A 144179-nucleotide genomic window follows, 5' to 3' on the forward strand; every position below is an offset into this window, starting at 1 on the left:
AGCTGAAGAGTTCCATCAGCCACTCCTGGGCTAAAATTACCTATCCGGACCCGTTTTACTGCCGATGCGGAGCCCCACCGGGCCTTCACGACTGGGATACCGACGTTATCTGCCCGAGGGAGTTATTCAACTGGCCCCTCCATCGCGACGTAACCTGAACGCCCATATGCTAACTGCGGCCCGCTAATCGTTAGCTGTCTTGAGCATATCGGCTGCTATCTGAACAGGTCTATCGAACAATCTTACGCCGCGGGCTAGCTTAGTGGAGGCCTCACTGCTCCATCTACGGCTGCCCCCTGGACACTATGATCACTTGGCTACATAGCTGATGCTTGCTTGACTGTCCATTAATTCACGGTACTCCATTCCGTTTATTTGTGTTTTATCTGTCGGCTCTGTGCTTTAACTCAGGATCTGTGTGTAGTTAATCCGACCCTCTCTGCCTAGCCGTCGCCATTTTTACCTGCTGCTGCTGTGTTAACTGACTAGCTGCTGTTATCTCACCTGTTGTTTTAGCTAGCTCTCCCAATCAAGACCTGCAATCACTTTATGCCTTATTGTATGTCTCCCTCAAATATCAATATGCCTTGCATACTGTTGTTCAGGCTAGTTATCTTTGTTTTGATTTGCAATGGACCCCGTAGTTCCACTCTCCGTACCTCTGATACCCCCTTCGTCCCACCCCCCACACATGCGGTGACCTCACCCATTGAGACCAGCATGTCCAGAGATACAACCTCTCTTATCATCACCCAGTGCCTGGGCTTGCCTCCGCTGTACCCACGCCCCACCATACCCCTGTCTGCACATTATGCCCAGAATCTATTCTACCACGCCCATAAATCTGCTCCTTTTATTCTTTGTCCCCAACGCTCTAGGCGACCAGTTTTGATAGCCTTTAGCCGCACCCTCATCCTACTACTCCTCTGTTCCTCGGGTGATGTGGAGGTAAACCCAGGCCCTGCATGTCCCCAGTCACCCTCATTTGTTGACTTCTGTGATCGAAAAAGCCTTGGCCTCATGCATGTCAACATCAGAAGCCTCCTCCCTAAGTTTGCCTTACTCACCGCTTTAGCACACTCTGCCAACCCTGATGTCCTTGCCGTGTCCGAATCCTGGCTTAGGAAGGCCACCAAAAATTCTGAGATTTCCATACCCAACTATAACACTTTCCGTCAAGATAGAACTGCCAAAGGGGCAGTAGCCGCACCCTCATCCTACTACTCCTCTGTTCCTCGGGTGATGTGGAGGTAAACCCAGGCCCTGCATGTCCCCAGTCACCCTCATTTGTTGACTTCTGTGATCGAAAAAGCCTTGGCCTCATGCATGTCAACATCAGAAGCCTCCTCCCTAAGTTTGCCTTACTCACCGCTTTAGCACACTCTGCCAACCCTGATGTCCTTGCCGTGTCCGAATCCTGGCTTAGGAAGGCCACCAAAAATTCTGAGATTTCCATACCCAACTATAACACTTTCCGTCAAGATAGAACTGCCAAAGGGGGAGGAGTTGCAATCTACTGCAGAGATAGCCTGCAAAGTTCTGTCATACTTTCCAGGTCTATGCCCAAACAGTTCGAACTTCTAATTTTAAAAATTAATCTCTCCAGAAATAAGTCTCTCACTGTTGCCGCCTGCTACCGACCCCCCTCAGCTCCCAGCTGTGCCCTGGACACCATCTGTGAATTGATCGCTCCCCATCTAGCTTCAGAGTTTGTTCTGTTAGGTGACCTAAACTGGGATATGCTTAACACCCCGGCAGTCCTACAATCCAAGCTTGATGCCCTCAATCTCACACAAATCATCAAGGAACCCACCAGGTACAACCCTAAATCGGTAAACATGGGCACCCTAATAGACATTATCCTGACCAACCTGCCCTCCAAATACACCTCTGCTGTCTTCAATCAAGATCTCAGTGATCACTGCCTCATTGCCTGTATCCGCCACGGGTCCGCGGTCAAACGACCACCCCTCATCACTGTCAAACGCTCCCTAAAACACTTCTGCGAGCAGGCCTTTCTAATCGACCTGGCCCGGGTTCCCTGGAAGGATATTGACCTCATCCCGTCAGTTGAGGATGCCTGGTCATTCTTTAAATGTTACTTCCTCACCATATTAGACAAGCATGCTCCGTTCAAAAAATGCAGAACCAAGAACAGATATAGCCCTTGGTTCACTCCAGACCTGACTGCCCTCGACCAGCACAAAAACATCCTGTGGCGAACTGCAATAGCATCGAAGAGCCCCCGCGATATGCAACTGTTCAGGGAAGTCAGGAACCAATACACGCAGTCAGTCAGGAAAGCAAAGGCCAGCTTTTTCAAGCAGAAATTTGCATCCTGTAGCTCTAACTCCAAAAAGTTCTGGGATACTGTAAAGTCCATGGAGAACAAGAGCACCTCCTCCCAGCTGCCCACTGCACTGAGGCTAGGTAACACGGTCACCACCGATAAATCCGTGATAATCGAAGACTTCAACAAGCATTTCTCAATGGCTGGCCATGCCTTCCTCCTGGCGACTCCAACCTTGGCCAACAGCCCCGCCCCCTCCGCTGCTACTCGCCCAAGCCTCCCCAGCTTCTCCTTTACCCAAATCCAGATAGCAGATGTTCTGAAAGAGCTGGAAAACCTGGACCCATACAAATCAGCTGGGCTTGACAATCTGGACCCCCTATTTCTGAAACTGTCCGCCGCCATTGTCGCACCCCCTATCACCAGCCTGTTCAACCTCTCCTTCGTATCATCTGAGATCCCCAAGGATTGGAAAGCTGCCGCGGTCATCCCCCTCTTCAAAGGGGGAGACACCCTGGACCCAAACTGTTACAGACCTATATCCATCCTGCCCTGCCTATCTAAGGTCTTCGAAAGCCAAGTCAACAAACAGATCACTGACCATCTCGAATCCCACCGTACCTTCTCCGCTGTGCAATCCGGTTTCCGAGCCGGTCATGGGTGCACCTCAGCCACGCTCAAGGTACTAAACGATATCATAACCGCCATCGATAAAAGACATTACTGTGCAGCCGTCTTCATCGACCTGGCCAAGGCTTTCGACTCTGTCAATCACCATATTCTTATCGGCAGACTCAGTAGCCTCGGTTTTTCTAATGACTGCCTTGCCTGGTTCACCAACTACTTTGCAGACAGAGTTCAGTGTGTCAAATCGGAGGGCATGTTGTCCGGTCCTCTGGCAGTCTCTATGGGGGTACCACAGGGTTCAATTCTCGGGCCGACTCTTTTCTCTGTATACATCAATGATGTTGCTCTTGCTGCGGGCGATTCCCTGATCCACCTCTACGCAGACGACACCATTCTATATACTTCCGGCCCTTCCTTGGACACTGTACTATCTAACCTCCAAACGAGCTTCAATGCCATACAACACTCCTTCCGTGGCCTCCAACTGCTCTTAAACGCTAGTAAAACCAAATGCATGCTTTTCAACCGTTCGCTGCCTGCACCCGCACGCCCGACTAGCATCACCACCCTGGACGGTTCCGACCTAGAATATGTGGACATCTATAAGTACCTAGGTGTCTGGCTAGACTGCAAACTCTCCTTCCAGACTCATATCAAACATCTCCAATCCAAAATCAAAGCAAGAATCGGCTTTCTATTCCGCAACAAAGCCTCCTTCACTCACGCCGCCAAACTTACCCTAGTAAAACTGACTATCCTACCGATCCTCGACTTCGGCGATGTCATCTACAAAATAGCTTCCAATACTCTACTCAGCAAACTGGATGCAGTTTATCACAGTGCCATTCGTTTTGTTACTAAAGCACCTTATACGACCCACCACTGCGACCTGTATGCCCTAGTCGGCTGGCCCTCGCTACATGTTCGTCGTCAGACCCACTGGCTCCAGGTCATCTACAAGGCTATGCTAGGTAAAGTGCCGCCTTATCTCAGTTCACTGGTCACGATGGCTACACCCACCTGCAACACGCGCTCCAGCAGGTGTATCTCACTGATCATCCCTAAAGCCAAAACCTCATTTGGACGCCTTTCCTTCCAGTTCTCTGCTGCCTGCAACTGGAACGAATTGCAAAAATCTCTGAAGTTGGAGACTTTTATCTCCCTCAACAACTTTAAAAATCTGCTATCTGAGCAGCTAACCGATCGCTGCAGCTGTACATAGTCCATCTGTAAACTACCCACCCAATTTACCTACCTCACCCCCATACTGCTTTTATTTATTTACTTTTCTGCTCTTTTGCACACCAGTATCTCTTCTTGCACATGATCATCTGATGATTTATCACTCCAGTGTTAATCTGCTAAATTGTAATTATTCGATTTATTGCCTACCTCATGCCTTTTGCACACATTGTATATAGATTCTCTTTTTTTTTCTACCATGTTATTGACTTGTTTATTGTTTACTCCATGTGTAACTCTGTGTTGTCTGTTCACACTGCTATGCTTTATCTTGGCCAGGTCGCAGTTGCAAATGAGAACTTGTTCTCAACTAGCCTACCTGGTTAAATAAAGGTGAAATAAAAAAATAAAATAAAAAATGTTGTGTAGGTACATGGAGTATTCCTCAACTGCATATATCATAAATTGCTCTTGCAAATAGAAGTATTATGTTCAACAACTGACATTTTCAGATATTATTTTGACAAACACACTTTGGTGCTTACAATTCATTCTCTATTTTCATAGATTTGGTGGGCACTGTCATCTGTGATCTTTGTCATATGACTTTCTTTAACTTCTTATGGCTGCAGGGGCAGTTTTGAGTAGCTTGGATGAAAGGTGCATAGAGGTGCCCATAGTAAACTGCCTGCTCCTCAGTCCCAGTTGCTAATATATGCATATTATTATTCATATTGGATAGAAAACACACTAAAGTTTCTAATACAGTTTGAATGATGTCTGTGAGTATAACAGAAATCATATGGCAGGCAAAAACCTGAGAAAAAATCCAAACAGGAAGTGGGAATTCTGAGGTTGGTCGATTTTCAACACAGCCCCTACAGAACACACAGTGGGATATGGATGAGTTTGCACTTCCTACGGCTTCCACTAGATGCCAGCAGTCTGTAGAACCTTGTCTGATGCCTCTACTGTGTAGTGGGGCCGAAGGAGACAGGAAATAGTCAGGTCTACCATGACCTGGCCATGCTCTGACCATGCGCGTTCACATGAGAGGGAGCTCTGTTCCATCGCACATCTGAAGTCAATGTAATTCTCCGGTTGGAATGTTACCGAAGATTTATGTTAAAAACATTCTAAAGATTGATTCAATACATCGTTTGACATGTTTCTACTGACTGTTACGGAACTTTTTGACATTTCATCAGCTTTTAGTGAACGCACTTTCTGACTTTGGATTTGTTTACCAATCACGCTAACAAAAATAGCTATTTGGACATAAATGATGGACATTACCGAACAAAATGAACATTTATTGTGGAAGTGGGAGTCCTGGGAGTGCATTCCGATGAAGATCAGCAAAGGTAAGTGAAGATTTAGAATGCTTTTTATGAGTTTTGTTAACTGCACAATTTGGCGGGTAACTGTATGGCTTCCTTTTGTGGCTGAACGCTGTTCTCAGATTATTTAATATTGTGCTTTTGCCGTAAAGCTTTTTGAAATCTGACACAGCGGTTGAATTAAGAACAAGTGTATCTTTAATTCTATGTATTTAGTATTTATGTTATTTGACGTGGCTCTCTGCAATTCCTCCGGATATTTTGGAGTCATTTCTGAATATGGCGCCAATGTAAACTGAGGTTTTTGGATATAAATATGAGCTTTATCGAACAAAACATATATGTATTGTGTAACATGAAGTCCTATGAGTGTCATCTGATGAAGATCATCAAAGGTTAGTGATTAATTTTATCTCTATTTCTGCTTTTTGTGACTCCTCTCTTTGGCTGGAAAAATGACTGTGTTTTTCTGTGATTTTGCGGTGACCTAACATAATCGTTTGTGGTGCTTTCGCTGTAAAGCCTATTTGAAATCGGACACTTTGGTGGGATTAACAACACGATTACCTTTAAAATGGTATAAGATACATGTATGTTTGAGGAATTTTAATTATGAGATTTCTGTTGTTTGAATTTGGCGCCCTGCACTTTCACTGGCTGTTGTCATATCATCCCGTTAACGGGATTGCAGCCATAAGAAGTTTTAAGCACGTACTGATGAAACTGTCACTTAATATTTTTTTCTTAAGTCTACAAACTGTCAGGACCCGGTGCGAGAAACAGTCACTAATAATTGGCAGAACCCAGAAGATGAGGCAGACACAGCAGTACTAGAGATGGTGGTTTAATAAAAATAGATATCTTCCAAAATACAAAGAAAATCCACAAAGTGGTAAAAACAGCAAGGGAAAAAACAAACCTCAAAAGACTAATCCAAAAATACACGAGAACAAAACCAGAGAACCTCTGGAAAATCCAACAAGAGAAAATATAAGATCACAACAAGGCTTGGGCTGGGGCTGGGTGCTAACATACAAACACTGAGCAAGGAACTGAGGAACACACAGGGTTTAAATACTAACAAGGGAATGACTTACAGGTGCAAACAATAATTAGAGCAAGAAAAAACAAAAGGTACAAAAAAGGTGCAAGGGGGACATCTAGTGAACAAAACCTGAACAGTCCTGGCCAAAACCTGACAGAATCCCCCCCCCCTAGGAACGGCTCCTGACGTTCCTACCAGCCTTCTCAGGGTGGAGGACCCTGAACTGACGAATGAGGTCAGGGTCCAGTATGTCCTTGGCAGGAACCCAGGAGCGCTCCTCGGGACCGTAGCCTTCCCAGTCCACCAGATACTGCCAGGACCGCTGCACCCGGCGGGAATCCAGTATCCGATGGACGGTATAAGCCGACTGGCCTCCGATGATACGGGGCGGAGGGGGAGGTCTGCCTGCCGGGATAAGGGGAGAAAAAACAACAGGTTTTAATAAAGAAATGTGAAACGTGGGATTAATTTTAAGGGATCTGGGTAAGTGCAGGCGAAAAGTAACGGGGTTCACTCTTCTGGCAACCTTAAAGGGACCGATGAATTTCTGGGACAGTTTGCGAGACTCCACCCGTAGCGGTAAATTCTTGGTTGAGAGCCATACTCTCTGACCGAGGCGCAGGGTAGGCCCGGGACGGCGACGTCTGTTGGCTTGTTGTTGGTACCTCTGTGAGGAACGCAGAAGATTAAGACGGGCCTTCTTCCACGTAAGCCGACAGCGTCTGATGAACCTCGAGGCTGAAGGCACACTGACTTCTGCCTCCTGGTCCGGGAACAATGGAGGAGCATAGCCAAACTGACACTCGTGCGGGGACATACCAGTGGAGGAGGAGCACAAGGTGTTGTGCGCGTACTCGGCCCAAACCATGAAGGATGACCATGTGGACGGGTTGTTGGAGACCATACATCTGAGGGTGGTTTCCAGCTCTTGATTCATCCTCTCGGTTTGGCCATTGGACTCCGGATGGTACCCTGAAGATAGACTGGCAGTGGCCCCTATGAGTTGGCAGAAGGCCTTCCAAAACCTTGAGGCGAACTGGGGACCTCTGTCGGAAACCATATCTTGCGGAATGCCGAAGACTCGGAACACATGGTTAATCACCAACTCAGCCGTTTCCTTGGCAGAAGGTAACTTAGTCAAGGGAACGAACCTGGCCGCCTTAGAAAACCTGTCGATGATGACTAGGATAGTAGTATTACCATGGGACGGAGGAAGGCCAGTAATAAAGTCCAATGAGATATGGGACCAGGGTCGGTGGGGAATAGATAGAGGGTGAAGGAGTCCTTGAGGGCGGAGGTGAGAAGATTTGCCCTGGCAGCACACGGAACAGGCCTTGACGAAAGTGGCAACGTCTTCTTTTATGGTGGGCCACCAGAACTTACGCTGGATGAACTCCAAGGTGCGACCTACGCCCGGGTGACAGGTGAGGCGAGAGGAGTGCCCCCACAGAAGGACTTGGGACCTTGCTGCCTTGGGAACAAACAACCGATTGGCAGGACCTCCTCCAGGGCCCGGTTCGATGGCTTGGGCTTGTTTCACGGTATCCTCCACTTGCCACGAGATCAGAGCCACGATCTTAGCGGCCGGAAGGACAGTCATGTCAGTATCTTCTCGAATGGCAGGAGAGTAGATTCGTGACAAGGCGTCCGGTTTGAGATTCTTCGACCCGGGTCTATAGGTGAGGATAAACTGAAATCGGCTGAAGAAAAGAGACCATCGAGCTTGTCTGGAGTTCAACCGCTTCGCCTGCTGGATATACTCCAGATTTTTGTGGTCCGTAAGCACTTGAAACGGTTGAGAAGCCCCCTCGAGCCAGTGTCTCCATTCCTTCAATGCCATCTTAACCGCTAGGAGTTCACGATCCCCCACATCGTAATTCCTCTCGGCCGGGGTAAGCCGGTGAGAGAAGAAGGCGCAAGGATGAAGCTTCTTGTCTTCACCCCTCTGAGACAGGACAGCTCCAACCCCAACCTCTGATGCGTCTACCTCCACCACAAAAGGTTCATCCGCCGTTGGTAGTGTCAGAATGGGAGCAGAGAGGATGCGCTGCTTGAGTCCTTGGAAGGCCGTCTCCGCTTCTCTTCCCCACAGAAACCTTGTGTTGCCACCCTTGGTTACAGCTGAGAGAGGGGCTGCCACCGAGCTGAAGTTCTTGATGAACTTGCGGTAAAAGTTGGTGAAGCCCAGGAAACGCTGAACTTCCTTAACGGACTTGGGGGTGGGCCAATCCGCTACCGCCCCTACCTTCTTGGGGTCCATCTGGACTCGACCAGGTTCCACTACAAATCCCAGGAATTGTACTCGGGAGGAATGGAATTCACATTTTTCCTTCTTAACGTACAAATGGCTGTCAAGGAGGCGTTTGAGTACTTGTCTGACATGCTTAGTGTGTTCTTGAAGGGAGCTCGAAAAGATGAGGATGTCATCCAAGTAAACAAACACGAAGATGTTAAGCATATCCCTAAGCACATCGTTTATGAGCGCTTGGAACACAGCCGGGGCGTTGGTCAGGCCGAAGGGCATCACCAAGTATTCGTAGTGACCAGTAGGCGTGTTGAAAGCGGTCTTCCACTCGTCACCGGGTTTGATCCGCACAAGATGGTATGCGTTCCGCAGGTCAAGCTTAGTGAAGACAACTGCTTCCTGGAGCAGCTCAAAGGCTGTGGCCATAAGGGGTAGCGGGTAGCGGTTACGGACGGTTATGGCATTAAGTCCCCGGTAGTCGATGCAAGGACGTAATCCCCCGTCTTTTTTGGCCACAAAGAAAAACCCTGCTCCCGCCGGCGAGGTGGATGGACGCATGAGGCCTGCTGCCAGAGCGTCCTTGATGTAGGTATCCATAGCAGCTCGTTCGGGAGGAGATAGGGAAAAGATCCGACCCCTGGGGGGGCAGGTGCCTGGAAACAGGTCGATGGGGCAATCGTAAGGTCTATGGGGTGGTAGTTTGGTGGCCCTCTGTTTGCTAAATACTGGTTTGAGGTCATGGTAACACTCGGGAACTCGGGACAGGTCGATGGATTCTAGAGACTCGGGAGGGGAACTCGGGGAACTTGGGAAGATACAAGTGGCTTGGCACGTAGGACCCCACTGCTTGATAGTGCCCACAGACCAGTCGATGTGAGGGTTATGGCTGTGAAGCCAGGGGTATCCAAGGGCGAGAGGGAACTCGGAACACGAGGTCAGATGAAAGTTCATCACTTCCTGGTGTTGGGAAACTGAAAGTCGCAAGGGGGTAGTGACACGAGTGACAAGTCCAGATCCCAAAGGGCTTCCATCCAACGTAGTAACCCTTATGGGGTCACTTAGAGGTTCAGAGGGAACGCCATTCTCCTTCGCCCAGACACCATCCATGAAGTTACCTGCGGCTCCAGAGTCTACCAAGGCTTGAAGGGGAAGCTCGTGGTTGTCCCAGGAAAGGGTAACTGGAATGAGCAGGCGGGAATTGGATGGATGGGAGGAGGTTATGTTTCCCGTTACAGTCCTCCCAGGCCTGCACGGGAGAGTGCGTTTTCCCTGGAGCCCGGGACACGTGGAGAGGAAATGGCCCGGTTTGCCGCAATATAGACAGCATCGCTCCCTCATCCGGCGGTCTCTCTCAGCCTGGGAGATGCGTCCAACCTGCATGGGTTCCGGTGGAGTCAGCGAGGATAAAGGTGGAGACTCGGAGCTGGGACCGATAGGAGCTAGGGTGAGAGATCTACGGTTGAGCTCTCTCTCTCTCAGACGCTGGTCTATGCGTGAAGCCAACTTGATCAGGGACTCGAGGTTGTCTGGTGGTTCCCGAGTGGCCAGTTCATCTTGGATGGTGTCGGAAAGACCCTTCAAAAAGCACACTGTGAGCGCCTCGTCGTTCCAGCCACTCGCTGCTGCCACCGTGTGGAACTGGATGGCATAGTCCATCACGCTGCGCCGACCTTGGCGGAGAGTCAGGAGCTGTTTGGCTGAGTCAGGACCGCTGATAGGACCTTGAAACACTCGCTTGAATTCTTCAGCAAAGGTAGAGTAGCTGGCACAGCAGGGACTTTGGGCATCCCACACAGCAGTAGCCCAGGCTAGGGCTTTTTCCGACAGCAGGGTGATGATATATGCTATCTTGGACCGGTCGGTGGGAAACGACGAGGGTTGCAGCTCGAAGGAGAGAGAACATTGGGTGAAAAAACCCTTACAAACACTCGGATCACCTGAGAACCGTTGGGGAGGCGGCAGACGAGGTTCAGCCAGGGGGTTAACTGCCACGGGCACTTGAATCTGATGAACTGGAGCAGAAGCGGTTGCAGGAGAAAGTTGATCAGAAATCTGCTTTATGGAAGTCATCATCTCCGACAGAAGTTGAGAATGTCCAGCCAGTAAGGCCTCTTGGTGAACCAGAGCAGCTTCGTGACGTTGGACAGTCCCCTCGTGGTGGGACAGCATGGGAAAAAAGTCCTGGGTACTGGCTGCCTCTGGGTTCATATTAATGGCTCAGTGTTTCTGTCAGGACCCGGTGCGAGAAACAGTCACTAATAATTGGCAGAACCCAGAAGATGAGGCAGACACAGCAGTACTAGAGATGGTGGTTTAATAAAAATAGATATCTTCCAAAATACAAAGAAAATCCACAAAGTGGTAAAAACAGCAAGGGAAAAAACAAACCTCAAAAGACTAATCCAAAAATACACGAGAACAAAACCAGAGAACCTCTGGAAAATCCAACAAGAGAAAATATAAGATCACAACAAGGCTGGGGCTGGGTGCTAACATACAAACACTGAGCAAGGAACTGAGGAACACACAGGGTTTAAATACTAACAAGGGAATGACTTACAGGTGCAAACAATAATTAGAGCAAGAAAAAACAAAAGGTACAAAAAAGGTGCAAGGGGGACATCTAGTGAACAAAACCTGAACAGTCCTGGCCAAAACCTGACACAAACACTCTACATTTCTTCACTCTGTGATAGGTTTGGATCCTATATGCTACTTTTATTATTGGGCTGTAAATGGTTCTGTAAATGTGTAGAATGGGGCATAAAGGAAAATACCTCTACTAATAAATTACTACTAGATTACAGTGATAAGGAAAACAGCAATCAAATTTGGCTTGTGTATTCATTTGCCTATAACTAATCATAATTCCATTATTTTTACATAAAAAAGAGAATACTTCAAAATGAGAAGATCCTGCCATGGAAAAGACGACTGGGCGGACATAAAGTGGAAAGGAGGGGAAATAACTCACACCATGCAGCAGAACACCTTCAGCTGTGGGGTCTTTGTAATGCAGGTTTGATAGTTATATTTTCAATAATGAATGGTTAGCTGTTATGTGACAATTAGGTCAAAAACTCTATTTTATTTTTTGGTGAAGATGGCCAAGGAAGTTGAACAGAACTTCCCCAACATCCCCTCCCAAATTGATATGGAACCTTCAAAAACACATGGAGCAACTGCAAAAAGAAATGGCTGAGGATTTACTAAAAATGTCTGGTATGTAATGACATTTAATTCAAAGTAAATGAATATTCTTTATTTTTAAGTAGTTGTGTGGGACAGCCATCATGTGTGCCACTGATAAAGAACCTGGATGTGGCCCAAAGACTGACTGGGTTAGTAACTTTATTTAACATGCTTATAATCTTTTGACAACAGTGACGGCATGTAAGACAATTTATGATATAACACAATGGATGGCTAATTCGTCATTCATCATACTGCATTGATATTTGATATTATTTATAACGTGTTACACTTTGTTTTGATATAATGTTTTGCATGCCAACGGTGGTTCCATGTGCTGTGCCTAGGAATGAAGACAAAAGAGTTCAACAGAGTAAAGAATACAAACTGGAAGTGCAGTCTTTGTTGTTGAAAATGTATGATATACCCCATCCACACTGAAGAGGCTCTGAAATGTACATCAAGCAGGGATAAAGAGAAAGAAAGTTAACACTGTGAAATGTTTCATACTTGATTGAAGTTAAGTGTCTGTTGACATGTTGGAAAATATTAAAGGTCTACAATTTCTGTTTAATTTGTCAATATTACATTTTTATTCATTGATTTACTGGCCACCATTACTGTGGTTACATGTTCAGTATATGTATTGACCAGCAAACCCACTGCAGCCTACCTCACCAGCTCACTCTCCATCCCTGCTTTGGACAATTAATAGCATGACTCTCGTACTTTGCCCTTTTCCTTTATGGTTGATATTAACGACGAAAGGAGATATTATCTGTCTCTCTCCTGTTGTGGAAAAAAAAACAAAAAAACAGGGAAATAAGTACTTAGAACTACCAATTATTGTAGATAAATATTAAAGAAAAGGGTAAACACAACACTGGACTGAACCCCCTAATTGTCAAACTAATATTAATGTACGACAATATAGAAGATACATCACTAGAGGTTATGCAATATGGGTGTATATCCACTGCATGCTTCTTAGGTGTGTAATTGACATGACCAAGGAGCTATTGCAAATTTGAAACTATGAAACATGTACGTTACACCGCGTGATTTACAGTACACAAACAAGAGTGTGCAATATAGAAGGGTAGTCAGCGGACATTAGGTCACATGACCAAGGAGCTATTGAAATTTTACATTTTGAAAAATTTATGTAAAAACGTGTGAGATGAAAATGGACAAACTAAAGGGTGTGCAATGTGTAGGGCCACTGGGTGGACATTCTGAACCTTGTTTGAAGTCACCAGGTCACATGACCAAGGAGCTATTGACATTTTACATTTGGAAAAATGTATGTTAAATCATGTGAGATGAAAATGGACAAACTAAAGGGTGTGCAATGTGTGTCTATACCATCGGGTTAGCTACAACCAGTTTTGAAAGTGTTAGGAGTAATGGTTCTATTGAAATTAGAAAATGTTATTTGTCACCATGTTGACGGTCCCTAACTGCTGTTGGTGGACGTAAGGAAAACTACAGGCGAATACCCGTCGAATATCCAACCTGAAACTGTCTCTGTAGCCTACCTGGTGGTGGCCGCATCCGTGCCTCTCTCCAGCAACCAGACAGGCCAAGTTAACCAGAGTTACAGAGCTCAGCCATTTTTTATATTAATTTAAACTCTAATTCGTGAAGCGTTCATTGTTTTTTTAACAAGAATAGCAAGTTTTAACCAACAACGGGATCATTGGACAGACCGCAGTGTTTCAGGGAAACATGTGCGTTTATTATGCTGCGGTTGTCTTGGTTGCGCATAGGACAGGTTTCAGATTTAGCGATGACAATGTATAGATATTCTCTCAATGCGTGGCGTGAGCGGATAATCATAGATCAAATGATATATATCCTATGATAAATATCCTATCTTGTTTGAGAAACGGTGCAGACTCTATCCCAATGTTTTAAACTCAAAATGCAGTTGCCTGGAGCTCAGACGCTCGGAATAACTGTAATTCTAACAAAGCCGGATAGGCTGCAACAACGTAGTCTCAAACATATGTTTGTAATATTTAACCCTTGTAATCTTGTGCGTGGTAATCAGTTGTGTTAGATTTCTGAGTGTGATTTATATTCCTATGCGTATTGTGCATATGGCCAAATCCATCTGATATGTGGAGATGTGTGGGTGAGTTATGAATTTTCCCTCATCCCTCTGCTAGTGGATGGCATGTGGATGGCTGGGGGGCTGTTTATTGATAGGCTACACAGGATGGTCTAAGGTATTGATAGGCATTTCATATGTTTACATTTATTTTCTTGTTATAATGATGATTTACTATTTTCCCTTACACAGAAAATATGACATGTCCGACTGATTCGATTCCAAAATTCAACTTTTTATTATTCAACCTATGGATGTTGATACTTTTTCTAGCATTTTAGCTAATCACTGACACTATAGAAAGCTGATTCCTTGGATGAATTTCTTAGCTTCTGCTCGACTCCCCTTTTATGTGTAAGATAAAAGAGAATCACATTGGCCTTGCTGGTTTTCCATACCAAGCTCAGCTCTCAATATGAAGCAGTAGATTTGAATGCGTTTTTAATCAGAGATTATGATTATCCCACTTTTGAACTGACTCTGATTGGAGTCCTTGGCCAAGGCAACGCCTCCACTTTGTCCCATATTGCCCTACGTTTGTCTATGATATGTGTTCCATGATCGTTACATGCTCCACGTCTTACTTGTTGAATGTTTCTCTCCTGTATTGAGAATAACCCAACGTTTTGCTCAAGATTTACACTGACAAGTTTACTAACACACAGCTAACATGCCTTGTTTTAGGTTTTGCCCGAAACAATTTCAACCCTTGTGAGGTGGCCACATTAAATGTAACTGTTCTCACTTTGTTGTCACACACAATGCTAGACAAAATGGTTTATGTGGTTGTGCAAAGGATCAGATTAATGTTGATGCGGCAAATAAAGTTAAATCTTCCTGTTGATGACACCCAACTATGGATGTGTGTGTGTTCAAGGGGGGGGGGGGGCACAGATTGTGTTTACAAACTACTGAATTATTCATATTTGAATTGCACAAGCACTGGGTGAGTTTTGGATCTCACTCCCAAGTTTTATTTTCCTCTTCTGATTGAAGGTGACTTGCTAAACATAGCATCGTTTTTTAATTAATCTTTGAATGTGATTTTGTCAGGTTTGAAATACATTTAGTTAAATATGACAGCTCTGTCTCCAGAGACAGAACAGTGACTAGTCACATTCCATTTAATCCATGTTTAAAGATCCAGTTAAATCTCTACTTCCTGATTGGGTCTAAAAGCATTTCAACACATTTACTATGCTGGTTTAGAAACCAGTTCGAAATTGCAATTGCTTTTATGACCTATTGGCAGAGAATATGACATGTCAGCCGAGAACATGGAAATCATTTAGCAACCAAATATATATTTTTTAATGCTAATATTGATTTATGCTAATTCTTATTACACATAGGCATATGTGTCACTACCTTTAATGTTGTTATTCAATTGTCTTACAGAAAATGTATTTGCATTGTGGCTTAACATGAAGTGTTACTATTATGTTCTGTTTCTAATAATATAAGCTCAAGAATTGATCTTGGGGTGATTTGTTTTCATAAATATGTTTTTCATATTTTCAAGGCAAACTTCCTCCCAGACGGGAGGCTTTTTCAATTGAACTTTCTGTTTTTCAAAAAAGAAGGTACAATTTAACACTTGTGATAGTGCTACTTTAATTATGCATTTAATGGCCATTCCTTCAATTTTATATCCATCTGATTCATACTTAATAAACTTTGAGAATACATTTGACCAAGCCAACCAATCTGACCAACACACAAAGCCAAACATTGACTAGTAACTCTTGACTGTAATAATGCTTCATCAAATGTTGAGAACTGATTGAACTGTTGTAATCTTTCTGCCGTTAACAAAGAATGACGTTTTATTGAGCTTGGTATGTACCTAGGGACAGTTGCATGTCTAAAGTGCATTGTCAACGATCCCGCGGATGACACTTCTGATGTCATGGGCCCAAGACTAGAAGTTGGGTTCCATAAATTGGACTGAAGACTCAAGAAGGAACAGGCATGTGGTGCGGGCCATTTCTTTCTGAGTTGGACACAGGCTGTCCATGTACAGCGTAGGTCCAGGGGGGATTTGTAGGTTAGGCCCTAATTTATGCGTTTTCTGTCACCTGAAGCTGCATGGCAAATAGTCCAAGAACACAACAAAAGCACAAAGGACAATCCCTAAGGCCTAGTCAGCTCTTCCCCCTCCGAGGGCCCAAAATGTTTCTCTGTTACAGTATCCAGAGGACTGACTATTGAATGTGTGATAGAATAATGCTAGTATCCATGTCTGGTATATATCTGAAACTTGTCCCCTAAACAGGACTCAGAAACGTTCTATGTGTACAGTACCAGTCAAAAGTTTGGACACACCGACTCATTCCAGGGTTTTTCGTTATTTTTCTATTTTCTACATTACTTTAAGACATTAAGGGGCGGCAGGACGCCTCGTGGTTAGAGCGTTGGGCCAGTAAGCGAAAGATTGCTAGATCGAATCCCGAGCTGACAAGGTAAAAATAAGTCATTCTGCCCCTAAACAAGGCAGTTAAGCCACTGTTCCTAGGCCGTCATTGTAAATAATATTTTTTTCTTAACTGACTTGCCTAGTTAAATAAAGCTTAAATTAAAAAATTTAAAAATTAAGGTCAGTCAATTTGGGAACATTTCAAGAACTTTGAAAGTTTCTTCAAGTGCAGCTGCAAAAACCATCAAGGGCTATGATGAAACTGGCTCTCATGAGGACCACCACAGGAAAGAAAGACCCAGAGTTACCTCTGCTGCAGAGGACAAGTTCATCAGAGTTACCAGCCTCAGAAATTGCAGCCCAAATATATGCTTCACAGAGTTCAAGTAACAGACACATCTCAACATCAACTGTTCAGAGGAGACTGTGTCAATCAGGCCTTCATGGCCAAATCACTTAGTGGGACTATCATTTGTTTTTCAACAGGACAATGACCCAACACATCTCCAGGCTGTGTAAGGGCTATTTGACCAAGAAGGAGAGTGGAGTGTGGCATCAGATGACTTGGCCTCCACAATCAACCGACCTCAACCCAATTGAGATGATTTGGGATGAGTTGGACTGCAGAGTGAAGGAAAAGCAGCCAACAAGTGCTCAGCATATGTATAAATTCCTTCAAGATTGTTGGAAAAGCATTCCAGGTGAAGCTGGTTGAGAGAATGCCAAGAGTGTGCAAAGCTGTCATCAAGGCAAAGGGTGGCTACTAAGAATCTCAAATATATAATATATTTTGATATGTTTAACACTTTTTTGGTTACTACATGATTCCATATGTGTTATTTCATAGTTTTGATGTCTTAACTATTATTCTACAATGTAGAAAATAGTAAAAATAAAGAAAAACCCTTGAATGAGTAGGTGTGTTCAAACTTCTGACTGGTACTGTATATGATCTCTGTGGTAACTTGTATTTGTACAAGGTGAACTCTAAATTACTCTATGCAAAGGGGTTTTAAGTTCATCTCAGGAATTCTGTCTTATTTACACGGGTCTCTTCCCCCACACAAGCATTTAGATGTTCTTACACCCTGTGGAGATTGGGCCTGGTTACTCTGTAAACTTGTTATCGTGTGATTGGTCAATGGTGGTTGGTTTTGGGTTGAAGAGTTACACCTTCAGATGTTAGAAATTGAATTAAATGCCTTTGTTGTCTCTCTTATCCTGTATCCCATCCATGGAGGAAGGTTGTATGATCAATTCTCATTTCCTAGGCATCTCTTTGTTCATGCGTTGTCTTGTAAGTTAACTTTAGACTCTATATGCTTTGAATAATGCCTTGTAATGCTTGTTAATGCTTGTAACTTAAGCTTTATGCCTTGTATGTGAATTCATTCATTGTACAATATTAATTAAATATCTGCCTTTGATATAGACAATTCTCAGATCAATTCTTGCTAGTCAATGTCAACTCATTGCCTATTGCTTGCTTGTGTATTTTAATTATCTTTATGGAGTCAGATGAACATTTTAGTAGGCTAATTGCTTAGTCATGAGATATATAGAAATTAATGTAAAAATAATTAAAGCATTTCATGATTCTACTAAAAGATGTCCACCATGAAAATATTGTTGCATTTACATTGCGTAATTTATTGACAGTCTCTAATTAGCACCAGAGATAAAACTTTGTCACAGTTACACACCAGCCGACGGAAGCTAATTGGCGAAAGAAACTAGCTAGCCTAGACGACTTCAAGACACAAGCATGCTTCTTACTGTTCCTGTAGACTTCTAGTTTAGACTTCTGTAGACGCTAGTTAGCACTGGCTCATGAAACTATCTTTAACTTCCTTCATACTGGACGCAGAGACATAAAAACGGTATCCACAATAATATTCTGTTGCAGCTAGCGATGTTCATAAAATAATTATTTTTTACAAAAAAATCCCACAAAATATTTAACGAAATAAATAAATTGCAGGCCCCCTGCAGTACCCCAGTTTGAAGCTAATTTGTTGTTTGTAGCCGGCAATCAGTAGATCCTCAACAGGCAGACCAAGTGTAATGTGTAAACCCATGTTTCTCATGAACAATCAATTATTGAACTAAAAATGGTGTTGACAAAAACCTTCACTGGTGAAAAATGTACATTTATAGGTAATGTATCCAGGGAAGTGTGGATGGTTAATCATGACACATTGCCTGAATCGTAAAAGTGTCATGTTACACTAGGTTTACCTTCATGGCACTGTAGAAGAATTCCTAAGACAGATACTGAGGGGATTTCCCAAATGGTACACTATGCCCTATAGGGCTCTTATCAAAAGTAGTGCACTATGTAGGGAATAGAATGCAATTTGGGACATACAAGGACACTATGAAAGTTATTAACTATTAACACCCAGAAGAGAGGCGCTATCTTTCTTGACCTCTTTGTGATCTGTGGTGGAGAGTAAGTCTGAAGGTGTTAGCTCCACTGGTTAGAAAACGTAGTACAAATATGTTCATAGTTTCTACAAACTTCCTACTCGTGGTTTGTTAACTAGGATATATTGTTTCATTAATTAATGTCAAATATATTCCTGTGTCTGGTCAAATACCCCTTACACCCCAACATGGACACAAATTAAAAAAAATAGAAGGAAATGATAGGAAGGGGTTGCTACTGGAACTGAGTCTGTGTGTTTATATTCTAGACATCTGCCTCCCTCTCACTCTATCAAACCTCTTCCACTTCTCTGAGGCTTGGACAAACATTAGCTAGTGCTTTCACTGCTGCCCACACAGCTGCCCACACATTACTGTAGCTGTATTATTCTTCTCTCTGGGCAAGCTAACTGTACTGCTGGGGATGACTATTATAGGGCTGTTCGCTTTTTAAAAAGTTGGACAGGGAGAGTTGTAGCTTGCAGCTGTGTCATCGTTTAACCATTAAACCATAGTGGCCACCCCCTGTTTGATCCAGTTCCATCGTTGACTTTGTTCTTCTCATTAATGTCTGACCACTGGGACTTTGACTGAGCCAGCAGCACAGGAGATTCTGTCTTAGTTGTGTTCTTATCCATAGAGGATGTTGGTGAGGATCCTGGTTCTGCTCTACCTGGCGGGGGCACCAGCCCTAGCACAAACCCTCTGCCAGCCTAGTAAGTTACTCAGATTGATCTAAAGAAGACGCTTATGTCCTCACAATTTCTACTTGTTTTATTGGTTTTGTGTTTGGTTGGTTGTCATTCTTTAGTTTATATTAGTGTTACAAAATGTTATGTTTACAACTTCTTATTGTGTCCCATGTTTCTTTTAGCTAGTTCGCCAAATATCTATAGTTTAATGTAGGGAGAGAGAGACTGTGCAATACTTGTCAGCTGATCAGAGTTTTCTTGAGGAAGAAGTTCACGTGAATGAGTATGGTTATAATGAGTATTTTCATGATTTAAATGGTCTTTGATGTTGTTCAGTTGTTTATGCATTGTCATGTACTACATAGAGGTTTCTAGTTCAACAGTGAATGTTTGAGTGGACACAAAGTAAATACTGTATGGTTGTACAGATGGTTCTTTATCAGGACGGTTTGAAGAACACTTTGTGAGGGATGTCCTATTTACTGTTGGTTTCATTGTCCTGTTTCTTTTTTTTGTTTGACTATTTTTATCTATCAACCCATGTGATTCAAGCCCACATGTTTGTGTCCTCTAAAAAAAAGTGTGTTCTTGTACGCTCAATGTTTCATGGTGAATCCAAAGATTATTCAAATGTGTTTAAGACGGGGGTGAGAATCACTCATCAAGATAAGTCTTATTCTGTCTGTAGATGCATCAAATGGCTACAAAGTGCGAATCAGCATCAAAACTGCTTTGGGAAATCAGGCTGTACGTACTATGCTTACAAGTGTTCTCTCACATCATTGGTCCTTTATGAAAAGTTTTAAATACAACATTTAGAACTACATTGTGCTGGGTGATGAAATGTCCTTTTTTTGTCTGCAGTATGAATGGAATGAGAATGAAATGTTCCTTTTCCGAGCAACTATGGCCTTTGCCATGAGGAGGTACTACAAAACAGAAACGTACAAGTAAGAAAATCTACAGTTCCCTAAAAACTTGTGCCATATATTTAAACTGAAATCAAAACACGGTGTAGTACAGCATAATGTTATTTCACTTCCTGCAAAGATTAATTTCCAGCATTACTGTGTGCATATTTTATGACTTCTGTTCAAGTCAATAAAAATGTATTCCTGGTGTGTTGGTGTAATGCTGACAACATGGCATTTATGGCATTATGATGTTTGTGGGACTTTTCCAGTGTCGACAACATTATCATGTGTAATCAGACTCTGAGGGTGTCCTTCTGGTTTGTGGTGACGTCACCTGAAAACTCCACCATGCTTATTCCTAATGCAGATGTGGAGAAAGCTGTGAGGTAATTTCTTGGTCTACTTTAAAAGGAAAATATCCTGGTATACACCTGTAGATGAACTGAACTCTGAAGTAAAAAGGTGAACGTAAACAGCCACCTGAGTATCTGATGGATAAAACAGAAAATAGATATTATGCTTACAATCTGAACCACAAGGCAAGTGGTATTTACACAGATTCAGAGACCTGTAAAAGATGAGATTTACCAATTGGACCTAAAGTAACCCATTCTATGTCCAACAGCATGTCAAGGCATCGCATCAACAACGCCTTCCTCCTGACAGATAGGACCCTGGAGTTTCTGGGCATCCACCCCACACTAGCAGCGCCAGTCAACCCTGACACCCCTCCCTGGCTCATCGTGTTTGGAGTGGTCATAGGGGCTGTGTTTGCTGGAATCATCGCCCTGCTCGTATCCTCTCTGCTTCAAAAGAGACGGTGAGTCCACCCTTTGACAATACTTCTGTCTCTCTGTTGATAATGCTGTGATTTGTTATTGAACTATGGCTCATTCTAACCTAGGAAAGAGAAAGGGATGATGGAGGATGGACAGGATGAAGAGGACAGGCAGATGAAAGGAGTGGAAAATGACAACGTCCTGGACGGCATCTACAACAGAGGATTCACAGATGATGATCGCTTCACAAAGCTGTAATGGCTTCCCCTGTAAAATGCTACCAAGCAAGCACAGGATGGGCCAAGAGACATTAAAAACCATTACAAATAGACTTTTATGCACTGTGTCTACAGTTTAAAACTGCATTTGCTGTTTATTTTGGTTGTGTTTAAAACGATTTTGTGCCCAATAGAAATAAATGGTAAATAATGTATTGTGCCATTTTGGAGTCATTTTTATTGTAAATAAGAATAGAATATGTTTTTAAACACTTCTACATTAATGTGGATGCTACCATTTCTATTGGGCACAAAATAATCTGAAAGACAACCAAAACAAACAGCAAATGCATTCAACAAGTTTGTAAAGTCACAAGCTTGATGTAATCATTGCATGGTAGGAATATGGGACCAAAAACGAAACTTTGGACTACTTTTAATAATACACATACGTATAAGTGAATTTGTCCCAATACTTTTGGTCCCCTAAAATGGGGGCGACTATGTACAAAAAGCGCTGTAATTTCTAAATGGATCACCCAAAAGTGATGGAAATACCCACAAATTAAAGCTGACAGTCTGCACTTTAACCTCATAGTCATTGTATAATTTCAAATCCAAAGTGCTGGAGTACAGAGCCAAAACAACCACAAATGTGTCACTGTCCCAATACCTTAGAGCTCACTGCAAGTTTTTAAAAAACTGCTTTGAGATAGGCTATAGCGAACACAACACCTTTCAGTTCTGTTTTATCCATGGCTTTAGTTAAGCATTTCTGCAAACCGAGTAGGTGGCATCTGGTCAACAATTTTAATGTATATTTCAAATGGTCAAATAATAGAATCCCTTAATAAACAGTGATCTTGTTCATTTAGAAATCATGAGTACTTCTTCTCAATCACAAATCTGAAAATAATGAAAATGTAGCAACAGAGAGGAACAAATATATCTGAGAGGGAGGAGAACCACCATGATAATTGATTTACATGTAACTAAGAAATGATTGATGTAATGTCTTCGGTAGCTCCAGCATCTAGTTAAGTGTTAACCACCTATTCAAGTTTTTTACTGCTTTGTTTTGCACAATGTGATCAAATGAAGAAGAACACCAGAACAGATGGGTTTAAATGTTGAATATGTACATTTCCAGTCATTCTTTTAAAGAGCACCCATTTTGATTTTATATTGTTTGTTTTGAAAATCTATTGTGTGAATCAGAGGAAATACAAACAAACTGTAATTTAGATATGTCTCTTCCTTGGCTATTGCAGAATCTCTCTTCCAACCTGTTGAGATTAAAACAGGTTAAACATCATTAAGGACGACCTATTTATTCAGCTACAGCACATGGAGAATGATTAAAGGGAACGGGGGATACCTAGTCAGTTGTAAAACGGAATGCCTTCAACTGAAATGTGTCTTCCGAAATTTAACCCAACCCCTCTGAATCAGAGAGGTGCTGGGGGCTGCCATAAATCGACATCCACGTCTTCGGTGCCCGGGGAACAGTGGGTTAACTGCCTTGCTCAGTGGCAGAACGACAGATTTTTACCTTGTCATGGACACATGATGGAACACAGAAACACATTCAGTCAGTGCCTGCAATTACACATGCATATGTGGTAGATGCGGTGTCAAATGTAACACGATTTGAATTTTACACGCTGTTCTAAACCAGTTCCTCAGTAATAATTAAATGGCTAAATAGGTGGTTCTTATCTTCCTTAAATATCTCTGATGGGTAGGTCTTCTACCAGTTCCAGCTCTGGTAGTGGAACACACAAGGTCCTTTAATTTATTTTGATCAAATGTAGCATCAGCAACTCTAATGCAGCTGGCAACAAACTCAAGTGTGCTGCTCAAGTGCCTTTGATCCCTCACCAGAAAGGACAACATGTTACAAGGGGAAAGCTTCTGTGATTAATTGATTTGAGAAGACCACAACAACCACATTGGAAATTGACAGTGTAAGCTAGCTAGTCCTACAATTTTGATGATTCAATCTGGGGATTGTTATTAGCATTTCATTAATATATAATTGAAAATGTAACTTCTTAACTCAGGAAATAGCTAGCTATGTCTAAAAGTTTGTTGTTTTGTCCTGGGTAAATTGAAAAGCTAGCTAACTAGATACACTGTATATCTAACTGTAGCTAGCTAGCTAACATTAGATAGCCACGTAGCTAACTAGCTATGTTCAATAAAGTTAAAGAGAAAGAACACTGACAAATATCATACCTAGCTAAAACCAGAGCAGGAAAAGAAGACTGTCACAGCTAAAGTAGTGTCTAGCTAACTGTCATGTGTTTCGGTCTGTTTCTGTACCTGTCATCCTCCATCTCTCAGATTATACTCTTTGGCCCTTCTGGGTAGATACCCATGTGGACCCACCACTTCAAAGGCAATGTGTGAGTTTCCTGATCAAAAATCGTGAAATTGATTGATGAGTTGCAAGCTAGTGATGGCTTTAGGCTATGTTCTTCTCTAAATCCTCTCCAATTCTTACACAAATTACATTTCAGCCATGTCTTTGCAGATTTCTAATAATATCACAACTTTCCCTACAGGGGAGTGGTGTTGGATGCAAGGAGAGAAAATCTAACTGTACCAAGAAACAATGGACGTACTCACTTCTCTACATGACCAGGGGATCCAGATTGGAGTGGCATCACGGTTAGTTCACACAGGGATCAACTGCATGCTATTTTATTTTATAATCTGATTAAATATCTATGTAAAACTTGTTTAGACAATGGCAATTTCTGTTATTAGCCTCTAGATTGGTAATTCTTTGAAATAACATGCCAGCATTGTAAATTATTTAAATGTTCCTTCTATTCCCCAGCACAGGGGAGGTGGATGGAGCCAATCAGCTGTTGTCCCTCTTCAATCTCAACCAATACATATCCTTCAAGGAAATATACCCATGGTCAAAGGTCCCTTACTTCAAAAAGTACGTATCTAAACTTGAGATTATGCGACCACTGCCACCGGTCCTGAACGAATCTTCTGTCTTCAACACGAATACTGTTAGTTGGAGAATGGAAGTGTGTGTTTGTGTGTTTCAAATCAAATCACATTTTATTAGGCACATGCTTCATAAACAACAGGTGTAGACTAACAGTGAAATCCTTACTTATGGGCCCTTCCCAACAATGCAGAGAGAGAGAAAATAGAGAAAAGTCATAACACGTCATAATAAAAGTAATAATAAATACCCAATGAGTAACGATAACTTGGCTATATAGACACAGGGTACTAGTACCGGGTCGATGTGCAGGGGTACATGGTAATTGAGGTAGATATGTACATAGAACTATGAATAAAGTGACAAGGCAACAGGATAGATAATAAACAGTGGCAGCAGGGTATGTGATGAGTCAAGAGTTAGTGCAGAAAGGGTCAATGCACATAGTCCGGTTAGCTATTTGGTTAACTATTTAGCTAACTATTTAGCAGTCTTATGGCTTAGGGGTAGAAGCTGCTCAAGGTCTTGTTGGTTCAAGACTTGGTGCATCGTTACTGCTTGCCGTGCAGTAGCAGAGAGAACCGTATATGACTTGGGTGGCTGGAGACTTTGACCATTTTTAAGGCCTTCCTCTGACACTGCCTAGTATACAGGTCCTGGGTGGCAGGGAGCTCGGCTCCAGTGATGTACGCATTACCCTCCATAGGGCCTTGAGGTCAGATGCCAAGCTGTTGACATACCAAGCGGTGATGCAGCCAGACAAGATGCTCTCAATGGTGCAGCTGTAGAATGTTTTGAGGATCTGAGGACCCAATGCCAATTACTTTCAGCCTCCTGAGGGGGAAGAGGCATTGTCATGCCCTCTTCACGATTGTGTTGGTGTGTGTGGACCATGATAGATCCTTAGTGATGTGGACACCGAGGAACTTGAAGCTCTCGACCCGCTCCACTACAGCCCTGTCAATGTGAATGGGCCGTGCTTTGCCCTCTGTTTCCTGTAGTCCACGATCAGCTCATTTGTCTTGCTGACGTTGAGGGAGAGGTTGTTGTCCTGGCACCACCTCCTCCCTACAGGCTGTCTCATCATCGTCGGTGATCAGGGCTACCACCGCCGTGTCGTCAGCAAACTTGATGTTGATGGAGTCGTGGGGGGCAACAGGGAGTACAGGAAGGGACTAAGCACGCAACCCTGAGGGGCCCCTGTGTTGAGGGTCAGCGTGGCTGATATGTTGTTGCCTACCCTCATCCCCTGGAGGCGGCCCGTCAGGAAGTCCAGGATCCAGTTGCAGAGGGAGATGTTCAGTCCCAGGGTCCTTAGGTTAGTGATGAGCTTGGATGGTACTATGGTGTTGAATGCTGAGCTGTAGTCAATGAACAACATTCTCACATATGTGTTCCTCTTGTCCAGGTGGGAGAGGGCAGTGTGGAGTCCAATACAAATTGCCTTATCTGTGGATCTGTTCGGGGCGGTGTGTGAATTGGAGTGGGTCCAGGGTATCTGGGATGATGGTGTTGATGTGAGACATGACCAGCCTTTCAAAGTGTTTCATGGCTACAGATGTGAGTGCTACAGGGCTATTGTCATTTAGACAGATTACCTTGGTGTTCTTGGGCACAGGGACTATGGTGGTCTGCTTAAAACACGTAGGTATAACAGACTGGGCCAGGGAAAGGTTGAAAAATGTCAGTGAAGACACTTGTCATTGGTCAGTGCATGCTCTGACTATGCGTCCAGGTAATCCGTCTGTTCTTGTGAATGTTGACCTGTTTAAAAGGTCTTACTCACATCGGCTTCAGAGAACGTGATCACATAGTTGTCCGGAACAGTTGTTGCTCTTATATCATGCTTGCCTCAAAGCTGCCATACAAGGCATTTAGCTCGTCTGGTAGGCTCACAACTGGGTTTCCCTTTGTAATCCGTGATAGTTTGCAAGCCCTGCCACATCCGAGGAGCATCAGAGCCGGGGTAGTAGGATTCGTTTTTAGTCCTGTATTTTTGCTTTGCCTGTTTGATGGCTTGTCGGAGGTCGTAGTGGGAGGATAGAGTTACGGTCAGATTTGCCAAATGGAGGGCGAAAGAGCTTTGTAATCGTTTGTGTGTGTGGAGTAAATGTGATCTAGAGTTTAGTCTCCTCTAGTTGCACATGTGACATACTTGCAGAAATGAGGTAAAACCAATTTCAGTTTCCATGCATTAAAATCACCGGCCACTAGGAGCCCCTCCTATGGATGAGCATTTTATTGTTTGCTTATGTCCTATACAGTTTGTTCAGTGCGGTCTTAGTGCCAGCATCGATTTGTGGTGATAAATAGATATATAATATAGATGAAAACTCTCTTGTTAAATACACTGAACAAAAATATAAAGGCAACATGTAAAGTGTTGGTCCCATGTTTGAGCTAAAATAAAATATCCCAGAAATTGTCCATACTGCACAAAAAGATTATTTCTCAAATCTTGTGCACACATTTGTTTACACCCCTGTTAGTGAGCATTTCTCCTTCGCTAAGATAATCCACCTGACATGTGTGGCATATCAAGAAGCTGATTAAACAGCATGATCATTACACAGGTGCACTTTGAGCTGGGGACAATAAAAGACCACTAAAATGTGCAGTTTTGTCACACAACACAATGTCACAGATGTCTCAAGTTGAGGTAGCATGCAATTGGCATGTTGACTGCAGGAATGTCCACCAGAGCTGTTGCCAGATAATTTAATGTTCATTTCTCTACCATAAGCTGCCTTCAACATAATTTAAAAGAATTTGGCAGTATGTCCAACTGGCAGACCACGTGTATGATGTCATGTGGGCGAGCGGTTTGCTGATGTCAACGTTGTGAACAGAGTGCCACATGGTGGAGGTGGGGTTATGGTATGGGCAGGCATAAGCTACAGACAACGAATACAATTGCATTTTATCTATGGCAATTTGAATTCACAGAGATACAGTGATGAGATCCTGAGGCCCATTGTCGTGCCTGTCATCTGCCGCCATCACCTCATGTTTCAGCATGATAATGCACGGCCCCATGTCGCAAGGATCTATACACAATTTCTGGATGCTAAAAATGTCCCAGTTCCTCCATGGCCTGCATACTCACCAAACATGTCCCCCATTGAGCATGTTTGGGATGTTCTGGACCAACGTTTATGACAGCGTATTCCAGTTTCCACCGATATCCAACAACTTCGTACAGCCATTGAAGAGGAGTGGGACAACATTCCACAGCCCACAATCAACAGCCTGATCCACTCTTTGCGAAGGAGATGTGGGGTGGTCACATCAGATACTGACTGGTTTTCTGATCCACGCCCCTACATTTAAAAAAAAGGTATCTGTGACCAATAGATGCATATCTGCATTCCCAGTCATGTGAAATCCAAAGATTAGGGCCTAATGAATTTATTTCAATTGACTGATTTCCTTATATGAACTGTAACTCACTAAAATCTATTTTTTTTGGGCATTTATATTTTTGTCCAGTATATTATGGTCTACAGCTAATCATGACGGAATCTAACTCATGCGAGCAGAACCTTGAGACTTCCTTATTAGATATCGAGCACCAGCTGAAAGACATACCCCTCCCCTCCTAACCTTACCCGACGCTGCTGTACGGTCTTGACGATGCATAGAAAAACTAGCTAGATGTGTATTATCCATGTCCTTGTTCAGCCACGAATCAGAGAAACATAGGATATTACAGTTCAGGTCCCATTGATAGAATAGTTTAAAACAGAGCTTGTCCAATTTGTTCTCCAGTGATTGTACTGTATGTTCGCCAATAGAACGGAGGATAGAGGTAGATTATTTATACGCCAACATAGTTTCGATAGGGTGCCCACATGCTGGCCTCTCTTACGCCGCCTTTTCCTTTTCCGAGTCTCGATGTTTAGTCCCTGGTCCGGGGTGTGCAGTATTTCCTGCGTCGCCGACTCGAGAAGAAATCTTCATTCAAATCGAGGTTAGTGACAGCTGTCCAGAAGCGGTTTTGGGTCATAGGAAACGATGGCAGAAACATTATGTACAAAAATTATGCAAAAAAAACACGCACTATAGCAGAAACGGCAGCTATCCTTTTCGGCGACATTCTTTCATGTTTGTGTTTATGCTTGGGTAACTGGTCGTCAAAGTGTGTTTGTAGTGGAACTCACTGTCATTGTGTCTTTGTTCAGGCTCCAGGCAGACAGTGGATTCAAGTTTCAGTGAGATGACTTTCTTTGATGCTGAACATAGGAACATCAAAGACATCATTCGACTAGGTACTTTCCACCTCCATAAAGTATATAAACTCAAACCAATTTATAACTTCATGAAGTCCACTCTAACTTCCAAAGTCATTAAAATACATACACAACAGAGAAAATATATCGATGATTTCAAAATGATTCTATACCATGAGAGTGTCATGACAGCTGTTTTGGAGTATAGCAACTTAGCAAGTGTTACGAACTGGCTCGTAGCCTGTAACAAAAAGGGAGACAACGTGGAGATATATTTTTATTATATAAAGTCAACTAAACTCAGCAAAAAAAGAAACGTCCTCTCACTGAGAGGTTTATTTTCAGAACATAACAAGATTCAACAACTGAGACATAAACTGAACAAGTTCCACAGACATGTGACTAACAGAAATGGAATAATGTGTCCCTGAACAAAGGGGGGGTCAAAATCAAAAGTACCAGTTAGTGTCTGGTGTGGCCACCAGCTGCATTAAGTACTGCAGTGCATCTCCTCCTCGTGGACTGCACCAGATTTGACAGTTCTTGCTGTGAGATATTACCCCACTCTTCCACCAAGGCACCTGCAAGTTCCCGGACATTTCTGGGGGTAATGGCCCTAGCCCTCACCCTCCGATCCAACAGGTCCCAGACGTGCTCAATGGCATTGAGATCCGGGCTCTTCGCTGGCCAAGGTAGAACACTGACATTCTTGTCTTGCAGGAAATCATGCACAGAACGAGCAGAATGGCTGATGGCATTGCCATGCTTGAGGGTCATGTCAGGATGAGCCTGCAGGAAGAGGACCACATGAGGGAGGAGGATGTCTTCCCTGTAACACACAGCGTTGAGATTGCCTGCAACACACAGCGTTGAGATTGCCTGCAATGACAACAAGCTCAGTCCGATGATGCTGTGACACACCGCCCCAGACCATGACAGACCCTCCACCTCCATATCGATCCCACTCCAGAGTACAGGCCTCGGTGTAACGCTCATTCCTTCGACGATTAACGAGAATCCGACCATCACCCCTGGTGAGACAAAACCGCGACTCGTCAGTATAGAGCACTTTTTGCCAGTCCTGTCTGGTCCAGCGGTGGTGGGTTTGTGCCCATAGACTACGTTGTTGCCGGTGAAGTCTGGTGAGGACCTGCCTTACAGCAGGCATACAAGCCCTCAGTCCAGCCTCTCTCAGTCTATTGCAGACAGTCTGAGCACTGATGGGGAGATTGTGCGTTCCTGGTGTAACTCGGGCAGTTATTGTTGCCATCCTGTACCTGTACTGCAGGTGTGATGTTCGGATGTACCGATCCTGTGCAGGTGTTGTTACACGTGGTCTGCCACTGCGAGGATGATCAGCTGTCCATCCTGTCTCCCTGTAGCGCTGTCTTAGGCGTCTCACAGTACAGACATTGCAATTTATTGCCCTGGCCACATCTACTGGGTTCTGCAAAGCCACTTTTGTGAGTCAAAACTCATCCGCCAAAACCGCAGCTTCAAAGACAGCCTTCACTTTTCGTTCGCTAATATACATGGCTATTCGATCAGGGATTGTGTCCTTAAATTGCTCTAGCATAATCAGATCACACAGCCCCTGGAAAGTCGTAACCGCAGAGGCAGAACACCAGCGATTAATCTGTGAAGATAACTCTCGCACAAACTCAATATGAGTCTGTTTATCAGCCCTTTTTAAAGTTCTAAATCATTGGCGGTAAGCCTCAGGAACCAATTCGTAAATCTGTAGCACAGCCATTTTAACCTTAGCATAGCTGAGACTGTCGGCTACACCAAGAGCTGAATATGCTTCCTGCGCTTTACCAGTCAACACACACTGCAACATTAAAGTGAGATCAGAATTAGGCCAACTCCTAGCGCCAGCAACAGACTCAAACAACGAAAATAAGTCTTAGGGTCCTTCTCATTAAATTTTGTCAACAGCTGTAAGTTTCCAACAATATCATGTGTCCGGGGCACGACCGAGAGACGAGCGACCCCTAGCTAAATCAGGGTCACCTTCCCTAAGCAAACTCTCCCCCGAGAGCTTTCCTTCTCTAACCAATTCTAGCTGCTCTTGTTGCAGCTTGATTTTAGCATGCTCCAAATCCTGTTTAAATTCCTTTTCATGCTTAACACAATCAGCATGCTCCAAATCCTGTTTAAGTTCCAATTCCTTTCCATGCTTAACACGATCATGCTCTAGCTGTAACAGCTGATAAAAAAGACTACTAGGGCTAACAGATGGAACGGACAATGTAGCGAAATGGGAAGACGGCTTAGGGGGGTGGCGATTCCTCAGCAGAGTCTGCCCCAGTGATACCTACGAGTATGCCAATCTCCATCAGCTTGGCCTTCAATATCAACCTAACATCATTTTTTGACGTATTTCACTCATTTCAACCTAGTAGTGTTCAGCGATATTCAACAGCTGTTCTTTAGTACATAATTCTAACAGTTCCTCTGATGGAGCGCGAATGAACTCGTCTACATTAGACGCCATAGTCACAAGTAACTGCAAAAAAAAAATGTTGCTCTGCCCCTCTGCTGAGCACACCAGACCGAACCACAACAAGAGAAGCACCAATCAAACTGGGCACCACAGGAGAGAGATGAGATATATCAGGAGCTTCTCCAAATCCTACAATAACGCAACCCTAGTCTTAGTGCAGATTTGCGGTGCCCAACGTATTCCAAAGTGGAACATGTCGCTAGGCCTAACAGGGGAAAAGACAGGCTATAGCTTCGGGTCGCAAATAGCACTACCCTACCCGAATCTCCCACTGAGGTACACAGGTGATTGAACTGACCTCCTCGGACCGATGTCCCAACCGCGAGTAGAGCAAGAGCTTCCAGCCTGGGCAGGGGCCTGGAAACTAACCAATGTTACTCTCTAACGCAGCATACAACCAACTAACCACCGCAGTGGCAAGTTTACCAAACAAAGGCAACCAACCCTGGGCACCAAACAGCGCAAATCAAAGAAAGTTTTAACAAGAGATGCAAACATAGCACCTATAGTGTTAATCAAACACTGACTTCATGTTTTCTCCCAAACAAAATACTCATACCAGTTAGCCTAACGACACAAGTATTAGTCCTACTTACATACTTTCCAAGCCTGTTTGATAACATCATCGGACAACACTTATAACCAACACTTATAAGACTAGGCAGTGAATATCAACCAAAGTGCATCCCAATTAACATTAACCCATCATAATGCAACAAAATACTATACGCCAAAATGTCTAGCATCCAACCTTATGATCCCGGACGAGCCCCCACTTGTTACACACCGGCTCGTAGCCCGTAACAAAGAGGGAGACAAACATTTTCATTAAATAAAGTAAACTATATCCAAGTAATAATGGAATGTGTAGTCAGTAGTGTGAGTGGATGCGTGCACAGATGGTGATAATGAGGGGTGTTGAGAGATGCCAAAACAAATGAACATAAAGAAGCCTCGAATGCCACAACCAAAAATAACAGTGTGTCTGCATGAAGAGAGTCTCCTCAATGTATGGGGGAAAGGTGTATTTATCCCTGGGACCTGGGCCCAGGTGTGTCCCATTTCGCTGACGACCCTCCCGGCTCCGCCCACCGACAAGAGCAAAGAGAAAGAATTTGGCAGACAGAGTGGGAGGGTCGTTACACAAGTATGTTGCATAAATCGTTCATTCCCAAAGGAGATAACAAGACAAGTAACTTTACTTTAATTTGTGCAGTGTGTTCTGGTTCCGAAAGGAGTGGCTATGAGACTAGTGGTTGAAGAGATTCTACAGTTCTCCCAGGGTGCAAAATGAGTACTTGAGGACAGTTGATGCATTGATGCAATGCATAGACTTGACCTCTGTGGGCAGTGTTGCACTGCCACAAACCTAAATATCAGCACTTCACTGTTTTCAACATTACTACACTTTTAATGTGTCTAACCAACATAATGTTGGTTCAGATTGGCCAGAGCCATGCAATATATGTGTTTTATACTGTATAAAACACAACTGTACATAGTCATGGTAATAATTTCCCTCATATTTTGTTATCTCTTTGTCATTAGTTTGGTATTAATGTAAATACTCAACTCGTCCTATCTTTCATTTACTGTTAGGACCATTCTCTCATTGGGCCCTAGACTATTCATTCACAGTTTTCTTTTATTCCTCTTTCTCATTGCCATCTCTGTTCTTCTTGTAAGCCCCGGGTCAATCTCCACACCTCATTTTTCACCCCAAAGAGCTATAGATTGTTTGTCAAATTTCTCAAGTTCAAATCGAATTCTCATTAAGATAGTTGGTTGATTAAGATTTAATTTCCCCTGGTTAGCCTGGTGGGATGAACAAACAGCAGTTTGGCCAAGGCCCCAGGTCTCTGCTAAATTTAGTCATCACACAGTAATCGAAAAATTCTAAAAGCAATTTGTTTTTGCAATAGTAGTACAAATGAGCCGTACAGTGTTATCTCAATCTCAATATCTTTTGGGGGAGATATTGATAGGTGGTCATATGAATCATTCTTTAGTTAAATTATGAATAGTAAAGTAAACAGTACGATTGCGTGTGTAAGCTTACCCAATTCCATGTCCGTTTTTAAAGAAAGAGAAGGATTGTGCAGTTCGATGGATTGCAAAGATTAAATGAGTAATAGATCAGTCAATAAACAGGTTTATAGCTGAACTATCTAGGAAAACGATCATGTGGGAAATAACGTGGCACAACAGACATCTTCTTTAACACCAACCATTTAATCACTACAAATTATGAAATAATGACAGTGTTTCTCATAAAGGGACACTTTCGTGGTCTGTGTGAAATCCTCCACTCAATAATCACCACATGGCAGAGGATGATATTTACAGTATGCACATAATCATGTCGCTATAGTAGGAAACATATTCAACTTTTTACAAGGCTTCTTTCTTCAAAGACGTATTATGTCTAGTCAGTGTGCAAATTGCATAGTGTTTCATAGAACCTATTACTGTGATTATAATTACTGGGACAATACATAGCCTGGGTGTCAAAGTCTATACAATTCTGAAGAGCTCCCTCCTGATTGTGACATAATATCATCACCTGAACAGCTTTCATTTGACTGGATGTAATGTGCACAGATTTACCCTTATATATTCACATTAGATCTATAAGTGTGTGTCTGTGTGTATGCCTACAGTATGCAAGTGTAGAAGTGTGGAATTGGTATGCTTTTTAGAATGAGTTCAAATCAGTTATCCATGTTTAAATGTCGCCTTTGGGAACAACAGTGTTCTAAGTGAAAGTGCACCTAATTAACTATCAACATTAAATATCACAATTCCCTTTCATTTTTCATGAGGCCTATTTTCCAACAATGCAGCTTTCAGGGCTGGGAATCAATATTTCAGAAAGTGCATTTTTCATAACTTCAGTGTAGAAAGCCTAGGTGCATTATTCATATCCGTTACAAGGAAAGTCTAAAAGTGACATTTTTGATATACTGTTTAATAAACACAAGGGTGAGTTTATAAGATGTGCTAATGGATCCTCCGGCATGTCTCAGCTGTGCTGCATAGCCAACAAGCAGGAAGTTTAGTCATTGAACAGAACAGAACAGAACAATTTTCTCTCTGAAGTCGTGCATAACACCCCCGTATTGCTTTTAAATTGCATCTGTTGGAGTGTTTCTCTCTCCTTTCCAAACTCCTATTCAGTCTCTTTGATTCGCAGGTTCCCTAAAAATCCCACCTTGAGACCTCTTTCTCTTCATCAACACTCTCTGTTTTGCTCATCTCGTTGACATCCAAACCCTGGCTTCTATCTTCTGCCCGTGTCGTCTCCTCCACTGAACTTCTCTCACACTCCTTTTCTTGTTCTCTCTCTTCGATTATCTTCACTAGCCTATGGAACTTCTGGTCCAACTCGTCTACCGTTTCCCTCCCTCTCTCCTCCTCCCTCTCGCCCTCGCTTTCCAGTGAGCTCAGTGACCCTGCCCGGGAGTCCCCCCCCTCAAACTCATAGGTTTGCAGTGAGTCGTAGGGTGGCTGGGATAGGTCAGTCACCTGGTCCAAACGGTGCTTCAGGAAGTCCTCCATCCTCAAAGGCAGGGAGGGGTTACAGTTAGCCCCACCCTTTTCCCCTGCCCTGTTAGACACCAGTCCCCGGGCACAGCCCCACCCCCTGCCGTATCCCAGCATGCCTCCAGAGAGGCTCCTACCAAGCGCGTACATGTTCAGGAATTCTGCACTGCCTGGATACAAAGTAGTCCCGGTCACAGGTATCCCTCCACTGCCCTGGTTTAGTGAACCCACAATGCTGTATGTTGACTCCCCCAGTGTTTTAGTGTGGGTGTCACCAACAGTGTCTTCATTCTTCTCTGAGCTGGGGAGAGTAGAGGAATCTGTGTCTGTGTCATCTACTGCAGAGCTGGAAGCTCCAGTGGTGGTGGTGGTCTGTGAGGGAGAGGACTCTGTCTTGTTCTCCTGCTGCTCTGAGGAAGAGAGGCTACTGCTGTGACTCTGGGAGCATGAGCCATTTGGGACAGAGTAGGTCAGAACCAGTGCTTCATCTGTCAGTACAGACTCAGGCTGTGTCTGGGGAGGAAATACACAATGATTTTATGAGGAATTATAAATACTTTAATAGGAAAAATAGTCAGAGATTGACCAAAATCTCTGAGGGAGATAATAACAATATTATTACACCCATTATATGTGAAAGTTAATATCTGACCCTGATTGGTCCCTGGTCCGGATGCAGCTGCTGTTGCTGGTTGTCAGTGTTGGTCTCCCTGCCTCCCTCTCTCTCTGTAGGTCTGCTGTCAGCCATCATGCTCTCTGGTCCTTCTCTGCTGGGGAACCGTGGCTCAGCAGGGTTGAGATGAACCGCTCCAGACTCTAGCAGATCAAATGTGCCCTGGTTCTGGATGACTAGGGAATTATTAACGTTACCCATCTGATGGCCAGGAAGCCCATAGGTTTCCATCAGTTTGGCCAGCTGCAGACCCGACTGGAATGGAGTGCGCCCCTCGGGAAGGTCTCTGAGGACAGGCAGGGTGTGGATGCTGTAGCAGAGGTGTCCGTACACAGGGGTTGAGCCTGGAGGCCTGGGGTCCAAAGCAGAGTGTGGGGTCCTGCTCCAGCTGTACGTCCTAGCCCTGGCCTGATTCTGCTGTGTGTACCATCTGGGCAAAGAGATGAGCATAAGGCAGAGGAACACACATGCACGCAAGTACACACACACAGACACATGCCCTCACACACACTACACAAACCAACGTCACAGCTCACATGTTCCTGCTGTCCTGCATGCGCTGTACTCTGTGCATGCTCTGGAGCGCGGTGATGTCAAAGGCAGCAGTGTCTGCTTCCCCTCCCCCTTCGTCATCGTAGGTAATGATGTTCTCCCTCACATCATCCTCCTCAAATGGGGAGTGGGAGTCTCGCTTCTGATGCCGCAGAGACAGAGACAGAGCACACACCACTAGGGAGGCAGGGAGGCAGGGAGGGAGAGAGAGAGAGAGAGAGAGAGAGAGAGAGAGAGAGAGAGAGAGAGAGAGAGAGAGAGAGAGGGGTACATGATCGTAAATACCACACACTGCTGTCCATTTCATGGGATACAGATCTTCAGATAGAAGGACAGACAACGAATAGACAGACAGACATACAGTATAGTGCAAACAGTACAAACAGGCATGCACTATACATTGATTTGACAGTAGTCCTACTACACAGAGAGTCTTACCCAGCAGCGTGGTGACACAGGCCAGCAGGGCCAGCAAGGTGACCATACTGAAGATGAGTGATGGAGAGGCGGAGGGCAGGGGCAGACATACTGTCTGTCTCTCCCAGCCCCTGTCCCTCTGCCTACCCCTCTCCTCGGCCTGCATGCCTCCTCTCAGACATGGACACACGGTCACGGTGACCGTCCCGGTGTTGGTGAGGCCGGACGCCCCATCCCGCAGCACGATGGGCACGTACAGGGTGAGGAGGGAGGAGGAGAAGCCAGCGAGGGGCTGCAGGGCCGACTGGAGCACTAGTCTCGCTGTGGCACCTGGGGTTAAATAAGACAGTAACACCAGAAACACAAGCCAGTCGTCAGGTCACTGGTACAGAAATGTCATTCTCCAGTTGCACTATGTCAGTCCTAAAATTAATATTAGAAGTTCGACAGGCTTATATACTATGAGATGTAGACACACTGTCATCAAGCATGTCAAAAAAATTATCCCGTTGCAGAATTTCGGATTTGACATGCATTAGGCAGAGGGCTGAGGAGGGTGACAATTTGACACGGAGGTTGAATATTGCTCGAGGGCACCTCCACTCTCCCTGATGGTGAGGTTTAGAGCAGAACTGGACTCTGGAGGGATGCTGAAGTGGACTGTGGCGTCCTGTCCTCCCTGGTCCCTATCCACCGCCCGCAGTACCTGAACAACCTGGGAGACAGAGCAGAGAGAGGAGGACTTCTATTGGACCTCACAGTCACAGAACTGAGCCAATGGCATTGGAGAAAAAGAAGTCAGCCAATGGCATTAGAGAAAATGAACTCAGCCAATGGCAGGCTAGAGAAACAGGAAACAGTTATCTGACATCAGGTCCAATTTCATAAAAATTAGACAACAAAAGGAATAGGAAATCTTCAAAGACTTCTAAGGAGAATTGTCCTCTAAAGGTTGGAGTAAAAAAATGGCATTATGGTTATCAGCATGCGGGTCTATAGATAGATAGACTGATAAAGTGCGGTGTCAGAGTTACGTTCCGTAGGTAAGTGTTAGCAGCAGCACTGACCTGTCCAGGGGTACTGGAGTCACACACAGACGTTGTGTACTGCCTGTCCAACTCTGGTGCATTATCATTCTGGTCCAGCGTCTCTATGGCAACCACAACTCTGGTTACAAGGTTAGGATTGTCTGGAACAGGAAAGGAGTGCCTGGTGAGTTCAACATCAACTTCATTACAGCTTTCCACAGCTCTCACCCCAGGGCTACAATGAGTGATATATGGGGAAAACATGACTGTACTAAGCCAGAGTGCGTGTATTTCCTGGGGGCGGCTGAAGCTGAGAGGAGAGAGGGGGGGAGAGCCTCATACCTCTCTGTGTGGCGATGACAGTGATATTATGCCACTGCTCGCGCTCCCGGTCCAACTCCATCACCGTGGTGATAAGGCCGCTGTCAGAAGCAATACGGAACAGAGCCTCAGGGTCAGACTGAGGGTCAATAGAGTACCTGAGAGAGTGACGGGGGGGGGGGGGGGGGGGATAGTTTGAGAAAAGATAATGTGAGTGAGTGAAGGACAGATTGACTGACTGACGAACGGACTGACTGGCTGAGTGTAGGCTACCTGATGTTGGAGCTTTGTCCCGTGTCTGGGTCCACAGCAGACACCCGACCCACGCTGCAGACAGGGGGACAGTTCTCAGGCACATCTAGACGGTAACGTGACCGGGAGAAGCGGGGGGGCTCGTCTGCATTGAGGACCATGACCCGTACGGTCGCCCGGTCCTTAAAGGGACCCTTCCGTAGGAACCGTGCGTCCACTACGGGGTTCATAACCTCCACTGAGAACGAGTAGGAACCGCACCTCTCATAGTCGAGCAGCTGAGGAGAGAAATACAGTACCACCAATTAGATTTGACTTATGTCCTTTCCTATAACCAGTTTTGTCTACTATTTCTCTCTTTCTCCTTTGCTCAAACACTCTCTCTTTCTTCTTCTTTTCATCGTGCCCCTTCCCCAGCCCTGGTTCCATAATTAATTTGCTCCCATGTTGATTCATCATTCCCACATTCTATCTCATACTCTCACCCTCATCTCACACACTTTGTTAAATGGAGCTTGCGATGCCCCGTGTACTTGACACCACACTGAGGAAAACACAGGCTCACAACCTATTTTCTGGTTGGCGATTTCAATTCAACTGCTAGATGGAATCTTTCATTTTTCAAATAGTTGTGCATAAATTCCAGGGTATTTGGATCTCTTTGTCTATTTCCAAGCAAACCAAGGTGAGATATGTTTTGTTTAAGTTAATTACGTTTGTGACATTGCCTGCAATCACACAACAGGATTGCTAGGAAAAATGACTGAGGAAAAACTGTTAAAATACTGTTTCCAGACCAAATATTTCTTTATTCAAAGCATCCTATTATCAGACCTGATTGTTGCTGACTGAAGTCTCTGCAGGCAACACTGTCCTGCTGTTTTCTATGTTTTTCACTGCATGAACTTCCTTGTTAGAGTAGCTTGGAGGAGCAATGCTTAGTTTAGCCTCTCATTTTACACCATTGTGGATGTTTTTTGACTTGAGTCTGATTAAGAGCTATGTATCTTATTGCTCACCTTGTTTAACACAATGACAGCCTCTTGGTCTCTTCCGGTGATGTTAAATGTGTCCCCCTCCTCTCCGTCCAGGATGGTATATTCCAGCATGGCGTTCTCTCCCAGATCAGCATCTGTGGCCGAGAGGCGACCCACCTCCACTCCTGGTGCTGCCAGCTCAGAGATAGAGAATGACCAGGCACCTAAAGAGAGCGAGAGAGAGAGAGAGCGAGAGAAAGAGAGAGACCACACAGATGAGTGACAGGGCATAGACATACCATTTAGATCCTAAAATGAGAGTAGGCATTCCAGTAGTCCTCAGGGGAAATGTTTACAGTAATGATGAAAACCAAAAGACAAACTTCTCTTTGAGTGTCCTGTATCCAAGGAAACGGCAGCCAAAGTGCAGTAGTCTGTGACAGCAGGGTTTGGCAGTTCCCTGGCTCTCAACGATGAGTCTGTCTGTCTCTCTTTGATTCTACACAGTGAGTGACTAACTGTAGTATTCCTACCATGGTCTCCCTCTAAACAGTATGGAAAGGACACACTTTCATCTAATGACACTTGTTAATAATTCAAAGCTTTGCGAATTCAACACACACGTCTCTATCTCCACAGATGAAACAAATACGTTTGTTTAGATTCACTCTGCATTAGTGTCAGATAGAGAATCATGAACATGCACACAGTGAGCTACAGTAGGAAGACAGCTATAGTGCTTAATAAATACTGTGCATTTGGAATTATGAAATTGCTTGAGAGAGAGAGCGAGGGAGGGGTGAAGTCAAGAAAGAGATGAATGGGAGAGTGTGAGAGAGAGAGAGAGAGGGGCATATATTACAGAGGAATGTATTGTATGACTGAGAACGTTATATTCTGCAGTGATTCTACTGTCTGTTGGAGCAGAATTGACTGGATGGCAGATCAAATATGAATAGAATAGAATGCAGAAGCGCTTGGATAAGAAAAGACTTGACCATGATCTCTCACTGTTTTTCAGGAAGAGCTTAGTGTTGAGAAACCTAACAGAGAAATCTCAAAATATGTTATCAACTCAGATTGATGATGGTGATGAAGATGACGGTGAGGAGGAGGAAGAACAGATAAGCAGCTCATTCATGGAATTGATTAATTAGTTTGCCATGAGGAAACACGAGCCATATGCACACATCAAGGAACACTCCATAAAATGGCTTCAAAATCCACTATAAGCACAGCGCTGCTGTGTGACAATCCTGGCAGAGAAGATCCTAAAGGTGCTCTTAGTAGCAGCGAGAGATCAGTGCACCATCACAAGTGCCACATTGCAAGGCATTTCATCACACACATACACACACAAAATCAGACAAGCACACACGCAAAATCAAACACACAAAATCACACACACGCACAATCACACGCAGACACACACAGAAACACACACACACAGAGAGAGAGAGAGAATACAGAAATATGTCCTAAGAATGTTTCAACTGGAGTTATAGAAGTTGAAAGCTATAACCACAATAGCATGACAATGACCAATAACAAAACCGTATCTGTAATGTTCTCACTCTTTCTGAAGTGAGGGGGGTTGTCGTTGACGTCACTCAGCCTCACAGTGACTGTGGTCGTCCCTGACATCCCCCCCAGGTGCCCCCCCATGTCTTTGGCCTCAAGGACGACCAGATAGGTGTCCTGACTCTCCCTGTCCATGTCAGTTACAGCAGTACGCAGGACACCTGGCAGAGAGGACGATGAGAGGACAGTAAATAAGCACATGATGCATTACATTACATCACAGCTGAAGGGACAAGCAGACCTAAATGCTGTAGAGGGATGAGTCACCTGCTTTAATGTCACATATAGCTATGTCACAAGCCTTTATGTCAGGGGTAGGCGACAAGATTCAACCCCGGGCTGTTTTTGTCGGAGCGGATGTTCCGGGGAGCCAGAACATAATTATAATATTTTTAGACTACAAATTGAACACAACTAAGCCCAAAAGGAGATTGTATTTACATTAAGACATGATTACATATCTCTATTTTCTATTAGAACAAATTTTGGACCGCGGGCTACCTGTTGCTGACCCCTGCTTTTTGTAGAGTACACAGAATACATCAGACCACAGAAGTTACACCATATGATATCTTTACAAATCAAAGGGTCATACTGTAGTGTCAGTTCATCAGCATGGCTACTATATGGTTAACATGTAGCTTGATAAGAGTCTGCATTGTAGGCCCACCAGACCTGTCTGAGGATCCACAGAGAAATACTGCTGGCCCTGGGTCACAGCATACACCAGCCTGGCACTGTTACCATACGTAGGGTCGTCTGCATCCGTGGCTGTCACCTGGATTATGGATGTACCTGTTAGAGAGAGATGGATTGGTGAGACTTCAGGAATGACTAATAAGCCCTTGAGGCAGCTTGTCTAGACTGTAATGTAAATCACAGATCAAGACCGAAGCCCTGTCTGTCACATGTAATACCTATATTGGCCATCTCGGGCACGGTGGTGCTGTATGGCTCATTCTGGAAGACAGGTGGGTTGTCATTGATGTCCTGCACTCTGATGATGAACATGGACGAGGGTTCGAGGGCGTGGCCCGTCTGGCGGTCGGTTACCGTGGCGATGAGGCGGTACTGGTCCTTCTCTTCTCGGTCCAGGGACTTGGTGACGTGGATGTTGCCAGTGTTCCCATCGATGACAAACACAGACCCCACCCCCTCTCCTTCTAAGATGTACTTGGTACGCCCATCACCTCGGTCCATATCTGTGTGCAGCTGCAGGAGATATATGTGTATAGAGAGAGAAATATAAAGTCATAAAATATCTATGGATTCTGCATTGAGCCTTGCCTAATGAGTGGCTTTAGTTCTCTATGATCTTTTCTCTAAAAAGAGGGTTTACAGTTGAACTTATGCTTTGTTGTTTGACATATTGTGTCCAAGCCACCACTGACTCAGAAAACGCATCCCTCATTAGCATAATTGATCATCTACCTAAACAATAGTTTGTGAAATCGGCGGTTGAATCAAGTCCAAGATGTGGTGTTCAGTCAGTATGAATTGAATGGCACCAGGTGTGAAGGGGACAGAGGGGACCAGAATGTGTACTGATGCGTACAGCTAATTAACTCATTGGACCAAATAGGCCACCGGGGGATTGTTAGGGGGTGAGAGCACATGACTGTGGACAGTGGCCCCCAAATGTCGCTCTGTCTGTCTTCTGTTCTGTCCATCTGTCTGTTTTCGTTCCCTCTCTGAATCCATCTGTTTGCCTGTCTATGTATCTCTACCTTTGTCTTTCTGTCACCCTCTCTCTCTCAATTCAATTCAAGGGGCATTATTGGCATGGGAAACGTGTTTACATTGCCAAAGCAAGTGGCAATAGAAAATAAACAAAAGTGAAATAAAAAATAAAAAATGAACATTTCAAAATGTCATATTATGTCTATATACAGTGTTGTAACGATATGCAAATAGTTAAAGTACAAAAGGGAAAATAAATAAACATAAATATGGGTTGTATTTACAATGGTGTTTGTTCTTCACTGGTTGCCCTTTTCTTGTGGCAACAGGTCACAAATATTGCTGCTGTGATGGCACACTGTGGTATTTCACCCAATATATTTTGGAGTTCATCAAATTTGGATATGTTTTCGAATTCTTTGTGGGTCTGTGTAATCTGAGGGAAATATGTGTCTCTAATATGGTCATACATTTGGCAGGAGGTTAGGAAGTGCAGCTCAGTTTACACTTTTGTGGGCAGTGTGCACATAGCCTGTCTTCTCTTGAGAGCCAGGTCTGCCTATGGCGGCCTTTCTCAATAGCAAGGCTATGCTCACTGAGTCTGTACATAGTCAAAGCTTTTTAATTTTGGGTCAGTCACAGTGGTCAGGTATTCTGCCACTGTGTACTCTCTGTTTAGGGCCAAATAGCATTATAGTTTGCTCAGTTTTTTTGTAAATTATTTCCAATGTGTCAAGTAATTATCTTTTTGTTTCTCATGATTTGTTTGAGTCTAATTGTGTTGCTGTCCTGGGGCTCTGTGAGGTCTGTTTGTGTTTGTGAACAGAGCCCCAGGAATAGCCTGCTTAGGGGACTCTTCTCTAGGTTCATCTCTCTGTAGGTGACAGCTTTGTTATGGAAGGTTTGGGAATCGCTTCCTTTTAGGTGGTTGTAGAATTGTATGGCTCTTTTCTGGATTTGATAATTAGCGGGTATCAGATTAATTCTGCTCTGCATGGTCTCATTTTGATGTTTGTCCCATTTAGTGAATTCTTGGTTGGTGAGCGGACCCCAGACCTCACAACCATAAAGGGCAATGAGTTCTATAACTGATTCAAGTATTTTTTGCCAGATCCTAATTGGTATGTCAAATTTTATGTTCCTTTTGATGGCATAGAAGGCCCTTCTTGCCTTGTCTCTCAGATCGTTCACAGCTTTGTGGAAGTTACCTATGATGCTGATGTTTAGGCCGAGGTATGTATAGTTTTTTGTGTGCTCTAGGGCAACGGTGTCTAGATGGAATTAGTTTTTGTGGTCCTGGCGACTGGACCTTTTTTGGAACACTATTGTTTTTGTCATCACTGAAGATCTAGGTGCAGAAGATCTAGGTGCTGCTGTAGGCCCTCCTTGGCTGGGGACAGAAGCACCAGATCATCAGCAAACAGTAGACCTTTGACTTCATATTCTAGTTGGGTGAAGCCGGGTGCCCTCGCCAATTCGTTGATATATATGTTGAAGAGGGTGGGGCTTAAGCTGCATCCCTGTCTCACCCCAAGGCCCTGTGGAAAGAAATTTGTGTTTTTTGATAATTTTAAACTTGTTGTTTGTGTACATGGATTATATAATGTCGTATGTTTTTCCCCCAACACCACTTTTCATCAATATATATTGCAGACCCTAATGCCAAATTGTGTCAAAACTTTTTTGAAATCAAAAAGCATGAGAAGACTTTGCCTTTGTTTTGGTTTGTTTGTTTGTCAATTAGGGTGTGCAGGGTGGCAGACGTGGTCTGTCATAAGGTATTTTGGTAAAAAGCCAATTTGACATTTGCTCAGTACATTGTTTTCACTGTGGAAATGCACGGGTATGCTGTTAATGATAACGCAAGGTTGCTGTTGACGCATATTATTGTTATTCTTATCTCTTAGTTTGTTGGGGGGGGGCATTTTTCTTAAAACTGCATTGTTGGTTAAGGGCTTGTAAGTAAGCATTTCACTGTAAGGTCTACACCTGTTGTATTCGGCGCATGTGACTAATACAATTTGATTTGATATCCCACAGTAGATATTGGGGTAAAATTTGTCTCTCTCTCTCTGAGAACGTACCTCTGACAGTCCATCTGCCCATCTGTTTCTCTCTTTCTGTCTGTCTACCTGTCTCTGTGTGTCTGCCCATTTTACTTTGCAGTGAAGAGTGCTAGCTTGTTCAGTATTTAATAGCAGTAGGGGGATATTACAGGGAGCTTGGTGGGTAAAAGGCCAGACACACAGAAATAGAAAGCTAAAGAGATTACTCAGCCTTCATCACACAAGGAAGGCTTTCTGACCAGGAACCTTCACATCTCGCTCCCCTTAAGGCACATCTACACATGCTCATAATCCACTAGGTTTACTCACATCACATCCTTTCCTCCCCTCCGCTGCGACCCTCCATCTTAGACCAACACAACCTCTCTCTAATGAACCACAACCGATTCTTTTAACTATAGTAAGTAGCATGGGTTGTTTGATATTGGCTGAGCAATATTACTGCAGGTTTTCACATCAATTAAGGTCTGTATATATACTGTAGGTTCTTTCATATGAAAACAGCTTTGTGGTCTCTGTGGTTATTATATTTTTCACATGAGAATTACGTACAAGCCAAGCCATGGGCAAGGAAAATTGTTAATATTATTATGTGACATAAGCCTGGAGAGAGCAAGCGTAAGAAAGTATTACGGCCCTAGGCCTTTAATCACATAGATGTGCATTTCTTCTACCCAAGAATACCAAAATGGTGCATAAAAACATTGGTATACATGTCAACTGTAATTCATAAACCCTGGCTGTATACAGCCAAGTGTGTCTGTGTGCAACTGTGATATGTGTGTCAGAGAGAGCGAGTCAGTGTGTGTATGTGTGTAGTTGAGCGTGCAGTTAGGGATTAAAGAAACACATGATAACACAGTAAAAAATGCTATATATTCTTCCTCCTTAAATCTGCTTTGATTCGGATCCCATACATCACCACGAGAGACATCTTTGTCAGTCTCCTTCCCTATCTTACTCTCCTAACATCCTTCCCTCCTAGCCCCCACCCTGTCTCTCACCAACCCCTACACTCCTAGTCTCAATCTAATTGCTAGCTCAGTCCTGCTGTGCATCAGTCGCCATGGCAAAAAAAAATCCTCTGTGGCGTTTAAACTTATCCAATCCATAAAAACATAATTTTTTGTTGTTGAAATGATCTCTGATAGAATTCCCAGACGGCTACTTTCCCCATGCCGTTGTCACTCTCCCCCACTCTCTTTCATCTCAATGTTCTCTTCTCCTTGCTCTTACAGTGTGGCAGGGATCTTCAGTCTATCTTCACCTTGCTGATTTTCTCTCCCAGTAAAATTCTCATTCATTGCCATGATGTACTGTATCTTACATCATGGCACCGTCATGCTCACCGTTTTTAGCAATGTCTTTCAAACGGCATAGCACATACACTCTATACATGTATGTGAATCTGGGCATTGATGTATGTATGATCTTATCAAACTCATAGCCCTAACAAACTGGAACATGTTTGACATAACATCCAAACAGCATCCTAGCCATCTCAAGCCCTGAATCAGACTTGCACACTTACTACAACAACAAGAAAGAGTATATTATTTCTCCACCGACCGCACTGACATCCCTCCCTGACTGTTTCAATAACAGGCAGAGAGGAAGATGAAACATTTACGAGGTGAACACAGTGTTGGTTGGGGAGGCTCCAAACTGGGGTGTCACGATAAAGTATGCTGCCTGCTACTGTGAGTTGGCAGAGTTCCCTGTAAGCGTCACAGCTAATATAATCCACACACACACACACACTAAAGCTGCCAACAGATGCATTAGCAGCCCAACACTTTGCCTGTGAAGTGCTACAAGTAACTTCCACAGATCTAGATGGTTCAGGTGTGCTCTGATTTAAAACCCCTCCAATCATCTCATCATCACACTGTCTGAACACTGATATCCTGTCAGCTCTGCGGTGTTGTTGGTGTGGTGCGACCTACCGTACTTATTGGCTAACCCTAATGATTTTTTTTTTTTAAACGTTTATTTCACCTTTATTTAACCAGGTAGGCTAGTTAAGAACAAGTTCTCATTTGCAACTGCGACCTGGCCAAGATAAAGTATAGCAATTCGACACATACAACAACACAGAGTTACACATGGAATAAACAAAACATACAGTCAATAATACAGTAGAAAAATAAGTCTAAAGTATGTCAACTGACTAGTAGTGTACTGAAGTGGTTCCCAAACTGTGGGGTGTGCGAAGGACCACCCCGCCCCCTTACTCCTGGAAGTTGTAATAGTAGAATGCACAAGGTGCTATTTCCAAATTGGGTAGTGCATCATCAGTTTTCCTCGTCATGTCAGTCATTGCAGACCTTAGAGAGATCATTTCCAGATCAACTAGCCCGTGTCAGCTAACGTTTTTTAGCTCGGTTTTTTAGCCCATAGTTTTTGTTGTAATGTTTGGGTCAATCAAACATCACATGAACACACATACATTCATTTAAGACATGGCAAAATGTGTAGAATTGTAGGAAATAAGCTTTAAATCTGCAAAATTGTCTCTCTGCCAACAAGAGGGGTGTGAACAGTGTGTGTCATAAACAGTGCTTGTGCCTACAGAAAGAGATGTGGGGGGCGCGGGATGTTCACCATGAATGCTAGAAGGGGGGCTTGAGTGAAAAAGTTTGGGAACCCCTGGTGCACTATATCCTCAGGCTGTTGTGCTAGGAATTTACCAAAGATACATTTATGGATATTTGAAATCATACTGTACTGAAATCATACTGTACTTTAATGACATTGGTTGTGATGAGGTCTTACCCGTCCGATGAGCACTGGCTCTGGTCCTCTGTACTCCTCAATGACAAAGAACTGGTTCCACTGCCAGCTCCGCTTACGACGAGAGTGAGGCCCCACCCCTATTAGAGTTAACCCAGCCCCCCGAGAGACTAAGCCCCGCCCAGAGATACTCTCTGGGAGAACTCTGGACTCTGGATGCGAGACAGTCTGGACCTTCACATGATGATTGGGGTCTCCATTGGCCTCTGCCTCCATGGACTGCTGGGCCTCAAGTGACTGAGTGTGAACATTATCCCCATTATCCACATGGTCACTCTTGGATGTAATTACATTCCATATCTTTCCAGGAGTCAAAGTGGTTTGAAGGGTAAAGTCTGGAGTTTGAGTTGATATCTGTACTATTTCATCCATGCCATTCTTTTCTTTGTCTGTTAATCCAGGAGTCAGTGGGATGTGGGTTGTCATAAGAACCTCAGCATTCTGACCATGATTCACCAGAGAGTATTCTGCAGCCCTCAGTTCAATTAGGTCTTCCTGGCTGTTCTGAGCTGTAATCGGCAAACTAACAGTTAGTGAACTACATCCTCGCTGCTCCTCCCACATACAAACCAAAACAAGAAGAAGCACTGTTGGGGTGGTCATAGTGGAGGTGGTGTGTTAGTCAACTCGTTTAAAAATATATAATATATATATATATATATATATATATATATTCAGAGATTTTTTGATCCTCTCCTTGGATTCTGTTCATCTTCTCCCCACATTGTGATTTCCTTTGCTATCCGCAGGGTCAGTCTTGATTCTGGTTTACTTTTCACTCTCACACTAACTCATTCCCGTTCTGCTGTACACATGATGCAGGACTCCCTCCCAAGGCCGCAGCAGAGCGGAGCTGGATTACCTGAGTAGAGAGATAATTAGAGTAATCTCAGCTGTTTTAATTAAAAGGAGAGCAAACAGCTCCGAGGTGCAGGAGGCATGAAGACATGCAGAGATGTTGACACTATTCTCATTAACTCCTCGAGACCTGAGGAGAACTGGCTGCCATTTTACAACTCCACATTGTGGGGAATATATTGCAATAGTCTGTACTGTGTTTTTGCATCCAGTCTATGTGGAGATTTGTCCATCGTTTAGTGTTTAGTGAATTGCAGGATTAGACACCACAGTCATCAGCTTATAGAAAACCAGAGGCTATGTTCAGTCTGTTGTAAAATTGCAGCATATAAATACCTATTATCTATTTATAACATAATAAAACATTACAAGGGCTCATAGATGCTCGTAACTAGTAACAAAGCATTACATCTTTTGGTTTAAAGCGTCACTGAATACTTCGTGACAGAATGGGGCATAGTGTAATGAGACTATTGTGTTAGGTTATGAGCTCATTATAATGCATGTAAAGGAGATTTGTCTCTGGAGGCTGAGTTTGGACCTGAAGGGCAGAGGGTGGGGCACAGCTCCACTACTTTACTGTGTCAGACACAATTGCCAGTCCATCAGATGATTGATGTCGTCCTAAAGATGGCCTCCTCATGCCTCAATGCCAAGTAGTGGAAGAAGTCCCCCTTCAAAGATTAATTGGACTCATACATATTTTAATCAATTTCTGTCATCATTTCCCAAAAGTTTAACGATCCGGGTTTCGTTAGTATTAGAGTCAGACCCCGGCCATCGATCTTCCAGGCTTTGTGAAATGAAGGCTGTCACCAACTTAAGACTGAAAATGTGCTCTCTCTCTCTCTCTCTCTCTCTCTCTCTCTCTCTCTCTCTCTCTCTCTCTCTCTCTCTCTCTCTCTCTCTCTCTCTCTCTCTCTCTCTCTCTCTCTCTCTCTCATATATATACAATGGTACATATTTATTTCTGTCTATAAGAACAGAATGGCTGCCAACCTACAATCCCTGACTTGGCATGCCCAAATCCCATGTTTATATTGAATAGCCTTATCTGAGCTCCATTTTACTGTGTAATTAAAACATCTGCAATTGTATTACAAAACCCATTCATTTAGATGCACATGAGGGCCTAAGTTAAAACACTATTAACCCAAAATGACTGTGTAATATTTATCAGAATGTTTAATTTATTAAATGTTTTTATGTTTACGACAGGAACAGAATACTCATTCATTCCCTTTCAGCAATTGCCCTAGTTTCTTAATGCTTGATAACAAAGAACTAATTTGAGCTATATATTCGACTTTGTTCTACCCCTCCCTTCCACATGAATTCTTTCACCGAAGAGAAAAATTAACTGTTTAAAAGGACTAATGCTCTTTTTTTGTATTTTGCACACATTAATGCCACTTCATCAATATTAATGCCAGATGTGCACTCAGTCTCTCTGAGCCGATATGTCTGTTCCCTCATCTTTAAACCATCCCATATACTGTATCTCCACTAACGCTTTTACAGCCATTCCCTTTCTTCTGTATAATGCTGCATCTTTGAATCCATTAATAGTACTTCCTGGCCCATTTTAAAACAGTTAGTTTGAGTGTTGTTCATATTGCTCTCATGTCTACTGCTCCACAATTACAGAAAAAACATGTCATTTCATATTATTTTTCAGCATTTGAGATGTAAGTGTTAGTGAGAAGCATGTGTGAGGGGATAGCTGGAGAGAGATAGAGCGATAGAGATAGATAGGCAATGAAAGACTGAGGGTGAATTTACTGTTGCTGGCTCGGAGGGGGATGATGAGTGTCACACAGGCCTAAATTGCAAATCGCTGTTTCAGTCTCACTTCACTCTGTGTCTCGCTTCACTGCAAGAAAGCTGTTTCATTTTTATTAAAAATAGACTGTGCATGTCAAGCCTTTACATATATATGGAGAGAGGAGGGGGGGGGGGGGGTAGAGGGAGAGAGAGATACAGAGAGAGAGAGATACAGAGAGAGGGGGGAGGAGTGGGAGGGAGGGAGGGAGGGAGGGAGAGGGGGAAAGAGAGGGAGTGAGGGGGAGATAGAGGAATAAGAGAAGAGAGAGGGGGGTATGTGATGAAGGGAGAGCTTGGCTGGCTTAAGCAACGAAGACAGGCAAAGAGATTCTGCTCCACCCGTGCATCTCCCTGACATTCTCTTCTTCCTTCCATTCATCTTAATGTTTTAAGACTGCTCTGCCTCTCTCTCTCGACCACCTTCTCTCTTTCTCTCTCGGTGTGTAGACAGTCCTCCCATTCTGTCCAAACCAAACTGATGAGAGGCATCACTGTGACTGTACTCAGCACATCACTCATCTTGCTATTGTCAACATCTGACATTCAGACAGTCAGTCAAAGCCTAAGTGGTATGACAACCTCCCAATCAAAGTGCTGTGTTGGGGCAGACGCGTGCTCGCTCTAACAATGTGTTAGCATTTATGACTCAGCTGTACATTCACTTGACAAATTAATGAGTTCCACAAAGACTATATCTATACTGGCTGTGTGTGTGTGTGTGTATTATGTGCTGAGTGGAAATGGCTGATAATGATCTTCTCTACTCCTTTTTGATGTCCAAAGTCAAAGTGTTGTTGACGTGCAAATGTGGTACATGGTGTCTTATTCCAACGGTCTGTTATTTCTCTCCCTACTTCCTCTCCTCTTGTGTCACACACACACACACACACACACACACACACACACACACACACACACACACACACACACACACACACACACACACACACACACACACACACACACACACACACACACACACACACTCTTCAAAGCTGTTCATTAGCATACTGTAGATAGGCCTACACTGAACAGCCTGGAGCACAACCTTGTCTTGTTAGAGAATTCTGGAGCTGTGACCCCTCTGACGCATGTTAATGTGATTTACACACTTGGTCTAACTATAATAATGAATGCAACGCTAACAATTCCGAGCAACTGGCGACGCGGCGGCAAGCTCATCATTTTCATTATGCGAGCGCAAATCCGTGCGGAACCAGTGCGGTCTGCAGGTGAGCTTTTTTTGCGCGCGCTCCACAACGCACGAGTCCAGGAAGGACAATAAGCTCTCACAGGCTCAAGTTAAAATTAGACGTTCATCCATGTTTCTCAAACGTTTAATTTCGAAGTTGTTCCAAACCTCAAATGTCCAAGTATTTAAGGTTAAGTTTAGCCATTAACTTCAACATCTTAAGGTTAGGCATTAACTCTGAATGGTTAAGGTAAGGGTTAAGGTTTGGGATAGGCTTATAACAAAAATCTCTTGCACCAGAGGCAGATGCTTACGCCCATCCACCATCCCCAACACCCTCACTGTTGGCCTTCGTGGCCGGTTTCCACTTCATCTGATGATGTCCTCAGACATGGCTGGACATCTATTCTAAGCAAAAACATAAAACGCAACATGCTACAATTTCTAAGATTTTGCTAAGTTACATTTAGGGCTGTTACAGTGTCCATATAACCGCCACACTGGCAGTCACGAGTCATGACCACAGTCAAATTCCATGTGACCGTTTAGTCACGGTAACTAGGCGGTACCTGGTAGTCATTAGTAGCCTACCAAACTTGCTAACGGACAGTCGCTAATGGTCTTGTACTCAGCGCTCTCAACGCAAATGCAATCAAAAATCAAATCAAACACTTCATGAGAGCCCTGGCATTCAGAGCTTGAGTGGAATAGGATCACCTGTTGCTCAGTGAGAGACAGCTCCTCATAGCTGGTTGATGCATGGAATGAAATAAGTGTTCCTATAAGCCCATGTTGCGCAACATTTCTATAGGCTATGCTATGCAATTTCATGAGAAAGAGTTTTGATGGCCTCTATTAAAAAGAGGATCCAATCAGATTTCTATACACTAGGCCTATTATATTTATTTATCATCTTTCCTAATATTAAGCACATTGTTTCACTTTACAACTGGAGTAGCCTACCTGGCTGGCATGAAAATTAACCATGGGAAAAGCGTCCTCCATTCGCTATTCAAGTGCATACGGATTACAATGCTTTTTTCTCCCCTGCACCTGTTCCAACAGATAATGGCCCATTCTAAATCCAAACTAATTTCACACATATATTATTTAGTGTATGTACAGACTAGATTCAATTGAGAATAGTCTGATTGGAGTGAGAATACTATCACTTGTGAATGATGCCCAGAATGTGCAGCCTGTGCAAGAAACAGAGCAGAGCGCATGCCTTTCATGCAACTTTTCATAAAATTATTATTATGTATTAGAAAATCTAAACATATAGCCTAACGCTTGTATCACAACTAAAGTTGCATAAATAACTCTAAATTAAGCATATAGGAGGACCTGTTTCTTTATTAACCACTCAACACAGAATAGCCGCATGTGTCACTCCTTCGAAAATCGTTTGGGGAAACTATCCTTTCTATTTTATTCAGCTATGTTCCATTTTATTGTTCTCACTATAAAACAATATAAAATAATGCCACGGGAATTATAAGCAATTCTTTCCTGCTAAATGAACTAGTGTAGCCCACAGCTATATGGCATTGCCAGATTAGGGCCTAACATAATGACAACTCAGAATATGCTATTCTGTTCTTCTGAAATAGGTTACATTTTCTTCATATCATATTGTTTCTTTAGACCGGCCTAAAATAAATCATTGATGTATTGTGATGGTGTAGGCTATATTAAGTGTATTTATTAGACTTTTTAAAATGTAGACGCTCCATAGGTGTGCATCAATGGCTTGTAGGCTATGCGTGGAACCCGGAGATGCTAAATGTGTTTGTTAATAAACAGTCAAATACCGTGAGATCGGCAGTTATTTGCATGACAATCACCGCCTGACAAAATGTCATGACCGCCACAGCCCTAGTTACAGTTCATATAGGGAAATCGGTCAATTTAAATAAATAAATTAGGCCCTAATCTATGGATTTCACATGACTGGGCAGGGGCGCAGGCATCGGTGGGCCTGGGAGGGCATAAGCCCACCCACTTGGGAAGCCAGGGCCATCCAATCAGAATGAGTTTTCCCCATAAAAAGGGCTTCATTACAGACAGAAATACTCCTCAGCTCCCCGCCCCTCAGACAATCCCGCAGGTGAAGAAGCTGGACGTGGAGGTCCTGGGCTGGCTTGGTTATACGTGGTCTGCGGTTGTGAGGCCAGTTGGACGTACTGCCAAATTCTTTAAAACGCTGTTGGAGGTGGCTTATGTTAGAGAAATAAACATTTAATTCTCTGGCAACAGCTCTGGTGGACATTCCTGCAGTCATCATGACAATTGCACACTCACTCAAAACTTGAGACATCTGTGGCATTGTGTTGTGTGACAGAACTGCACATTTGAGTGGCCTTTTGTCTCCAGCACAAGGTGCACTTGTGTAATGATCATGCTGTTTAATCAACTTCTTGATATGCCACACCTGTCAGATGGATGGATTGATTATCTTGACAAAGGCTAAAATGCTCACGAACAGGGATGTAAACAAATTTGTTCACAACATTTGAGAGAAATAAGCTTTTTGTGCGTATGGAAAATTTCTGGGATCTTTTATTTCAGCTCATGAAACATGGGACCAACACTTTACATGTTGCGTTTATATTTTTTGTTCAGCGTAATAGTGACTTGTCTGGGTGTTACTAGTTACCACAGCCACAAAGTCATAAAGCCCACCTATTTCCACAATTTATCTTCTTAAAATCTGGTTTTAAACCTAACCACAGTGCTAACCTTATGCCTAACCCTAAGCTTAATTAAGACCAAAAAGCTCTTCTTTTTTTTTTATTCATGTTTACGATATTTGTGGTTGTGGAAATCCATAGGTACCTTATGTCAAATCTCCGCTCTTAGTTTAGTCAACCAGAACATTCGCAGTTTGGTCCTTTCCAACGGATCTCCTGGATAACTCTGTATTATGTCTACATTATTATGTCTGCTAAAACAGCTGACATCTGAAGACAAACATTCTTATGCACATTGTATTTGACATAGGCGCGCGCGCCACACAATTTTGTCTATATGTCAGATTCACCACGATGGAACATGTATCGACATTGGAAGAAACATTTTCTTCGCATGCATAAGACTTTCAACAGCAGCTATAATAAATTGAATAACTGATAACCCATTTATTCCGTAAAATGCATCGGTTACAGTGAAAGTAACCTACAAATAAAACCGAATCCCATTATGAAAAAGAAAACGTTTTGTCCCGATGCATTTTTCTCACGCGAATTTCAATCTTACCTTTTAATATAGATATAATTGGGTAGCTCCTTCGTCTGCCAGCGATTTAAGTGAACGCGCTGAATGAAATACAACTAGATTCCAAAGTGGGAAAGAAGCCGGTCTTCTTCACTGGGTGCCTTTAAGCGCGCGCTCTCACTCTGGTGCTCGTGAGACTGTTCCAGTAAATAACATATCACTCCCCCTCTATCCTCAGACCCCTATCCTTCTCGCGGGGCTGACAGTTTGATTCTCGTTTTGGGGGATATTGTAGACTAGGCTACTATTTTTTCAGTCTTCATGCCACAATGTAATTGTGGGCATGTTTGCTTTGCATCCTGTGAATTGCGTATCCTATTCTTGTACTTTCTCATCCTAACGCCTGTGACCCAGTACATATTATCACTGCAGTCCAGTGGTTGCATGCATCAGCCAAACGTAAACAATGTGGTCTTTTTTTGTTAGGGGAAAGTTAAATAGTTTTAGAGCCATGAAAATATTCTGTCAGCTTGCAGCCTTGCACTCTTAAATAAGAATGCTCAGCAGTAGTCCTCTCCCCATCAGTTACTCTTCAATTGTCTCTTTCTTCAATAGCTGTTGAAAGAGTGACAAAGGAATATGCTGAGTTGAGTAAAACTGAATACATATATTAGGCCTATACTAATGTGGTAGTAAACCGGGGGAAAACTGTTTCAGCAAGTCTGCACAATTTCCCAAGTGCATGGAACCCCTGGTGGCTGTAATTGTTATGTCTGGTATGTGTACTGAACCTTACTTCTCCTGGTACATTAATTCAGCCTTGAAAAGGGAGAGTTGCACTATGGCTGTTTCACTGAACTAAATATATATACACTACTGTTCAAAAGTTTGGCGTCGCTTAGAAATGTCCTTGTTTTTTAAAGGAAAGCACATTTTTTGTCCATTAAAATAACATAAAATTGATCAGAAATACAGTGTAGACATTGTTAACGTTGTAAATGACTATTGTAGCTGGAAACAGCAGATTTCTTTATGGAATATCTACATTAGGCGTACAGAAGCCCATTATCAGCAACCATCACTCCTGTGTTCCAATGGCACGTTGTGTTAGCCTTTTAAAATGATAAACTTGGATTAGGTAATTGATCAGAAACCCCTTTTGCAATTATGTTAGCACAGGTGAAAACTGTTGTTCTGATTAAAGAATCAATAAAACTGGCCTTCTTTAGACTAGTTGAGTATATGGAGCATCAGCATTTGTGGGTTCAATTACAGGCTCAAAATGGTCAGAAACAAATAACTTTCTTCTGAAACTCATGCCTTTTCTTGTTCTGAGAAATGAAGGCTATTCCATGCGAGAAATTGTCAAGAAACTGAAGATCTCGTACAATGCTGTGTACTACTCCCTTCACAGAACAGCGCAAACTGGCTTTAACCAGAATAGAAAGAGTGGGAGGCCCCAGTGCACAACTGAGCAAGAGGACAAGTACAATAGTGTCTAGTTTGAGAAACAGAAGCCTCACAAGTCCTCAACTGGCAGCTTCATTAAATAGTACCTGCAAAACATCAGTCTCAATGTCAACAGTGAAGAGGCGACTCTGGGATGCTTCACCATCTGGCTGTCCGATGGACGAATCTGGGTTTGGCGGATGCCAGGAGAACGCTACATGCCCCAATGCATAGTGCCAACTGTATAGTTTTGGTGGAGGAGGAATAATGGTCTGGGCTTGTTTTCATGTTTCGGGATAGGCTCTTTAGTTCCAGTGAAGGGAAATCTTAACGCTACAGTGTACAATGACATTCTAAACAATTATGTGGTTCCAACCTTGTGGCAACAGTTTGGGGAAGTCCCTTTCCTGTTTCAGCATGACAATGCCCCCGTGCATAAAGCGAGCTCCATACAGAAATAGTTTGTCTAGTTCGGTGTGGAAGAACTTGACAGGCCTGCACGGAGACCTGACCTCAACCCCATCGAACACCTTTGGGCTGAATTGGAACGCTGACTACGAGCCAGTCCTAATCGCCCAACACCAGTGCCCGACCTCACTAATGCATGTGGCTGAATGGAACCAAGTACCCGCAGCAATGTTCCAACATCTAGTGGAAAGCCTTCCCAGAAGAGTGGAGGCTGTTATTACAGCAAAAGGGGGACAAACTCCATATTAATGCCCATGATTGGAATGAGATGTTCGACAAGCAGGTGTCAACATACTTTTGGTCACGTAGTGCATCTCCTTTGCCTTAATCCTTCATGGCAATAATGGGATCTGTAAATGATTACTGGTCTGTTCAATTCACTGCTACTAATAAAAAAGCACACGTTAGAAAGATGAGAATGAATGAGAACATTTATTGAAAACTTTAGAGCAGTCAAAAGGAAAGAAATCTGAGTTAAGTCAGCTAATCCACTGGTTAACAGAAGGAACACCCCTTTATCCCAGGCACAGTAAGGAACATGTAGTGACAGCAAGGTTACTTATATTCTTTAAAAAAGGTCATTTTTCAATAGACCAGATACTGTGCCAAGTTCGAATGTGTGTAAACACTTTTTTATAAACTGAATGGTCCCTCTGGCTATCATTCTTTACCCCTCCCCCTCCTATGCCTTCTCTGCCTGGTACTGTTGGTGCAGCATTAAGACATCTGACTGGGACACCCTGTTCCAGCCCTCACTGTGTACGTGGTAGAGGTTGACCTGTCCTCCACTGTAGGCGTCGCGGTAAGTGGCCTGGTAGATGGCCCTGCGGCCCAGATCACAGGCCTCCTCCACAGTCAGGTCCTTCTGCTTCAGACCGCTGTCCACGATGCCATACGCGTACATGGAGCCAGATCCCACAGCAAACAGGTCCCCGCAGACACGGTTCCCCTCAGAGTCCACGTAGTAGAGGCCTGGAAGGCGTTAGAAGGTGGAATGTTAACCCTCTACTACTGTACATCGTTGCCCCCAGGCAACAGAAAAACATTTGCCCCTCACACCCCTCCATATATTTCTGTTTGTATTCCTACACATGACAATAATGTCTGTACCCAATCCAATGAGGTGCAAAAGTTGGTATGATATAAATTGGGGGAGGGACCTTATTTTAGGAAGCAGAGCAACGTGAGCACAAGGTGTGAGCAAATGGTAAAATATATGCAAAGAATTAAATGTATAACGTGACAATAAAAAAATATGTTATTGTGTATGAACCCCTAAAGAAGCATATTTTGTTTTTATACACATTAAAAATATATATACACTACCGGTCCAAAGTTTTAGAACACATATTCATGGGTTTTTCTTTATTTTTACTATTTTCTACATTGTAGAATAATAATGACATCAAAACTATGAAATAGCACATATTTTTTTTTATTTCACCTTTATTTAACCAGGTAGGCCAGTTGAGAACAAGTTCTCATTTACAACTGCGACCTGGCCAAGGTAAGGCTAAGTAGTGCGACAAAAAACAACACAGAGTTACACATGGGATAAACAAAAATACAGTCAATAACAATAGAAAAATCTATATAGTGTGTGCAAATGGAGTAAGGAGGTAAGGCAATAAATAGGCCATAGTAGCGCAGTAATAACAATTTAGCAAATTAACACTGGAGTGATAGATGTGCAGATGATGATGTGTAAGTAGAAATACTGGTGTGCTAAAGAGCAAAAAAGTAAATAGAAACAATATGGGGATGAGGAAGGTAGTTGGTTGGATGGGCTATGTACAGCGATCGGTAAGCTGCTCAGATAGCTGATGCTTAAAGTTAGTGAAGAAGATATAAGTCTCCAACTTCAGCGATTTTTGCAATTCGTTCCAGTCATTGGCAGCATAGAACTGGAAGGAAAGGTGGCCAAAGGAGGTGTTGGCTTTGGGGATGACCAGTGAGATATACCTGCTGGAGCACATGCTACGGGTGGGTGTTATGGTGACCAGCGAGCTGAGATAAGGTGGGGCTTTACCTAGCAAAGACTTATATATGACCTGGAGCCAGTGGGTCTGGCAATGAATATGTAGCGAGGGCCAGCCGACGAGAGCATACAGGTCGCAGTGGTGGGTGGTATATGGGGCTTTGGTGACAAAACGGATGGCACTGTGATAGACTGCATCCAGTTTGCTGAGTAGAGTGTTGGAGGCTATTTGGTAAATGACATCGCCAAAGTCATGGATCGGTAGGATAGTCAGTTTTACGAGGGTATGTTTGGCAGCGTGAGTGAAGGAGGCCTTGTTGCGAAATAGGAAGCCGATTCTAGATTTAATTTTGAATTGGAGATGCTTAATATGAATCTGGAAGGAGAGTTTACAGTCTAGCCAGACACCTAGGTATTTGTAGTTGTCCACATATTCTAAGTCAAAACCGTCCCGAGTAGTGATGCTAGTCGGGCGGGTGCGTGCGGGCAAGCTCATTTGTTAACACAGTGCCCAAAGGGCCAGATTTATACAGAATGGTGTCGTCTGTATAGAGGTGGATCAAGGAATCACCAACAGCAAGAGCGACATCATTGATATATACAGAGAAAAGAGTCGGCCCGAGAACTGAACCCTGTGGTACCCCCATAGAGACTGCCAGAGGTCCGGACAACAGGCCCTCCGATTTGACACACTGAACTCTATCTGAGAAGTAGTTGGTGAACCAGGCGAGGCAGTCATTTGAGAAACCAAGGCTGTTGAGTCTGCCGATAAGAATACAGTGATTGACAGAGTCGAAAGCCTTGGCCAGGTCGATGAAGACGGCTGCACAGTACTGTTTTTTTAATCGATGGCGGTTATGATATCGTTTAGTACCTTGAGCGTGGCTGAGGTGCACCCATGACCAGCTCGGAAACCGGATTGCACAGTGGAGATGGTACGGTGGGATTCGAAATGATCAGTGATCTGTTTGTTAACTTGGCTTTCGAAGACCTTAGAAAGACAGGGCAGGATAGATATAGGTCTGTAACAGTTTGGGTCTAGAGTGTCACCCCCTTTGAAGAGGGGGATGACCGTGGCAGCTTTCCAATCTTTAGGAATTTCGGACGATACGAAAGAGAGGTTGAACAGACTAGTAATAGGGGTTGCGACAATGGCAGCGGATTATTTTAGAAAGAGAGGGTCCAGATTGTCTAGCCCAGCTGATTTGTACGGGTCCAGGTTTTGCAGCTCTTTCAGAACATCTACTGTCTGGATTTGGGTGGAGAAGCTGGGGAGGCTTGGGCAAGTAGCTGCGGGGGGGTGCAGAGCTGTTGGCCGGAGTTGGGGTAGCCAGAAGAAAAGCATGGCCAGCCGTAGAGAAATGCTTATTGAAATTCTCGATTATCGTGGATTTATCGGTGGTGATAGTTTATCCTAGCCTGGGAGGAGGTGCTCTTATTCTCCATGGACTTTACAGTGTTCCAGAACTTTTGGGAGTTAGAGCTACAGGATGCAAATTTCTGTTTGAAAAAGCTAGCCTTTGCTTTCCTAACTGACTTTATGTATTGGTTCCTGGTTGCTACTTGGAATCATGTAGTAAGCAAAAAAGTGTTAAACAAATCAAAATATATTTTAGAATCTTCAAATAGCCACCCTTTGCCTTGATGACAGCTTTGCACACGCTTGGCATTTTTGGTTCCAACGGCCGTGTGTGGTATATCACCGGCTGAGCGTCAACGGACGGTGGCAATTCAACATGTAGAATCACCGGGAAATGAAAAGACAATTTTATTAACTTATTTAACTACGCAAGTCAGTTAAGAACAAATTCTTATTTACAATGACGGCCTACCAAAAGACCTCGTGCGAGGGCTGGGGTTAAAAATAAAAATATAGGACAACACACATCGCGACGAGAGAGACATGCGGCTGATGTTGTGGTCGTTATGGTGTGTCCCGTCTCTTATTATTGTAGTCTATACTGCACTCTTTAGCCACAACAACTTTAATATGCAGCATGATAGGGAGGAAAGGCACCTCTCCTTTTTAAGGGGAAGGATGTGCCATACATTCGTAACTCATGGGAAATATGACATTTAGGCTACTGCAATCTTTATGTGGCTCACGTGTGCAATTCAAAATTAAGATCCCTAGTTATCTAATTTTGCAGTCTAGGACAGCATGATCTGATAGAGACTAGGGACAGTATATCAGCATGGAGTATATGGTGTCCCTGTCCAGCTTACACATTTGTGTAAGGATGGGCCTTTGACCTTTGACTGTCCGAGTACTCACATAATTTTTTTTTGAGTACTTGACTCATCAAATGAAAAAAAAATGCTATTTTTAGAATGAGGGCCGCACTAGAAAAAAAAAGCACATTTATCTACAGTGGTTCCTCCTTTAAAAGTTGCGAGTTTACACCGTAGGACTTAGAGGTACCCAGCATCACAGCTTCATTGCTCCAGACCACCACAAGGGGGAGTTAGAGCACTCATTATGCATTTGGGTCCCAAGGTTTTTATATTACCAATCAAATCAAGTGGTTCCAATGACGAATTTGATGCGAGCCACCCATCCCTGGTGGCTTTCTTCAACAAAGATGGTTGACAAAACATTACGAGGGGAGCAGATGTAAGTAATTATAACGAGTCAAGCTAAAAATGTACAATTGAGAGGAATATGTTAGTTAATGTGCAACAATGCCTAATTTATAACCATTACAGATAACAAATCCTAATTGCATCATATATATATATTCCCCCCCCCAGTCAATAAAAAAACAAACAAGTGCCGTTTAAGATTAATTAATTGAAACTGTAATATCAACTGGTTATATTATATCTTCAATCTTCAAAAAAGGTAGTAACCTCAGCAGTGTGGCACTTGATTAGAAGCCTATGGCTGTGCAATGGCATAGCCGTGTTTTGTTAATTTAGCAGACAAGATGCTCTTATTTCCAGAGCCCTTACCACAGTCAAGACACCTATTTTATGGTAAGAAAATATAATGTAACAGAATAGAACAGAAGAGTGCGAAGTGATTGGCTTACCGCGTCTGGAACAGTTATTCTCAAAGAGTGATCATTTGGAACGGAGCGCAATTTGGCAAGTTGAAAGACATTTTTCAGGGTTACAAACTAAAATCTGTCTTCTTTTCAATATACAGACATTCGATTTATTGTATTATGTCGGTTCCTAGGAATTTTCTAAATGGATTAACAATCCTACATTGAATTATGGCCATGACATAAGTTTGGTGAGTAGGCCTAGGTTTAATGATTCTGATGAAAATATGCTCTGTCTTTATCAAACTAATGTTATTGCATATTGTCAGTGTGGAAACTGTCTATGTTTGGGGGGGGGGGGGGTGATAGCCTAGGTCAGAGATGGGCCCCCAACTTACAATTATTTGTAATTATTTTTTACGAAAAAATGTAATAAAAAAACTCAGTCGAGGTCTCAACTTACTGTTGAAGAGTTAGAATAAACAAGGTGCATCAGCAGTCACTCAATTAGCACATCAGATTTTTTTTTAGATTGGTAAATTAGTCTACTGGTCAGTTATTTAAACTTGTAGTAAGTGTGGTCTAATTACAGACCGGGGTGGGTCACATTTATCATCAGTTATCATATCAAAAACTGCAAATATTTGTATCCAGATCATTTGTATTCAGATCACGTTTCCTAAACAGACCATTTCTCTCTCCGCCCCATGGCAAAATGTGTAGAATTGCAGGAAATTAGCTGTAAAACAGATAATTTCTCTCCGCCCCATGGCAAAATGTGTAGAATTGCAGGAAATTAGCTGTAAAACAGATCATTTCTCTCTGCGCACCATGGCAAAATGTGTAGAATTGCAGGAAATTAGCTGTAAAACAGATCATTTCTCTCTGCGCCCTATGGCAAAATGTGTAGAATTGCAGGAAATTAGCTGTAAAACAGATCATTTCTCTCTGCGCCCCATGGCAAAATGTGTAGAATTGCAGGAAATTAGCTGTAAAACAGATAATTTCTCTCCGCCCCATGGCAAAATGAGTAGAATTGCAAGAAATGCTGTAAAACAGATAATTTCTCTCCGCCCCATGGCAAAATGAGTAGAATTGCAAGAAATGCTGTAAAACAGATAATTTCTCTCCGCCCCATGGCAAAATGAGTAGAATTGCAAGAAATTAACTTTAAAACATTTATTTTATTTTAAATCTTCGCTGTCACGAGGGGGGCCGCTAAAATGTTTTGCCACTAGCAGTATGCAAAGTAGGGTAGTCACAGCCACAAAGTAATAAACCCTAGCCTGTTCCTACAATTTCACTTCTTAAAATCCTATTGTAAACCTAACACTTAGCCACACTTAACCTTATGCCTAACATTTAATTAAGACCAAAAATCATATTTTAGTTATGAAATTTTACAATACATTTTGACTGTCTTTATGGTAACTAGTGACAATCACAAAGTAGCCTAAGCGATACCGATTAATCGGCCGATTTTTTAAAAATGTATTTGTAATAATGACAATTACAACAATACTGAATGAACACTTATTTTAACTTAATATAATACATCAATAAAAACAATTTCGCCTCAAATAAATAATGAAACATGTTCAATTTGGTTTAATGACCAGATGACCAGCCTATGTACAATACAATAATGTACATTTACATTAAGTGGTTTGTAAGGATGGTGAATTAATACTGCACAATAAGTGGTTGTTTTCTATGTTTGATTAATGTAGTTTTTTTTATTTGATGTGGATGTTTTGTCTATGACCATAACTTTACACCTTTTGATGTAAATGTTTGAGGACAAGGTTTTGTTCTTACTGTATACATTTAGAATGACAATCGCATGACAAAAATTCTGATTTTTCAGGGGGTGCTGCAGCACCCTTACTTCCTGCGGCTATAATAGTACGATGTTATCGCTGTTACATCAGAGATTACCATAAACTATGTGATGAAATGTTGTCTTGAAGACTATGTTAATTTGTTTTGACTAGTGTTCCATTTTACATGTGTATTTACAGGACAGAACAAAACCAAGCCAAGCATCAAAGTTCTGCTCGCTAAATTCCTTTTCCACTGGTTCTCACTCAATTGCGTTCCGACCGCTCCCTCTACACATATGTGCTGTGTGCGCCTACAGAAATAAAGGCCTATAAAAAAATGTATCTATCTGATGGGATACACAAGCTACATTCCTTGCCAAATGACAACAGTTTTATCACAAATTCAAAATGGACTGGTTGACTAAAGTAGGGAAATACAGTGGGGCAAAAAAGTATTTAGTCTGCCACCAATTGTGCTAGTTCTCCCACTTAAAATGACAAGAGAGGCCTGTAATTTTCATCATAGGTACACTTCAACTATGACAGACAAAATTTGAAAAAAATAAATCCAGAAAATCACATTGTAGGATTTTTAATGAATTTATTTGCAAATTATGGTGGAAAATAAGTATTTGGTCAATAACAAAAGTGTCTCAATACTTTGTTATATACCCTTTGTTGGCAATGACAGAGGTCAAACGTTTTCTGTAAGTCTTCACAAGGTTTTCACACACTGTTGCTGGTATTTTGGCCCATTCCTCCATGCAGATCTCCTCTAGAGCAGTGATGTTTTGGGGCTGTTGCTGGGCAACACGGACTTTCACCTCCCTCCAAAGATTTTCTATGGGGTTGAGATCTGGAGACTGGCTAGGCCACTCCAGGACCTTGAAATGCTTCTTACGAAGCCACTCCTTCGTTGCCCGGGCGGTGTGTTTGGGATCATTGTCATGTTGAAAGACCCAGCCACGTTTCATCTTCAATGCCCTTGCTGATGGAAGGAGGGTTTCACTCAAAATCTCACGATACATGGCCCCATTCATTCTTTCCTTTACACGGACCAGTTGTCCTGGTCCCTTTGCAGAAAAACAACCCCATAGCATGATGTTTCCACCCCCATGCTTCACAGTAGGTATGGTGTTCTTTGGATGCAACTCAGCATTCTTTGTCCTCCAAACACGACGAGTTGAGTTTTTACCAAAAAGTTATATTTTGGTTTCATCTGACCATATGACATTCTCCCAATCTTCTTCTGGATCATCCAAATGCTCTCTAGCAAACTTCAGACGGGCCTGGACATGTACTGGCTTAAGCAGGGGGACACGTCTGGCACTGCAGGATTTGAGTCCCTGGCGGCGTAGTGTGTTACTGATGGTAAGCTTTGTTACTTTGGTCCCAGCTCTCTGCAGGTCATTCACTAGGTCCCCCCGTGTGGTTCTGGGATTTTTGCTCACCGTTCTTGTGATCATTTTGACCCCACGGGGTGAGATCTTGCGTGGAGCCCCAGATCGAGGGAGATTATCAGTGGTCTTGTATGTCTTCCATTTCCTAATAATTGCTCCCACAGTTGATTTCTTCAAACCAAGCTGCTTACCTATTGCAGATTCAGTCTTCCCAGCCTGGTGCAGGTCTACAATTTTGTTTCTGGTGTCCTTTGACAGCTCTTTGGTCTTGGCCATAGTGGAGTTTGGAGTGTGACTGTTTGAGGTTGTGTACAGGTGTCTTTTATACTGATAACAAGTTCAAACAGGTGCCATTAATACAGGTAACGGGTGGAGGACAGAGGAGCCTCTTAAAGAAGAAGTTACAGGTCTGTGAGAGCTAGAAATCTTGCTTGTTTGTAGGTGACCAAATACTTATTTTCCACCATAATTTGCAAATAAATTCATTAAAAATCCTACAATGTGATTTTCTGGATTTTTTCCCCTCGTTTTGTCTGTCATAGTTGAAGTGTACCTATGATGAAAATTACAGGCCTCTCTCGTCTTTTTAAGTGGGAGAACTTGCACAATTGGTGGCTGACTAAATACTTTTTTGCCCCACTGTATGAAAGCTGGTGGTTCCTTTAACATGAGTCTTCAATATTCCCAGGTAAGAAGTTTTAGGTTGTAGTTATTGTAGGAATTATAGGACTATTTCTCTCTATACCATTTGTATTTCATATACCTTTGACTATTGGATGTTCTTATAGGCACTTTAGTATTGCCAGTGTAACAGTATAGCTTCCATCCCTCTCCTCACCGCTACCTGGGCTCGAACCAGGAACACATCGACAACAGCCACCCTTGAAGCCCCGTTACCCATGCAGAGCAAGGGAAACTACTCCAAGTCTCAGAGCGAGTGACGTTTGAAACGCTATTAGCGCGCACCCCGCTAACTAGCTAGCCATTTCACATCGGTTACACCAGCCTAATCTCAGGAGTTGATAGGCTTGAATTCATAAACAGCAGAGCTGCTGGCAAAACGCACGAAAGTGCTGTTTGAATGAATGCTTACGAGCCTGCTGGTGCCCACCATCGCTCAGTCAGACTGCTCTATCAAATCAGACTTAATTATAACAACCTTCAATGTTATGTCATAATTACGTAAAATTCGGGCAAATTAGTTCGCAATGAGCCAGGCGGCCCAGACTGTTGCATATACCCTGACTCTGCGTGCAATGAACACAAGAGAAGTGACACAATTTCACCTGGTTAATATTGCCTGCTAACCTGGATTTCTTTTAGCTAAATATGCAGGTTTAAAAATATATACTTCTGTGTATTGATTTTAAGAAAGGCATTGATGTTTATGGTTAGGTACACGTTGGAGCAACGACAGTCCTTTTTCGAGAATGCGCACTGCATCGATTATATGCAACGCAGAACACGCTAGATAAACTAGTAATATCATCAACCATGTGTAGTTATAACTAGTGATTAGGATTGATTGTTTTTTATAAGATAAGTTTAATGCTAGCTAGCAACTTACCTTGGCTTCTTACTGCATTCGCGTAACAGGCGGGCTCCTCGTGAGGCAGGTGGTTAGAGCGTTGGACTAGTTAACCGTAAGGTTGGAAGATTAAATCCCTGAGCTGACAAGGTAAAAATCGGTCGTTCTGCCCCTGCACAAGGCAGTTAATCCACCGTTCCTAGGCCGTCATTGAAAATAAGAATGTGTTCTTAACTGACTTGCCTAGTTAAATAAAGGTGTAATTAAAAAAATAAAATAATAATAATAATAATTCGGCGTCCAAAATTACCAATTTCCGATTGTTATGAAAACTTGAAATCGGCCCTAATTAAATCGGCCATTCCAATTAATCGGTCGACCTCTACTCCACAGCTTCAAATATCTCCACTCGGGTCGCCGAATTGCTAGCTTTTTGGCAATGCAACTGGCTAGCACGTGTTTGCGAAGCAGACAATCACTAGTTCGAGCCCAGTAAGAGGCTAGGGACAGTGAAAGAAGCTTTACTGCTAAACTAGCACATTGACGCCGGTAATACAGCGTCATATCACATCCATACCTGGTCCAGTCTTGTCCCAGCCACACACCATGGTTCCCATGCTGAGGCCCATGCCTTTGTACTGGTACACCATGTTGGCCAGTAGCTTGGAGGCGGCTGCCACAGAGATGCGCTCCTTGTTGCGGAGCTCGTAGACGCGGCACTGGCGGGCCAGCAGGCGCTCCCAGAAGCTGCAGTCAGCAGCCCCTCCAGCCATTGTGCCCAACAGGTAGGGATTGATCTCTATCACCTTTTTCACTGTCTGGGAGGCGATGTAGGCGCCTGCTGTGGCCCTGGAGTCCACCGCCACGATCACACCATGCTGGAACTGAGGGGAAAAGGACATGGAGGCAGAAGTTAGACAATGGCTAGCCAAGGGGGTAATAGCTAGGCCTATATAACTCTAGACTTGATTATTTCAGATGTCATTGTTTAAAGTTATTTTCAGAATAACTACCAACCCTTTAATGTTAGCTAACTAACTAAGTTTAAACAAGAAGTAGCCTATCTGACTAGCTAAAATGGCCATTGACATGAAGCACTCATTTTTGCCTGCTTATGTGCTCATTTATTGTGTTGTTTATTTCTTCAGTTGCGTAAGGACACTTACGCAGGGTTATAGGTCACTGGTAACGTGATTGCGTACACAGTTGACCAGCAAGAGTTAGCACAGGTGAGAGGCGCTTGTTATGGAATGCACATCACGTTGGTACGGCAATGCTTTGTTATGGAACTATGCATTTAATATTCTGCAAAAAAAAATGTACATTCAACCTTTATTTAACTATGCAAGTCAGTTAAGAACAAATTCTTATTTACAATGACGGCCTACACCGGCCACCGCTGGGCCAATTGTGCTCCGTCCTATGGGACTCCCAATCACGGCCGGTTGTGATACAGTCTGAATGAATGGTCCATATAAAGATCTAAATGGCTAGCCAACGGGGAATCCAGTTGTAACGTTATGTGAGCGCGCGATTAATTGCTCTCAAACAATGGTTACTTGTTAGCTAGCACATCGTGCAAACGGTTTAAAGACGAAGCGAGTCATCCCACTCCCTCATTCTTTCTGGTTTATGTACAGTAAACGAACTGAACTAAGCAGACCAGCCGCTAATGCGTTGGTGCCTAAACCACCCATTAAGCCGACCTTAACTGATGTCTTATTTTCCAATGGTAAACGGCCTCAGTGGGACGTCTTCATTTATCCACCATATTTGTTAGCGAGTAACGTTACACTTACTTTGAAGGCTAATGTGGTTGTGCCATGAAGGAATTCTATCTTTCTTTCTGGCCCATCTCCGTCAGAGCAGGCGGTTCTCACAGCGAAAGAGAGGCTATCTCCCCCTACAGACTCCAAACCCAACTCTGTTTCATACAAACCACTGGCGAAGCCACGACGCTTGCGACCATAGTTTGAAAAGTCTACTGACTCACTCTGCAACACATTAGCAAGAGCCATCTTTAAATAAGAATGATGAAAATACCACTTCCGTTGTTATCAAAACAGTTTTCCCGGTAAAGGAAATGCGTCACAGATTTGCAGTTTTGCACCTCGTTCAGTTTTCTTCGAGATGGCCCCCCAATAGTTCATTATCGACTTCGCAATATCGATTACAAAAGTTCACTATGGGCTTATGTAAACATTTGTTTACCTATGATAAAGAAACACTCTTAACAATGTGATGATTCACAATGATGCAGTGTTAGCCTACAAAATACATATTTATTATTTGTTGAGATAAATACATGTCGTTTTTCAATTACTAAAGATCTCTGTCTGGACACAGTGTGATTTACCCATAGTCACTTCAATGTATTTCCCCCACCCCCTCCCTCACTATACTTAAACAATGAATTCCATCACAATTCTAATGTCATAAAAGCAGTGTTGGTCTCTGGCAATTATGCTGCATAGGTCTAATTTTCTAAAGACGAGAAACTTGTCATTCCAATAACTTAATTTCCAATTTTCACTATGAAGAGGAAAGGTGTGAGTGCAACATTCTTGTGGCGATACAGCTTTTTTATGTGTAGTTGCTCCACAGACAAGATGTAGTCCATGCACATACAGTAAAAGACAGATAACTGCAAACAAAGATGTCAAAGACAAATATCAGGAAAGTTTCAGAGATTACCTGTCTGCTGCTGACTCTGTTGAGTCTTGGAAGTCTCAACCCTACTACTCCAAGGAACCATGGATGTCCTTTGATGAGCCGGCGTACCCAGCAGAAACGTCCTGGATTTACTTCCCCTGGCAGATAGCGCCTCCTTCACCCCATCGCCAGCGCTGAGCCTCCAGCATGTGGAGAGATATGGACAAGGGAGATGAGCCAACCCCAGAGGTGAGCTTCCTTGACAACCTCTATGAGCCTTACCACAGACTTCCCATGTTTTCCTCTATGACAGGGCCCAGTGACAAGTGCCAAGCCTCCAGCATGTGTTACGATATGGAGAAGGCCTGCTCATCCTCATGCAACCTGAGCCGACCCCAAGGGAGATCCTTCAGCTTTACTGCAGACTCCCCGTGTTTGTCTCTTTGATGAGGGGGAAGGGGGCAGACGCAAGTTTAGGACCAGGATGTGGCCCAGCTTCTGCTCTGCAGTCCAGGGACATCTGAGGACCAGGTTGTGGCCCAATTTTCTTTCTGCAGTCCAGGGACATCTTGCATTGAAGCTTCTAGTCCAGAGACTTCTTATCAATTCTCTGAAATTATCAATCTGATGACTTCTCAGAAATACAATATTTTCTTAACTCTGTCACTGTTGTCCGAGACAGATTAGCTACAAGTACTTGATTTAGAAATCAAAGTCAAAAATGTGATTTCCTAGGTTACATAATGTGAATAATGTTGTTATTATGAACAGAGGGGAGTCTCGTGCTTTCAAGCGGGTCCACTAGGTTTTAAAGTCAATTAAAACATGCCCTCTAATGTTTATAAAAATTATTAACATTAATGTAGGCTATTTCAGTAATACTCTAAAAGGCTGCAATTATTGGCTCATATACATTTATTATTTTCTTTCTTCTGCTAAGCTTCTCTCTCCTCACACTAGCCTTCTTTATAACCCTAACTACTGATCTCCTCATCCTTTTCCCCCTCTCTATCCCTCCTCTCCTTTACCTTCACTCTTTCTCTCTCCTTCTCTCTGTAATACTCCTCTCTCAGCTCTTCTCTGTCCGTGCAAGTTCACCCATGTGAGGTGACATGGTACACATCCACAAAGTTACCAGAGATTACGTCTCTGTGTGGCCCTGTACACAGCCTCCCTGTCCAGTGAGAGGAGTTCCTCCAGCCCCCACCGCAACCCTCCATCCAGCACAGAGTAGGCATAGAACAGCTTTCCCTGCAGCCGTGTCCCATCACTGCAGACATATTACAGGCTCGGGCCAGACAGCACCTGCCTACCTCTACCTCCAGCAGACATTTCACTGTACTTGTGCACTTGACATTAACAATGCGAAACGTGTACAGTGCTGCCCACTCATGGCTGGTGAGAGGCACTGCCTCTTATCCTGTCCCTCTGCTTGAGAGATTGGTTCACTTGCAGTTGTCTTTGCCTGATCATCTGTTTCACTCCCCATCATTGATCTTTTCTCCTGAACCATCCCTCTGCTGCCATGCTCAAGAGGACGTGTCTCCACCTCTCTTCCATCACAGCCACACAGAGTGGCCGCCACACACAGCTCAGTGCCCTTAACGGGTGCATCATGTGGTTTAGCAGCTTGGCAGCACCAGCTGTGGACAGTCTCCTGGCGTGGCGAAGGTGGTAGAGCCGGAGTTCCTGAGTCAGAATCCTTCTCCAGAGGGGACAGTCGGCAGACGTGATGAGGTTTGGTGCAATGTTTGGGTTGATTTGGCCAAACTGTATGGGGCTTTCACTTAGGTATCAATATAAAGATGCAGTGGGCTTCAACTGTAGCTCCACGACAAGTCACTGCTTGTTGTATCTCTGGTTCTCTTCCCAAAATGCAAGGAGGTGTTTTCCTGGTCTATTTGAAGTGAAGCTGAAAATTTCATCTGGAGGCAAGAAAAGAGTCCTGAAACCATACAGATCCTGTAATGCCATTGAAAAAAATGGGTCCGTTAATATGTCAAATTACTTATTTATTGATTATTTATTTCCTCTCCAATGTCAATTATTGATTCTAATGTTTTTAGTCTTTGAGAGTCAGTCGAGGTCTGTTTGTCTCTGAGAGTGGGGATGCACTGATCTAAATGTAATAAAAAGTATGATTTTTATACAGTAAATGATCCCTCAGTTGTATTGTCTAAACACGTAGCGTGATATCAATAGCATTAGGTTACCTCATTACCGGGGTGCATTAAATATGGAGTAAACCACGCCAGTCATCAAAAACTGTGCCTGAACATGATACCTGTCTCATAAATCATATTGGTATGCTGATTGTACTTGTGTTGATTTAGATTTATGAAATTAGATTGTGTCTGTAGTTCAGTCTATCCCCCTATTGGTGAGCCAAAAACATGCACACCTGTGTTTAAAAAGTAGGCTGCACATTGGCCTGTGTACAGAGGCAGACTATTTGCCTGATGACTCATCCTGAATTTAAATTCGCTGGGTTAGTGCTATCTGGAATCCTTGGGAAATTCCCTTGCCTAAACCCTAAACTTTACCATAACCCTTACCAAACCCCCTTACTTTAACCATTTTAAATTTCAACTTCAATGAGGTGACTTCCAGGGGAGAACAACTGCCCCCTCATTGAAGCCATGAAGTTCAAGAACGATGTATGTCCTTGAACTGATTATTGTAAAATGGCACACAGAAGAAGTTATTAGGGCAATTTAGTTGCAGGCTAGATCAGTGCTGCCCCCTCATTGAGTAGCTGAAGTTGAAGGCCAACACTGTACTTCAGGCTGCCGTTAGCAACTAAATTATCCTTGTAACTTCTTCTGTGTGCGATTTTAAAATAGTCAGTTCAAGGACATACATCTGGTGTAATTGAAACAATTATTGGTACCATGATTGACTTCAAAACATATATTTATTTACACGAAGATTGCCATTTTTCCATTCACTATAATAGGGGATCCTGTTTTCTGCAAACAATTCCTGCAGTACAGCGGTTGGCCTTGAACCTCGTGGCTTCAATGAGAGGTGGCAGTCATTCTCCCCTGACTACTATTCACATAGTCATTGGGTGACTTCCGAGTCGGAACGTCCGAAGAACACAGAGGTTCTTGACCACCTTTGCCAAGGATCCTCTTTAGACTTTTTTTTGGCACCATACAGGAAACATTAGTGAGCGTGGCGTTTGGTCAGAGGGTTGTGATTGGGTAGCCAGGCAACCAGACTATAGCAATCATTCCATAAAAATGTAATTTTACATTTACATTTAAGTCATTTAGCAGACGCTCTTATCCAGAGCGACTTACAAATTGGTGCATTCACCTTATGATATCCAGTGGAACAACCACTTTACAATAGTGCATCTAACTCTTTTAAGGGGGGGGGGGGTTAGAAGGATTACTTTATCCTATCCTAGGTATTCCTTAAAGAGGTGGGGTTTCAGGTGTCTCCGGAAGGTGGTGATTGACTCCGCTGACCTGGCGTCGTGAGGGAGTTTGTTCCACCATTGGGGTGCCAGAGCAGCGAACAGTTTTGACTGGGCTGAGCGGGAACTGTACTTCCTCAGAGGTAGGGAGGCGAGCAGGCCAGAGGTGGATGAACGCAGTGCCCTTGTTTGGGTGTAGGGCCTGATCAGAGCCTGAAGGTACGGAGGTGCCGTTCCCCTCACAGCTCCGTAGGCAAGCACCATGGTCTTGTAGCGGATGCGAGCTTCAACTGGAAGCCAGTGGAGAGAGCGGAGGAGCGGGGTGACGTGAGAGAACTTGGGAAAGTTGAACACCAGACGGGCTGCGGCGTTCTGGATGAGTTGTAGGGGTTTAATGGCACAGGCAGGGAGCCCAGCCAACAGCGAGTTGCAGTAATCCAGACGGGAGATGACAAGTGCCTGGATTAGGACCTGCGCCGCTTCCTGCGTGAGGCAGGGTCGTACTCTGCGAATGTTGTAGAGCATGAACCTACAGGAACGGGTCACCGCCTTGATGTTAGTGGAGAACGACAGGGTGTTGTCCAGGATCACGCCAAGGTTCTTAGCACTCTGGGAGGAGGACACAATGGAGTTGTCAACCGTGATGGCGAGATCATGGAACGGGCAGTCCTTCCCCGGGAGGAAGAGCAGCTCCGTCTTGCCGAGGTTCAGCTTGAGGTGGTGATCCGTCATCCACACTGATATGTCTGCCAGACATGCAGAGATGCGATTCACCACCTGGTTATCAGAGGGGGGAAAGGAGAAGATTAATTGTGTGTCGTCTGCATAGTAATGATAGGAGAGACCATGTGAGGATATGACAGAGCCAAGTGACTTGGTGTATAGCGAGAATAGGAGAGGGCCTAGAACAGAGCCCTGGGGGACACCAGTGGTGAGAGCACGTGGTGCGGAGACAGATTCTCGCCACGTCACCTGGTAGGAGCGACCTGTCAGGTAGGACGCAATCCAAGCGTGGGCCGCGCCGGAGATGCCCAGCTCGGAGAGGGTGGAGAGGAGGATCTGATGGTTCACAGTATCAAAGGCAGCCGATAGGTCTAGAAGGATGAGAGCAGAGGAGAGAGAGTTAGCTTTAGCAGTGCGGAGCGCCTCCGTGACACAGAGAAGAGCAGTCTCAGTTGAATGACTAGTCTTGAAACCTGACTGATTTGGATCAAGAAGGTCATTCTGAGAGAGATAGCAGGAGAGCTGGCCAAGGACGGCACGTTCAAGAGTTTTGGAGAGAAAAGAAAGAAGGGATACTGGTCTGTAGTTGTTGACATCGGAGGGATCGAGTGTAGGTTTTTTCAGAAGGGGTGCAACTCTCGCTCTCTTGAAGACGGAAGGGACGTAGCCAGCGGTCAAGGATGAGTTGATGAGCGGGGTGAGGTAAGGGAGAAGGTCTCCGGAAATGGTCTGGAGAAGAGAGGAGGGGATAGGGTCAAGCGGGCAGGTTGTTGGGCGGCCGGCCGTCACAAGACGCGAGATTTCATCTGGAGAGAGAGGGGAGAAAGAGGTCAAAGCACAGGGTAGGGCAGTGTGAGCAGAACCAGCGGTGTCGTTTGACTTAGCAAACGAGGATCGGATGTCGTCGACCTTCTTTTCAAAATGGTTGACAAAGTCATCAGCAGAGAGGGGGGAGGAGGGGGAGGAGGATTCAGGAGGGAGGAGAAGGTGGCAAAGAGCTTCCTAGGGTTAGAGGCAGATGCTTGGAATTTAGAGTGGTAGAAATTGGCTTTAGCAGCAGAGACAGAAGAGGAGAATGTAGAGAGGAGGGAGTGAAAGGATGCCAGGTCCGCAGGGAGGCGAGTTTTCCTCCATTTCCGCTCGGCTGCCCGGAGCCCTGTTCTGTGAGCTCGCAATGAGTCGTCGAGCCACGGAGCAGGAGGGGAGGACCGAGCCGGCCTGGAGGATAGGGGACATAGAGAGTCAAAGGATGCAGAAAGGGAGGAGAGGAGGGTTGAGGAGGCAGAATCAGGAGATAGGTTGGAGAAGGTTTGAGCAGAGGGAAGAGATGATAGGATGGAAGAGGAGAGAGTAGCGGGGGAGAGAGAGCGAAGGTTGGGACGGCGCGATACCATCCGAGTAGGGGCAGTGTGGGAAGTGTTGGATGAGAGCGAGAGGGAAAAGGATACAAGGTAGTGGTCGGAGACTTGGAGGGGAGTTGCAATGAGATTAGTGGAAGAACAGCATCTAGTAAAGATGAGGTCAAGCGTATTGCCTGCCTTGTGAGTAGGGGGGGAAGGTGAGAGGGTGAGGTCAAAAGAGGAGAGGAGTGGAAAGAAGGAGGCAGAGAGGAATGAGTCAAAGGTAGACGTGGGGAGGTTAAAGTCACCCAGAACTGTGAGAGGTGAGCCATCCTCAGGAAAGGAACTTATCAGGGCGTCAAGCTCATTGATGAACTCTCCAAGGGAACCTGGAGGGCGATAAAGGGCGATATTCAGTCCTGTAATGAATAGAAAAGGCGTCTCCATTTAAGTCAATGATTGCATAATGGACTGGCAGCTATTTTGAGTGTACCTATGACAGGAAGTAAAAGCAGGAAGTGTACCTTTCAATCTGTGCTGTGATTTGTTGAGTCAACTCAACTGACATTATAAAAAATACATTCCATTGCATGAGCCCCATCAGTTTGCATAATTTGAATTCACTTTCTACATTACCATGGCAATCCAGCATTAGTTGATAGAAAATGTATTGTATTGTTGCATCACAATGCCAGGCAGCCATTGTGAGTTTGCCCATGAGTGTACCAGTCAAATTGCCAGGGTTAGAGCTTCCAAGCCCATTCTTTTCATTTTATTTCTATGAATATGCAAATGTTGCTCTCTGCCCAGGTGTTCTCTGCAAAAGTAAAAGTCAGGTAGCCTACCTGGCACTGCATATACTACTATAGATTTGCAGAACAGGTGGCACCGCATAACTCCACCTGTTATGAGCCACTGAACTGATGAGTAGAGACAAGGCTACAGACAGCTGCATTTGGACAAAAAAATCTCACATTATTTTAAGTTCAATGAATTCTAACCCCGAATTGATTGTGAATTCAATAGCATTCGATTCAGTCCTGGAACAAATTCGGGAAGACAGAATGTCAAGCATTGCATGAAGTGCACTCTTGAAAATGAACGTTTTTAAAAGTTGGAACCCTTGTGGATATGCTATCACTGTTGTTATTTTGTTCTTGCTTGGAAGAAATACAAATGATTGACTATCTTATATAATTCAAATGCGGTAGAGTGATTAGTCCATAGGCAATTTTAAACTTGAAGAATGCAAACAATTTCTGGGTAGTCTATTTAAATAAGTTGCAAACGTGTGTAAATATTTGTCTAGTGTGTGTATTACAACTATTCCTATCATTATGTTTACAGGCTACCTCCATACATCACTTTATTTTCCTCACAACTTACAGTATTTCCACAAATGTCACATTAAGCTCCTGGTCATTAAATGGAGCTCGTTTAAAATATGATATTTGTTCAACATATGATGTTTAATATGTAGATACCATACTAGGCCCACTATGCTTCTGGCACAGTTCATCAATTTAAATCTGAATGCATATGCGTCTTACCAGTGTTTAAAATTCTAACAAAATAGATTATATTCCAGCCACACACTGCTAGTCACCAGTGCCAGAGGCATCTCAGAATGAATCTTACAAACAAGTTATACTAAGTGAGGAAAAGTCCTGAGGCTTTACTCATTATTTCTCTTGATTTGATAAAAGATAATACCCATGTAAAGATAATACCCACACAAACCAAGACAGGAGTCCGGGTCTTCAAGAGGAGATGGAACACATTCAGAAGATCACATTCCCTCCAGACATGGCCTACAGAGAGGACTTCTTCATCAGGCGCACATTGGACGTCCGTAATGTGATTGTTCGAGCCTGGTTGGACCACCTCGACCAAGGCAATAGAGACAAATGCAATGGGACCAACAGCACATACCATGGGTCCCTGGTGAGGTCATTCAAGGTGCTCCAGGCAGTACCGCCCTCTAAGAGTCCAGTCAGACTTACCCTGGGTGTCCCTCGTGGATGGCTGATCTGAGGTGGCAGCTGACCAGAGGCAGAGTACGCCATTGCCCACATGAGTCCGGCCATGTCTAAATCAACCAATCATGTTTTTGTTTATGTGTGTTTAAATTAAACTCACCTGGCTGTCACTTATACTTTGAACAGTTTACACTCTTACACTCTGGAGCCTAGCAGGCTAGGCTAAAGGTCGTAAACTGGCCCTTCACACCTCTGGTCCTAACCAAACTGATTGGTTGCTAGGGGTCATGGTTGCCAGGGGCCTTATCACACGGTGGGATCAGCCAATCAAAGGCAGTTATCTTTCTGTTTCCTTCACGCAGTCACAGAGAGAGCAGCAAGCTCATCTCTGTCCTGCACAACAACAGCTGGACTGGTATCTCTGAACTTGTGCGTGCACAAAGTGATTTGTGTGCCATTTGTACATTGTTCTTCGTAGTTTATTCTTACTATTGTTGTATGCTGCCTTTGTGTATAGCTGTGTTGTAATATGTGCCGGTAGTATGTACATTTTCATACAGTCCTTCCCTTGTTATAAAAAACATGTTTCTCTACTTGTGCTATAAGTTATTGTATTGTGTACAGTGCATTCATTACCTGTTTCTCCTGTTTCAGAACCACTACCATTCCACTACCTTTCCATGTTCATTTTATCAGTGTGTGTGTCAATAAAGTATCTGTGTGTGTAACTCTGAGGTTGCCTTATTCCCCTCTTACCGGAGAAGGTTCTAGTGGGTCACAGATCAACCCAAACAGATAGATGCTCTCTTTCACCATGAATTGAGACAGGAAATATGTCACGATCGTCTTGCTGAGAGAAAGTGGACCAAGGCGCAGCGTGTGCAAAATACATTCTCTTTTATTGTAGAGAAAGGAAAAAAAACACGCAACAAACTGAAACAAAACAACAAACGAATCATGACGCTAATGACGTAAGTGCACACACAGGCTACAAACGTACAACATAGACAATTACCCACATTAACCTAGTGCCTATGGCTGCCTTAAATATGGCTCCCAATCAGAGACAATTAATGACATCTGTCTCTGATTGAGAACCATTCAGGCAACCATAGACACAGCTCGACACCTATATTAAACACAAACCCATCTACTCTATTTAACCCCCTAAACCATACAACCACCCTAGACACTACAAAAACACATACATTCCCCATGTCACACCCTGACCTAACTAAAATAATAAAGAAAACAAAGAATACTAAGGCCAGGGTGTGACAAAATAAGCACTGACATATTATTTTGTTAAACATGGTGTCCTCAGTCCTTATAGTTGTAGTGTATACTAATGTTTTGTTTTCCTTTCATTGATTTGTAGACACTGTAGATATGTTGACATTCCCAATGGTAAAGGGAAATGGGGATACCTAGTCAATTGTACAACTGAATGCATTCAACTGAAATGTGTCTTCTATATTTAACCCAACCCCTCCGAATCAGAGAGGTGCGGGGGGCTGTCTTAATCGACATCCACGTCATCGGTGCCCTGGTTAGCACTGGAGAGAGTTTTGAAGTGATTTACAAGATCCACCCTTTCATCAACATAGATCTTGAGAGAACCTGCCTCCTCACTGTGGAGCAGCCCAGGTTTGGATCTGACTTCCCTCTAAATTGTATAGTTTATTTACATTTATGACAAATTTCCTTACATTGTCATGACAGCTGATAATTTGGGTAATCTTGTGGGCAACAAGCTCTCTGCATGTGTAATGACAATGTCACCTGGAATGACTCACAACAACATGAATAGTTATAACCGGTATAATGCCAAATTAATTATACAGTTTTGTGGCCTCTTACACAGTGGGTTCATTTAAAGTTCAACTAAAAAACTCCATGAACTAGCACTTTGAAAATGATAGCATCTGCCATCCAAAGTTTCTGACTCCAATTAACCCCCTTAGGTCAGTTACAGTAGGCTAAGATCTGTGTCTCTTTTCAAGGCTGACACCTCATTTCACTTCCATTTTTGATTTCACTTAACAGATCAGTTTCCACATGGTACAGTTAAAAAAAGAAAAAAGCCTTTGATAAACTAACACTCATTTGAGCCTTTCTCCTCTTACTAGCTCTGATTTTGCTGATAGCTACTTTTGTAGGAGAAATGTACTTACTATGACTGTGATATGTGGTTGTCCAACCTAGCTAACTTAAGGTGAATGGACTAATTGTAAATCAAATCATATTTAATTGGTCGCATACACATATTTAGCAGATGTTATTGGGGGTGTAGCGAAATGCGTGTAAAATAAATAAATAAATAACACACAAAAAAAATGGATACTGCAAAGTTGCTAGAAGCAGAGTTGCCATGTCTGTCGGAGCCATCTTCTTTACCAATCGCTCTGGATAAGAGCATCTGCTAAATGACTCAAATGTACACATTTAAATGTACTTTATTGTCTACATGCTTTGAAAGATCAGCAAAAAACATATGTCGAAGATGATACCAGTGGGTGGGTGTGTTTTATGGATGCTTAAGGATGGATGGATAATCTAAGATGTAATCACAGTTTACAATGACACAAATTCATTCAATCTCCTCCCTGAGACAGCCATGGAACAGTGACAGTGACACAGGAAATGGAATGTGAAAGATCTCATTAATCTCCTTTTCCCCCAGGGTAACAGTGTCTATGTGGGTCTATCTGGTGCAGTGGTGTGACAAGAAGATCCTCCATCACGTTGATCAGAACAGTAAATATGACACTCCTCTGATGCAGCTCACTAACCAGGCGAGGCATAGCATGGCAGCTTGTTGTGGATTCACCAGATAGGATGTCACTGTGTATTTGTCAGTGTTTTGCTCTCACTTGATACTTATGATGCCATGCTAGGCTGTGAATGTGATGAAGCTGTCCTTGTGCGATAGGTAGTGGTATGATTGGATATCAACGTGCATTATGGGAGATGTACATTATGTCTTATGATTTAATAAAGGACATGTCATCATGTCTGCTGTTTAGGAGAGATCCTAATTCAGGTGTGTGTGGTGTCTAGGGGAGATTAGGCATTCATAGCCCATACATCTCTGCCTCTCTGGACATGGATCAGGCTAGACTTCTCCATACAAGGCCCTAAGGTACCATACAATTGAATTGAATACACTTTATTAATCCCACAAGGGACACTACAGCAACAACATACAGTATGTATGTGCTCCTAACCAACTATGTTATTTTGTTAGTTTTTTTGCGTTGTTTGTAACATATTTTTGAACTTATTCTATACATAATGTTGCTGCTACTGTCTCTTATGACCAAAAAGAACTTTTGGACATCAGAACAGCGATTACTCACCACGAACTGGAAGAATCATTTTCCTTTCTCAAGTCCGATGAGAAGGATATACTGCTTCCCGGGAACAGGCCCAGATCCCCGTCATTTGCGTGAAGAAGAGACGGAGGAAAAGAGGGCGCAGGTCGGGCTGCCTTCTGAGAATCTGTAGGCGAGCGAGTAAACTCCACTGTCATCTGTTCTACTTGCTAACATGCAATCATTGGAAAATAAAATTGATGACCTACAATTACGATTACACTACTAATGGGACATTAAAAACTGTAATATCTTATGTTTCACCGAGTCGTGGCTGAACGACGACATGGATAATACAGAGCTGGCGGGATTTTCCATGCACCGGCAGAACAGAGAAGCTACGTCTGGTAAGATGAGGGCTGGGTGTGTGTGTCTTTTGTCAATAACAGCTGGTGCGCGATGTCTAATATTAAAGAAGTCTCAAGGTATTGCTCGCATGAGGTAGAGTACTTTATGATAAGCTGTAGACCACACTATCTCCCAAGAGATTTCTCATCTATATTATTCGTAGCCGTCTACTTAACTTCACAGACCGATGCTGGCACTAAGACCGCACTCAACCAACTCTATAAGGCCATAAGCAAACAAGAAAATGCTCATCCAGAAGAGGCGCTCCTAGTGGCCGGGGACTTTAATGCAGGCAAACTTAAATCAGTTTTACCAAATTTTTACCAGCATGTCACATGTGCAAACAGAGGAAAAAAAATCTTGATACCACCTTTACTCCACACTCAGAGACTCTAGACCACCTTTACTCCCCCGCCCTCCATTTTGCAAATCTCACCATAATTCTATCCTCCTGATTCCTGCTTACAAGCAAAAACTAAAGCAGGAAGTACCAGTGACTCACTCAATACGGAAGTGATCAGATGACGCGGATGCTACGCTACAGGACTGTTTTGCAAACACAGACTGGAATATGTTCCGGGATTCACCCAATGGCATTGAGGAGTATACCACCTCAGTCATCGGCTTCAATAATAAGTGCATCGACGACGTCGTCCCCACAGTGACCATACGTAAATATCCCAACCAGAAGCCATGGATTACAGGCAACATCCGCATCGAGCTAAACGCTAGATCTTCCACATTCAAGGCGCGAAACACTAATCCGGATGCTTATAAGAAATCCCGCTATGCCCTCCGACGAACCATCAAACAAGAAAAGCGTAAATACAGGATTAAGATTGAATCCTACTACACCGGCTCTGATGCTCGTTGGATGTGGCAGGGCTTGAAAACTATTACGGACTACAAAGGGAAACCCAAACGCGAGCTGCCCAGTGATGCGAGCCTACCAGACGAGCTAAATGCCTTTTATGTTTGCTTCGAGGCAAGCAACACTGAAGCATGCACGAGAGTACCAGCTGTTCTGGATGTCTGGGTGATAACGCTCTCGGTAGCTGATGTGAGACCTCTAAACAGGTCAACATTCACAAAGCCGTGGGGCCAGATGGATTACCAGGATGTGTACTCAAAGCATGCACGGACCAACTGGCAAGTGTCTTCACCGACATTTTCAACCTCTGCCTGACTGAGTCTGTAAGACCTAAATGTTTCAAGCAGACCACTATAGTCCCTGTGCCCAAGGAGTGAAGGTAACCTGCGTCGGTAGCCATGAAGTGCTTTGAAAGGCTGGCCATGGCTCACATAAACAACATCCTCCCAGATACCCTAGACCCACTCCAATTTGCATACCACCCCAACAGATCCACAGATGATGCAATCTCTATTGCTCTCCACACTGCCCTTTCCCACCTGGACAAAAGGAACTCCTACGTGAGAATGCTGTTCATTCAGCATTCTGCTCAGCATTCAGCACCATAGTGCCCTCAAAGCTCATCACTAAGCTAAGGACCCTGGGACTAAACATCTCCCTCTGCAACTGGATCCTGGACTTCCTGACGGGCCACCCCCAGGTGGTAAGGGTAGGTAACAACACATCTGCCAGCCTGATCCTCAACACGGGGGCCCCTCAGGGGTACATGCTCAGTCCCCTTCTGTACTCCCTGTTCACCCATGACTGCATGGCCAGGCACGACTCCAACACCATCATTAAGTTTGCTGACGACACAACAGTGGTAGGCCTGATCACCGACAATGGAGGTCAGAGACCTGGTCATGTTGTTATCCTGGCACCACCTCTCCCTCAATGTGATTAAGACAAAGGAGACTTTTGTGGACTACAGGAAAAGGAGGACTGAGCGCGCCCCCATTCTCATCGACGGGGCTGTAGTTGAGCAGGTTGAGAGCGTCAAGATCCTTGGTGTCCACATCACCAACAAACTATCATGGTCCAAACACACCAAGACAGTCATGAAGAGGGCATGACAAAGCCTATTCCCCCTCAGGAGACTGAAAATATTTGGCATGGGTCCTCAGATCCTCAAAAACTTCTACAGCTGCACCATCGAGAGCATCCTGACTGGTTGCATCACTGCCTGGTATGGCAACTGCTCGGCGTCCAACCACAAGGCACTACAGAGGATAGTGAGTACAGCCCAGTACATCACTGGGACCAAGTTTCCTGCCGTCCAGGACCTCTATAACAGGCGGTGTCAGAGGAAGGCCCTAAAAATTGTCAAAGACTCCAGCCACCCTAGTTATAGACTGTTCTCTCTGCTACCGCACGGCAAGCAGTACCGGAACGCTAAGTCTAGCTAATCAAATGGCTACCCAGACTATTTGCATTGTCGTCGTCCCCTCCTCACCTGTTGTATTCAGCGCATGTGACAAATAAAATGTGATTTGATTTGACCTAGCAAGATGACTTCACCACAGGTATATTCCCTATAGGCTGCCCATTTCATGCAGGTGCCTTTCTCAAACATACATAACCTGCAGGTAGTGTTTGACGGCATCTCCAATTGTCTTGGTTACATGTACAGTATTTACACCATACAGTTACTGCTGCCACTTATAATGAATTAGGCTGAGGCTACGAAAACGGAGTTTTCACCCCGCCACACCCCTCTGCAAACTTCTTTCTCAAATCTAAGGATCCAAATCACGTTCTGTGTTATTTACACATATTCACGTGTCTCTCTTTACTCACTATCTTCTGAACCCTCAACCAATTTAATCGATATGATGATATAGCCTATGTCTCTGCCTCATATTTATGAACAGCTGCGATTTGAAAGGACCTTCCAAAAATATATATGAAGGCTTCAACCTTCTCTGTCTGTTGTAACGGATATTGCCGTAGCACAAAAAAAACGAAGTCTACACATTGCATTGGGGCCCCAAAAAATCGTGTTTTGTGTGATGATGTAATCTTTATAGTTATGCTGTCATATAGCCAAGAGTCTGCCTCCTGTTTAGCCAATGTTTGCAATGATATTGAAAAATTAACATTCAATCGCTATTGTTTGCCTATCCGTGTCTTGCTTGTTTGTTATGCTGTGTAGGCTACATACTGTATTGCTTGCCTAAATAGCTGCATGTAACTCCCCTCCTGAAAAAATGACATGAAATTGCTAGACAACCTGTTTGTGTCGTGCTTATGTTTGCAATAGCCTACTGTCACAACAGACAAATAACTAAGTTATTTGAGCCAGACATCCTCCTGTTTTGGCTACCACCTCCACCACCACGCCTCCCTGTTACTGGCTACCATCCACATGGCTGGCCTGGGGGTCCCTGTGGACCAACAGCAGGTAAGGACCACACAACACTCACCTGCTGTTATTGCTACTAATGGCGCATCTATCCTCAGCTGTATGTGTGACCCCTGACCCATGAATGACCTTTTTATGACCTCTGTGTATTTCAGGGTCATATTTACAGTCTGATTGGTGCACTGGGAGACAACCATTAAGCCCTCATGCATTTGGGCTACAAACACACACAAGGAATTGACAAAAACTGACATGGGGTATGGTTACTACGCCATTGTTGGGGCATAGACCACTATTGACCAAGGGATGGTATTGGAACAACAAGTGAGTTTATAGAGAAAAATGAGGGACTTTAGTTATACTGTGTTTGATGAGTATAACGTTAACCATACATGTCTTCTCATTCCAAGCAATCTATAACTATAGCACATTCGTATAAGCAACGAGGACCATCTGAACAGCCTGACTCATGAGACAGGTGACGCCTTTCAGTTTCTCAAACTTCAAGCTGACAGAGGAGACGTTGAATCACAGTTATATCAAAAGACTTATACATAATTTAGCTTTAGTTCTAGACTACAGTAGCTAGAAATGTCTTCTACGTCAAGTTAGGAAAGATCCAAAGGAATACATTTGAAAATGACATAACTCTTCATTTATGCAGAAACATCTAGCAAAGCTTCTGTTCTGGGGTGAAACGGGTGTCTCTAAGGATGGAAGGAATGCAGTTAAGTGGTACGCTAAGAGTGCCATGGAGCTGGAGGATTCTTCAACCATGTATGACTACTCTATCTTATTACTTTAGGTAAGCATCATGTCCTATGCAAATAGGGGACTTCAAATGGAAAGAACCCAAACCACTCAGAGAAGAATGTGGTAGGACCACAGCTCATTTTTAAAATCAACTTGAGTTTTAAGTTGAAAACCTTTGACAGATTTATGAAAGGTCTAATAGTCGGTGTGTTTCCTGTACTCTGTACTCCTCCCTGTATGGCCACGTGGTCGGGGCGGTGGAGGCAGCCTGGTACCTGTCCACAGGAAACCTGGACAGGGTCTCCCAGGACACAAAGAGGACTGTGATATTAGTATTTTATCCGCTCAGTGAGTGAAGAGAGCTCCTGTTTGGTCCACTGCACCGGAGGGTAGCCTGCAGCAAAGTGTCATCTGACTCAATGACAAGAGCTAATGCAAGGACAGGTCTTGGGTATTTGCATATCTAAGAATAAGTGCCATGTCACAGTGTGGCGTAGAGAGAGAATGACCCTGCTTATTGTTGAGGCACACATGTCTTATGAATCCCCAGATGAAGCAGTTAGTGTCCCACACATTTTCTTAGATTCTAAAGAGTAACGAGTTAGTTGATGCCAGAGTAAACCTTTAATCACTGAGGTTATTGTAGGTCATGGTAATAATGATGTAATGATAATGTAATAACAATACTTAGCTGATTTCGATATGTGATGAACCTCCTTAGTGGTTCAATTAGGGTTTTCATGTATCATTTATTATCTGTTCTGTCCTCCAGCACGCTAAAACAGATTTGCGAGCAGAATGGTTACCTGCGATATGTGGTCAGAGAGGCTCTCCAAGCCTACCTCCAGGGCTCCCTGGTGAGAGAAGCAAAATAGACTCTAGAACATCCGTCCAATTTGACTCACATTAATTTGATTTGGCAAATCAAATTAACGATGTTACGGTGTGTGCGTGTGTTTGTGTGTGCGTATGTGTATGTGCGCGTGTGTGTGTGATTATTCTTCCTGAAGGGGTGAGGCTCTGGCAGCAGCAACAGGTCTGGTTGTGGCACAGAATAATGTTGCCTACCTATTTGAGGTAAGGAGTCTGGCATTTTAAATCCAATTTTCTTATGCAAAGTTACATCATCTCTCATATTATTCTGAAATAATTTAGTTCAGATGTAGAGAAGCATTCATTTGAGACATTACAAGGCCTTAACAGAAAGGGACGTGAATGACCATAAGCCATTATGATACCTTCACTTACACCTGAGTTACCACTCTTTTTTAATTGCAGGAAATGAAGGAGAGCTATGACTGTCAATGGCTGTATTACAACCATTCCACAATGAACTATGCCCCACATGACTCTGGTGAGTTTCTGTCTTACAGACTACAATGTCATCACAAAGCCTTGAGTCACTAGTGGAAAAGCTAGTTTACATAAAGCACCTGTCTCTCTGTTAGCCTGGTCCCAGATCTGTTTGGGCTCCTGCAAACTCCATTGATGTCATTGTCAAGCCAAACATTTGGCATGACCAGAAGTGACAAGGAGTTGGCACAGACTGGCACTCAGGCTATCTCTCTGTTTCCAGGTTTCCTGAAGATGGTAGACTACTACTAATCTAGCAGCATGCTTGGAACTGTTGATCAGGCCATATCAGTGTACAACAGATCAGCCCTTGCAGGCAGTTCCCAGGTGACTGTCATTTCCTGTATGCTATGATCAAGCCTCTAGAATTCAGAATTACTCTTATGTAAAAGTAACCATCAGAAGTTGTACTGATCCAAACAGATCAATACTCATTATTTTCCTCATGAATCCCCAGGGAATATATAAATTGGTGGTTTTGGCAGAGGAGGGATATGATTTCCCATTGATCATCAGAAACAGATTAAACGTACACTACATGGCCAAAAGTCGAATATCTCATTCCAAAATCAGGAGCAAAAATATGGAGTTGGTCCCCCTTTTGCTGCTATAATAGCCTCCACTCTTCTGGGAAGGCTTTCCACTAGATGTTGGAACATTGCTGCGGGACTTCGTTCCATTCCATTGGGGCAGCAGGTAGAGTGTTGGGCCAGTAACCGAAAGGTTGCTTGATCAAATCACCGAGCTGACAAGGTAAAAATCTGTCATTCTGCACCTGAACAAGGCAGTTAACCCACTGTTCCTCGGCCGTCTTTGTAAATAAGAATTTGTTCTTAACTGACTTGCCTAGTTAAATAAAGGTCAAATATTTATAGTAAGATCAAAAATATTAGTGAGATCAAAAACTGATGTTGGGGGATTAGACCTGGCTTGCAGTCGACGTTCTAATTCATCCCAAATGTGTTCGATGGAGTTGAGGTCAGGGCTCTGTACAGGCCAGGAAAGTTCTTCCACACTGATCTCGACAAACCAATCTGTATGGACCTCGCTTTGTGCATGTCATGCTGAAACAGGAAAAGGCCTTCTGCAAACTTTTGCCATAAAGTTGGAAGCACAGAATCTTCTAGAATGTCATTTTACGCTGTAGCTTTAAGATTTCCCTAAGGCGCCTAGCTCAAACCATGAAAAACGACACCAGACCATTATTTGTTCTCCACCAAACTTTACAGTTGGTGCTATGCATTCGGGCAGGTAGCGTTCTCCTGCCATATGCTAAACTCAGATTTGTCCGTCGGACTGCCAGATGGCGAAGTGTGATTCATCACTCCAGCGAACGCATTTCCACTGCTCCAGAGTTCAATAGCGGCAAGCTTGTCATGGCCGTCGTTAAAGGAAGACCAAGGTGCAGCGTGGTGAGCGTACATTTTCGTTTATTTGAATAAATGTCGCCAACAAAACAAGAAACGACCGTGAAGCCTCAAACAAAGACAATTTCCCACAATGACACAAGGGAAAAAGGCTGCCTCGTTGCGGGCCCCGTACCGGCGACCCTCGTTGCGGGCCCCGGACCGGCGACCCTCGTTGCGGGCCCCGGACTGGGGACCCTCGCTGGAGGCTCCGGACTGGAGGCCGTCGCTGGAGGCTCCGGACTGGAGGCCGTCGCTGGAGACTCCTGACTGGAGGCCGTCGCTGGAGGCTCCGTACTGGAGGCCGACGCTGGAGGCTCCGTACTGGAGGCCGTCGCTGGAGGCTCTGGACTGGGGATCAACGCTGGTGGCTCCGGACTGGAGGCCTTCGCAGGAAGCTCCGTACTGGGGACCGTCGCTGGAGGCTCAGGACTGGGGATCGTCGCTGGTGGCTCCGGACTGGAGAACGTCGCAGGAGGCTCTGGACTGGGGACCGTCGCTGGAGGCCTGGTCCTTGGAGGAGGCACAGGATGAACCAGGCAGGGGAGACCTACTGGAGGCCTGGTCCTTGGAGGAGGCACTGGATGGACCGGGCTGTGGGGGAGCACTGGAGATCTGGTGCGTATCCCTGGCACCACTCTTCCCGGCTGAATGCCCACTTTAGCCCGGCACCTCCAGAGCGCAGGCACAGGTCGAACCGGGCTGTGGGGGAGCACTGGAGATCTGGTGCTTACCACTTGCACCTCTCCTCTTGGCTGAATGCCCACTTTAGCCCGGCACGGGCGGAGCGCAGGCATAGGACGAACCGGGCTGTCACAGCGCACTGGAGACACAGTGCGCAGAGCCGGCGCAGGATGCCCTGGGCCGAAACGGCGCACCTGAGAAAAAGCACGCTGAGCTGCCACAATCTGCCCTGGCTGGATGCCCACTCTAGCGTGGCACTTGCAGAGAGCTGGCATATAGCGCACCAGGCTATAAGAGCGAACTGGAGACACCGTGCGCTTTACCGCATAACACGGTGCCCGACCAGTACCACACTCCTTACGGTAAGCACGGGAGTTGGCTCAGGTCTATACCCTGACTCAGCCACTCTCCCCGTGTGCCCCCCCGAAAATATTTTTTGGGGCTGCCTCTCGTGCTTACTCCGCTGTGCCAACTCCTCGTAGCGTCGCCGCTCTGCTTTAGCTGCCTCCAGTTCCTCCTTCGGACGGCGATATTCACCAGCCTGTGCACAGGGTCCCTTGCCTTCCAATATCTCCTCCCATGTCCATTCCTCCAGAAAGCGCTGCTCCTCCTTACCACGCTGCTTGGTCCGTTTGTGGTGGGAAGTTCTTCCACAGCCGTCGTTAAAGGAAGACCAAGGTGCAGCGTGGTCAGCGTACATTTTCTTTATTTGAATATATGTCGCCAACAAAACAACAAAACAAGAAACGTCCGTGAAGCTTACAAGGGCTATAGTACCCCAAACAAAGACAACTTCCCACAATGACACAAGGGAAAAAGGCTGCCTAAGTATGATTCCCAATCAGAGACAACGATGGACAGCTGTCCCTGATTGAGAACCATACCCGGCCAAAACATAGAAATACACAAACCTAGAAAACAGAACATAGAATGCCCACCCCAAATCACACCCTGACCAAACCAAATAGAGACATAAAAATGCTCTCTAAGGTCAGGGCGTGACAACTCTAGGCAACGCTAGGCATTGCACATGGTGATCTTAGGCTTGTGTGCCGCTGCTCGGCCATAAAAACCTTTTCATAAAGCTCTGACAAACAGTTCTTGTTCTGACGTTGCTTCTAGAGGCAGTTTGGAACTCGGTAGTGAGTGTTGCAACCAAGGAAAAGGCGAATTGTAAGCGGTCCCGTTCTGTGAGCTAGTGTCGCTTACCACTTCGCGGCTAAGCCGTTGTTGCTCCTAGCCGTTTAGACTTCACAATAACAGTACTTAAAGTTGACTGTGGAAGCTCTAGCATGTCAGAAATTTGATGAACTGACTTGTTGGAAAGGTGGCATCCTATGACGGTGCGATACTGAAAGTCACTAGGCTCTTCAGTACGGGGGGTTGTCAATGTAAATAGTCCGGGTGGCCATTTGATTAATTGTTCAGCAGTCTTATGGCTTGGGGGTAGAAGCTGTTAAGGAGCCTTTTGGTCCTGTACTTGGCGCTCCGGTACCACTTGCCATGCAGTAGTAGAGAGAACAGTCTACGACTTGGGTGACTGGAGTCTTTGCCAATTTTTTGGGCCTTCCTCTGACACTGCCTAGTATATAGGTATATAGGATGGCAGGAAGCTTGGCCCCAGTGATGTACTGGGTCATACGCATTACACTCTGTTGCGCCTTACGGTCAAATGTCGAGCAGTTGTCATACCAGGCAGTGATGCAACCGGTCAGGATGCTCTCGGAGGTGCAGCTTAAAACTTTTTGAGGATCTGGGGACACATGCCAAATATTTTCAGTCTCTTGAGGGGGAAAAGGTTTGGTCGTGCCCTCTTCACGACTGTCTTGGTGTGTTCGGCCCGCCTTTCCTGTAGTCCACGATCAGCTCCTTTGTCTTGCTCACAATGAGGGAGAGGTTGTTGTCCTGGCACCACACTGCCAGGTCTCTGACCTCCTCCCTACAGGCTGTCTCATCGTTGTCAGTGATCAAGCCTACGACTGTTGTGTCGTCAGCAAACTTAATGATGGTGTTGGAGATGTGTTTGGCCACGCAGTCACGGGTGAACAGGGAGTACAGGAGGGGCCTAAGCACGCACTCCTGGAAGGACAGTTCCACTAGCGCGTCGTGAAACACCTTCCACGTCATTCATTATTTTCCATAGAACGCATAGTCCCTCGTTGATTATCCCTTACATATCAATGTAATAGTGAATCGTCTTGATGTCCACGTGTAATGATCACATTTCCAGCTCTTATGACCCTGTATGTATGAGTTATCTACATATTTATGCCACAAGGTGGTAATATTGGCCAACTTGATTATCTGTCACAAACTAGTTGTGTTACAGCTAAAGCCTTAAGGTGAATACATCAGAGGAGGCTAGTGAAGGGAGGACGACTCATATTAATGGCTGGAATGGAATCAATGGAACAGTATCAATGACTTGGAAACCATGTGTTTGATATGTTTGATAAAGTCCCATTTATTTCATTCCAGACATTAAAATGAGCCAGCCACCACTGGAATACTGTGCCGTTCTGCTCCTGACATATTTATTGTTGTCTCCTTCGTTGTAGATATTGGAAGCTCAGGTTAAATGTGTAAAGTTACATATTGTTTTATCATACCAAACATTTATTACATCAAAGCATGACTGGTGAATTGATTCTTTCCCCCCAGAGTCTCGCCAAGTGGACATCCCACCTAGACAACGTAGACATACTGCTGACCGTGCAGTAAAGGACAGGACAGGGACATCCCCTGTCATTCAAGCAGAAGTTAAGTGGACGGCAGGATCAGAATGATCCCATCAGAAGAGAAGACATGTCTAGAACTGTTAGAATGGCCCAGGGACTACACTCTTAGAAAAAAATAAGATAATCCTTTTTAGTTCCAGGTGGAACCATTTTTGGTTCCAGGTAGAACTCTTTTGAGTTCCAAAAATGGGAACCAAAAATGGTTCTCCTATGGGACAGCTGAAGAACTGTTTTAGGTTCTAGACAGCACCTTTTTTTCTAAGAATGTATGATTCATTTTCTGTATACTCCATGGCTCCCGAGCGGCGCAGCGGTCTAAGGCACTGCATCTTAGTGCAAGAGACGTCACTACAGTCCCTGGTTTGAATCCAGGCTGAATCACATTCGGCCTTGATTGGGAGTCCCATAGGGCGGTGCACAATTGTCCCAGTGCCAGGGTAGGCCATCATTGTAAATAAGAATTTGTTCTTAACTGACTTACCTAGTTAAATAAACACAGAGGGTTGGACAGAGAGTGCAGGGGACAGCTGACCTGGCTGTCTCAGTGCTCTCTGCACATTGTACAACTGAATGCATTCAACTGAAATGTGTCTTACACATTTAACCCAACCCCTCTGAATCAGAGAAGTGTGGGAGGCTGTCTTAATCGACATCCACATCATTGGCGCTTGGGGATCAGTGGGTTAACTGTCTGGCTCAGGAAAGAACGACAGATTTGTACCTTGTCAGCTCGGGGATTTGATCCAGCAACTTTTTGATTACTGGCCCAATGCTGCTACCCACCAGGCTACCTGCCACCATCCTCCAACATCTGCTCTGATGGATGTCTTACACAGCATAGGAAATTACAACACAGGAAATACCTGAGGCATGAGATTACTTATAAAGGAATGTATATGCTTTATGTTGGGTAGAAGACCTGTAAATATGATTAGAAAAATATTTTGGAGACATCTGACTCATTTTAACTGAAAGTGGGAGTAAATAGACTGATGTGATTGATAGTATGAGTCTCCTGGTAGTTTTGGTTCAGCCACATGTTGCTGATTTTATACATTTCTTAAAGATTGCTTTGCTTTGTGTTTGAGTGAAGAATTGTGTGAGTTGGTATGGTTACATAAGACAGAACGTTACTTAAGGTAAAAAAAACATTTTTTAGCTACTTTGCAACTACTTAGCATGTTAGCTAACACTAAACGTAACCCCTAACCATAACCCCTAGCTAGCCACCTAGCTAACATTAGCCACAACAATTTGGAATTAGTAACATTTCATATGTTTTGCAAATTCGTAACATATTATATGAAATTATTGATGGACATCCACAAATTAATACATACCAATACAAAATGTAACATATCATACTCCCGGATTTACATTTACTATGTTACGTCTACCCCAGGTTGGATTTGTGATGCTCTGCAACATATTTCTAGACAGGAAATTGGAGCTTAGGTTACCGCAGAGAAATAATGTGCTGCACTTGTTTTTCAAAAAAATACGCTTAAAAAGAGATAATTCAAATTAATTAATTGATTGGTTGGAATGTTCCGTAACAATCCAGTAGGGCTCTAATATCAACAGGAATGACCCTGTAATTAAAAACATCAGTAGATAACCAATTGGCTTGGTGGATACAACCACAGGACCTGAAGTGCAAGCGTGTTGGTAAGAAAGGGAGAGCTCTGTTTAAAAATATATATATATTTACCCCCTTTTTCTCCCCAATTTCGATCCTGTCTCATCGCTGCAACTCCCTAACGGGCTCAGGAGGTGAAAGTCGGGTCATGCGTCCTCCGAAACATGACCTGCCAAACAGCAGGTATTTTTTGTATTTAAAACATAAACATACAATATACTTGCAGTGATGCCGCTCAACAACTGCATCATACCAGTCATCCAACAGACTCCCATTCAGAGCGACACACAGAAGCATCCAGGGTCAATGCCCTGCTCAAGGGCACGTTGACAGATCTCCCACTAGGCCAAAAAACGTGAACCCGAACCCTCCAAGATCCCCCCCCCACAGTTCCCCAATAGCTGTCCATCAACCATTCGAGACCCCTCCCACAGTCCCCCCCCAAGAATAAAAAAATATATATATAATTAATTCCATTCCCCACCCCCAAGAACCCCCCAATGCACCAACAACCAAGAGAATGAACTAAAGAGAAAAAAGGAGAAGACAGAAGAAAACAGTAAACAACAATGTAAAAAATATATATATATATTGTTTTTAAAGAAAGGACATCAAGGACAACTAAAATCATAACAGCAATGCCAACTGTATATAGTTGTGTGCATGTCTGGCACTATTACATGTATGTGTGTGTTCCTGTTGCGTTTATTTGAATAAGAGTGTGTGTATATGCATTTGTACAAACACCTGCACGGCATCAGCCTCAGGCAAACTGGCATTAGTTGTAAAAACACTGCCCCTCAGTGTCATTCAAACATATTATTTATTATGTTTTATTTAGACTTTTTAAAAACTTTTATCTTTGACCATCATTCTATCTCTCGCACAGCAACTCCACTCCCACTTGTCTCCAATTCCACATCCCAACCCTTAGTTTCCCTCAGCCCATCCCATATATCTCTGCTGCCCACCCACTTTGGGTTTCTAAGCAACACATATCTTTCAACTATGCTGTGATGTTTAACGTACAATTTCAATCTATCCAATCAAATAGAATCAACAGAGTCACAGACTCGGTCTCAACCTTTAAGTCTTTATTGAAGACTCATCTCTTCAGTAGGTCCTATGATTGAGTGTAGTCTGGCCCAGGAGTGTGAAGGTGAACGGAAAGGCACTGGAGCAACAAACCGCCCTTGCTGTCTCTGCCTGGCTGGTTCCCCTCTCTCCACTGGGATTCTCTGCCTCTAACCCTATTACAGGGGCTGAGTCACTAGCTTACTGGTGCTCTTCCATGCCGTCCCTAGGAGGGGTGCATCTCTTGAGTGGGTTGAGTCACTGACGTGATCTTCCTGTCTGGGTTGGCGCCCCCCCTTGGGTTGTGCCGTGGCGGAGATATCTTGTGGGCTATACTCGGCCTTGTCTCAGGATGGTAAATTGGTGGTTGAAGATATTCCTCTAGTGGTGTGGGAGCTGTGCTTTGGCAAAGTGGGTGGGGTTATATCCTGCCTGTTTGGCCCTGTCCGGGGGTATCGTCGGGTGAGGCCATAGTGTCTCCCGACCCCTCCTGTCTCAGCCTCCAGTATTTATGCTGCAGTAGTTTATGTGTCGGGGGGCTAGGGTCAGTCTGTTATATCTGGAGTATTTCTCCTGTCTTATCCGGTGTCCTGTGTGAATTTAAGTATGTTCTCTCTAATTCTCTCTCTCTTTCTCTCTTTCTTTCTCTATAGGGAGGAAGTCAGAGACCTGGCCGGGTGGTGCCAGAATAACAACCTATCCCTTAACGTAAACAAGACTAAGGAGATTATTGTGGACTACAGGAAAAGGAGGACCGAGCACGCCCCCATTCTCTTCGACGGGGCTGTAGTGGAGCAGGTTGAGAGCTTCAAGTTTCTTGGTGTCCATATCAACAACAAACTAGAATGGTTCAAACACACCAAGACAGTCGTGAAGAGGACACGACAAAGCCTATTCCCCCTCAGGAAACTAAAAAGATTTGGCATGGGTCCTCAGATCCTCAGGTTCTACAGCTGCAACATCGAGAGCATCCTGACTGGTTGCATCACTGCCTGGTACGGCAATTGCTCGGCCTCTGACCGCAAGGCACTACAGAGGGTAGTGCGTACGGCCCAGTACATCACTGGGGATAGGCTGCCTGCCATCCAGGACCTCTACAACAGGCGGTGTAGAAGGAAGGCCCTAAAAATTGTCAAAGACCCCAGTCATAGACTGTTCTCTCTACTATCGCATGGCAAGTGGTACCGGAGTGCCAAGTCTAGAACAAAAAGGCTTCTCAACAGTTTTTACCCTCAAGCCATAAGACTCCTGAACAGGTAATCAAATGGCTACCAGGACTATTTGCATTGTGTGCCCCCCAACCCCTCTTTTTATGCTGCTGCTACTCTCTGTTTATCGTATATGTATAGTCACTTTAACTATACATTCATGTACATACTTCCTCAATTGGGCCGACCAACCAGTGCTCCTGCACATTGGCTAACCAGGCTATCTGCATTGTGTCCCACCCACCACCCGCCAACCCCTCTTTTACGCTACTGCTACTCTCTGTTCATCATATATGCATAGTCACTTTAACCATATCTACATGTACATACTACCTCAATCAGCCTGACTAACCGGTGTCTGTATGTAGCCTCGCTACTTTTATAGCCTCGCTACTTTATATAGCCTATCTTTTTACTGTTGTTTTATTTCTTTACGTACCTATTGTTCACCTAATACATTTTTTGCACTATTGGTTAGAGCCTGTAAGTAAGCATTTCACTGTAAGGTTGTATTCAGCGCACGTGAAAAATAATCTTTGATTTGATTTCTCTCTTCCTCTCTTTCTTTTGTTCTGTCTCTCGGAGGACCTGAGCCCTAGGACCATGCCTCAGGACTACCTGGTCTGATGACTCCTTGCTGTCCCCAGTCCACCTGGCCGTGCTGCTGCTCCAGAGAACAGAGCAACTGTTCTGCCTGCGACTATGGAACCCTGACCTGTTCACCGGATGTGCTACCTGTCCCAGACCTGCTGTTTTCAACTCTCTAGAGACAGCAGGAGCGGTAGAGATACTCTGAATGATCGGCTCTGAAAAGCCAACTGACATTTACTCCTAAGGTGCTGACCTGTTGCACCCTCGACAACCACTGTGATTATTATTATTTGACCCTGCTGGTCATCTATGAACATTTGAACATCTTGGCCCTGTTCTGTTATAATCTCCACCTAGCACAGCCAGAAGAGGACTGGCCACCCCTCATAGCCTGGTTCCTCTCTAGGTTTCTTCCTAGGTTCTGGCCTTTCTAGGGCTTCTACACCTGCATTGCTTGCTGTTTGGGGTGTTAGGCTGGGTTTCTGTACAGCACTTTGAGATATCAGCTGATGTAAGAAGGGCTTTATAAGTAAATTTGATTTGATTTGAACAGATTGCGAGTTGAAGATAAATACTATTACTTAGAGTATTAATATATTAGTAATTGACTGACCCGGTGTCAGGTTTTGGCCAGGACTGTTTGGTTTTGTTCACTAGATGTCCCCCTTGCACCTTTTTTGTACCTTTTGTTTTTCTTGCCCTAATTATTGTTTGCACCTGTAAGTCATTCCCTTGTTAGTATTTAAACCCTGTGTGTTCCTTAGTTCCTTGCTCAGTGTTTGTATGTTAGCACCCAGCCCCAGCCTTTGTGAACATTTTTCTCTTGTTGGATTTTCCAGAGGTTCTCTGGTTTTGTTCTCGTGTGTTTTTGGATTGGTCTTTTGAGGTTTGTTTTTTCCCTTGCTGTTTTTACCACTTTGTGGATTTTCTTTTGTATTTTGGAAGATATCTATTTTTTATTAAACCACCATCTCTAGTACTGCTGTGTCTGCCTCATCTTCTGGGTTCTGCCAATTATTAGTGACTGTTTCTTGCACCGGGTCCTGACACCCGGTCTCTCCAGATCTCCTAACAGTACTATTTCTAGGGTCAATTTTAGATCAATGCTATGAATTTTCAGCCATTCCTGAACCTGAGACCAGAAACAGGCTACCTGAGGGCAATACCAAAATAAATGGTGTATTGATTCTGTATCCTCACAACAAAATCTGCAGCGCTTCGATGATTTTATGCCCCAAATATTCAATATTTTGTTTGTGGCAAGAATTCTATATAGTAATTTCAGCTGAAAAGCACAAAGTCTTGAATCTTGCGTTGTTTTATATATCAACTCATACACCCTGTACCATGGAATCGGTACATCAAAAATCTCTTCCCAACTATTTTGAAATCTGTATGGCACAGTTGTCAACATCCTGGTCCTCAAATTAAACTGGTATACTTTCCTATTTATGCTATTTTTATTCCTCCGCCAGTTTTGATCCTTTATATTGGGCAGACAGACCAGTTCCCTACCTCCGACCGCTGCCACCTGTCTCCTCCATTTTTGGGGTAGTGCTGTAATCAATTGGTTGTACTCTTGGATTGAGCAGACCTTCCCGTACAATTCTGATAACTCCATGAAGGACATAACTCTGTCATTCCAATTTACAATATCATTTAAGAACAAATTATCCATTTCAAACATCTTTCCCATAAATACACGTATTTTATCAACCAGCACATTTGAGTTCAGCCATACAATTTGTTGTAATATTTGTTCTATCTTTTCAGGGGGATGACATTGAAATTGTAGCCAGCTCTGCAATGCTTGTTTGAAAAAGAGAGATACTTTGAAAAAAGTATCATTTTCAATTAATCGAAAATGAGACATGGCAATCTGCACAAACAATGGATGAGCTTTTCTTAGTAATCTACTTGAGAACCATTTAGGGTTCAAGTAAAACTTTTGAATATGTGAAGCTTTTAGAGTGAGATTTAGTGCTTTTATATTTAATCATCTCAACCCACCCAATTCATATTCATTATGTAGATAGGCACATTTTAGTGTCCCAGATAAAGCAAAATATTTTTTTGCTCATTTGATTTAAAAAACGAATCATCAGGAGTAGGCAGTGCCATAAGTAAGTGAGTAAACTGAGATATGACTAAGGAGTTAATCAGGTCAATTTTTCTGTAAATAGACAGTTATTTACCTCTCCATGGTTGCAGGATCTTGTCTAGTTTTACAAGTTTTCTATTGAAATTCATTGTGGAGAGATTATTTATATATTTTGTGATATGAATACCAAGTATGTCTACTTCACCATCAGCCCATTTTATGGGTAAACTGCAGGGTAATGTAAAAGTTAAATTTTTTAAGATCCAATACGTAATATTGTACACTTATCATAATTCGGTTTTAGTCCAGAGAGTACAGAAAAGTTATCTATATCTTCAATGAGACATTGCAAGGATCTAGCTTGTGGACTTCATATAAAACTTGAGTCATCGGCATACATGGACACCTTTGTTTATAAGCCTTGGATTTCTAATCCTCTAATGTTGTTATTGGATCTGATTTTAATAGCTAGCATTTCGATGGCCATAACGAATAGATATGGTGACATTTATTTATTATTTACAATTATTTACAAACCGTTATTTACAATTTTACACCTGGGGTTGCTATACATTATTTTTACCCATTTCATTAAGGAATTACCGAAATTGAAAAAATCCAGGCGTTTATAAATAAAATCCAGTCTTACTTTATCAAATGTCTTTTCAAAATCAACTATAAATACCAGACCTGGCTTCTTAGATGTTTCATGATGTTCTATTATTTCTAGTAGTTGTCGTATATTATCTCCAATGTATCGTCCATGTTAAAAACCTGTCATCAGGATGAACAATACCTGGTAAAACTGTTTTAATTCTGAGTGCTATGCATTTCTGTCACGTTCGTCGTAACATTTAAGTGAGGAGGACCAAGGCGCAGCGTGATAACAATACATTCTTCTTTAATGAAGACGAAAACGAAATGAACACTATACAAACTAATTAAAACAACAAACAGACGAACGTGAAGCTATACAAACAATAAGTGCAGACACTGGCAACTTACACATAGACAATCACCCACAACCTACTATGGCTATGGCTGCCTAAATATGGCTCCCAATCAGAGACAACGATAGACAGCTGTCTCTAATTGAGAACCAATCTAGGCAACCATAGACTTACATAAACACCTACAATGAACACAACCCCATGAACTCTACAAACACCCCCTAGACAATACAAACACCCTAGACGAGACAAAAACTCACAAACATCCCCCATATCACACCCTGACCTAACTAAAATAATAAAGAAAACAAAGACAACTAAGGCCAGGGCGTGACAATTTCGTTAGTATTTTTGCATCACAAAATTGAAGTGTAAGGGGCCTCCAGTTTTTTTTAGATAGACTGGGTCTTTATATTTGCCATCTGGGTTGTTTTAATAATAGAGAAATCAGACCTTCCTGCTGAGTACCTGACAGACTACCATTTCTATAGGAGTAGTTAAAACAATCTAACAATGGAGCTTTTAGTATATCAAAAAAGGCTTGATATACCTCTACCGGTATGCCATCAAGCCCAGGGGTTGTTCCAGACTGAAAGGATTTAATAGCCTCAAAAAGTTCTTCCTCTGTAATTTGGCCTTCGTACTGATCTTTCTGTACATTTGTTAATTTTCCATTTTGTATATTATTTGGAAAGAATTCCTTAACGCAATCTTCATTCAGAGGGAGAGGATGAGAGGGAAAAGGGAACATCTGCCTAAAATAATTAGCTTCCTCTTTGAAAATATAATTCGGAGAATCATAGGTGACTCCATCTTCAGTAACGAGTTTCTGCAAATATTTTTTGTTACCGTTCCTGTATTGGAAATTCAGGAATCATTTTGTGCATTTTTCTCCATATTCCATCCAGTTTGCTTTATTTTTGTAATAGATTACATTAGATCATTCTTGAATAAGTTCCTCAAGTTCTTTTTGTTTTTCCTCTAACTTATTTTGTATCTCTGTAGTATCGTTTTTATTGATATTTACCTGTACTATTAGTTCATGTATTTCCCTTGTTAGTCTTGTCTCTTTAGTCAGAAACTGCTTTTTTATTATTGATGAATATTGAATTGAATGACCTCTGAAGGTACATTTAAAGGTATCCCAAACAATGAGGGGATTTGCTGAACCTATATTATACTGGAAAAATGCAGTTATAAATTAATTTGTCTTAGTTAAAAATAAGTTGTCCTCCAGTAAACTTTGATAAAATTTCCAATATCCCCGTCCATGTGGAAAATCTATAAGAGTTATGTGAATGTCAATTAGATGATGATCCAATCGCATTCTGTCTCCTATTAAAACTATTTTAACCTTTGAAGCAAGTGAGAAAGAGACAAGAAAGTAGTCAAGACGACTAGCTTAATTAAGTGTCATCCATGTATATCTCACTAGGTCAAGGTTTTTTAGTGCCCAAATATCCACTATTTCTAATGTGTACATAATATTTGTGATTTGCTTAAGGGCACGGTGAGGATAGTTTGTAGAGGGATTACCTTTACGGTTCATTGAGGTACTTAACGCTGTGTTATAGTCTCCTACCATAATGATTTGATCATTTGTTGCCTGTAAGTTCAATCAATTGGTATAAATGTTTTCGAATTTGTATGTATCATCATGATTTGGACCATATAGATTAATGAGCCAAATCTCTTTTTTGTCCACTTTTATATTCAAAAGGATCCACCTTCCTTGCGAATCATTCCTGACTATTTGCACATTCAGATCAACATGTTGGTTAATTAATATCATCACACCTTTTGAGTTCCTTTGTCCATGACAGAAAATTATTTCACCACCCCATTCCTTTTTCCACGTAACTTCATTTAAGGATGTAGAGTGAGTTTCCTGTAAACAGTATATGTTATATTACTTTTCTTTTAGCTATGTAAAGACTGATCTTCTTTTTTTATAATCTGCTAAATCGTTACAATTATAACTGGCTATACTTATTTCACCTCTTACCATAACTAGATACTATTCTCAGTCTAAATTGACAATAATTAGTGCTTGTAAAGTTACTGCCATCAGAGGTATTATGACGGTCAAAATTAGAGCTTTCAAATGTCTAATATTTAGAATTCAAGAAATAGGTTCTAGCTATATTTGTTTTATGTCCTTGCCTGTTTGCCTGTGAGCCAATGCCACAGATGTTAGAAAATTGAGACAAGATATTATGTGTGTAGTAAATCTGAGTAGGTTGATGTGTATGATATTGGATGTGATTTAGTGAGAGTGTGTACGATGTCTGTATAAGACTATAATGTAAGTAATGTAATGTAAGACTATAATGTGTGATGTCGAAATAAATAATAACTGCCAATTTGCATGGTTGAGTGTCTATGTGTGTAACATGTAGTGAGTATAGCCTTGATATTCATAATGATAATTGTAATCCATGTCGTATCACCATCATAGTTGCATCATAATTACCTTTAACATCATTGAAAAACACATCCCAGCATTTCCATAGCAATTGACGTTTCACATGATCATGAAAGAGACCTTGCATTACTCTTCACTACAGTACAAATGTATTCCGTACAATATGTTATTATTCAGCAAATCCTCCAATTCTGCTATCTTTCCCTTGCTTGTTGTAAACATATATCAACTTGTAGACAAATACATAAAAAAGATAGACAAACAATAAACATATTCAATTATAAAACAGTTCTCGACAATAGAGAGAGAGAAGAGAAGAGAAAAGAGAGAAAGAGAGAGAGAGAGAAGAGAGCGAGATCAGGTGTGTGTGTGTGTATGTATACGTCAGTATGTGTAAGCGAGCATATAATTGAGTATGTGTGTGTTCATATCCACTTCATAGTGTTCAGATATTTTTACAGTTCCCATACTTTCTTTTTTTCATAACCTGAAGTCCCTGTAGAATTTAGTACAGCCATGGTGTTATGGAGCTGTCTCGGAATAGCTGTCCATCTATATAGAGTTTGTCCACAATGAGAAAGGCACGCTTACCCTTCTCCCTTTGTTGCCTTTGTACCGGATACAGTCTCTTACGACATTCGTTTATCTCCCTTGGAAATGTGTAATTGAGCCCGAATTTGCTCCCTTCCCCTGCTTTTGATCAGCTCCTTTTGTTGGTAGTGTTAAAATTTTGCGATAAGCGGTCGGGGACCCTTGGTCTTGTCGCTCTGAGCTCCAAGTCTGGGTACTCTGTGGAAAGCCACCTTGTTTACAGTCTCTATAGGAAGTTTCAAGGTGGATTGCATGAATTCTCTGATCGCGCCCTCTGGATTATTGGATGCGTCCTCAGGAATCCCAGAAAAAAAATCGATTTTCACACATGCTACGACTTTGTATGTCTAGTAGCGACTCTTTCATCACCCTGTTTTCCCTGAGTAGACAATCCATGTTGGAATCGTGGATTTTTACCTTGGCTGTGAGTGCCTTGCTTCTTAACACCCGCCTGCTTAACCCGGAAGGCAGCTGCACCAATGTGTCGGAGGAAACACCGTTCACCTGACGACTGAGGTCAGCCTGCAGGTGCCTAGCCTGCCATAAGGAGTCGCTAGAGTGCACTGAGACAAATAAAGCACCCCCAGCCAAACCCTCCCCTAACCTGGACGACGCTGGGCCAATTACGGCCAGTTGTTATACAGCTCAGGATCGAATCCGGGTCTGTAGTGATGCCTCTAGCACTGCGATGTAGTGCCTTAGACAGCTGTGCCACTCGGGAGTCCCCCAAAGGAGAGCTACTACTAAAACAGAACTCTCCCTTGGGGGCCCCTCCTAAACGTCTGTCTGTCCAAGGCCGATCATATGGACTGGCTTATGCTGGTTAACTTACGGTGGTGGAAAATGTACTCAATTGTCACACTTGAGTAAAAGTAAAAAGTAAATGCTATACATCAAATTCATTAATCAAACCAGAAGGCACAATTTAAAAAAAAAATGATTATTTTATGGACAACCAGAGGCACACTCCAACACTCAAGACTTAATTTACAAATGCAGTATTTCTGTTTAGTGAGTCCACCAGATCAGAGACAGTAGAGATGACAATGTGTTATATTAATAGGTGCATGAATTGGACCATATTGCTGTCCTGCCTGAGCATTCGAAATGTAACGAGTTATTTTGGCTGTCAGGGAAAATATATGGGAGTAAAAAGTACATATTTTCTTTAGGAATGTAGTGGAGTAAAAGTTGTAAAAAATATAAATAGTCAAGTAAAGTGCAGATACCCCAAAAATCTACATAAGTAGTACTTCAAAGTATTTTTGCTTAGTTACTTTACAGCACTGTTAACTTAATAGAGATTTTGTCTGAGCAGCGGTCCAGAATCTTGCTTGATTTATTAGTAAGGGTTAGTATCAATCATATCCATAACATTATCCAGAGTAAATATGATGGGTCAGCAACAGTATGAGTATGTGTAGCACTCCTAAACCCATGCCCAAGGTTTACTGTAAGTTTCTCACAGTTCAATGTCTGTTCTCCGTGTACACTATATATACAAAAGTATGTGGACACCCCTTCAAATTAGTGGATTCGGCTATTTCAGCCACACCGGTTGCTGATAGGTGTAGAAAATCGAGCACACAGCTATGCAATATCCATAGACAAACATTGGCAGTAGAATGGCCTTACTGAAGAGCTCTGTGACTTTCAATGTGGCATCATCATAGGATGCCACCTTTCCAACGAGTCAGTTTGTCAAATTTCTTCCCTGCTAGAGCTACCTCGGTCAACTGTAAGTGCTGTTATTGTGAAGGGGAAACGTCCAGGAGGCTCAGCCGAGAAGATGGTAGGTCACACAAGCTCACAGAACGGGACCGCCGAGTGCTGAAGAGCGTAGTGCGTAAAAATGGTCTGTCCTCGGATGCAACACTCATCACGAGTTCCAAATTGCCTCTGGAAGCAACATCAGCACAATAACTATTCGTCTGGAGCTTCATGAAATGGGTTTCCATGGCTAAGCAGCCACACACAAGGCTAAGTATAGCAATGCCAAGCTTTGGCTGGAATTGTGTAAAGCTCGCCTCCATTGGACTCTGGAGCAGTGGAAACGTGTTCTCTGGAGTGATGAATCACGCTTCACCATCTGGCAGTCCGACGCACGTATCTGGGTTTGCAGATGCCAGGAGAATGCTACCTGCCGCAATGCATAATGTCAACTGTAAAGTTTGGTGGAGGAGGAATGTTGGTCTGCAACTTTTTTCCATGGTTCGTGCTAGGCCCCTTTGTTCCAATGATGGTAAATCTTAGAGCTACAGCATACAATGACATACTAGACGATTCTGTGCTTCCAACTTTGTGGCAACAGTTTGGGGAAGGCCCTTTCCTGTTTCAGCATGACTATGCCCCCGTGCATAAAGCAAGGTCCATACAGAAATGGTTTGTCGAGATCGGTGTGGAAGAACTTGACTGGTCTGCGCAGATCCCTGACCTCAACCCTATTGAACACCTTTGGGATGAATTGAATTGGAACACCGACTGCGAGCCAGGTCTAATCACCCAACATCAGTGATCGACTTCACTAATGCTCTTGTGGCTGAATGGAAGCAAGTCCACGCAACAATGTTCCAACATCTAGTGGAAAGCCTTCCCAGAAAAGTGGAGGCTGTTATAGCAGCAAAGGGGTGACCAACTCCATATTAATGCCCATGATTTTGGAATAAGATGATCAAATAGCAGGTGTCCACATACCTTTGATCATGTAGCGTATGTGTGTCAATGAGGCAGATATGATTGTGTTCTGTGAAACAAACTAATGCCCCACCATACTGTGATGAACATGTAGATACAGTACCTCACTGTTGCTCTCTGATTTTCAGATAAGGACATGGTGTTATGGTGATGTTAGAGCTGGTACTATGTTGGGTAATTTATAGGAACTAAACAGCAGTATAATTTCTAGTTTTTCTCCCCTCCCCCCAAAATGAAGATTGATATGACGTTGAATCTTGGTACTTCATTGCCAACAAGCACTGTGACCAGAGTAATAAATGTGACATTTTGAATTGCTCTCAACCCTACACTTTGTAATAATATTTTGTTTGGTCAAACCCTCTTAATATTTCCACGTGCAAACCATTGTAACCAGAGATTGAGTTAATGCGTGGTCTAAGCTATTAATTAAACCATAGTCTGCAAACTGTCCTTTCATAAAAAAAAGAGTTAAATTAAATGTGATTGCAAAATTATTTCAAGATTATTGCTATTATTTGAAACAGCTGAGTATTTAACTCTTTATCCAATGTTATCACCAGTGCCAGAACTCTCAGAAAGAAAAGTGTCAAAGAGCTCTATTCAGTCCCTATCAGTGTACAGCGTGATTGAAATTTAAAGGCAATGTTCCCGCATTCACGGTAAACGCTGCATATATCCTCAATGGGAAATTACCTTCACATTTCTATCACACAATTTGTAATGCTTAAGTGATCGAATAAAGCCCAAAGACTCTGTTATCAACTCATTAGATACAGCATCAGCTACCCATTATAACAATTTTCCAATTCTGCAATGTGCTCTCAGAGCATTTTATATCATTCTGTAAGTAAATCTGAGACACTCCATTTAGTATGATATGTTATGTTTCGTATGGTATGTATACATTCTTTGGTCTATGAGACCAGTATGGATTATTATGTATTAATATCTACCCCAAACTAGAAGGCAAAAGCCCACCTGACCTGTTTTTAGCGATAAACACATACAGTCTGAAATTATAGATTGAATTGGTAACGTGCAAATGGCCTATTTGAGAAAACATAACAATGATAACCTTGTATTTGGTTTTCTGATCTGCTGCCATTTGTACCAATTGATTTAGTAGTTAACTATAAAGTACTATCACCATGAGTTACTCATGAAGTGCACCTTGGCTTGAGCACCATAGTCAGGACTGGTCTCCCAGGTGAAATATCTATGGGTCAAAGGATGCAGGGCAAAGTCCTGCCCAGGTGGCTACTGTCCAAAAGCACATCAGATACATTTCACATATTACTATCAGTAGTACAGTACCAGTCAAAAGTTTGGACACACCTAATCATTCAGTGGTTTTTCTTTATTATGACTATTTCTACATTGTAGAATAATAATGAAGACATCAAAACTATGAAATAACACATATAGTAACTAAAAAAGTCATGTAGTAACTAAAAAAGTCTTAAAAGTAACCTTCTTCAAAGTAGCCACCCTTTGCCTTGATGACAGCTTTGCACACTCTTGGCATTCTCTCAACCAGCTTCACCTGGAATACTTTTCCAACAGTCTTGAAGGAGTTCCCACATATGCTGAGCACTTGTTGGCTGCTTTTCTTTCACTTTGTGGTCCAACTCATCCCAAATCATCTCAATTGGGCTGACGTCAGGTGATTGTGGAGGCCAGGTCATCTGATGCAGCACTCTGTAACTCTCCTTCTTGGTCAAATAGCCCTTACACAGCCTGGAGGTGTGTTGGGTCATTGTCCTGTTGAAAAACAAATGATAGTCCCATTAAGCGCAAACAAAATGGGATGGCGTATTGCTGCCGAATGCTGTGTTAGCCATGCTGGTTAAGTGTGCCTTGAATTCTAAATAAATCACTGACAGTGTCACCAGCAAAGCACCCCCACACCATCACACCTCTTCCCTCATGCTTCACGGTGGGAACCTCACATGCGGAGATCATCCGTTCACTTACTCTGCATCTCACAAAGAACCAAAAATCTAAAATTTGGACTCATCAGACCAAAGGACAGATGTATACTGGTCTAAGTCCATTGCTTGTGTTTTTTGACCCAAGCAAGTCTCTTCTTATTATTGGTGTCCTTTAGTAGTGGTTTCTTTGCAGCAATTCGACCATGAAGGCCTGATTCATGCAGTCTCCTCTGAACAATTGATGTTGAGATGTGTCTGTTGCTTGAACTCCATGAAGCATTTATTTGGGCTGCAATTTCCGAGGCTGGTAACTCTAATGAACTTATCCTCTGCAGCAGAGGTAACTCTGGGTCTTTCTTTCCTGTGGCGGTCCTCACGAGAGCCAGTTTCATCACAGTGCTTGATGGTTTGTGCAACCGCACTTGAAGAAATGTTAAAAGTTCTTGAAATGTTCCTTATTGATTGACCTTCATGTCTCAAAGTAATCATGTCTTAAAGTATTAGGGCCATCTTCTGTACACCACCCCACCTTGTCACAACACAACCGATTGGCTCAAACACATTAAGAAGGAAATAAATTCAAAAAAATAACTTTTAACAAGGCACACCTGCTAATTGAAATTTATTCCAGGTGACTACCTCATGAAGCTGGTTGAGAGAAGTATGGAAAGCTGTCGTCAAGGTAAAGGGTGGCTACTTTGAAAAATCTCAAATATAAACTATATTTTGATTTGTTTTTAACACTTTTTTGGTTACTACGTAATTCCATATGTGTTATTTAATAGTTTTGATGTCTTCATTATCATTCTACAATGTGGAAAATAGTAAAAAAAAAAAACTTTGATTGAGTAGGTGTGTCCAAACGTTTGACTGGTACTGTATATATTTATACAACCTCCCATAAACTAGCTACAGCATTAGAGCACAACCCTCCAGGGGTGACCAATCTACTGTATCCTTTAGCTTACATTTATGCGTTATCAATCACAGGGCGGCAGGTAGCCTAGTGATTAAGAGCGTTGGGCCAGACACCGAAAGTTCTCTGGTTTGAATCCCCGAGCCAACAATAGAAAAATCTGTTGATGTGCCCTTGAGTAAGGTACCTAACCGTAATTGCTCTTGTAAGTTGCTATGGATAAGAGCATCTGCGAAACGTAATGACCAGGTATTGAGTTGCATCCCCCCTACCCCTTTTGCCCTCGGAACAACCTCAATTTGTCAGGGCATGGACTCTACAAGTTGTTGAAAGCGTTCCATAGGGATGCTGGCCCATGTTGACTCCAACGCTTCCCACAGTTGTGCCAAGTTTGCTGGGTGTCCTTTGGGTGGTGGACCATTCTTGATACCCACGGCAAACTGTTGAGTGTGACACACACAGCAGCATTGCAGTTCTTGACACAAACCAGTGTGCCTGGCACCTACTAGCATACCCCGTTCAAAGGCATTTGAATATTTTGTCTTGCCCATTCACCCTCTGAATGACACACATACACAATCTGTCTCAATTGTCTCAAGGCTTCAAAATCCTTCTTTAACTGGTCTCCTCCCCTTCATCTACACTGATTGTAGTGGACTTAACAAGTGACATCAATAAGAGATCATAACTTTCACCTGGATTCACCTGGTCAGTCTATGTCATAAAGAGCAGGGGGGTGGGGGTGCAACTCAATATTAGGAAGGTGTTCCTATTGTTTAGTATACTCAGTGTATATACAGTGGACACTCACTTTTTGGTGATGTTATCCTACAAGATGTGCAGTTGCCCTGTTCAGGCTTACACCACATGATACAATATCACCGAAACAGAGAGTGGTTAACTCCATAAAGCCAAAGCAAACTTGGAGAATTACAAACATGTTACAAATAGGTTATATATGTCTTACAGATAGATATGGTAACTGCGTTAGAGCTGTGTAGCTTTCATAGTTTCCTTGGAGGTCTCTTGCGGCTCATCGTCTCTGGTTAGGACTGGGTTATCATATATCTCCAGACTCTTCTTCCTCTGCTGCAAACCCTTCTCTTCATCCTCAGTACTCTGGCAGCACTTGCAGCAGCAGCAGCAGCGAGCGCCGCAGAAGGCCATGCCTGACATCACCACATGGTCCCAGGGGGCCATGGAGTGCAGGGGGCGGGGCAGGAAGTCCCAGTCACGCAGCCCGCTGGGCAGGTACTGAGGACAACGTGCCTGCATCAGGTTAACAACGATGATGAAGATGGCGAGGACAACGATGGGTACAGCCACCCCAACCAGGGCCTGCCAGCCGGCCAGGGAGAGCCCCAGGATGGTCAGGGGCATGAGGAAGAAGCAGAGCAGGAGGTAGATCGCTGCGAACCAGCGGTAGTTGGCTGTGCGGTTCCCCAGGGCTCTGGCCAAGCGGATGGGGATCCGAGTGAAGGGGATGGGGTACCACAGCAGAATCCCCGCTATGTTGAAGAAGAAATGGCACAGTGCAATCTGGAGAGGAAGAGATGCAAACAGGGTGAGTAAGACTTCAATAACACTGATGCATACGGGGAGAGTGGACAGAGAGCAATATGAAACTGCCATGAAAATAAATGATTACTACAACAAACCTGCAGTGAGTTGGCCAGTGTTTCTCCAGGAGCAGCCATAGCAGCAAGAATAGCAGTGGTGGTTGTGCCAATATTTGAGCCCAATGTCAGGGGATAAGCTCTCTCAAGGCTAATAACACCAATACCTGTTGGGTAATTGAGAGAACAATTACATGATACTGAAATAATACTTGAGTATATGCTCTCTACATTAGTCAGTAGGTTTGGATGCAATTGGAGACAGCTAAAGGTAAGTGGATAGATAGAAGCTAAAAAACTACTCACCAACAAGGGGCGTGATTGCAGAGGTGAAGACAGAGCTGCTCTGGACAATGAAGGTCATTCCTGCTCCGACCATGATGGCAATGTAACCAGTGACCCAGCCAAAGGGGAAAGGGAAGTCTGAACAGACAAGACACAGCAGGTTAAGCATTTGCTTGGCGACCACAGTGAACGTTAGGATTACTTTCAACATCAACATCAAAGTGACTGTATGGATCACAGCACAGTTGTACTTGATCTTGGTCCAGAGCACCTGAGGTGACCTTCAAGCTGCAGCGTGGCTTTACCAGTGTTGCTCATCAAACATCAAAATGTACCACTGCTGACTATCAAACAGGATGTATGTTCTACCAGCATTCTGAGTAGATTGAAAAGATAGCCAAATGTCTGCTCACCTGTGTTGAGCACCTTCTTGATGACCACAGCCACCTGTCCCTTAAGCATGGAGTTGAGCAGCTTGACAATGAGGATGAGGCAGGTACAGAGGATGAGCAGGGATAGGGCCAGCAGAATGAGGCCCACAGCCAGGTCAGGCAGGTTAGCATAAACAAAGATATGGTTGCCTGCATGGGAAGATGCCAAATATTATTGAAGATTTAAATGGGACAAAGGGGCGACAACAATGAAAGATTAGAGAGAAGGTAATTAAACTTTAGTGAGATTAGAAAGACGGTAATAAATGTAGTGATTTTAGAGAGAAGGTAATACGATTAGTGAGAAGGTCATTTTTCGGTCCTGACATGACTTCCACAGATTTTATGGAATAGATAGGAAGAATGGTAATCGCACTCCACACTGCCCTTTCTCACCTGGACAAAAGGAACACCTATGTGAAAATGCTGTTCATTGACTACAGCTCAGCGTTCAACACCATAGTGCCCACGAAGCTCATCACTAAGCTAAGGACTCTGGGACTAAACAACTCCCACTAAAACTGGATCCTGGACTTCCTGATGGGCCGCCCCCAGAGTAGGCAACAACACATCTTCTACGCTGATCCTTAACACTGGGGCCCCTCAGGGTTGTGTACTTAGTCCCCTCCTGTACTCCCTGTTCACCCACGACTGCGTGGCCAAACACGACTCCAACACCATCATTAAGTTTGTTGACGACACAACAGCGGTAGGCCTGATCACCGACAACGATGAGACAGCCTATAGGGAGGAGGACAGAGAACTGGAAGTGTGGTGCCATGGACAACAACCTCTCCCTCAATGTGAGCAAGACAAAGGAGCTGATTGTGGACTACAGGTAAAGGTGGGCCGAACAGGCCCCCATTAACATCGACAGGGCTGTAGTGGAGCGGGTCGAGAGTTTCAAGTTCCTTGGTTTCCACATCACCAACGAACTATCATGGTCCAAACATACCAAGACATTCGTGAAGAGGGCACGACAAAACCTTTTCCCCCTCAGGAGACTGAAAAGATTTGGCATGGGTCCCCAGATCCTCAAAAGGTCCTACAGCTGCACCATCGAGAGCATCCTAACCGGTTGCATCACCGCCTGGTATGGCAACTGCTCTGCATCTACAGGAGGTAGTGGGAATGGCCCAATACATCACCGGGGCCAAGCTTCCTGCCATCCAGAACCTACAGTGGGGAGAACAAGTATTTGATACACTGCCGATTTTGCAGATTTTCCTACTTACAAAGCATGTAGAGGTCTGTAATTTTTATCATAGGTACACTTCAACTGTGAGAGACGGAATCTAAAACAAAAATCCCGAAAATCACATTGTATGATTTTTAAGTAATTAATTAGCATTTTATTGCATGACATAAGTATTTGATACATCAGAAAAGCAGAACTTAATATTTGGTACAGAATCCTTTGTTTGCAATTACAGAGATCATACGTTTCCTGTAGTTCTTGACCAGGTTTGCACACACTGCAGCAGGGATTTTGGCCCACTCCTCCATACAGACCTTCTCCAGATCCTTCAGGTTTCGGGGCTGTCGCTGGGCAATACGGACTTTCAGCTCCCTCCAAAGATTTTCTATTGGGTTCAGGTCTGGAGACTGGCTAGGCCACTCCAGGACCTTGAGATACTTCTTACGGAGCCACTCCTTAGTTGCCCTGGCTGTGTGTTTCGGGTCGTTGTCATGCTGGAAGACCCAGCCACGACCCATCATCAATGCTCTTACTGAGGGAAGGAGGTTGTTGGCTAAGATCTCGCAATACATGGCCCCATCCATCCTCCCCTCAATACGGTGCAGTCGTCCTGTCCCCTTTGCAGAAAAGCATCCCCAAAGAATGATGTTTCCACCTCCATGCTTCACGGTTGGGATGGTGTTCTTGGGGTTGTACTCATCCTTCTATTCCTCCAAACACGGCGAGTGGAGTTTAGAGCAAAAAGCTCTATTTTTGTCTCATCAGACCACATGACCTTCTCCCATTCCTCCTCTGGATCATCCAGATGGTCATTGGCAAACTTCAGACGGGCCTGGACATGCGCCTGCTTGAGCAGGGGGACCTTGTGTGCGCTGCAGGATTTTAATCCATGACGGCGTAGTGTGTTACTAATGGTTTTCTTTGAGACTGTGGTCCCAGCTCTCTTCAGGTCATTGACCAGGTCCTGCCGTGTAGTTCTGGGCTGATCCCTCACCTTCCTCATGATCATTGATGCCCCACGAGGTGAGATCTTGCATGGAGCCCCAGACCGAGGGTGATTGACCATCATCTTGAACTTCTTCTATTTTCTTCTATTTTCTAATAATTGCGCCAACAGTTGTTGCCTTCTCACCAAGCTGCTTGCCTATTGTCCTGTAGCCCATCCCAGCCTTGTGCAGGTCTACAATTTTATCCCTGATGTCCTTACACAGCTCTCTGGTCTTGGCCATTGTGGAGAGGTTGGAGTCTGTTTGATTGAGTGTGTGGACAGGTGTCTTTTATACAGGTAACGAGTTCAAACAGGTGCAGTTAATACAGGTAATGAGTGGAGAACAGGAGGGCTTCTTAAAGAAAAACTAACAGGTCTGTGAGAGCCGGAATTCTTACTGGTTGGTAGGTGATCAAATACTTATGTCATGCAATAAAATGCAAATGAATTACTTAAAAATCATACAATGTGATTTTCTGGATTTTTGTTTTAGATTCCGTCTCTCACAGTTGAAGTGTACCTATGATAAAAATTACAGACCTCTACATGCTTTGTAAGTAGGAAAACCTGCAAAATCGGCAGTGTATCAAATACTTGTTCTCCCCACTGTATATAATAGGCAGTATCAGAGGAAAGCCCATAAAATTGTCAGAGACTCCAGTCACCCAAGTTATAGACTGTTTTCTCTGCTACCGCACGGCAAGTGGTACCTGAGCGCCATGTCTAGGACCAAAAGGCTGCTCAACAGCTTCTACGCCCAAGCCATAAGACTGCTGAACAATTCATAAAATCACCACTGGACAATTTACATTGACACCCCCGCCCCTCCCTTTTGTACACTGCTGCTACTCACTGTTTGGTTGTTACCTATGCATAGTCACTTCGCCCCCACCTACATGTACAGATGACCTCAACTAGCCTGTACCCCTGCACACTGACTCGTTACCGGTGCTCCCTGTATATGCCTCGTTATCGTTATACTTATATTGTTACTTTCTATTATTACTTTTTATTTCAGTCTACTTGGTAAATATGTTCTTCTTCTTGAACTGCACTGTTGGTTAAGGGCTTGTAAGTAAGCATTTCATGGTAAAGTCTACAGTTGTTGTATTCGGCGCATGTGAAAAATAAAGTTGGATTTGATTTGACTGGTCAACATGTTTTTTCCCCCATAGCTTCTACACTTAGCTCTGACATGTGGTGACCCAATGTAGGGGGTTACATTACAACAGGATTTGGTCCAAGTCATAATGAGAGCAGTGACCCTTTCCCTTGTATTGATTGACTGATTTCAGATCCAAGCGTACAGGTATTCATTTTGATTGGCTGTGTCAGACTTGGGAGCGCTGGCCCGTCATTTGGCCTTGGGCCACTCAGGTGCCTCAGCTGGCCAGGATGAATGGGCCTTTTGAGCAGGTGGAGAGGGTGGGGGAGGGTATTTGAGCAGGCAGAGGGGGTGAGATGAGGATATGTGCCGAGTCACTTTATAGACTGAATGGAAGTCATTGTCCTTGTATCATGTGGTCTTGTCTGGCAGTGGGGGTGGGATTCAGGTTTCACAGAATTTTGGTTTAGCGTATCTGGCAATTCAAATTGCTCTGTAAAGACCTTTGTAGGGTCATGGGCTGTTCAGTGATTGTGCTGTACTTACATCTCTCTAGATTGATTGTTTCAGTGACATTTATCTGGGTCAATGTCTTGTTGCCTTCCACCCAACAGAGGGCACCGGTCGTGCAATTGGCAGCTGAGGGAACTGTTATATTCACAAGAGTCTAAAACAGAAGAGAATAAAAACAACGATGATCTATTATATTGACCAGATAGTCCAGTGACCGCTCTAACAATGAAAATGCATCTCCTCGAAGATGGAAGGCAGGCAGGAGGAGGCGTGATCTTGTGAGACCATTCTAGCCTATGAGAGGGCAGATACGCATGTGAACAACAGGCACAACTCCGATATAAAGTCGTTTTTTTCAAGGTTGCTGAAATACCGCAGGTGTCCACTTATATCAGTGTATTCGTAACAACCTATCCATTACGAAATGTGTATTTGATCAAATAAGCCTCACGTAGCAAATTAGCAATGACTTTTTCAACCCTCTCTCATTGATCTCCATACAAAAATTCCTTATTTTCATGGACAGATTTTGGTCGGAGTAAACCCTCTCGCTTCGCCTCTTCCTCTCTGATAAAACAGAAGCCAATACAGACAAAAGGCACAGTAATTATGGCTATCACTAAGTAATCAAAACCTATGGAAACAATGACCTTAATGACATTATGACTAGTAAAGAAGCAGAATTTTATTAAGAAAATACCACCTTCATGATAACATGATATAGTATCAGTAAGGCACTGGAACTTATAAGTAGAATCACTCTGGCCAAACTACAAGATCTATCAAACATTAACCCTGAGAAGAGAGCTTAAGAGATAGCACTCTCACGTATACTACAAGTTATCTTGTTTTTACTGTCGGAAAACTCGTAAATCATCAATCATCACAAACCTATAAAAATAGCCCATTGTTTGACTATCTGATTAGTAATTGCTGGTCATTGGAGGCTGCTGAGGGGAGGACGACTCATAATAATGGCTGGAACTGTTCTGCCTGCGGCTATGGAACCCTGACCTGTCCACCGGACGTGCTACCTGTCCCAGACCTGCTGTTTTCAACTCTCTAGAGACCGCAGGAGCAGTAGAGATACTCTTAATGATCGGCTATGAAAAGCCAACTGACATTTACTCCTGATTATTATTTGACCATGCTGGTCATTTATGAACATTTGAACATCTTGGCCATGTTCTGTTATAATCTCCACCCGGCACAGCCAGAAGAGGACTGGCCACCCCTCATAGCCTGGTTCCTCTCTAGGTTTCTTCCTAGGTTTTGGCCTTTCTAGGGAGTTTTTCCTAGCCACCGTGCTTCTACACCTGCATTGCTTGCTGTTTGGGGTTTTAGGCTGGGTTTCTGTACAGCACTTCGAGATATTAGCTGATGTACGAAGGGCTATATAAAATAAACTTGATTTGATTTGATTTGAACCGAGCTAATGGAATGACATGTATTTGATACCATTCCACTCCAGCCATTACCACGAGCCCGTCCTCCCCAATTAAGGTGCCACCAACCTCCTGTGTTGCTGGTGTGACAGGCAGTGTTGGGGAGTAGTGAACTACATGTAGTTCAACAAGTAATTTAATTACATTTTGCAGTAGCTTGGCGGTAGTAGAACTATATTCAAATCTAGGTAGTGTTTTCTGTAGTAAATTACTTTATTGCCATCTAACTGTGTAACTAGCTACTGGAACTACACACTACTTTTTTTGCTAAAAGAAAATAAAGTGAAGTACGCAATCATTTCCTTTCTCGTTCTGCATCAGACCTCTCTAATTCTCACATGAAACATATCTTTGTGTTCAATAGGCTAAATTACACATTCTGTTATTATGACCCCAAAGTGATCTGTCTTGCAATTTGTAGAGATTTACATATAATAATTTGTCAATAAGTCGTTTTCAAAGTACATCTGGTTCAGCAAACTATATTTTTCTTAAGGGTAGCTTTAATGTAGCTTAACTTCTTCCAGTGTGAAGTAATTGGCAGCTTGGTAAACTATATTTTCAGAGTACCTTCCCCAACACTGGTGACAGGGTCATCGTTTATCTAAACGTCTTACCGTGATTTTCTCTGTTTTGCACCAGATTTTGATCAAACTCTTGTTTCTGGCTGCTGGGTCACCGGTGGCAATGTCACTGATTACATTTTTGTCCAGCTAGAGGAAAATAAAGGTTTCAGACTAGTTAAAGAACCTACTAAACTTCTTCACCAACTCAAATGTAATATTAAGCAGATGTTTCATAAATGTTTCGGACATGTTTCAGGGTTGTATAGGTACTGTATCTTGCTAGCTATATAAATACATTCTAATAACTTTCACTTCTCATATTGCGTATTTTGCTTTATAAGGTGAATTAGTCAAGCTAATGTGATCCACCTCACATTTAATATAGGGATTAATCACATGAATTGCGATGGTAAAATGCTGATCCTACCTCTATGATGGCATCGGTGAGAGGGTCGGTGATGACGTTGAGCAGGTCAGGGGCGTTGTTTCCCCCCTGGATGTTGAAGGAGTCGATTACGATCTTGGTGAGTTTGTACAGGACACCAGTAGCTGCCTCTAGAGGCAGCAGGATTAGCACAGACAGCCAGTTGAAGAAGTCATGCACTGTGGCACCAGCAAACGCCCTGGAGGAAATAACACTAGGTTACACAGCTCACAATTTACCAAGCTTGATATTTTATTTCCCAGACAAGTTGCTCACTACCAACCAGCAAATTACAATGTTGTTTTTATGGTCCAAAATTGTGAAGTATACTTCTATCAATTGAGGCTGTTTAGAAATGTTATGAGCTGACTGACAGCCGTTTTGCTATGGCTGTATTCATCAATCGAGCAAGAAGGCAATATTTTGAATAATGTAGTCATGTCCATGTACAAATTTGATGATATCATAGTGAATTGACCTTCTTTATTACTTCACCCAAAATATCATGACATTAGTGATAGTCAAAATGTGTAAAATTTGTGAATGTATAAATCAACATTTTGTCCATTTAAACAGCCTGTGTCCAATCCGCTGTGAAAAGGGAGCTTTCTCTTGGTTCTACTGACGTGCTTTGTGTCTGTATCTGATGTAAAAAAGGGTTGAACTTCCACACAAAATTGCTTTACTTATTTTAGGTTGAAGGAAGTGTGTAGGTCACATTCTTTATCGTACAGCAATAGATATATAAAGCCTGCTCAATAAGAATCCAATTAAATCAGTCATTTAAATACATTATCAGTAACTACCAGTGAATATAATGCCTGAATTCAAGCAGTGTAGTGTTATGAATCTTTAGAAAGTTACTCAGTTAGATGTACCTGCGGAACTCATTTCTGTCCCCTGCCTGCATCATGGCCACAATGGTGTTGGTGACTGAGGTTCCAATGTTGGCTCCCATAATGACTGGCACTGCAGACTGGACCTCCAGCACTATGATAAAGATACAGAGTGTGTGTGTGTGTGTGTGTGTGTGTGTGTGTGTGTGTGTGTGTGTGTGTGTGTGTGTGTGTGTGTGTGTGTGTGTGTGTGTGTGTGTGTGTGTGTGTGTGTGTGTGTGTGTGTGTGTGTGTGTGTGTGTGTGTGTGTGTGTGTGTGTGTGTGTGTGTGTGTGTGTGTGTGTGTGTGTGTGTGTGTGTGTGTGTGCATGCGTGCGTGTGCATGTGTACTTGTATGTGTGTGTGTGTATACTCACATCCAGAAGACACCATGCTGACCACAATAGAGGAGGACGTGCTAGAACTCTGGACTAACACTGTGACCAGCACTCCAATCACCAGGCCAGCCACAGGGTTGGACAGCACCGCGTTGTCCTGGAAGATGTCCCCAGCTGCCTTACCTATGCAGACACAGCGCAAAGGTAAGGCCAAATTCATCATGAAAACGTTCCATAAACGCTTTCATATCCATAAACATCCCATATTTAGATTTTTTTTAATGGAATGACAGGACAATTGTAATTGTGAATAATATTGCGTAACGTCATCAACATGTGAATATTAGAGTAGCATCAAATTAGTAGAGTTAAAACCTAAGAAGTGACAAATACAGTAGGTCCTTATCAGGACCTGGTTGACAACAAACATACGCTTTTATACTTTGATTTGATTTTGACTCTATATTATATCATATGATTGGATTGGATTACGTGCATCAACAAAAATTCAGTAAGATATGAAACCATAATATTCATTTTGTCAACTCTGACAGAGAGAGAGAGAGAGCAGGGTTTAATGTTACCTCCAACTAGCTGGAAAGCAGAACTCAGAACGTCTAGAGAGCAAACGAACATGTAGAGAAATCCAACCAGCAGAATGAACTTGACAATCGCAGTCAGAACCCGCATAACCTTCCCTTTGGTATCCAACTCTGTTTCCAAAGAGAGAGATGAGACTGGATGAGGAACCAGATTTTGGTTGGTGTAGTCACACAGCTTCTCACTTAAAACGCCTACATGTTTATCTCAGTGAAGGGTAAAGAAGTGCACTTTGTTAGGAATAGGGTGCCATTTGAGAAACAACCATAATCTATCTCACCTGACCACTTGAGTCCATTGTCCTGCAGTTCAGGGAAGTTCCAGGGGTCATCCTCATACTTGTCCTCTGTAGAATATGCTGGCAGGACGACTGAGTCTTTGGGTGCCGTATCTGCATCATCTGTGAGATTAGGATAATTGTGAGTGGATGTTGCCTCTGTGTGTGGTGCTGCCTGGTGATGAGGTATGGATGTCATAGATAGTAAGGAGTAGCCAACTGTACATACCAAGAGTGGGAGAAGAGGTATCTCTGACTTCTGGACGAGGAGCCATTGCCCTACGGCAAATATGATGTACTTTACTTTGAGGTAAACCATGAAGAACGTGTACTGTGGCAAACCATCAAAGTATATCGGAATAAGGCTAAACAGATTAATTCTTCTTGAATTAATCTATTATATATAATTATTATTATTATTCTCAGAGGAAACGAAAACACAGTCCTTTTATATTGAACCCTCTATTAAAGAGTTCCTGAAATGTTTATTTGTTCATCCTCCAATGCATAGCCAAGCAATCTTGTGTCTGTCACAAGATGTTACAAAAAAATGAGAATTTCTCCTTTCAATTATGGTAAATTATTCCATGGGAATAACTCATCGTGATGTTGCTTTTCACATCCACATTGATAAAGTCCACAAAGACATACAAATATGACTGTCGGCTAGGGGCCTACTATCCTCAAGAAAACCGTAAGAAAAGTGTAATCAGTAAAGCTCTCTAAGTTCTTATTTTCCAAGGATCAAATTGAGTTATCTCAAACAACAATAGGCTCCAATAGTGGCAAAATAGGCATACTACTAGGCTAACTAATACGACGAATACCAATTATTCTAATAATAACAATACTAGTTATTATCATCGTTATCTGGGCAACATTTGACAAAAAAAAGAAAGCAGGTAAAAACTGCAAAAAATAGCACACTTGAGAACAAGCTCGGCCAGTCATTGGCACCAAACTGTGTGTGAAGCTGAGTGTCAACAAAAATAATAAGCATTGAGGCTATAAGCGCATACAGCTATAGGTAACAATTCCTAACATATCTTTGTTTGTTGTGATTTTCTTTTGTTGCTATATTACTTGAATTTGTCTTGTTTCTAATGTGGAGTATCAAGGGTAGTAATACGCACCTGAAGTGGAGGAGTAGGCTTTTGCAGCAGTCCTTATGAAAAGGGGAATTCACTTGAGCTACCTGGTTACCTGGAGAGGTCCTGCATGCTGCTTATATAGCGCAGGGGCGGGAAAACCCGCTTCAACCTGACTGTTCAAAGTCCGTGGCAAAAAGGGCTCTCTGACAGTAAGTGACCTTACCTTTGCATCCACAGTGAATGTAGGCCAGGCAACATCAAATGATCAGTGTATGACGGAATATTACTACTCTGGCATGGGTTTTTAAAATGTTGTTTTCACTAGGTAAAAAGTAGGCTAATGACTGTCATAAACTTCTTTTTTTTTGCTGGATGAGAGTAGCCTCAGTCAATCTCAGAACAGGCCAAAAAGAAAAATAGCAAATTAACTAGGCCTAACCAAATAACCTTGATGATTTCAAAATGTTTTCTAAAAAAAGGCCAGTCTATTAGAATATTTGCACTTTGATTGAGAATAGACTAGGGTCGGCCTATTCAAATAACGGAAATTATACAAGTTTTCACAAATGCTTTGCAAATTTAATTCAAACCTTATACAGGTGTAGCCTATCCAGAATGTATTTTTATTTTTATTTTTTAAATCATTTGAGTGGGTCAGCTGGCACATTTGTGCGTAATGTTCTCTATTCCTCTTCTGAATGGAGGAAAGCTGCTCTCTGGTGGTAGCTTGTGGAAAGTGTATAAGCTACCCAGTTCCCAGTAAGAAGTCTCTGTGGGTTAAGCCAAATCATTAACAACTATTATAGAAAAGAACAACAGTATCATGTGTTGTGCGTTAATCTACTCCTAAGATTGACATAGGCCTACTTTATCATGTTTTCAACCACAGGACCATAGGCAATACACTTTAATACATCATAGATAGGCCTATCATCTGATTAATGTTTGATATGGCTTGGCTTGTTCATGACTATAAGATAGACACTACTATCATGGTGACACTTGTATTATGGCTCTGACAGTATGTGACAGTTGAATAACCTGAATCACACGGGAGTGAAGGGTTTAACTGTCATTATCACATAGTTATAACAGTCTAACACAACTGAGGAAAGGAACATCTAAAACATTATAGTCTTACAATACCTCTCTATGTTCAAATGTAATATATTATGCCATAGACGATGCATAAAAGATGGCTTATCAAATCTCTCTCTCTCTCGCTCACTCACTCACTCACTCACTCACTCACTCACTCACTCACTCACTCACTCACGCACTCATTCACGCACTCATTCACTCACACTTACAAACACAAACATTTGTTTTCCTATATTTGTATATATATAAAGATATAGGACTTCTGGTCCCCACAAGGATAGTAAAACTAAAACACACACACACACACACACACACACACACACACACACACACACACACACACACACACACACACACACACACACACACACACACACACACACACACACACACACACACACACACACACACACACACACACACACACACACACACACACACACACACATATATATATATACAGTGGGGAGAACAAGTATTTGATACACTGCCGATTTTGCAGGTTTTCCTACTTACAAAGCATGTAGAGGTCTGTCATTTTTATCATAGGTACACTTCAACTGCGAGAGACGGAATCTAAAACAAAAATCCAGAAAATCACATTGTATGATTTTTAAGTAATTCATTTGCATTTTATTGCATGACATAAGTATTTGATCACCTACCAACCAGTAAGAATTCCGGCTCTCACAGACCTGTTAGTTTTTCTTTAAGAAGCCCTCCTGTTCTCCACTCATTACCTGTATTAACTGCACCTGTTTGAACTCGTTACCTGTATAAAAGACACCTGTCCACACACTCAATCAAACAGACTCCAACCTCTCCACAATGGCCAAGACCAGAGAGCTGTGTAAGGACATCAGGGATAAATTGTAGACCTGTACAAGGCTGGGATGGGCTACAGGACAATAGGCAAGCAGCTTGGTGAGAAGGCAACAACTGTTGGCACAATTATTAGAAAATGGAAGAAGTTCAAGATGACGGTCAATCACCCTCGGTCTGGGGCTCCATGCAAGATCTCACCTCGTGGGGCATCAATGATCATGAGGAATGTGAGGGATCAGCCCAGAACTACACGGCAGGACCTGGTCAATGACCTGAAGAGAGCTGGGACCACAGTCTCAAAGAAAACCATTAGTAACACACTACGCCGTCATGGATTAAAAACCTGCAGCGCACGCAAGGTCCCCCTGCTCAAGCCAGCGCATGTCCAGGCCCGTCTGAAGTTTGCCAATGACCATCTGGATGATCCAGAGGAGGAATGGGAGAAGGTCATGTGGTCTGATGAGACAAAAATAGAGCTTTTTGCTCTAAACTCCACTCGCCGTGTTTGGAGGAATAGAAGGATGAGTACAACCCCAAGAACACCATCCCAACCGTGAAGCATGGAGGTGGAAACATCATTCTTTGGGGCTGCTTTTCTGCAAAGGGGACAGGACGACTGCACCGTATTGAGGGGAGGATGGATGGGGCCATGTATCGCGAGATCTTGACCAACAACCTCCTTCCCTCAGTAAGAGCATTGAAGATGGGTCGTGGCTGGGTCTTCCAGCATGACAACGACCCGAAACACACAGCCAGGGCAACTAAGGAGTGGCTCCGTAAGAAGCATCTCAAGGTCCTGGAGTGGCCTAGCCAGTCTCCAGACCTGAACCCAATAGAAAATCTTTGGAGGGAGCCAAAAGTCCGTATTGCCCAGCGACAGCCCCGAAACCTGAAGGATCTGGAGAAGGTCTGTATGGAGGAGTGGGCCAAAATCCCTGCTGCAGTGTGTGCAAACCTGGTCAAGAACTACAGGAAACGTATGATCTCTGTAATTGCAAACTAAGGTTTCTGTACCAAATATTCAGTTCTGCTTTTCTGATGTATCAAATACTTATGTCATGCAATAAAATGCAAATTAATTACTTAAAAATCATACAATGTGATTTTCTGGATTTTTGTTTTAGATTCCTTCTCTCACAGTTGAAGTGTACCTATGATAAAAATTACAGACCTCTACATGCTTTGTAAGTAGGAAAACCTGCAAAATCGTCAGTGTATCAAATACTTGTTCTCCCCACTGTACATATCCACACACGTACTCATGCGCACACTTTGACCAATCTACTGTATCATTATGATACTGATAACACAGCATATTACTTTTGAAAGTATAGGAACAAATATTATTTTATGTCTTGGTAAATTATTATACAGATATCATCATAATTCTTTGTTATTCTTAGAGAGCAATAAAATGATGCCATAAAAATTGTGTGCCAGCATGTAAACAGGTTCATTGGGTTTGTGGAAAGGGCACCAAACTATCATCTAAGAATTTGCATTTTGATCAACGAAAACCACCCCTATTGGACTTAATACTATGGATATGAAAAGAGAACTGCAGCTACATTTTCCTGCATGTTGTACAGTAAAAATAAATAAAAAATAAACAAACACATATCAAATCAACATTCAATATTGGTTGATATTTGATTGACTTGTCATTAAGTAGCAGCTGGTCCCTTGCGTCAATTGTTGATTTTTGATTAAATCTAAGTAAAAATTTGAAAAACATTTGTTTATTATTGCATGTTGCAGAGAGGAAGGCTATAATGTATTTAGGATAAGGTATCCATGTCCTTGTTTGTGCCATCATACACTTAGTATACAAAACATTAACACCTGCTCTTTCCATGACATTCCAGGTGAAAGCTATGATCCCTTATTGATGTCACTTGTTAAATCCACTCCAATCAGTGTAGATGAAGGGGAGGAGACAGGTTAAAGAAGGATTTTTAAGCCTTGAGACAATTAAGACATGGATTGTGTATGTGTGCCATTCAGAGTGTGAATGGGCAAGACAAAATATTTAAGTGCCTTTGAATGGGCTATGGTAGTAGGTCCCAGGCGCAGAGGTTTGTGTCAAGAACTGCAATGCTGCTGGGTTTTTAATGCTACACAGTTTCCCGTGTTTATCAAGAATGGTCCACCACCCAAAGAACATTCAGCCAACATGACACAAATGTGGGAAGCATTGGAGCCAACATGGGCCAGCATCCTTGTGTAACGCTTTCTAAGCCTTGTAGTGTCCATGCTTTGTAGAGTCCATACAAGTGTAGTTCAGTTCAAAGCTACATGCCACACAATTCATTGGTGACTGATTTGTGATTAATGGCTATTGTAATTCCTAGCCACACAACTAACCAACTCCCAATCAATTTAAAATGCTCAATCAAGGTTATTCCCAGTTACGGATTTTATTCTTCTTCCTCTTGTGCTTATGATTTTTTTTGTTTTGCTTTTGATAATGTTATTTTCTATATATAGTATTAAATAGTAAAGACAATTAAAAATGTCTTAAATAATGGTATTAACAACTATTTTGACTCTAATAACAACATTTTTTGGTTGGACAGCATACCGTTATCTGTTTTGATCTGACATCTGAAATTGAATTAGCAAAAAACAAGCTTTTGCTGATGCTCTTGCCCCAAAATATTGCTCTGGCTTCATAAGTAACTTTAACATTTTAATGCTTGACTATATAGTATCATAAGCAACTGCAACATTTACCTCCAAATCTTAGATTTACGGGGACCAAGCACAACAAATATTGCCTCAGACTTTCTTATCTGTAGTCCGATGACATCATACAGTGGCTAGGACAGTAACTAACGTTCTTATCATGATGTCATGTTGATGCCCATTGCCCACTGATGAGAATGTCATAAATAAATACAGCTTATCACAATAGTTTAATCACTATCTCACAGATTATTACTAACACTACAGCAACGCAAATAATACAGACACCGGTATGATAATTGCCCCTGGTAGGTTTTATAGTTTATCTTCCATTACAGGTGATTAGTGTTGGGGTGTTCACCTCCTATATATGCTCCTATGTGGGGAATAATGACCAGATATGCCTAATGTAAGTGTGACAGTTACCTTTGAGCTTGATTCGAATGAAGTTAAAATGTCTCAATCAGTAAGACTTTCACTTTGTCAGTATCTTTTTTAAATGTACCTTCTATGTTAAGGACTGGCACCGGCAGACTTATCCCATCCCAGATCCTGTTCTCTCAAAAACGATAGTGTTTGAACTTTATTGGTTGCAAATATATGTTTGATTACATACTAGGTCAAGGATACGCCTCTTAGTTTGATTATGACACAATTAAAGCTTTAAAATCAAGTTGTAAGGAACGACGACGACGGAGATGAGAAGCAGGTAATGACAGAGGGGATTGAGTCCAGGTGAGTCCAATGATCACTGATGCACGTGACGGGGAAAGGCAGGTGTGTGTAATGATGATTGCAGGAGTGCGCAATGCTGGGGAGCCTGGCGCTTAAGGGCGCCAGGGGAAGAGCGGGAGCATGCGTGACTGTACCCCCCCCCCCCCCCCCCCCCCCCAGGGTCACCACTCGGCATCCCACCTGGGTGAGCCTGATGGGCCGGCCGAGGCACGGGTGCTGGACAAGCCGGCTGGGAGTGAATCTCCAACGAACCGGCAGAGGCGTGAGAGCCTGGCGAGCCGGCTGAGGCATAAGAGCCTGACGATCCGGCTGAGGCATGAAGGCCTGTCGATCCCGCTGAGGCGTGGGAGCCCGATGATCCGGCGGAGGCGTAGCAGACTGACGAGCCGGCTGGACGTGAAAACCTGACGATCCGGCTAAGGCCTGATGTGGGATGGGCGCCTTCGGAGCAAACCGGGGCAAGAAACCTCTCGAGCTGGCTTAGGCACCTCCGGTTCCATTGGTGTCGGGTCCTGTCAGCACTCCCTGATGCTTCGTATGATGGCTTCTGCATTCTGTAAGGACCGATGCCGGAGATGAGAAGCAGGTACGGGGAGTCAAACATTTAATACGGAACAGACATAGAACAAGACAGGAACAGTGTCAGCACACAGGTAACCAAGGACATACGACAATCAATGCAGAAGCAGGGAATAGAGCGGGGAACCAGACAGATATAGAGGAGGTAATGACAGAGGTGATTGAGTCCAGGTGAGTCCAATAATCGCTGATGCGCATGACGGAGGGAAGGCAGGTATGTGTGATGATGCTGGGGAGGGGGGGGAAGAGCGGGAGCAGGCGTGACACAAGTGGCAAGTTGTATGCCTAGGGAGTGATTATTTTGAAGTGCCCTCTCAGTGTTAATCATCCAGGCAATGTACAGTATTCAAATGTTTGTAGACTGTCCCACGATAAACGTCCTTGCACTATTCTGAGTGCACACATTATTTCAATTTCAAGGACCACTTCAAAAAGAAAGTTACACACTCTACATATTTTAAAATGTGAAGGGTGAAGGGAGGTTGAGTGTCTGCTACCCTATAATACACATACTTTTACACAGGGTTAATGACAAACAGGTAACATCAAGTACTACAGAAACCTTTTCATGTGAGTGTGTTTTACAATTGATCCAGTCATTTATTAACCATGGATACTGATGCAATTCGTTTTTTCCATATGACTTAAGGAGTCCCACATTCTGTGGGAGGTACAGCTGAGCTGTGGCATAACCTTTACCCTTCATGGATTGGCCCTCCACCCACGCTCTAATAAAATCTTTATTTGAAAGGATTAATACTGAAATTACTATATGATCATTTACAATAAAGTGTGGTGAAATGTTACCTTGCTCAACATTTTTGGCATGTAATGATCTATTTTTCTAAGAGGTATAATGAAATTATATATTCAAAATAGCATTCCATCTGAAATGGTCTTATTTAATTTCTCCGGTAATGTACTATTATGGAATGGTGGTTAATGATTGCCCAGAGGGCCTTTGAGTTGACACTGCATAGTTATCTGTCAGCTGCACTGGCACTGTAGTCCAGGCAGGGTGAGAGAGTTTGCCTCCTTATCACCAGGGGCCACCAAGCCCCATAGTACTCCATTAGTTGTCTATAAAGCCATAAATACTCTCAGCTGCTAGAACTCGTCTCAACTAGTTCACCCTGAGAGGCTGTGGAGAGAAAGGCGGTATCTGCAGTCAAGGTCACCATGAAGGCCTACCACACTGCCTTGGAATGATGGAAAACAATTTAGCCGTATCAGCACGCACAGTCACTCTGTGAACTCGACAGAATTCCTCCCTCTTCATTTACCTTTTCAGGTTTGGGATTAAAGGTCAACTGCCTCTTAGAACCAACTTCTCTGGTTTGAAATGGAGTGGCAACTTGCTGATGTGCTTGATAGTGTCAATCACTCGAGTCTGCCACTGTTTGGTGAAAATGGAGGATTGAGACGATCAGAGCACACTTGTATACCAACTGCAACTTGTCAATATTCCAAACCCATTCACAAGCATCTTGCGCCCCCCCGCGACCTGTAAAAAAGAAAACGTCACCGAAGCACAAACGTTGCCACTCGTCAGAGACTTACTTAATGAGCTGATTGTGGTTTGGCTGCGCAATGTGCCTGCTAGCTACTACTTTCTAGCTTCATTGACAAACACAGAGTTGGAACTTCGCTAGCTAGCAAGTGATTTTGGGCACTGATAAACAGTGTGTAAATTTACGATAGTTTGACAGCTTGCAGATGACTAAGTTGTAGACATGTTATTATTCTCAGAAATCAGTCCTGAGCGCGCAGACTTTCCCGACTCGATAGACTGTATTCAGTGCACTGACTAGTTTTAATGCACATGTTTTTACTTGAGAAATACTGCACCAAACATACATTTCTTGATTTATTTGAGATTAATTCTGACTATTTTAAGGAAGTGACTATTTTGTTACTATGGTGACTCAGGAGGGTCAAACAACATAACACTCCCACATCATACCACACCCCCAAGACAACTCTTGTTTGATTTCTGTCATGGCCACTAGCATTTCTTAATGAGCTATCTTCAAAACTTGTCCAAATCAGGAAGTGCATCCTCCCTTTAAGGTTTATGAAAAGCCTTCTGTACCATAATATCAAATCATATTAATATACTGAATGTGAAGTTGAGCTAACATTCATGTTGTTCATGCACTCTCATCCATGCACTCTATCGGATGTGCTGTGACAATTTCAAACTGTGGACTGACAGCATCATCCTAAACAGTAGGGAGTCCCCAAACGGTGAGTAGTTTACTAGGTTAACTATTTACAACACTATCACTGTACTTGCCAGTCTCATACGGATTACAGTCCGTATGAATCAAAATATTCTGAGAGCAGTGGGGATTTTAGCATGTAAATCTTGGTGGGGCAAAGAAATGACAAGAAGTGGGATGCCAGCAAAGCCACTACACAACACAACACTAAACAATACATTAATTGCACTATAACGGTGACAAACGGTGCCCACAAACTGTTAGGGCCTACATAAAGCTGTCCCAACAGCAGTCCCAACATCTTACCACTGCTACACCTGGCTATCAGCGGAGCCTTGTCTGGCAGCAAAACAGTTCATTCAGCCTCATTTACTGCCTTTTAAATAAACCTAGCTGATATGGTTGACTTACTGAAGCAAATGTGGTTTCTAATGACAATTTAGATGTACAAACTATGGCATAAGGGGACGACACGCGGATAAGAGGCAATCTGTAATTTAGATTAAGATATTAATGAGTGAGCTAGGATGGACGTAGTCAATATAACTATTTTTTATTTCGTTATTTCACCTTTATTTTACCAGGTAGGCCAGTTGAGAACAAGTTCTCATTTACAACTGCGACCTGGCCAAGGTAAAGCAAAGCAGTGCGACAAAAAAACAACAACACAGAGTTACACATGGGATAAACAAAAGTACAGTCAATAACAATAGAAAAATCTATATACAGTGTGTGCAAATGTAGTAAGAAGGTAAGGCAATAAATAGGCCATAGTAGCGAAGTAATTACAATTTAGCAAATTAACACTGGAGTGATAGATGTGCAGATGATGATGTGCAAGTAGAAATACTGGTGTGCAAAAGAGCAAAAAAAGTAAATAAAAACAATATGGGGTAGGTAGTTGGATGGGCTATTTACAGATGGGCTGTGTACAGCTGCAGAGATTGGTGAGCTGCTCAGATAGCTGATGCTTGAAGTTAGTGAGGGAGATATGTCTCTAACTTCAGTAATTTTTGCAATTCGTTCCAGCAGAAAACTGGAAGGAAAGGCGGCCAAAGGATGTGTTGGCTTTGGGGATGACCAGTGAGATATACCTGCTGGAGCGAGTGCTTTGGATGGGTGTTGTTATGGTGACCAGTGAGCTGAGAAAAGGCGGAGCTTTACCTAGCAAAGACTTATAGATGACCTGGAGCCAGTGGGTCTGGCGATGAATATGTAGCGAGGGCCAGCCGACGAGAGCAGTGGGTGGTATATGGGGCTTTGGTGACAAAACGGATGGCACTGTGATAAACTGCATCCAGTTTGCTGAGTAGAGTTTTGGAGGCTATTTTGTAAATGACATCGCCGAAGTCGAGGACCAGTAGTATAGTCAGTTTTACGAGGGTATGTTTGGCAGCGTGAGTGAAGGATGCTTTGTTACGAAATAGGAAGCCGATTCTAGATTTAATTTTGGATTGGAGATGCTTAATATGAGTCTGGAAGGAGAGTTTACAGTCTAGCCAGACACCTAAGTATTTGTAGTTGTCCACATATTCTAAGTCATATCCGTCCAGAGTAGTGATGCTAGTCGGGCGGGCGGGTGCGGGCAGCGATCGGTTGAAGAGCATGCATTTAGTTTTACTATCATTTAAGAGCAGTTGGAGGCCACGGAAGGAGTGTTGAATGGCATTGAAGTTAATTTGGAGGTTTGTTAACACAGCGTTCAAAAGAAGGGCCAGATGTATACAGAATGGTGTCATCTGCGCAGAGGTGAATCAAGGAATCAGCCACAACAAGAGCGACATCGTTGATATATTCAGAGAAAAGAGTCGGCCCGAGAATTGAACCCTGTGGTACCCCCATAGAGACTGCCAGAGGTCCGAACAACAGGCCCTCCGATTTGACATACTGAACTCTATCTGAGAAGGAGTTGGTGAACCAGGCGAGGCAGTCATTTGAGAAACCAAGGCTGTTGAGTCTGCCGATAAGAATACGGTGATTGACAGAGTTGATAGCCTTGGCAAGGTCGATGAAGATAGCTGCACAGTACTGTCTTTTATCGATGGCGGTTATGATATCGTTTAGTACCTTGAGCGTGGCTGAGGTGCACCCGTGGCCAGCTCGGAAACCGGATTGCACAGCGGAGAAGGTACGGTGGGTTTCGAAATGGTCAGTGATCTGTTTGTTAACTTGGCTTTCGAAGACTTTGGGAAGGCAGGTCAGGATGTATATAGGTCTGTAACAGTTTGGGTCTAGAGTGTCAACCCCTTTGAAGACGGGGATGACCGCGGCAGCTTTCCAATCTTTAGGAATCTTGGACAATATGAAAGAGAGGTTGAACAGACTAGTAATAGGGGTTGCAACAATGGTGGCAGATCATTTTATAAAGAGAGGATGCAAATTGTCTAGCCCAGCTGATTTGTACGGGTCCAGGTTTTGCAGCTCTTTCAGAACATCAGCTATCTGGATTTGGGTGAAAGAGAAGCTGGGGAGGCTTGGGCAAGTAGCTGCGGGAGATGCGGAGCTGTTGGCCGGGGCTGGGGTAGCCAGGAGGAAAGCATGGCCAGCCATAGAGAAACGCTTATTGAAAATCTCGATATCGTGGATTTACAGTGGGGCAAAAAAGTATTTAGTCAGCCACCAATTGTGCAAGTTCTCCCACTTAAAAAGATGAGAGAGGCCTGTAATTTTCATCATAGGTACACTTCAACTATGACAGACAAAATGAGGAAAAAAAATCCAGAAAATCACATTGTAGGATTTTTAATGAATTTATTTGCAAATTATGGTGGAAAATAAGTATTTGGTCAATAACAAAAGTTTATCTCAATACTTTGTTATATACCCTTTGTTGGCAATGACAGAGGTCAAACGTTTTCTGTAAGTCTTCACAAGGTTTTCACACACTGTTGCTGGTATTTTGGCCCATTCCTCCATGCAGATCTCCTCTAGAGCAGTGATGTTTTGGGGCTGTTGCTGGGTAACACGGACTTTCAACTCCCTCCGAAGATTTTCTATGGGGTTGAGATCTGGAGACTGGCTAGGCCACTCCAGGACCTTGAAATGCTTCTTACGAAGCCACTCCTTCGTTGCCCAGGCGGTGTGTTTGGGATCATTGTCATGCTGAAAGACCCAGCTACGTTTCATCTTCAATGCCCTTGCTGATGGAAGGAGGTTTTCACTCAAAATCTCACGATACATGGCCCCATTCATTCTTTCCTTTACACGGATCAGTCGTTCTGGTCCCTTTGCAGAAAAACAGCCCCAAAGCATGATGTTTCCACCCCCATGCTTCACAGTAGGTATGGTGGTCTTTGGATGCAACTCAGCATTCTTTGTCCTCCAAACACGACGAGTTGAGTTTTTACCAAAAAGTTATATTTTGGTTTCATCTGACCATATGACATTCTCCCAATCTTCTTCTGGATAATCCAAATGCTCTCTAACAAACTTCAGACGGGCCTGGACATGTACTGGCTTAAGCAGGGGGACACGTCTGGCACTGCAGGATTTGAGTCCCTGGCGGCGTAGTGTTTTACTGATGGTAGGCTTTGTTACTTTGGTCCCAGCTCTCTGCAGGTCATTCACTAGGTCCCCCCGTGTGGTTCTGGGATTTTTGCTCACCGTTCTTGTGATAATTTTGACCCCACGGGGTGAGATCTTGCGTGGAGCCCCAGATCGAGGGAGATTATCAGTGGTCTTGTATGTCTTCCATTTCCTAATAATTGCTCCCACAGTTGATTTCTTCAAACCAAGCTGCTTACCTATTGCAGATTCAGTCTTCCCAGCCTGGTGCAGGTCTACAATTTTGTTTCTGGTGTCCTTTGACAGCTCTTTGGTCTTGGCCATAGTGGAGTTTGGAGTGTGACTGTTTGAGGTTGTGGACAGGTGTCTTTTATACTGATAACAAGTTCAAACAGGTGCTATTAATACAGGTAACGAGTGGAGGACAGAGGAGCCTCTTAAAGAAGAAGTTACAGGTCTGTAAGAGCCAGAAATCTTGCTTGTTTGTAGGTGACCAAATACTTATTTTCCACCATAATTTGCAAATAAATTCATAAATATTCCTACAATGTGATTTTCTGGATTTCTTTTCTCATTTTGTCTGTCATAGTTGAAGTGTACCTATGATGAAAATTACAGGCCTCTCTCATCTTTTTAAGTGGGAGAACTTGCACAATTGGTGGCTGACTAAATACTTTTTTGCCCCACTGTATCAGTGGTGACAGTGTTTCCTAGCCTCAGTGCAGTAGGCAGCTGGGAGGAGGTGCTCTTATTCTCCATGGACTTTACAGTGTCCCAGAACGTTTAGGAGTTAGAGCTACAGGATGAGAAATTCTGTTTGAAAAGCTAGCCTTTGCTTTCCTAACTGACTGTGTGTATTGGTTCCTGACTTCCCTGCATATCACGGGGACTATTCGATGCTAGTGCAGTACGCCACAGGATATTTTTGTCATGTCGAGGGCAGTCAGGTCTGGAGTGAACCAAGGGCTATATCTGTTCTTAGTTCTAGATTTTTGAAAGCGGCATGCTTATTTAAGATGGTGAGGAAATTACTTTTAAAGAACAACTAGGCATCTTCTACTGACGGCATGAGGTCAATATCCTTCCAGGTTACCCGTGCCAGGTCGATTAGAAAGGCCTGTTCGCAGAATTGTTTTAGGGAGCGTTTGACAGTGATGAGGGGTGGTCGTTTGACCGCGGACCCATATCGGATGAGGCAATGAGGCAGTGATTGCTGAGATCCTGATTGAAAACCAGCAGAGGTGTATTTGGAGGGCAAGATGGTCAGGATAATATCTATGAGGGTGCCCATGTTTACGGATTTAGGGTTGTACCTGGTGGGTTCCTTGATAATTTGTATGAGATTGAGGGCATCTAGCTTAGATTGTAGGATTTGTTTAGCACTTTTGAAATGTACAGCGACAGAATTCAGAGCATGGGCCATTCTTACAGTGTTCTCCCTGTACACCAAGTCAGAACTGTTTGATAAATAAAGGGGCATATAAACAGACAATAAAAGCTCTTACAAAGTGTTATGATTACGTCTCTCTAAAACAGGTTATAGGCTACATGTGCACTACCAAGTCAGAACAGTAGGTGAAATTAAGAGGGGTAAATAGACCAAATTATTAGGGTTAGGCACATGGGCTACTAACAGCTTACTACACAAAATACACTTAGTATTACTTTCTTAGTTACAGTATACATATCTCCCTGGCATATTACATCCTTTATGTAGCAGCATACAATACATTTTTGGACTCACATTGTGCTGTACTCACTTGAACAGGAAGGTGGCACGGCGGTCCTTCGTGTGCAAATGTTGTCATCAAAGTCTGGGATTCTTTGGATTTATGGTGCTTTCATGACAACTGGGAACTCTGAAAAAAAAACAAGGTTGAATCATGATGACGCCATTGATCTTCAGGTTGTAGAAAGAAGCTCAAGTTCCCGACTTACAATTCCGAGTTGGATGACTATTCAAAACGTATTTCCCAAACGGAGCTTGTTTTTTCCGGAATTCCCAGTTGTCTTGAACTCACTGAAGTCAAGTTCCGAGTTAACAGTTGTTTTGAGCACGGCACAAAACATGCTTCATTGACAGCATGGCCAACGTTGAATGTTTATCATTTTAAACTTGGAAAAGAGCCCTTTAATCCCAGATTCGGGATCACACAGCCACTCCACTAAATAGCAGGCCAGTGATTGCTTTGCAATGATTGCAGTTAGCCTTTCAAACCACTCATTGTTGAATTTGCGATTTCCAACCTGTTGTGTAATGTATATGTCCAATGGCCGATGACCGATACGTTTTATTTATAATTTCTCTTCATTATTTCTCTTCATATGACAAGGATTAAAAAGGATTTTCCAGTAGATTGTCGACTTGATTCATGATGATGACTGCTAGCTAAGATTTTGAAAGTATGATGTTGAAATTTCCACCGGTCTAATTTCCATTGCTTGTGTTTCTTGTGTTTTACCAAGAAGGAGAGTGATGGAGTGCTGCATCAGATGACCTGGCCTCCACAATCCCCCGACCTCAACCAAACTGAGATGGTTTGGGATGAGTTGGACCGCAGAGTGAAAGAAAAGCAGCCAACAAGTGCTCAGTATATGTGGGAACCTTTTCAAGACTGTTGCAAAAGCATTCCAGTTGAAGCTGGTTGATAGAATGCCAAGAGTGTGCAAAGCTGTCATCAAGGCAAGTGGGTATTTGAAGAATCTCAAATATAAAATATATTTTGATTTGTTTAACCATTTTTTTTGGTTACTCCATGATTCCATATGTGTTAATTCATAGTTTTGATGTCTTCACTATTAATCTACATTGTAGAAAATAGTAAAAAATAAAGAAAAACCTTTGAATGAGTAGGTGCTCTTAAACTTTTGAACGGTAGTGTATATATATATATCATTCATCACCCTCTGCTGGTGATCAGGAACTGGATTCACGGCTATAGATCGAGTATAGATCGACTCCTATAAGTATAGACTAGAACGCCATGAGGGCAGAACCGTAGCTACATATGATGGCGTTCTAGTCTATACTTATAGGAGTCGATCTATACTCGATCTATCAGGAGCTGGTGATCACCAGCAGAGGGTGATGAATGACTGGTAAAAACACAAATCAGACTCACTGCAAAACGTTAACATACTGTATATTCATATTTCCCGAGATGTGGTACATCTGGTAGATAGAGGTGACTTTACTTTCTCTCATAACAAAATAACATAATTTAGCCTAGCAAGAGCACAATGTAGCAGTTACAAGTTAGGACTAATATTTCTCCTTGTTTGTCCAGTTAAATCATAGTGTTCTGAGAACAGCCCTGGCATTGTGCAGCCTAGCTCCCTTTGTCCCAGCAGCAGGCTGCATCCCCACGAGGTACAGTATATGCCCCCCCCAGCCCAAACTCATCCAGACATCTGCATACACACACAATCCGCAAGCATGGTTGAGGAGAGGCCATGAGAAACTCTAGGCATTGCTTCAACCAGCAGAAATTCACCCCAGATCAATCCCCATAGAGATCCTATTCATTCTATGTCAGTCCTGTTGTGTGTAGACCTATATCCCAACCAGCTGTCACATGACACCTGAGGGCATGCTTCAATTGTCCGTCCAATGATAAAATGTTTTCCATGTGGATGTGGGGATACTGTACTGTATACTGTTGTAGTTATGTATGTAGCCTATACTGTGGAGTTTATCTCCAGGAAAGTAATGCTAAAGGGTAGTTAGGTTACCACAGAAAGAACAATATAGGCTAGCTACTAGGAATATAAATTACAGCAATAGGCCATTGTCATCCCAAATATAATCCTGCATGGAGCTATAGGATCAGGCCATGTAGCATAATAGTGCTGGGAGCACTGCAGGTTGCACAGAGGCAAAGGTTTAATTAAAGTGACATCACCACACCGCGGTTAAAGCTTGGTCCTGATCACAGGGTTCTGCCTGAGTAGAAAACTGCTGACTGGAAAACAGAAGGCCTTTTGACGGTAATCGTTTCACACATTTCACATAGGCCTGCACAGCAACGTTTAAAAAAATAAATAATATAATGGCAGAGAAAAAAATTAACGGGAAGGGGTGGGGCCGTATATTTTCCACATCATCCCATGTTTGATCCAACCAGTGAGTCGTAGCAATTTAAAGTCAAGGTTAGCCATCACCACCAATTTATCCACTTCCCCCCGCCACTGGCCCCCTCCCATACTCCCCGACTTCGCTCTTTCCCCGCCCGCTCTATGGCAGGGTGCCGACGCTGCCACTTCTCCGGCCTCGGCGCTGATTTATCAGCAATGCTCCCTCCAAGGCGCTCTATATGGACGGCCACTTGTTTATCTCAGATCACGCAGAAAATGAGGAATGAAGCCGTGACCCTGGAAGGGTGGCCAGTCAGTCACCACTTCCACTTTTTTATTTAACCTTTATTTAACTAGGCAAGTAGTTAAGAACAAATTCTTATTTACAATGACGGCCTACCCTGACTAAACCCTAACACAGATGACGCTGGGACAATTGTGCGCCTCCCTATGGGACACCCAATCACGGCCAGTTGTGATACAGCCTGGACTCGAACCAGGGTCTGTAGTGACACCTGTAGCACTGAGATGCAGTGCCTTAGACCGCTGTGCCACTCTGGAGCCCCCTCGGGTCACTTCTTCTCCAGGAATGCAAAAAACACAAATAAAACTCACTCAGACAAAAGTAACGCCGACAGGTACAGTTTCTTGATACATTAAAAGTGTGATTGCAAATGTTCATGGAGTGTGAATATGTGCTAATCTCCAGTAAACCTACTGATGAACAGTGCCATAATTAAGCCTGCATATGAGGACACCGAGGGCCGGACCTCAGTAATTGTGGGGTCTCAACTTACTGTTGAGGGTTAGAAGAGTAGAAAACACAAGGTGCAATTTCGAAACTTGGTTGTGCATCAGCAGTTTTCCTCTTGTCATATGTCGCTCACTGACAGTCACTCAATTAGCCCATGTCAGTAAAACAATAATCTATCTAAACTTGTAGTAGCCAAATCATGGCCGAATTACCAACAGGGCACACAGGGCATGTGCCCAGGGGCCCTGACCTCCAGGGGTCCCTCATTTGATTTTGTTAGTCCCTCTCACTCAGATATCATATTAACATGGCAAAATGTGTAGAATTGCAGGACATCTGTATTTTAAACTGCAAAAATCTCTCCCCACCCCATGGCAAATGTGTAGAATTGCAGGAAATTCCCTTTAAAACTTCCCAAAAAATTCTGCAAACTAATTTGTTTACCTTTTGATAATAAAATACATTTTCTGCTAACAGATCCCTCTGTACGGATTAAATTATAGTTTTCAATCCTGATGCCGAGTTAATGTGAGTTCATGTGTAGCCGCTAATTGTACAGCTAATAGGTTGAGTTTGTAGATTGACTGAGGTGAATGAAGCTATAGTAACCAATGTGATAATGCATTTTTTTTTTGTATAGAAGTGCAGTAAATGGGCTTCAACTTCCTTAACATTTATTAGATGGACCTCAATAAAACTCAGACCCTGGTTACGGCCCTGCTGATGAAGGATTTCGTGATAGGCTACACTCAAATATTGAGGAAGAAAACGTCCAATTTAGACTACTATATCTAAAAGCCTAAGGTAGCAAAATATTAACTAACCCCAGCATGTGACCACAAGGTCATCATTATTTTCACATGACCTATTTCCCCCCTCCAAAATATTCCTCACCACAGATATAGCCACCGAAGTCTGCTATTCCTCTCCAACCAGGCTCAGACTCCCGCCCCACTTTATAAAGAACACAGAAGGGGTACAGAATCTGAACAATGGGCATATGATTTATTGGGCAAAATGTATTCACGGTGTTATTACAAGATGGTCATTGGCCAGCCTCCGAGATACAGTAGGATCCTTAATAGTAAAGCATTGTCTGAGGAGGAGACAAAAAAAACATGTTTTGTGTGTTACAAATCATGTGTAACTTTGTTGTGCGTTACACAGATCTGAGAACAGTGGGTGAGCATGTTATAGGTCAGAGGTGAGAGGGAGCTGTATTGTTACATGACTTACATTGCTGAGCCAGTCAGTAAAGGCTGAGATGCGGGTGAAGACGGTTGGTTTCTTCACCTCGTTGCAGACACGAGAGGACACAAAGCTGGTCACGCCCTGGACGTACCACTTACCATCGGCACCCTTACAGTTCAGAGGACCTCCAGAGTCTCCCTGCAGACAGAGATAAGGGCATGGGGGGGGGGGGGGGGGGGGTGAGAGAGAGGGAGGGGAAGAGAGGGAGGGGGATAAGGCGAGAGACAGAAAGTGTTTTACAAACATTGGTTATTATGTCATACAGGTTATGGTGAAAGTAATATTACTGTATTATCATAAGAATATGATCTCAAGATGTTTTGTTGCCTCACTGACGTTGCATCCTGACACTTCACCCCCTCCAGCACAGATCATGGTGTCCTTCACCACCATTCCCCACCAGTCACTCTGCCTACACACACTGTTCCCCACCACGGGCAGCAGGGCCTGCTGCAGCTTATCAGGCATGGGACCATGGGCTAGAACAGGACAGGGAGGGTACAGTTAGACACTATACACTGGAACATAAACACAGGCCTCAGATGTAGGATCTTAACTTGATCACTCTTTTGTTGCTGAGAATTTTCCTGCACGGCAGAAAATCCAAACTTGTAGTGTATTCGAGGTTTAAACAGGCTTCTAAAGTTTGTAAATTCCACTTTAAAATGTCAGCCTTGATTTGCCCTAATGAAAAATGTATCAACCCCTACAAAAAAATGTCCAATCATTATAATTCACATAATAATTCACATTTCCTGTTGCTGCAGGATTATTTTCCTGCTGTAGCAAACTGGCCCAAATTATGATCCTACGTACATCTGTATACAGTACATTATGTCTATGTATCATATTCACTAACAGGCTTATATTGTATATGTCCACACCCCATATATCTTAAAGGGATAGTGTGAGATTTTGGCAACTAAACGCTTTTTCTACTTACTCAGTCAGACGAATTCATGGATATCTCTGCGTGCAGTTTGAAGGAAGTTGTAGGTAGTTTCGTGAGCCATTGCTAACTAGCGTCATGCTGTATGATGAGATATAAAAACGGTATCCATAAATTCATCTGAATCTGGGTAAGTAGAAAAGGGGCTTGATCGCAAAGTTCTTGCACTATCCTTTTAAAACTGTTGTGTGGCTTAACATAAACAGGCAAATATAGCCTTAAATTAAACTTCACATGCCACAAGCCCACAGTATCCACACAGCCAAACATATAAAAAAAGACATTTACCAGACCCTTTTATCCAAAGCAACTTACACTAGTGCATTCATATATTTTTCATATGGGTGATCCCAGCAGCAATCAAACCCACGATCCTGGAGTTGCAAGCACAATGCTCTACCACACAGGACTCTCTCTCTCTCGCTCTCGCTCTCGCTCTCTCTCTCATCATATGTAACACAGAGAAGAATGGTGTATGTGATATCTTACTGTAGAGGTTTCCCCAGCCAGAGATGAAGCATGCGTCTCCATCAGCAGGGATCTCTCCTGCCTCAGGAAGGCAAGCCAGACCAACGTTCTCATTCATGATGGGAGCCTTGTCCAGTTTCAGCAGGGCAAGATCATTTCTGTGAGAAAACAAGACAAGTTGTTGTAGTCATCCACATTCATGCTAGTTCGCATATTATGGTTACAGTTGCGATATCCTATGTTGTTCTTGAAGACATAATGGTGCTATTGGTGTTTGTGGTAATAGTGGCATTCATTTTAGTCGTGGTAGTGATGGTAATAGTAATAGCTAGCTGTTGCTGTGTCGTCAGCATGGTTTTGGTCTATCAGATGGATACTCACCCAGCGGCGACCATGTTGATGTCCCAGTCGGGATGAACCAGGATACGCAGCACGTCTCTGATCTGCTCAGTTCCCTCCTGTACACTCTGGTCATGCTCTCCCATCACCACACGGTACACATCTCCAGGCCTGCATGGGGAGGACACGCCAAACATCACAGAGAAACATTAAGTTCTCTTTAATGACATCTATACTTTCCCAATATTCTGCTTCACATTCGTGACCTCAATGGCCTCTTTTTACTCACATTCTCTAGTAATACCTCACTCTTCCATTCTCTGGGCCCATACTGGCACTCACCATACGCAGTGTCCAGCAGTCAGGACCCAGCGAGAGCCAATCAGAGTGCCCCCACAGGTGTGATGCCAGCGGCTGCCATGCTTCACCTGCATTGAAATCTAAGGATACAGATGCACAGACAGTAAAACAGTTCAAGACAAACATGATGAATGTATGGTTCAATGGACATATACAGGGAAGTAATTCACTGTTTTCACCTGCCATGGCCAGCTATGGGCGCGGGCATCCTCTCCATTCACAATCCTGTTGGTGTTGGGTTCAAAGGTGGGAGTACCACAGCCATATGCTGAGAAACATGCAGTCCACGGTTAGCAGCATGATATACTTGCACACAGATGTTTTTGTGACAAATGTTTTTGTGACTTTTATCCTACAGTGAAACAAACGTAAATGGACATAAATGGCCATGTCAGAAGTGATGATGATATGGTTGTGTTAGCATTATGCTGTCCTTAGTGCTCAGAGGCAAGTGTGTTACTCACCGTAGGCTGCCAGCAGCAGCAGGAATACCAGTCTCTCCAGCATGGTGGCAGTCTGTCAGTAATGTGGAGCTCTGACCCACAGCAGTGAGCTCTTATAGTCCTGTCTGTTTGTCACTGCCAGGCTCAGCCCCAGACACTGTGACCAGCCCGTGCTGTCTGTGGAGCACTTATCGTGTCATGTTGCCAATATTAGCTGGGAAGAACCTCCTGTTCCCCAGATGCTCACCTGGCACTAACCTGTACTGTACTGTACTGGAGTTACAAATGGAAAATGCTGACAGGGCAAAGGAGAATGGAAAAAGGGATTTAGGGGGACAGGTCATAGCAGAGAGAGGTTAATGTGAGGGGGACAAACTCTTGTCAAAAGGTTTACCAGAGGTTGGACACTGTAACCGGCATATACTGTAGATACCGAGTACTTTACTGTAATTGACCAAGTACAATACAAGAGAAGCAATCGTGTAACAACCTTATCGTTCTTTAATAAAAAAAAGTGGAATATGTCTAAGTCGGAGCCGCGCTCCCGGTGAATCTGGAGCCACCGCTTTACACCTCTCCCAGACAGTATCTTTTCCTCCTTAGGGGACTTAGCAGTGTTCTCTAGAGGGGACAGCACACATCCATACATTTCCCCTTTAAAAGAAGCACAGCGAATCCATATTGGCCTGAACAGCTAAAAGGTTCTGTTTGTTTTCTCGCTGCGTTATAATAATTCTCCAAGGCAGATATGTTGTACACTGATTTATGGAGCAGACATATAATATAAGAAAGGTGTATTTTCTAATGTACATGTTCTGTTAATGTTAGGCACATCAGGCAGGTATAGACAATAGGGAAACATTTGACAGACTTATGATTGATGATAGCTCCCTTCTGCCTCTCTCTCTCTCTCTCTCTCTCTCTCTCTCTCTCTCTCTCTCTCTCTCTCTCTCTCTCTCTCTCTCTCTCTCTCTCTCTCTCTCTCTCTCTCTCTCTCTCTCTCTCTCTCTCTCTCTCTCTCTCTCTCTCTCTCTCTCTCTCTCTCTCTCTCTCTCTCTCTCTGTGTCTGTGTGTGACATGCTATCTGTCTATTCTCCATTTATTAGACTGCACATTTGCGCAAGAGTTCAATCTGAATTTCATCAGAAAGTAGCAATTCCTCTCCAGTGCTGAAATGACTTGTCTATCCATAACCTTCAGATTTTTTCCTCTGTTAGGGCGACCTTCAGAAATACTTCGTAAATCAAAGCGTCCTAGGAGAGAAACAGTTAGCCGGCTAGCCACAGTAGCTTGTCTGATCGATGTCCACTCGTAATTTAAGACAGAAATAAATTATCTGCCTTCAACCTTCACAGTGTAAGGCCAACTGACCAAGTATATCTGATAAGTTTTTCCAGATATGACAGGAATATGCAGTTAGGAGCCCAGAGACTGCAGGGGAAATCATTTCAAATGGACAGCTTTGATCCATAAATCATATAAACTGGTGAATGTCCTGTTTCCTGTTATTTACATGAGGGATATCAGTCATTGTTGTAAGGCTAGAACATGGTATAGGGAATAAACCAGCTACTCATTAATTAATGCGTAAAACAACAGACGTTTGCCCCAGAGATGAAAGGGGTGATACATCAAATTCTTGTTTAAGAAGGATTGGGAATTATGTTTGGCAACAGGGACAAATTCAACCATGGTTATGTGTTTAAGATACATTTTACAGGATTTGGGCCCATATCTTCTAATCATGACTCATAGGCATGAATTCATGTTTATAACTGAATCCTTGGTATCTTTGATGTTCTGTTTCAGGTATGCTGTAATGTACACAGAATATATTTCAACATGATGGATGACTCAATTAAATAAAGTGGTGAATTTCACTTTTTCCATTTAACATCTTCTCCTCCTTACATCAATCCATCACCGTCCATCTTCAGGAATGCCCTAGCTTACTGCAGATATTTCAGATATAAACACAATCAGCCCCATTTCCCATGAAGTGTTTCATCCTGTCTTTTTTATAGAAACAAATGGATTAATTTGTAGCTTTGCCACCATCCCCTCCATTTGTCTGTGTCTATATCGGTGTATGTCTACAGTAGCTCTCTGATGAGCACCACCAGGCTAAGGGTCTGTGTGGATGGGAAAGCAGAGTAAGATGGCAGCACCATCATGACGGCTCCAGTCAGAGTGTGTTATGTCTAGTTGAGGCTCTGTGAATCACACCTGTCAGGCTTGCCAACAGTTTCCAATCACATTTTTTTAACATTTAATTTCCCCCTCTTCTCGCTCTATTTCTCTTCCCCTCTCCTCCTCTCTCCCCCTCTCCTGTTCCTGGTTATTGAGAGCTCAGAGTTTTGTAAAGTCTGAGTTGATCCCTCAGGTTTGTTTCTGTGCAACCTGAGCCCACTCCAGTCCCTGCTCCTCTTCTCTTAGCCCACTACACTACACTTGCCAAACATGGAACTTATTATTTATAATTACTACCACCAATGTTGGCTTGAGTTTAACAATGAGTGGATCTGAAATACACTCTTAGAAAAAAGGTGATATCTTGAACCTAAAAGGGTTATTTGGCTGTCCCCATAGAAGAACCATTTGAGGAACCACTTTTTGTTTCCAGGTAGAACCCTTTTGGGTTCCATGAAGTGCCCTTTCTACAGGGGGTGCTACATGGAACCCAAAATGGTTCTACCTGGAACCAAAAAGGGTTCTCCTATGGGGACAGCCAAAGAACCATTTTGGAACCCTTTTTTCTAAGAGTGTACTTCAGGAAATCCCAACTCAATTGTGCTTGACTGACCCTACAAATTAACAATTTAAAGTGTTTTAAAGAGGGAATGATCAAGTGTGCTAATGCCACGCATTGGAACTGTGCTGTAGGGGGATAATAAAGGCTGTCTTTTTGGCAATCTGCCTAGTTTGTCACAGTGAGTAAAATTCAGTAATATCACATTTTCTTATCCTATTGAGTATAAACCGTAACCCAATGAGCCATCATTTCAGAAACACCTGGAGAGCTATCCACACTAGAGCTAAAACAAACACAGGTTAATTGCCTTATCTTGCCTCAATGCCTTTTTTCCCCTAAAATGTATTTTGTTATCTTATGTCTTGTTCTGATTGCAGCTCTGTGGTGAGGTCATTGGGAGGCAGGCAGAAAAGACTACAAAGAAAGTGGGGAAATGTTGTCTGTCATGGGCTTTCAAGCCAAGTAAACAAGAAAAAGAAGAAATCATGCCCTCGAAATCATGCCCATCATGCCCTCGTCTGATAATTGGCCCGGATACATGAAGGAAAGGAAACACAGACCCAAATAAACACACCCTCCCTCTGTGCCTACAAGTGGGAGCTTCACCTCTACAGTTCGGCTTTCTCTACACCTCTCTCAATTCAATTACATTTAAATTCAAAGTGCTCTCTCTCTCTCTCTCTCTCTCTCTCTCTCTCTCTCTCTCTCTCTCTCTCTCTCTCTCTCTCTCTCTCTCTCTCTCTCTTTTATTTTGTTCCCCCCTGTGTCTGACAACACAACCACTCCACCCTGCACCTTTCCCAGTTAATATCCCCCACTGGGCCGGTCTGAAATGGGTGTTTTCACTCATAACTGGCTCTATTTGGGCACCTTGAGGCTCCTGTGGCGACACTTTTCAGCTTGATTAATTGCCCTCCACCTCTCCCCCCTCTTTCCTCTCTCCCCTATCTTCTGTGGAGCCTTAACTAAAACCTTGTTGGACAAATTAAAAAACGGTTTAGTCTGGGTCTCTGGCTTGCAAAATGAACCTATAAATACAAAGTGCTTTGGTCATTTAAGACAGAGGCCCTGTGATTATCTCTGCTCTTTTAACTCGCAAATCAAACCTGGGTTTAGCCCCCGGCCCTGAGATGACAGAGGGTGTTTCAGCTCTACCTACCGGGAGAGAGAGAGTGGAAGGAAGAAATCCCCTCGTATACAAACCAATCAGACACAATCTAACCAAGATGACAGAGTCCTTTGTATAAAGACCAAGCAGTTGCAAGTTAGTGACAAACACATCAGTATTTGGTTAGATTCTGCTAAAAGTTGAGAAAGAAGTGTACTTAACAGTGCAGGTTAGTGTTTTTTTGTCATGAATCTTGTTCTGGAGGCAGATCTGCAGAGTGGTCATAAGAAATCTGCCTTCAGAAAAAAGCTTCTCCCAAGTGGGTGTGACACCTACTCCCGTTGCCTGCTGCACTGCTGCTTGGATTCCACCTGGCGATTTTGTTCACTTCCTGCCCTGGCTTGTCTCCCCCTGTCTGGTACAGGTACCACCGCCACACTCCCCCCTCTCTCCCGAGCTTTCGCTTGCCTCCAGCACACACGCACTGTTGAGGCGAGTGACTCTGAACTTGCAATGGCTAGCCCCAAGTCGTTATATTTTTGTCTTGTGCTTTATGTTATTTGCCTCATGACTCCTGCATGCTTTGTTGACTATAAACTTTCTTGTTTACCTAACTGTGGGACAGACTATGTTTGTTCCCACACTCGGGACTCTGACTCTCTATTGGTTACACAGACTTTTGGCCTCCCATCCTATTCTAACCACCTATCGCCGGCTTTGTATTCATGTTACCTGATGAAATTGCTGTACAACATGATCTTGTTGCCATCTAATGCACATTTAAATGTCATACATTATCGCTGCAAAGCTCTCCCTGTCCTCTGCCGTGCCCTTATTATATTACTGCTGGTGATATCTGGAAACGTGCATATACACCCTGGCCCATCTACTGTTGCTAGCCCCAATTCTGACTTGTCCTCTGATAACTGCTTCACTGATTTCTGCTCTCGTAAGATCCTGGGTTTTCTGCACGTTAACACTAGAAGCTTATTACCTAAAATGGATAAATTAAAAGTGTGGGTTCACAGCTCCAATCCAGATGTTTTGGTCATTACTGAGACGTGGTTAAGAAAGAGGTCTTCCAAAGGCGGAGGAGGGGCAATCACAGAAGCATTAAACCTTCAAATAGCTCTTTGTTGAGTGTTGCTGGCGTGTAGAAAATGGTAAAAATAAAGAAAAACCCTTGAATGAGTAGGTGTGTCCAAACTTTGGACTGGTATTGAATATATGTACATAATGGTGTGCATAGATTGGTCCTAGCAGATCTGTGATTCAGGGTCTCAGTCTTTGAAATCAACTTAATAAGTTCTGAACGGTAGTAACTTTCTGATGGCTAATGATCCTCCTATTGACTGGCAGGTCCCATTAAAGAGCTGCATGCTTAACAATAACCTAGCAGAGATTAAATATAGGGGATAGAAATACTGCTGAGCTTTTCTTTGAAATGAATACTATAATATAGAGATGAGAGAGATAGAGACTGAGAGAGGGAGATAGAGAGAGAGACAGAAAGACAGAGAGAGAGAGAGACAGTAAGACAGAGAAGGAGATAGAGGGAAGAGCGAGAGAGGGAGGTAGAAGGGAGAGAGCGAGAGAGAGAGAGAGAGAGAGAGAGAGATAGAGTTTGTTGTGTAGACGCCAAGTCTGCAGAAATTATAGGGGAAACCAGGCTGAGGAAATTAAGAGACATGAGATACATGATACATGTGCTCTAAGCATATTTTGCTGCATTTAACTGTGTTTCTCCCAACAAGAATTTCACACGCAGGGAAGAAATATGTGACATGTTGAAGTTGATGGTGGGGATGTTGAGCATCAATCTTTTTCTAGGTGACAGTGTATCAGTGTGTGGCCTTGATGGTCCTACAGTGTGACACCAAACCAGAGCAGTAGAGGTGCTGTGTGATCCACGATTGATATGATTCACAGACAGTGTGGTCTGGTGGCTGATGACCGGCTGGTAATATATGACTCTTCTCACATGTTTACCACGACAGACCCATGTAGAAGCTGCATATTGTATAGGTGATGGACAGTCTCCGAGCGGAAAAATTGCCTGCTCCATCCCTCCATCGGTCTCTCCATCCATCCTTCCCTTTACTCTGAAACTCCAGTTCTCTCCATCCTATGGAGGACAGAAGTCCTTGAATGGGACAGCGGATATAACAATGAAGCAGTCCAAAAGCATGCCTCTCCTTCCTCTCTGTTTTTCTCCTTATCTTTATCATGCGCTCTTTTGCACTATATCTCTGTCTCTGTTTGACTGTATACACATTGGTCAAGAGGAAGAGAAGGACTTAGACATGCTTATTTAACCTCT

At 43.2% G+C, this 144179-nt stretch overlaps 5 protein-coding genes and 3 pseudogenes across 5 annotated transcripts; 3 read left to right on the forward strand and 5 right to left on the reverse strand.

Annotated features, from left to right (window-relative positions):
* The first annotated feature begins 17684 nt into the window (after positions 1–17684).
* Positions 17685–22795, forward strand: LOC139578549 (collectrin-like). Its single transcript, XM_071406291.1, has 7 exons — positions 17685–17747; positions 19518–19593; positions 20258–20316; positions 20434–20519; positions 20753–20869; positions 21109–21303; positions 21388–22795. Exons 1-7 carry the CDS (start codon positions 17685–17687, stop codon positions 21518–21520), a joined length of 729 nt encoding a protein of 242 aa, XP_071262392.1. The 3' UTR covers positions 21521–22795.
* Positions 21984–32477, forward strand: LOC139579678 (magnesium-dependent phosphatase 1-like; annotated as a pseudogene).
* A 925-nt stretch (positions 32478–33402) lies between these two features.
* On the reverse strand, positions 33403–47704 carry LOC139578534 (cadherin-24-like). Its single transcript, XM_071406255.1, has 13 exons — positions 47049–47704; positions 41445–41739; positions 41203–41322; positions 40521–40688; positions 38989–39170; positions 37991–38247; positions 37739–37875; positions 37436–37557; positions 36966–37083; positions 36390–36698; positions 35936–36128; positions 35379–35829; positions 33403–35239 (listed from the first exon to the last, which is right to left on the reverse strand). Exons 1-13 carry the CDS (start codon positions 47667–47669, stop codon positions 34382–34384), a joined length of 3831 nt encoding a protein of 1276 aa, XP_071262356.1. The 5' UTR covers positions 47670–47704; the 3' UTR covers positions 33403–34381.
* Positions 47705–56486: 8782 nt separating this feature from the next.
* On the reverse strand, positions 56487–67952 carry LOC139578547 (proteasome subunit beta type-5-like). Its single transcript, XM_071406289.1, has 3 exons — positions 67589–67952; positions 66367–66673; positions 56487–57045 (listed from the first exon to the last, which is right to left on the reverse strand). The coding sequence occupies exons 1-3, from the start codon at positions 67805–67807 to the stop codon at positions 56756–56758; spliced, it is 816 nt and encodes a 271-aa protein (XP_071262390.1). The 5' UTR covers positions 67808–67952; the 3' UTR covers positions 56487–56755.
* Positions 67953–69415: 1463 nt separating this feature from the next.
* LOC139579679 (proteasome subunit beta type-11-like) lies at positions 69416–71018 on the reverse strand (annotated as a pseudogene).
* Positions 71019–75335: 4317 nt separating this feature from the next.
* On the forward strand, positions 75336–85620 carry LOC139579681 (protein sel-1 homolog 3-like; annotated as a pseudogene).
* Positions 85621–101366: 15746 nt separating this feature from the next.
* LOC139578539 (sodium-dependent phosphate transport protein 2B-like) lies at positions 101367–117804 on the reverse strand. The gene is made up of 14 exons (XM_071406264.1): positions 117753–117804; positions 116849–116898; positions 116623–116742; positions 116327–116455; positions 115782–115925; positions 115408–115519; positions 114533–114728; positions 114157–114252; positions 112128–112248; positions 108273–108440; positions 107881–107997; positions 107617–107741; positions 106926–107497; positions 101367–104872 (listed from the first exon to the last, which is right to left on the reverse strand). The coding sequence occupies exons 2-13, from the start codon at positions 116892–116894 to the stop codon at positions 106946–106948; spliced, it is 1926 nt and encodes a 641-aa protein (XP_071262365.1). The 5' UTR covers positions 116895–116898; positions 117753–117804; the 3' UTR covers positions 101367–104872; positions 106926–106945.
* Positions 117805–135175: 17371 nt separating this feature from the next.
* LOC139578548 (proproteinase E-like) lies at positions 135176–138141 on the reverse strand. The gene is made up of 8 exons (XM_071406290.1): positions 138021–138141; positions 137736–137824; positions 137539–137636; positions 137239–137367; positions 136879–137015; positions 135777–135919; positions 135426–135578; positions 135176–135285 (listed from the first exon to the last, which is right to left on the reverse strand). The coding sequence occupies exons 1-8, from the start codon at positions 138061–138063 to the stop codon at positions 135268–135270; spliced, it is 810 nt and encodes a 269-aa protein (XP_071262391.1). The 5' UTR covers positions 138064–138141; the 3' UTR covers positions 135176–135267.
* Between the last annotated feature and the right edge of the window lie 6038 nt (positions 138142–144179).

The sequence above is a fragment of the Salvelinus alpinus genome, chromosome 6 (assembly GCF_045679555.1).
Source record: "Salvelinus alpinus chromosome 6, SLU_Salpinus.1, whole genome shotgun sequence".
NCBI lineage: Eukaryota > Metazoa > Chordata > Actinopteri > Salmoniformes > Salmonidae > Salvelinus > Salvelinus alpinus.

Excerpts from the sequence above, each read along its gene's own strand:
- LOC139578547 (XM_071406289.1), bottom strand. The coding sequence starts at position 67,807 with ATGGCTCTTGCTAATGTGTTGCAGAGTGAGTCAGTAGACTTTTCAAAC. Across the intron at positions 66,674-67,588 it reads CAACCACATTAGCCTTCAAA|TTCCAGCATGGTGTGATCGT; the intron begins GTAAGTGTAACG and ends TTTTCCCCTCAG. Across the intron at positions 57,046-66,366 it reads CTGGGACAAGACTGGACCAG|GCCTCTACTACGTGGACTCT; the intron begins GTATGGATGTGA and ends AACGCCTTCCAG.
- LOC139578549 (XM_071406291.1), top strand. The coding sequence starts at position 17,685 with ATGGAGGAAGGTTGTATGATCAATTCTCATTTCCTAGGCATCTCTTTG. Across the intron at positions 20,520-20,752 it reads TACAAAACAGAAACGTACAA|TGTCGACAACATTATCATGT; the intron begins GTAAGAAAATCT and ends GGACTTTTCCAG. Across the intron at positions 21,304-21,387 it reads TCTCTGCTTCAAAAGAGACG|GAAAGAGAAAGGGATGATGG; the intron begins GTGAGTCCACCC and ends ATTCTAACCTAG.
- LOC139578539 (XM_071406264.1), bottom strand. The coding sequence starts at position 116,894 with ATGGCTCCTCGTCCAGAAGTCAGAGATACCTCTTCTCCCACTCTTG. Across the intron at positions 114,729-115,407 it reads GACAGAAATGAGTTCCGCAG|GGCGTTTGCTGGTGCCACAG; the intron begins GTACATCTAACT and ends TATTTCCTCCAG. Across the intron at positions 107,998-108,272 it reads CAAGAAGGTGCTCAACACAG|ACTTCCCTTTCCCCTTTGGC; the intron begins GTGAGCAGACAT and ends TTGTCTGTTCAG.
- LOC139578548 (XM_071406290.1), bottom strand. The coding sequence starts at position 138,063 with ATGCTGGAGAGACTGGTATTCCTGCTGCTGCTGGCAGCCTACG. Across the intron at positions 137,637-137,735 it reads CCCATAGCTGGCCATGGCAG|ATTTCAATGCAGGTGAAGCA; the intron begins GTGAAAACAGTG and ends CTGTATCCTTAG. Across the intron at positions 135,920-136,878 it reads TGGCTGGGGAAACCTCTACA|CCCATGGTCCCATGCCTGAT; the intron begins GTAAGATATCAC and ends GTCCTGTTCTAG.
- LOC139578534 (XM_071406255.1), bottom strand. The coding sequence starts at position 47,669 with ATGACCACCCCAACAGTGCTTCTTCTTGTTTTGGTTTGTATGTGGGAG. Across the intron at positions 39,171-40,520 it reads CCCCCCTCACTTCAGAAAGA|GTGCCTGGTCATTCTCTATC; the intron begins GTGAGAACATTA and ends CGCTCTCTTTAG. Across the intron at positions 35,830-35,935 it reads ATGCAGGACAGCAGGAACAT|ATGGTACACACAGCAGAATC; the intron begins GTGAGCTGTGAC and ends CTCTTTGCCCAG.